Raw genomic sequence first — 140,791 nt, 5'->3', positions numbered from 1 at the left:
GCATGGGGGAACAACAACATCCAACCCCGCTTCGTTGAGGAAGCCGGCGAACTGATCAATTTCTTCCACGAACATGGTCTGCAGGGATGTCTCCCTCGAGGAGTCTCAACCTACTGGTCGCTGAGCCACCCGGGAAGAAGGTCCACGATTGACCAGACAGTGACGGATAAATCTGAGTTACTGCTCAAGTGTCATCTTTACCACGATAACTACGGCTCGGACCACCGGGCCACATACTCAGAGTGGAGCCTCCAGATACATCGCAACAACAATAAACCTCCAAGAAAGGCCTACGACCGCGCAGACTGGGGGAAAATTGGGAACGAGGTCATAAGTCTCATGGGGAAACAGACCGAGATGCACTCAACCCACGCACTCGATATGGCCGTGGAAAACCTCACTAAGACCACTGCGATCGCTGTCGACAGACACACGCCCGATCAGCGACCCTCCCCTTACGCTAAACGATGGTTCACGGCCGATCTCAAGGAGCAACAGAACAAAGTAAACCGCTTGCGACGCAGATGGCAGGCGAGATGTGCGGAAGCAGGACGAAACGATCCCCACAGCATGGCACTTTTCCAGGACATGCGCCAGTCGCGGCGGGCGTGGACCCGGACGATCGAAGAAGCAAAAGCATCACACTGGAAACAATTCCTTGATGAGGCCGGCGAAGGGAAGTTATGGAAGGCCGCGTCGTACATGAAACCACGGGAGGCGTGGGGTTGCGTCCCAACGCTCCGGGTCGGCGACAGGGAGGTGGCTGATAATCCAGAAAAGGCGCAAGCTTTCATGGACGCATTCTTCCCGTCGATGGCGCCCGCCGAAGACGAACAGCTGCCTGAGACCCCCAGCCGAAATCCCATGGCAACCGATCTCAGAGATCGAGATCTACCGATCGCTCAGTACTGCAAAACCATCAACAGCGCCAGGTGAAGACGGTCTTCCCATGTTAGTCTGGAAACGTCTCTGGGATCACCTCGGGAGCATCATTACCAAGATTTTCACGGTGTCGATCGAACTAGGATATCACCCCCAGGGGTGGAGATGCGCCCAGATCGTAGTTCTGCGGAAACCAGGAAAGCCAGACTACTCGCAACCAGGAGCCTACCGCCCCATCTCGCTCCTCAACACGCTTGGAAAGTTATTGGAAGCAGTGGTCGCCCGACGGTTGTCCTTCTACGCGGAGCAGTACGGGCTACTACCGGACACTCAGTTTGGAGGCCGACCAGGACGCACCACCGAGCAAGCCCTTCTAGTACTTGCCAACGCAATCGACAAAGCGTGGTACAAACAAAAAGTGGTGACGCTAGTCGCCTTCGACCTAAAAGGGGCGTTCAACGGAGTCAACCAGACAAGCCTGGACGCTCGTCTCCAATCCAAGGGCATCCCTTTGGTTGCCCGACGATGGATCGCGAGCTTTATGAGCGGACGCCAAGCCAGTATCCGGTTCGATGACTACCAGACCGAGGTAGCACCGCTAGACAATGCCGGGCTGGCGCAGGGCTCTCCACTCTCGCCCATTCTGTTCACGCTCTTCAATAATGATCTGGTGGACCAGCCCGTAGATTCCAAAGGCGGAGCTTCGGCCTTCATCGACGACTATTTTCGCTGGCGAGTTGGCTGGAGTGCAGAGGAGAACCTAGCCAGAATCCAGTTTGAAGACATACCACGCATCGAAGCATGGGCCCGGAGGACCGGATCCTGCTTCGCGGCCGAGAAAACTGAACTTATCCACATCACTCGCAAGAGAAAGGAACAGTGCCAAGGGGAACTGATCATGAATGGCAAAGCAGTCAAACCATCCACAACGGCCAAACTACTGGGAATTATCTTCGACCATGAGCTACGATGGAAACCACACGTACAGCAGGCGGTCAAACGAGCTACAAAGGTCAACCTCGCTCTTGGTGGACTACGGCATTTACGCCCAGAGCAGATGCGTCAGCTCTACGAAGCGTGTGTCGCACCGGTCATTGACTATGCGTCTACCGTCTGGCATGACCCACTCCGAGATAAGACGCATCTTCGGCACTTACGCACCGTACAGCGGACTGCGCTCATCCGCGTTCTATCGGCATTTCGAACGGTGGCCACAGCTGCGCTGGATGTAGAAGCACACGTCCGGCCAATCCATCTTCGACTACGCTTCCGTGCACAGAATACCATTACAAGACTCCACACCCTGCCCCAAAAACATCCTATCTGGAGCACCCTTCTTCGGGCCCAGAGAAGGCGGGACAATATTGGATCATACGCCAGGTTCCCTCTAGCAGAGGCGTTGAAAACAATGAACTTGGAGAGACTGAGAGAAATCGAGATGATTGACCCGACCCCGCTCCCTCCATGGAGACCGGAGGGGTTCGCCAGAATCGAAATAGAACCTGATCAAGAGGTCGCAATAGAGAAAGCGGAAACGGTACGATCCATCTCGGACGTGATGATCTACTCAGACGCCTCGGGGCGACAAGGTCATCTGGGAGCTGCAGCCGTCGCGATCGACGAGAGGCAGCAGACAACTGACAGGATACAAATACAGGTGGGCAGTATGGACCGCTGGTCGGTCCATGCGGCAGAGCTCATTGGGATTCTATACGCTATCAATATCATCAATCAAGTCGCGGTTCGACGTTGGACAGCATCGCACGCGCGGGTGAGATCCGCCACGATCTTCAGCGACAGTATGTCGGCACTGCAAGCTATTCGAAGACCGGGGAACAAGTCGGGACAGCAGATCATCCACGCCATCCTACGAGCAGCCGAAACCACCAAGAACCATGGTACAATGATTCGACTACAATGGATCCCCGGTCACTGCGAAATACCGGGAACGAGATCGCCGATCAGCTTGCTAAAGAAGCCGCCATCCCGGGCAAGACACACCCGTTCAGTCCCTTGATATCACGCGAGAGAGCACATATCAGGCAAGTTATTCAGGACCAATGGGCAGAGGAATGGAAAGGGTCGAAGACTGGCAGCCACCTGCGCCGGATTGACAACACCTTGCCAGCCAAGTACACACGTGGCCTCTACGGTTCCCTCCCGAGGAACCGGGCTTATCTACTCACCCAATTGCGAACTGGCCACTGCTGGCTATCAACATATGCAAAGACGTTTCGCTTCCGCGACAATGACCTATGTGTCTGTGGCGAACGCGAGAGTGTAAGCCATGTTCTGCTAGACTGTCCAGAGCTGAGAGCACTTCGGCGAGAGCTCCGAGAAAAGGTCGGCGAGGCGTTCAACAGCATTTCAACCCTACTAGGAGGGTCTGGAGGAGAGGAGAGAGGTAAGGTTAGCCATGCTTCGAAGGCGAAGACGGTGGAAGTCGTCTTGGACTTCGCTGAAGCATCACAACGGTTTCAAAGCCGAGTACCATGAAGACAACATGAGAACGAAGGGCTAGGGAGCCACGAAAGGCTTCGGCGAGGCATTAAGGTCGCTTAGGAAATTAGACACGGCAATTACGAAGAGACACATGTATATAGTTGTTGAATCCTGCATATCGTTCGCGAAGTTGAAACCCTGGATCGAGGTACAAGTGTGATAATATTGATCCCTATGAAAGGATGCAGCTATTTATAGTTGCAGCAGCTCATCTCCCTGCTGCCTAGCGTAGTGCCTGCCTAACAGGCAGCCACTCCTACAGATCTATATACATCACGTGACATGGGATCCAATTCGCGAGGGGTCGGGGTAAATGAAATCATCCATCCATCCATCCATCCATCCATCCGACTGTAACCCTTTACACAAGAGCTTTTCACTCCTCTTCATACTCTACCGGTTCTTATCCGTTATAAGTGTCAGTCTGCCATACGAGTAAGCCAAGTAGTGGCTCATTTGACCTCTTCTTCACATTCTATTCCTGGTCTACGGCTACTCAGATCCAAGAATCTCTCTCTACACTCTGGTCCCAATTACTTTCTACCTCCACGTCTAATTTGATCCGTACCCGACCGCTACCTTTTGATCTCCTTCCTCTTTACCATGATGGTATTGAGTGTCAATTTACCCCTAACTGCCACTACAGTATATCTGTCGTACAACTAAGGTTATGAAAGAGCACTGGGGAATATCCCACCAATGGCTTACCCAATCCTCTTCTCAATCTTCTAATCGTACAATAACTATTCTCTCTACTGTAGAGCTTCTTCAAAGAAAGGGCCGAAATCGTTATGTCGCCACTCTAGATGAAGCCAGCCCACACTATGACCCAACCTATCGCGGGCTTCTCACGAGTGATGGATGTCCCATTTTTATCACCTAAGCTTGATTTTTATTTATTCATTATTATTATTATTATTATTTTTTTTTTTTAAAAAAAAAAAAAGATGATTCACCTATCTGATGTGCGAAGACCTGAGACCTGGAATCAGGCCTTGGCAGTGGGGCCCGGGAGAGGCAGATTTCGATATCGACTATGTCGTACGCATTAAGTACATAAAAAGGAGCTGGAATTTTCTGGCCACGATGTGAATTTGTTGATAATCAAGATCAATATCAGTGACATGGAGCTGAAAGCTACTAGTATAGGCAGAAGGGTATGCCACAAGCCATAAAACGGCTTAGACACCAATTTGAGGCGCAAGGAGCTTACAATTAGCAATCACATAAGCTGTTTGCTTACGTACAATAAATAATTTTCTTTGAAATAAGTACCTTTGCAACCGCAATATCATCCATGCTTATTCTTGTAACCTTGAAGAACAGATGTGATCCTAAAGTTAGAAGCCACTTCAATGGCGCGCTTCACATCGCTGCTATTACGTGCCCGAGGGTCCTGGTAAAGACGGCTGACGACCTCTTCATATCCATTCCGAGCTGCATGGCATAATGCTGTCTCCTCAAAGTCATCCCTAGCAAAATCCAGTCCTTCTTCTTTAAGCAAGAGATCGACAACAGTCAAATTTCCACGGGAAGCCGCCAAAGAAAGGGGAGTGTGTCCCATGTAAGTTCGGAAGTTGATGTCGGGTCGGGTGGTGTGTTCAAGCAGGAGTCTTGCAACTTCAAGGTGGCCCCTCACGGATGCCGCACAGAGAGGTGATTCATTATCGTATTGCTGATCGATGTTGATGGCATCAAGGCAGAGTAATCGACGTACAACGCCTACATGGCCCATGTGGGCAGCATGGAATAGTGGCTTGGCCCGTGGCACGTTCACTCGGGTTCCTGCGAGGAATAGTTCCACCAGGCATAAATTGCCATTATAGGCAGCGTAGGCGAGGGGCGGCCATTGTTGGTCATCAAGAGCATTAGGATCAAGATCATCATTGTCGAGAAGGGCAGCTGTGATCGGTTTATTATGCATCTTCGTCGCCCAATGAAGCGCTGTCTCGCCATGTTTATTTGCCACGTTGATATTCACATGGTCCTCTGTAAGAATGCGCTGAGCTATTTTTGTATGTCCCTTCTCCACAGCTAAGCAGAGTGCTGTTGCTCCATTAGAATCTCTAGCATTGATATCCATGTCAGGGCAGGTCAGGAGGAGCCCCGTAATCGACCTGTAGCCATATTCTGCTGCGACCTGAAAGGGTGTGCGGTTGCACCCGTCTCTCGCATTGACGTCTGCCGCGACCTGAAAGGGGGTACGGTTGCACCCGTCTCTCGCGTTGACGACTGCCGTTCTATGGATCAGCAGATTTTGAATCATCTTGCTGTCCTGGTTTTCTGTAGCTTGATGTAGCACGCTCCAGCCAGAAGGATGCCTCGTATTTGGATCTGCACCATGGGCAATCAGAAGCAGGATGATATCTCGGAAATATACTTCTCTAGCCTCGTCGAGCAGATTGTCTATTGCATTGATATCTTCTAGTAAAGACTTTCCTGTGCTTGGATCTGGATGGCGGAGTAACATTCGGGTGATCGTAAGGTATTTCTTGGTAATGGCAAGTTTAATTGGTGAAACATCTCCCTTGTCTGGCGTTCGTATATCACTTCCCTTCGCCAGAAGGAGTTGCACCAGTTTTGTGTCACGATTGTGAATGGCATACCAGATAGCAGACCGTTGTTTGTCATCCCTTTTATCCAGACATGGGTCGAATTCCAGGAGAGGTGAGACGGCGGATGAACGTTTCTTAGCTATGGCGTATACTAGTGGAGTCTGCATAGATTGATCTTGTTGATTGATATCTGCTCTCTTGTCGGAGAGGAGCAGGCGAATAGTTGGCTCGTTCTCAGCGTCAATAGCATAAAAGACGGGTGTGCGAGATTGATCATCTGTTGTGTTGGCGTTCGCTTGGTAATGACCCAACATCTTTCCCACAAATTCTGAATTGCGTTGGAGAGCGCCCCAAAACAATGCAGAACTGCGTTGTTGTCTTACGTTGAATCTGTACAGATGGGGCAGTAGAACAAGATTTGTTTCTTTAGTGAGGCATGACAGCGCAAGTAAATCTTTCGCTGTGTCGAGTTCGTCTGCTATCCAATAAAGCAGTTCCGTGGGCAAATGAAGGAAACCCATCTATCGTTTATTAGCTTATGCACCACTCCGTATGGTAAATAGGGCTGGGAATACTCACATTGATTGTATAGAGAAGGAAGAGGAGTTGTGCCATTTTATATCTGAAATTAAAATGCGGCATGATGTTGGTTCTTAACGCTAGAAGGTTATGGTTCCTAGGAAGCCATACTGGGTTATAGGGCCCCGGCTCATAATTGTTACGCCAAGCAATACAATGAGGTATACCGTATAGGAGATGTGGAGGAAGTGTCTATCCACCACCGGAGCCGCTTGTTGATACAAGTTCATATTTCCATTCATTCTTCAGGCTTCATGTATATTCTTGACAAAGACTAGGTATGCTCCCGGGAATGAAGGTATGCCCAGAATCTAAGATTCAGCTCCCGTTGAACACATTTTGCCAAAGACGAATCGCAAATTACTGTTATTCTCGTTTGTGTTTCCCATACAGTCGATAGCGAAAACGGCTTCTACTCCAGACTGCTTTTCTTCTCCCCTAGCGCAGGTCTTATTATGACCAGACCACACCAAGTTGGGGGCCACCGTAACATACCGCGTACTTAGTGCCACAACAACCAAGCTTCACCGTTTAAAATTTAGAGCAGAGGTGTATTTTTACGGAAAAGCTACAATACCATACGGTGCTTGGTACACTGGCCCTCAACTTCATGTACTCCTATCAATAGAACATCTGCGCTAAGGCCTTGGCAGTGGGGCTGGGAGAAGAAAAGCAGCCTAGGGGGTAGAAGCCGTTTTCGCGACTGACAATCGAGTCAACGATGATGGCAAATTTCGCTCAGTATCTTCTCTTAAAACAACCAGCTACGACCATTGATGCGTCTAAAGCTCGTGTAAAAACCTTGTTTCATTACGAACGATCAATCTTCCAGGACCAAGTCAGATCAGCTAGGGTTAATTTTGTTCCCATGATCAGCGGGGCTGTTCCCAGGAGGCGTAGGAATGATTCCTACCTACCCAGGATCACAATCTAGGCTCCCAGGAGCCCCTGATGCACATGGGTTACACGCTGGGACCGTAGATTGTTTCTCCCATTTAAACCTGTTCATTGCTGCACCTTCTTCGTTAAATGTTCTTTAGTAAACGTCAACATTTTTCTCCGTACTACACTGTTCAGAACTGAATCTCTCCTCCGAGCACAATGGTAAGTTATGCATCCTGATCCTTCTCGCAGCATGGTGAGGACCCGGCTAAATCCGCTTAGGGGAATTCGTTAAACAGGATTACTCTCTCCGACGCGAGCCTGCGTTTGGCCGCTGATGAGTTGTGGTCAGCCACCAAATCCCATGACCATCAAGCTGTAGATCAACTGCTTCAAAACGGAGCTGACCCTTTAGTACCTGGCCAGAGCGGTGAATCGGCCTTTGAACTATCGGTTTACAGTTCGGAAGATGGTTGCGATGGGAAAGAAACCTTTCAGGAACTCACGAAGCTATTTCTCGAGAATCTGCGCCCGCCAGGGCTCGGACGGCACACGAAGCTCAACACGGAAGGCTTGCCCCCTCTTTGCTGGGCAGCGCGCCACAACGCTGTCGATGTCATGCGATATCTCCTGGATCGCGGAGAGGACGTTAATCAACAAAGCCTCACGGGGATGAGTCCACTACATTACTCAGCAAAATGGGGCTGTGAAAAGACATGTGCCCTTCTACTTAAGCAGAAGAAAATTAAAATAAACCAGAAAGATCGCGACGACGCTACGGCCATTCATCATGCTGCAATTGGGAGGTCGGTAAAGGTGCTCAATCGACTGCTACTAGATCCGAATTTGGATTGTGGAAGCCGAGACAAGCATGGAACCACGGCGATCTGGTGGGCGACCCGGATTGATTGTGTTTCCTTCGTAAAGCGGCTACTGGCCGAAAGTGGGGCAAGAGATCTTGCCTTAACAGAAATCGGTCGTGATCCGGTCACGACCCAAGAATCAAGCGTACTTCACAATGCCGTCCTGCATGGCAATATCCAGGTCGTGCAATGGCTACTGGCGGAGCGCATCAATCCAAACGTAATTGCGAATGGCCGAACCCCCTTCTGCTTAGCGGTAGAGTATGGACATGTCAAGATCGTCAAGTACCTTCTCACGGATGACTCGATTGATATCAACGAATGCACGAGCTTCGCACTGTCGCCACTCAGTGTTGCCCTCGAAAGTGGGAATTTGAAAATGGCGCGGTTGCTCTTGACACAAAGAAGTCGTCTAGATTTTGAGCAGCAGCTTGGTACCAATATAAGCAGAAATTCTATGGTCGGCTTCACGCGGGCTAACGGAAAGCTAGAGATTGGTACAAGGCGGGCTGATGGAAAATTGGATGTCATTAAGGCACCATCCATAGGGTGGTAGATTGCCACACGGTATGATTACACTGTTTTGATAGGGTAGGTTGACTAGCTTCCTTATCCTGAGTTCCCTGCTGAATGATGTAAGTTACATACTACAGTGCACTTACATTGGAGATTGAAGAAGATCATTCTAGCAGAGCACAATTTGGAGTAACCCCTATCCCGGTGATATTTTATCATATTTTAGATTGATAATAAGATGATTTTTAATCATTAGCCACTCGGATGAGGTCGTTTTCAATGTGGTTTTCTCTGATCGCAGACTTGGCGAATCCCACGAGTTCTCGAGACCCCGGCGTTGACTCCCATATGAAGTTTCACATCCTAAAGTCTAAAGAACTCTGAACATAAAAAATAGCTGCGTGTTTAACGGTCACAGTTGTTTCCTACTACAGTACAGGAAGAGCGCAGAGATTGTTGTTGATCTTGCCCTGAAGGGGATGTTGAAAATCATCCCGGTTGCTAAGATATTGATGACGGCTGGGTTCCCGTGTAGACATATATTATTCTCTCTCGGCGTACTTGTATCATCACTTATATATCAACAGGGGGACTGGTGAAAAGAGAAAAAGTGGTAAGAGGGACTGGACCCTGCGCTCGCTCGAAGCTGTAAAACATAATTTCTAACAAATCTATGGTACGTGTCTCGTTTGTAGAAGGAGAACCCTGGAAAGCTTTTTTGTCCACTTGCATAGGCTGGTTGATCTTATATGCTCCTAGCAAAAGCAGAATCCGCCGAGATCCTGTAGTCTCATCACTAAGCCATTCGCAGGCGTAAGATCGCAATTTTCAATGTACCGTATGATAATCCATGTCTCAGACCGTGCTCACTGATCGCTCAGACCGTGTTTACTGATCACTCAAATGTTGATTCCGGAGCTCGGCAAAAGTGAAAAATTACATGTATGCTGAAAACAAACAGATGATTTTTCAAGATCCAGATTTGATTCTAAAGGAATTAAGGTTGATAAAAAAACCTCTGAATGCAGAAACGGTGACTGACCTTATCAAGAAAAGAATAGGGGATGATCCTACTGTGTATAATAAAATTTTTCCCGTCGTGATGAAAACAGTATACGTAATGAACCCTAATGTTAACCAGCCTATGTTCTACTTTAGCCGGAAAAGGAAACGAGAATGTGTAGAAAATAACGACGATTTTGTTGTGAGTAAGCGCATCATGAGGGGGAACTCTTATAAGCCCTAAAGCCCCAAAGGCCTAAAGTAAGTTCCTATATTCGCAATCTTGAATAAAAATAATAGTGAGAGCTGTGGGTGAATAGGATGTATTGGGCCCGTTTTTTAATCAGTGTCCTTGCTATATGCCATTTGGTACATCGTTTCAAATGTCGCAAGTTCTATGATAGTTGTAATCAAATGCAGACAAAAGCCCAACAGATTGCACAATGCTGGCAAATACTACCAAGATATGAAAAATCTGATGGGAAGCACCAAAGATGTCAAACTTTCCTGGATTCAAAGCTTCAGGGATTCTCTTCTGTATTTATTTATCAGTGCTTCTGTTGGTGGCTCTCGTCATTGTGTATGGAATACTAACCGTATAGAACAGTGTACCCAGTAATAGGAGGAATCCCTTGGTAAAGTAGTACAGCATTCCAGACTGTTTGACCATTTTCGAGAAGCCAAAGACAATGATACCGTGAACGAGGGGTGCCAAACCTGCAAGACCGATGCCGACAAAGATAAAGATACGAAAAGTGCGCCAGCGTGGATCCTGGAACTTTGGGTGCATTAAAATTAAGATTGTCGCGAAGCCAAGTGTGATCATCTAGATAAGCGTATCTTTAGGCTAAGGATGTCGACTGAGCGTTTGTTTGACATACCATAGCCCAGTATGCCCACTTCACAGTAGACTCGCAGTAGAAAATCATGCCGATCCAAGACACAAATTCACCCAAAATGAAGATAATGATCCCGACAAAATCTAGCCGTAACCATAATTTTGAAACGTTTTTGGAGTGGTTTGTCAACGTATGGTATGTCGCTGATGTTACCAGGCATATGGTCGCTGTCAAAAGAAAGAAGGCAAAAACAAGGTAATCACCAATTGCTGCCTTGGGGTATCGTGTGTGAAGATAGTGGTACATCACGCCTTCCGCCACAAGGGATAGTATCCCTGGGATCAGGTGAGAATAGATGTTGATAGTTTCATTATGCAGAGAAAACAGACTGGCAAAACATGCACGGGTAGAGTGTGATACAGGGCGATAGGCATCAAGAATGAAGGCGTTGTCTTGGCAGAAATCCGGCATCTCATTGTAGGATAAAAGTGTGGCATGTTTGCTTCCAAGTGGGGTTGAAGTGGGTGTTGTTGGTGCTTCCATCACTGCAGTTGGTGAAAGAACGGACGGTGTTCTCTGGCGCAGGAATGAAGTCATTGTAGGTTTGGTGTCGAATTAAAAGAGAAATTGGGTAGCTTTCAGCTTCTTGGCAGTTTATGGGGGTTCGTGTGCGGTATTTAAACTTTCTTGAGCGTGTAGGAACGTCGACATATTAAATTGTTGATCACATTGGCCGCTTGGCTGCATAGGCATATGCCTAAATTCTACAAAGTCGCTGGATTTACCGTAGTGTCGCTGGAAAAAGCCTCTCTCGCAGTTTGATTTCGTGTTTACAAAGCGTCAGACCAAGAATCCTGGTCAGGCGTGAACGAGAGTAGTAAACCGTCGGATATAATGTTGGCTAACCGCTCAAATTTTGTATTGATGTGGTTGAGCGTTGTGTTATGGATGCTTTGTGGGTCTGGCAAACTTTGCAAATCTACGCAGCCCTCTGAGAGAATGCCGTTCAGACGTGAGAACAGGAGATTTATGCTCTCGACTCAATGTAAATTATGGAAGCCAATTCGAAACCGAGTACTCTAGCGTGCAGATCGAATAATCGACAGAGATCATCACATGTTTAGCCCCTGCAACTCGGGACTTCCTCAGATGGAGGGAAACGATAATGATAGGTTTTTATCCTACGAAGATATGGTCTGGTCGTGATGCCAGTGGATGCTCACTATTCTTCCTTGTTTGGAGCTGAGCCATTTAATATGTGTTTTGTCTTGTCTTGAAACCAGTAACAAGTGACCGAATATTTCTATGAGCCTAAATATCACCTTAGTTGATAAGAAAATGAGCTTCGGCCGAAGCATTTGCATTGCACATACCCTAAACCGTCAAATGTGTCATAGAATATCTGCAATATCATTTTCAACGATACCCCATTCTGCTTTTAACTAAAAACTCCAATTTCTCCTCCAGTGTTTCCACTTCTTTTTCCAGATGCTGAAGTCTGGGTAAAGCTTCTGTGGTAATGCCAACTCCCCACTTTATTTCTTCATTCCAGGTCTGTTGTCTCGAATACTGTTCTTTTATCCCTCTGGGAGTATATCAGATTGAATAATAATACTGTATATTCCGCTTCACCAGACCGAACTTACCTTGCACGATTTTCCAAGCTATGGAGACGTCAGCGACTAATAGATCCTCGCTGTAGGACTCTCTTACTCTTTCAGGATCCTAATAACGAGCGTCACAGAATAAAATTTATTCGCAGGGGGTTGTGAATGAATTGAATTTTCAACTCCCGTCTACAAGTGCTTCACTTCCGTCTCACAGGCTCAGATCATCTCCATCGGGACGTCCGATCGGAGGCTATCTCGCACGTTCGAGAACAGGGCGGCCAACGCAAGGAATGTCCATGCGGTTGTTGGGGCGGATTGGCCAGACGATCCCCGCTCATCGACGACGAGTTTGACCTGTCCGGGACCTGGGAAGAAGAGTCGGTCCTATCTTGCGAATCTCCGATAACCCGCCCGTGTCCCAGTCCAGATATGTCGGAGGTTGCAAGCGATGGGTCCGGTGAAGTCCCAGAGGTCCTGGACTTTGCAGATTGGGCTTTCGGGCCCACCGGCCTACCCAGACTTGAGGTCATGGCGTTCGGGGACTTTACTCACGAAGGTCGGCATTGGAAACAGAGTTTTGTGGTGCGTCGGAGACCCTCAGGGCCATCGTCATTATATAATTCAAGGCCGATTTCTGGTCCCGGTGGACGCGATAGCTGGTTTATTTGCATTGGCGACGTAAACGAGCCGTCTTTCTGGAGCGATGTCGGTTATGATGGCAGTCTCTTTCTTTCAGCTTGTCCAGATGGTGATCTGATGGAATCCCCTGACGAATGGTGATCAACCGAGGATGGGATTGGTTTCTCTAAGATGCCCTCATTGGGCATACTTGTCCTGACTTTCGAATGGAAAACTTTTGGGCTACGCTGCGGCAGTATTTGTCTTGATGGAAGAAGCATGGAATATGTACAGGAAAGCCATGAAGCTATGCACATTATTTGTGCGTATATGCAAATGAGGATTCCAGACTTTCCTCAAATTCAGCCTGATGAAATAATGTATCCGCGTGATGCTTGGAGTCTCCCTCCACGGAAAGCAAAGATATATATGTCGGGGGAAAAAGTGCTCATTTGCGCGTTCTGTACATATCAGTTCACGGGATAATCTAATCTAATGATCCATTGACCCGAGTGTGAAATAAAGCATCGGCCGCAAGAGAGTCTCATTTGCTTTGAAGTCTCTGGGCGATCACGATGAACTGGGCCGGCTCTCCTGGCCCCAGCTGCAGACCGAAGTGACAAGCCGCACATGGCGTGTATTCATACACACGTGACCTTCCCCCTGCCACGCCACACGCGCTTCGCCAAGAGGTCTTGAGGTCGTCCTGAATGACCTCCTGACTCGGGGTCTTCGGCCCAGTGCGCCATCACCCTTCTCACACGCCAAATATCAGTATTTGAGATTCAGATTCAGATTTGAACCGCACTTCCATCGCAATGACAACGTATTCTTCTAGAGCGAGGTGTAATAAGGTCTCAATTTTTAGATTTTGTCGGTTCAAAGTAAGAAAACCAGTGTATTCCTGTATTCCTGGCTAATAAAGCATCAACTGCTAAATTAGCGGGGCCCCTTTGCGACCGACTTTCTATCGACAATTAGAAAATGCACTTCTGGAAAACACCGTGCAATTCCTCCATGGTTGTATTCTAGTATGATGCGGACTGGATTCCACAAACCGATAGATTTCATCATGTGGGACGGCAGTGCCCAAATGCTGTTATGATTCTGCAGTTCTCAGAGACGAACAGACAAACGATCTCAAACGAGGACAATCTCCAAAAACACCCAATAGATGGCGAACAGGTATTTCTTCATTCATTTTTTTGCCCGAGCTCCGACGAAAAAAACAGTTATTCGGTGACAGGGCGTCATTGATTCGTGATTACAAGATTTTCCATCATTGAACCGACTTAAGCGAGCTACCCAACGTGACGCTTGATAGTAGAATTCTCTACCGTTACAAAACAAGTTGAACAGTGTAGCTGCAGCGAGGTATTAGTGAATACTAAATGTATGCGACCTGGCCCGCGTTCACTAGGTCAACGGGCTAGCATCCGGTGAAAAACGGAGTTCTGTTCAGTTCAACAAATCCGTTTGTTTGTTTCAGTTCTACCAAATGGGGAATCTAGCATGTGATATTCTCTCGTTCAAGACAGACTGCTTTAAGAGATTGTCAAGTGACCTTGAGAATTGGTTAAAAGATTATTATCTTAACAACAAATGCAGTGTGTATCTTGGATTGTAAATTCTATTCAAGCCTGCAAAAACACATCACCAAATGGATAGGGCAAAAAATCTCAACTAAAGATATGAGTCGTCATGAGGTGTGAATAATTTCAAGAATTACACGCGTCGATGAAAATTTCAATGAGACGTGCAGAATGTTCGCTTTAAATGGGGGGTACTTGATGACCGAACTGATGAGGGTAAGTTCTACAGCAACCTTTGGACCTTTTTAGTCGTGTAAAGTCGTGTAAAGTCGTGTAAATTCGTGTAAAATTGAGGATAGACCTTCGCTTCCTCGGTTTATTTCTAGCCGGGTAATAATCCCCAGCACCACGAAGAGGTGTCTACCATCGCCGAAGGACGTGTAAAGAACGAACGGGAGTGTTCGCATCCCGCCGCTGGTGCGCTGATTGGAAGCCTCCATGCGTTGAACTTAATCCGACCTGGTACTTGATCCAGGATTTGTGCAAGACCAATGGTCTGCGTGTGGAACTGAATCCGACCTATATCGTAATCTCAGGATTTTGACCTGTTTTACACGGCGGTCCGCGTGTGGAACTGAATCCGACCTGGTACTTGATCCAGGATTTGTGCAAGACCAATGGTCTGCGTGTGGAACTGAATCCGACCTAGGCTACAGTCTAGGATTTTTGACCTGGTACTTGATCCAGGATTTGTGCATGACCAATGGTCTGCGTGTGGAACTGAATCCGACCTAGGCTACAGTCTCAGGATTTTTGACCTGGTACTTGATCCAGGATTTGTGCATGACCAATGGTCTGCGTGTGGAACTGAATCCGACCTATATCGTAATCTAGGATTTTGACCTGTTTTACACGGCGGTCCGCGTGTGGAACTGAATCCGACCTGGTACTTGATCCAGGATTTGTGCAAGACCAGTGGCCTGCGTGTGGAACTGAATCCGACCTAGATCGCAATCTAGGATTTGTGCGTGCTGTAGCCTCGACCGAAGTGGGCTCACAGCAAGGAGCCAATACTTCCACCTTCAAAGGGACTGAAGGCTGAAGGAGAAAAAGAGGCGAATGGCCTGTCTTTTAAGCTTTGTCCTACGGGGCGTCGTATGTGCCAAAAATGCACAGGGTCCGAGACCTAGCGTTGGTCCCTAGTCCAGTTGTGAGCTAGCCAATACAGAGCACTGAATAAATTATACAAATAGCATTCGGTCCCGTTACGTCCGCGACTGCAAACTTTACGTCCATTTCGAGGTCTCGGTGAAAATTTGTCATCTTATTTTGCTCCTCGTTTCGACTACACAAAACCCCAAAGTTGAAGATAGACAGTCCAGAGCCAGAAAAAAGAAGTGAGAAGGGAGAACATGTCGTATCTTGAAATAAGTGAACTTTGAGATCCCACAAAATCCCCGAAACTTCTGTTATGCCACGCAAAGCCGCTTCTTTGCCAGAGAACCAAGGCGGTTAGTTACGATTGGGTGTCTGTGGTCGCGGGATGTCTATTGTACCTTTGCTCGGGCATGTTCGTCGCGAGCCAACTTCATAATTCTTTTTCTCCGACCCTGCTCAGTTGTGAAATTCGGCTACAGATTATTGTCTGGATGAGCCAATTATCGTTTCGGTTTGGAGGGTGGCGTAGGGCTTGCTTATTAGATTATGGAGGAGATGAAGAACAGGTCAAACTGTGTCCGGCTGAGCAATGACACTTGATCTACAGCTCTCGTATGAGAGAAGTCCATGTATTACAGTATAATCTACTTTGCTGACTCTATGATTTATCATAGATGGACAACGGCCTCAGTCTCACCCACTTGGCCCCATGGCTGCATTCGCTGGCAAGGAGTCAGAAAATCTATTCTTCTTTCTAGCTTTCAACTCTAGATGTTCGGAGGACGCTGTGTGCCGTTGGGAAAAGTGTATAAATTACAGCTAGTAACATGTCACGCTTCCGGACAGGCACCATAAAGATTGTGATCAGGCAGGAGTTGAAAGCGGGGTCTCTTGACAAATTGTGTAAGTGGGTCGCCGTGCGCGAGAGTATATTAGAACGTCAAAGATAAATAGGAGGTGGAGGGTTGGCTTCATTTTGAACAGCGGTACCCAACCAAACCCAACTTCTACTGTTGGTGGCGTCAAAAGCCTGTTCGCTCGATAATCTCTCAAAAAACTGCGTCCGGCGCCGAGGCCTGGCAAAGCATTTCGATCTCCCTCAGAAAATTTTCAGGCCAGAAGAAGGTGAGTCTACGAATTGTCCAGTTCGATGGACCTAATAATAATCTGATATCAGACTATTCCTTTCCGTGTTGCTGCTATCACCCTGAAAATCACTTTCTTCAGTGCGGCTTTTGTGGCAGACAACACCCATCAATTAGACTCTTCGTTGATACAGTGCAACTCTCCAGTCGCAAGTCAAGAAGCACGCGAGGAAACCTGAGCAGTCTGCGGGCACTACTGAGCTTAGACCCCACCAAGCCTCATCTGTGGTATCTTTGCGAGGGCTGAGAAAGGAAAAAAGACGACTTTTACGCCAGCTCAAGCAAATTCGCGTGGAAGTGGGAATTTCAGAATTAGAGTACAGGGACTTATGTTCCCAGGCCATCCAAGTTGTGACTCTTGGCTTTTTGCTTCGTTCTCGGAGAAAGATGTCTTTGACGGTGTCGAACGGTGTATCGTGACATGATCGCACTGTGCCGGCATTCAGGAATAGGCTGCCCCACTCAAAGCGCTACCGTTAGCACTAGATGTGCCATGATCCTTTCAGCCCTCATGAAACAAAGAAGACTAGCCAGCCAATGTAAGAAGAGATGTGAAACTTACGCCGAGGGTGTAACAAGAGATCCCAGTCGATGTGAAATTACGCGTATGGTTAGATTCCTCTTCATTCAGCCCGTGCAAAATAGTGTAGAGATCCTGAAACGGAAGATGAACGTTTTGTAGTCCGCGTGACAAGATCTTCAAGACTAGCAGATAAATTACCCATCTTCGCCCCTGGGACAGTCCTCAACCAAATCCTTCTCCTTTGATTAGAATACTTCGCGCTGCCATTCACCATGCCTAAAGCAACGACAACCTTGAAAAACCCGACTGTGCCGTCCCAGCGAGCCGCTCGTCAGTCGATGGGAGCAGCAAGACCTCGCACGCAGCCCGTCGCGACTGTGCTTGAGACTGAGGACAATGGCGTTCGAACAAGACTTCATCGATCGACGAACGTGCGAGCAACCTAGCTGTCTGAATCTTTAATCCGTCATTTCCACTCATACATTTCTTGACAGGGACGAAGCACCCGCCCAACCAAAGCCGCGAAACAACACGATACCGAAGAGGATTTTGATAAGGACCATGCCGAATGCCTTGAAGCAATGCAGGATGCCGAGGAGACCAACCGACTGTTAACAACGAGGCTGAACGCGCAGCGACGTGAAGCTACCGCCAGTGCGCAGCGATTCAGCAGAGAGCGACACGAGATGGCAGCCAAAAGTCAGCAATATCGTCTAGAGATACAGAAACAATCCAATGAGCTCCAACGCTTGAATGGGGAGGTTTCCCGGCTACAGCGACTTCTCGATGCGGCCAACTCAGATGCCCGTAATTTGGTACAGCGGACCGAACTGCAACGAATTCTAGAGGGTATCCATGCTGCTGGTCATACATTTATGGGCCACATCAAATCCCAAGTAGATGAGAATCAGAATGCTCAGGATCTCACCGAGCTGCCCGGGATAAATATGACCGGGGACTGGCTAGACATACCAGAGTTTGATGTGAATGACGATGCAGGCTTTGCAGAAATGCCAGATACTCTATTCCCGCGCCGGGCCCTGGTGCCCGTGATATCTGATAATCGAGCCGGGGTTTTCTCTTATGAACTTCTGTTTCAGTGGAATTGAAACCAATAATTATCCTTTAAGTCTAGTTCAATAAAATTACAATGGCACGAAATACAAGACAGCTGACTGTACGCTGGCATGGATTCCAGCGTTAGGGATTGCGAAGATAAAACTAAGATGGCAAGAAATGAACGAGGCTGGGAAACAACGACCTCGGTCGCATTGTAGCAATCCTATTCTTTGTGGAAGTAGCGTCATGGAGGGATTGAAATCAGAGTGTTGACCTTGACCAATAATGCTGGGTGTTGCGGCAAGTGAGAAGAGTGAGACATGTAATTGCGATTAGGAAACATCCGTGGCAATAGCTGATGGCCTTGACTCCACGCGCAGCCTCTGCTCTATAGATTGCTTCCACTAAGGTCCGTTCTATTCGATGCATTCGCGGTCCTGTCATGCAACTTTAAGCAAGCTCACATGCATGTGTTCTCGCGGATCTATAGCTTCTGCATCCTTCAGGATTATTGCTAGATGTGTTCGATCTGCGATGCTGGGTTGTTTTGGAAACTGGGAGCAGATTCTGGCGCCCCGCCGCCCCCAACAAAAGGCCTTCTTACTTTCAAGCCACAGCGACCAGGATTCCATTTTCAAATGAGGGGCCAGTCACGCACACGCGATCGCCACAGAGCGTTGAGCCTATCATATGAACCACGAACCGCCCGGCCCAGCCTAAGGGTTAGATAAGATCCAGACCACTACCACCAGCAGGTATTGGATGCATCATTGATGGTGGATAGGCGCAGCTGCCGCAGAATAAAGAACTGCAAATAACTCCAGCATTTGCGGGGTATGAGGGGTCTAAAAAGGGTGCTTGGTTTCGTGAAGCTCTAGTGATGGCGACAAGAATGGGCACATCAACCAACAATCAAATACTAAAACTGATTGGTGGGGTAGTTGGTTGGTCGAGTGACAAGGAATTTGTCATTCCTGTTGGTATCCACTTTGGACCCCTTGGTTTGTGATGGTCGGGCGAGAGCGGTGATTCCCGTGCTGGATCTTCAGGCGGGGCTTCTTAAACCAATGGCCTTTAATCTTCCAGCCGGGCCATAGTTCCGGTACAGAATTGGAAGTGGCGGTCTACGCATACCACCACAAGGCAATTCCGAGCTACCATGATGAGCTGCATGTACAGTAGAGGCGATGGGCTACCACGAGGGAGAACAAAGAACAGAAAGGCGAAAGGTATTGAAACAATCGTCAATGAAGCACTCGACTGGGAAAGAAGAAGCGGAGCGACTTTTGAAGCAGAGAAAACTGCCATTATACACTTCGCCCCTAAGGCCAGCAAGTTGGACTCGGAGCCATTCACTATCAAGGGAGAGACCGTTGAACCCAGAGACCATGTCAAGGTTCTTGGCGTCATCATGGACACGAGACTCAAATACAAGGAACATATCGCGAGGGCAGCGTCCAAGGGACTCAAGGCGGCGATGGAGCTTCGGCGGCTTCGGGGTCTATCCCCAGCAACAGCGCGGCAGCTATTCACATCGACCGTAGCCTCGGTGGTGGACTATGCCTCCAATGTCTGGATGCACGCATTCAAGAATAAGAACATCGGGCCGATCAACCGAGTGCAGAGAGTAGGAGCGCAAGCGATCGTCGGGACATTCCTTACAGTTGCGACCAGCGTAGCGGAAGCAGAGGCTCACATCGTCACGGTGCAACACCGGCTCTGGAGACGAGCTGCAAAGACGTGGACAGACATCCACACCCTACCAGCAACCAATCCCCTCCGCAGGAGTACTGCTCAGATCAAGAAATTCAGAAGATACCACCGCTCGCCATTGTATCAGGTCGCAGATGCGCTGAAGAGCATTGATATGGAAACACTGGAAACCATCAATCCATTCACATTGGCACCATGGGAGGAACGTATACAGGGCGATGGTCAGAATGTACCAGAGACACAGACCGAAATGGGCGGAATAATACGAATCGCGGTTAGTAGTTCGGCGCGGAATGAGATGGTAGGATTTGGCGTGGCGATTGAGAAACAACCACCTCGATATCGAAAACCGAGGCTGAAAACTTTCTCCGTCACGCTGGGTGCAAGAACCGAGCAGAACCCATACTCCGGCGAATTGGCAGCAATGGCATATGCACTGGGCACGCTACGGGGACTGAAACAGTGCAGGGTCACGCTGCTCACGAGCAACAAAGCGGCGGCTCTCACGCTGAAGAACCCTCGACAACAGTCGAGCCAGGAACACATCTGCCAAGCATACAAGCTGATCAAGAGACTACGGAAGCACGAGAACCGCATCAACAACGGTTGGGTCCCGACCAGCGAAGATAATCAACTGCTAGGCCTAGCAAAAGAGCGGGCTCGGACCGCAACCCAAGAGGATTCTACAGTACCCCACAAGCACAGGTCCCCCGGGTGAAGTCGACTACACTGAACATCTCAAGATCCCAAGCAGTCCCCAAAGATTACCTGCCAGAGAATATAGGGAAACACTCCAAACGAGTGGATGTAGCACTCCCAGGAAAACATACCCGGCAATTGTATGATCGATTATCGTGGAAACAAGCAAGTGTGCTAGCCCAGCTCCGGACTGGCATGGCGAGACTCAATGGATACCTCTATCGAATCAACGTCGCAGAGTCAGATCAGTGTGCATGTGCGCAAGCAAGAGAGACCGTGGAGCACTTTCTCTTTCGATGTCAGAGGTGGACCACACACCGGACGGAAATGCTGCAATGTACTCATACTCACCGAGGCAACATATCATTTTTCCTAGGCGGGAAATCGCCTTTGGATGACCAGGACTGGAAGCCGAATTTAGAAGCAGTGCGAGCCACAATACGGTTTGCAATCGCCACGGGCCGACTCGACGCTGCTTAGCCGTGTCGACCAACACAGATTAACCCTACTCCAACCCAACCCCCACCAACTACCTTGTGCCAGAGACGGTAGATGCGCTTCAATTGCCGAAGATAGGATGTTGAACACTTGGAGAACTGCCTTCAAGCAAGTCTACTAACTAAACACTAACCCACAAGGACCCGCTACGATATTGATATCTGAGATGACATACACTGAAAGGAATCTTGTATGGGCTCCAAGGAGGCACAGAATTAGCCATAGCATGTATATTTAGATCAGTGATAGTTGCCCTTTCGGTTCAGCCGCCGGGCGTTAATGAATTGTGTATGTGTGTGTGTAAGAGCTGTTTTCGTACACCCACTGTCCCGAAAATTCATGTTTTGAGTCATTTCAATGAAAAAGCAGATTGTCATTTAAGCATACAATTTGAGGATCAATTTAACCTACAAAAGCAGTAGCATTAATAACACTAACCTCTCGCAAAGTTGCAACCCTGGATTAAGAGAGGTATCAAAGAACCAACCATCTGTACCTGTGCATTGCAGTTTCAATTAAATCACAGCTTCTAATGGAATCAATTTTGTCAATTTGATTGCACAAGGCTAGATAGTACGTGAAAATATAGAAACTGCAACACTAGTATGATCAAAGCGACGCTTGTTAACAGCAGATGAAACCACAATACTATTATGATAAAAGCGACGCATAGTAATGGCGAAGCCAGGAATCCCCAAATCGCATAAGCAATCTAGATTATTGATTAGTATCAGTTTGGTACCTCGATTAAACTTGACTCACCAGGAAAAAATGTCCGAGAAGTTTCCATCCTCGAGATGGAGATCGATGCAGATTGTATCCAGATCTTTTATTCAGAAGTAGCTGTACAATACCTAGATGGTGATGAAGAATTGCAAGGTGTAGAGGTTTAGCTCCAGCGCTGTTTTCTTCATTGATCGAGGTAGTCTCATACCGGAGTAGTTCATAGACCGCTGAAGTGTGACCTGAACTTGCAGCTTCGTGCAGGGCAGTATCTTCATTATGATTCTTCACATTAGCTAATGTTCTGTCGTGTAATAGCAGCACCGATATAATAAGATGGTGGCCAAATCGAGCGGCAAGATGTAAAGGAGTTTCGCCTTTCTTATTCGCACCATGCAAATATAGCGTTGGCCTCTTAAGCAGCTCTCGAGTGACTAAAATACGTCCGTTTCGGGCAGCATGATGCAGTGGTGTATCCCCAAAATGGTCATTGGAGTTTATGATATCAATACCGTACGATAGTAAAACTCTGATGACTAGGTGGTGCCCAAATCGTGCCGCATGGTGTAAAGAGATTTGCTCCTCTTGATCTTGGATACCAATATCTGCCCCGGATGTGCAAAGAACCCCGACCTTGTTCGCAAAACCGAGGGCTGCTGCTAGGCTGATTGGAGTTGTATCTGTCCTATCACGCCAGTTGACATCTATTCGGTAATCGGTTAAAAGTGCGCGGAGAGATCGAATATGGCCATGTCTGATGGCATAGAACACCGGTGTTTGATTATTCTCGTCAGGTAAGTTGACCTTCATCCGAGGATGCAACAACAGTCGCTGGATGAGATTTGAACTGCTATGCTCGATGGCCCATAAAAGGGCTGAACTATGTTGAACATCCACGTTCAAGTCATCAAGCAAACGTAGATAAATTGGACAGAGCTGATGACTTGTACATGCCACTGAAAGGATATCTTTTGAATCATTGAGATTGACCCCTACTAGATTATGTATTTCAACAGGTAATTTGAGGAATGCCATCACTTTTCTCATCTAGCGCCCATGTACCAAGTTTAATTGCGGAATACTCATATATAGTAAAGCTCCGCCATGCGGGAAGAAAAACCACGATAAATTGAGTGGGAAAAGAGGTCTCTTTAAATGAGGATAGAGATACGCAGGATTTCCCCAAAAGAAACGAACCATACATGAAAAATTGTTCCCAGGAAGTATTAGAGCGTTGTGAGGGAGAAAAGCGCATAGAACATGTTTAAATGGGAGGAATTATCTAAGCGTGTAACACATGTACTTCAGGCTCCTGGGAGCTTAGATTATGATCCTGGCTAAGAATCGTTCCCGTCGCCTCCTGGGAACAGCCCCGATGATCATGATGAGGCATACACGCTAAGTGGAGGAACGGACCCACATGGTGCATCTGGGTTTCCCTGGACGCGAGGGAGTTATATTTCTTTTGCTTCCTCGTGCTACGTCTTGTATCTAGAGTCGATTATAGCTTTCGTTAATATTGATCATTCATCAGAAAGACGCGCTTCCCACCAACAGATACGTGATACCCTCGCATGGGAATAAAATTGCCCCTGAGTGATTTAACTCCATCCTGGGAGATCGATCGTTCTTAATGAAACAAGATTTTTACACAAGCTTTGAACGCACTAATGATCGGTATCTGTTTTAGGAGAAGCCACTAAGCGAATATTGCCATCATCGTTGACCTTCGCAAGTTTGAACAATATAGTTTTCCTTGTTTCGCTGGTTTTTGTTCTCATATAATACCACTGCATTTCAGGAGGCCTCAGTTCAGGTGAAGCATCAAGTCAACCTAATCCAACCACTTCCTCGTGGCTTAGCGAGTCGTGTATCTTGAAGAGGTAAATCCTTTAGCTTACAATACACGTGGCTTATTTTATCCATCACTTCTACAATAACTCCAATTCATATAATTAACTTCAGGCAAAAGGAACTCGTCATGTTTACTACGGTACTGCAGCAGTAATCATCCTAAACCGATACTTGATTCAGATTCCCATGGGTCTTTGCCCGCGCACTACTTGAAAATTACTCTGCTGTTGATTTAATTTATCCAAAAAGGGACTTTTTCTTCTCGGGGACTCATTGGCATGCTGTCCGCAATTTCTAGTAATTACCAGAAAATCCTGTCAAGCGAAACCGTTAATTACTGTATCTTACTTGTCCTGTATTTAATGTTATTACGGCAATTCTTGAAGGTTGTGGCTGGTGGTAATTTATTAGGCTAAAGTAAATTTGTCATCAAGCTGTAATTTACAAGACGTCTGGCAAGTAAGTTACAGTTCTTTTTCGATTGTCGACCTCGCTTCAGCCTACCGCCTCATTTCTGCTCTCAACTACAAAATTCTGCTCGAGGAACTACTGTAGCATGGCGTGAATTATGAGGGAGGAAATATTCAGGGTTTTTTTTTCTTGCACGATGTATACACCGAAATCACTGAAGGCTTCTTCCCCCCTGCGGTTACCGGCGAGAGCTGTAATGCGCGAAGATCACTGCAATAAATGTATCCGCGGCAGCTTGCTATCGCTGTAGACTTCTCTTTCTCATATTGTCACACCACCACTACCGGAATCTGGAAGAGAATCCGAAATTTACGCGGACCCATCACGACGGGCTATCAGGCACTCGAATAGAGCCTTTCGGCAGGCTATCATCAAACCTGTGATAGTGGACCTCGACCTCGTGAGAGCTCCATCTGTCTTCCAGCGTGTGACGCAAAATACCCGGAGCTCTGCTATAGCTGGTTATAGATTCAAGGTGTATAGGGAGTTTTTTTTTGGCTAAATCTTTAGTAAATGGAAAGCTTGGCTTTTTTTCCCAGTCAACGAGCACTAGTTTGGTCAAGGATGCGGGAAATACTGCATTGGCGGCTAGATCTTGCTCGTTAATCTCGAGATCCTGAAGTCTTAAGAAAGAATCGAAAGACAAGATCTTATTGATCCCAGTCCAAGAATCGCGAATGCCACTGATATGTAAAGCCAGTTTCTTCAGGTGATTTTTGGATGAGAGCAATGCCTTGACGATCCCCGCCACTTTTGACTCGCAACTGAAGGAAGCACAGCTCCGTAGCTCGACCTTGTAGAATTCTACCACCTCAAGTCTATGAAGCCGCTGCAGAAGTCTAGTGGTAGACCGATATTCTAATGCACATGAGCCAATAACTAAGCGTTGGAGCTGTAATTCGTCTTGTCGGTGGTAGGTGTACAGCTGATTTCGTTCAACGGAAGAACGGAAGAGAGATATCTCGTCAAGGCCCAAAATCCAATCATATGCAGCTTTGATCTTCAAGTCCTGACCGAGGTAGCCAAAAGTACGACTATCAAGAAGATCTGCAGTAGCCACATGAATAGGAAGAGACAAAGAGCGAAGATTCGTAGCCTTTTGAAGAATTGGACGAAGGAGTTGTGCGAGCTTTCCCACATGCTGAAGCCTATGGAATTTAACAGAGATATAAAATATCTTTGGTCCAAGAGTTGGACGGCTCGTTAATGCATTTGCTAGAAGTTCTAGCCGCTTCCAAAGGTTTCGCTGATCGTATAGACCCGAGTGAAACTCTAAGAATATCATTGGTTGCACCAGCCTCTGGAAGCTACGCGACACGCGGCAAAAGCTTGTAAGAAATTTGATATCCAAGTAGTTGCAGATCATGCATAACAGTTCAGACGGCAATGATGCTATCAGACCTTGGGCAGATAATAGCTAGGCCTTACATTAGAGGAGCTGTATGAGGGCCACTGCGGGTTCTCGGTACAATATAGCTCACCTTGTTTTGCTTTCTTTGCCAAACCTCGTGTGCTTTCTGTTCAGCAGGGCGCTTCCGAAGAATCATTCCGATGGGAATTGTTGTGGTGGGTGAATTTCTGAATTGATCAAAAAGACGTGCTTCTTAGATGTCCGTAGCAAATCGCTTTTAACTGGCATCTGAGCAAGTTTGGTAGCAGGTTTTGGAGGTTGTCTAGGGAAAAGTTCTGTTCAAATTTATATCTCCATTAATATGAAGGCACCAATCAGGGATAAGCTCCTAGGAGCTTAGAGGAGTCTTCCATCCGAAACAAAATATGTCATTAAATCTAACGGGCCGGAAGGGCCGGCACACATTGATGAGGCCCCCGGATGGATTCCTGGGAACGTGCTGATGCTCCCAGGAGCAAATTCGGTATAGAAAATCTTAACTTTTTGGGTTTACTTCCACTCAATATTGCCTATTGCCAGAAAGGCATGAAGGCAAAGACAACGAAACAGTTCTAGTCAAGTTGGAGATGATCGCTGACGGGTTATCTGCTCGATATCCAATGAGAATGAAATAATTTACGTAGTTTATCTAGTTACACGTCTGCCTACATAGTTCTCCCAAATCGGGTAGGCGTTGGGAGAACGGAGAATGCTCCTAGGAGCGTCAAATCTCAATAGGTTCAAACGAAAACGAAATTAATCAGGTACATTCTGTTTGCAAAGGGAAAGATCGCCAGTTAGTGGCGACTTCACGAAGCTAACTCTTGTACAGCGGTCAAGCTAGCGTGTCGCGTTTTAATGAGCCCGCTTACAAAAGCCACCTGAGTTGCAAAAGCTTAGTAAGCAACTTAGGATTAATCAGGTCAGGGTCAGTGATCAGATCATGGGGTTAAGGGCAGGCTCACTGAGCAAATCAGGGTGCTTCGATCAGGCTCAGTGAGTGGTCAGTGTGATTACATAATGATCACTGATCAGCTCAGGCCGGTGAGGGGCGTGCTCAATTCTACTCCGGGAGTAAAAGCGGCGAGGGGGGTGAGCACTAAAACGGAAAGGGAAAGCCTAGAGTTGCCAGACATTTTCTAGTATATATGTTACGTAATGCCCCAAGAGGAAAACTGAATCCCCGGCTCTGGCATTCTGCAACCACGTGAAAACACAGCAGAGCGACAGACATCCAACCTGTTACCTGATGAATCTTGCAGCAAGTACGCCAGGTGATACCCAGAAGGTCAGCAAGGGAACCGAGGTGAGTGGCCGAGAGGGGAAAAATAAGGTTGATAAGAGCCAGCTCTCCAGCTCGGCGGCCAGCTTGGGCGACGGAGTGTGTATGGAAGAAAACCAGAGTGATATTGACCAGAGTGTAGGCAGAGTATATGAAAACATTCATCCGGGACCAGGGGCCCCAAATACGATGCCTGTGGATGAGAGCGGGAAGTGTGAGGTGCCGAGAGATCAGAACAGAGCAGGACTCGATCCAGCCAATCATAGTGGTTCGGGTCTGGATTAAGAAGAGAGCTAAAAAGCAGCCTCCAACGGCGATCGCATAAATGGATGACACATTCATCCTCAGCGGGGCCTTCAATCACGATGGACCTGGGAGATCGGCATATGAGGGGAGAGTGGACCTTTTTAAATGAAAGCTATTAACCACGACATCGTCATGTCCCTATTAGCGACATCTTGCAGTGGAGGCAGAAGCATCAGGAACAAGAAGCAGAATACTTCAGAGAGCCTCGACTAAGTGTTTTCCCAGCTTCTGCAGACATCAGAATGAATGAGCTGCCGTTGAGTGTACTGGGAAGAGACTGTGTCAGATAATGAAGGCTTTTCAAGACTCACAAATGCATCCCTTCTTGCTCTGAATCAACAAATCAGAATCGTCAAGAGAATAATGGAGTGAAACAGCCATATAAATGAGGTTATTCCTTCCTCCCGTTCGATATATTGTGGGCTTTTTGGCGATTCTCGGCGATTCTGAGCGCGCAATTTATCTCCCATAAGGACAGGTCCATTCCTAGCTAGCACCGAAGGTGCTGCACGGAAGCATTGAGAGACCTATATGTAACAAGCAGCCTGAATAGAGCGATAAATTAAAAGGGTGAGTGCAGTTAATCAACGAATGTACGAAGAGACTCCGCATTGTGTGTGCTCAAGGGGAGATAGGGGTTCGGCTTAGCACTTCTAAACGTGCGAGTTGAGCGGCAAAATCCATACCCCTTACTTCATAATCATATTTGATGCATTTTACTGGCTACATTAACACTTGTGAATGTATTTCATGGCTCTAGACTGAAAAGTTGCAGTCTGCATCTACGTTTCTGGTCTCGGCGTAGACAAGAGTGTGGATTTCGCGTCTAACTTCATAAGAGTACCGCTCATGGCTCAGTATTGATGAGAGAAAATAATATGGTAGCATACGAACAGAAAGATGAATTTCTCTTGCTCTTTTACGTCACTGCTCTTGAAAAAACTCTTCGCGATGCTTTTGCCATAGGAACGGGCTCGGGGCTCGAGGAAGCGTGACTTGAATCTTGGGAGTAGGATGAGAAGTACTGTATGCAGAAATAAATTATCCTGTGGTTCCTCGACCAAGATATAAGTACCCAATGTGCAATCAATTCTATGACCATCGTAACCCATCAGACTCCCGACTGACGTACACCCGCAACGGACGCCTGCGAAATGACCCCCAACAGATATGTTTCATCCACGGCCCTCGCTTCTGATCTCCGTTCCAGGCGCTATCGTGAGTCTGCTGTGGACAATCAAAATATTCATACTAATTATGAGTAGTTTTTCTTGCAACTCCAAGGGGACACCAAGCAAGAACACGTATCTGTCGTTTATTTTGCCAAATCGAGGAGCGGGTATCGCTACTTGAAAATACTCAACAGAATCTTATTTCCGAACTCGGAAGTCTGCGCAATTATTGATGGACCTTGTACCATGAGTATAATAAGGGAATGGTAGAGCTGGAGCAGGCCAGATTGCATCAGTGATCTGGACACAGATGACAAGGGACTATTTCCCGCGCCGTAAACAATGCTCTATTTGATAACCATGAGACACTGTCACCAGAAACTCTAGATGCTATCTCATTCCAATTTCAGTCGTCATTGATACAGGAAAGTACATTTTCTGAACCACGAGTTCTAGTATGGTTCTCGTAAGAAACCGGGCCCGGCTGTGTGTCTTATACTCCGATTGAATCTTCCATGAATTATACGATATACTGTGACCCGGTCTACTCAAAGTTCTTGTATTTTGAATATATCCACAAAGACTACACCTGAATTTCAACGGCCAATTCTTAATGTCATCACTATCTCGGGTTCAAAGGAGAGAAGACGTGGGTACATTGTGGACATGATTAACTCATCCTTATCCAATTATGGGAGGTGTTATGGTAGACTCAGGCTCCCAGGAGCTCACAGCCCAAATTTAGACCAATCATTTCTACAGGGACTATGTGGCAGACGCGGATTATTCATAGCACCGATTGGCTCATTCTTCCTCCGATCTATTATTAGTATCCAATGATTGCATCCCTATTTACGGCCCACAGGCTCCTGGGAGCCATGGCCAAATATCCACCAATCATTTCATGGTCGACTTGCACGCATGCCATCGATGGCACTAATTGGCAGATTTTTCCGAAGAGTAGTACCCACCCTCTCGCATTCACTTTGTTCTCAGGGGATTGGAGTGGTAATGTCTTTACAAAGGCGCGGCTGATCGCAGAGTTTGATCTACGAAAATGTAATCGACCTAATGTCTGGCCAACTATACAAGGGACTCTGTTGGGAGATGGGGCTGTGTGAATCAATCCGCGCCGTACTATAGCTTGTATCTCCTGCTATTGTGTAGGTGTGCTTTCTTATCACCGATATACGAGGTAGGCAATAAATAACTATGCAGTTTGGCTGGAGATCCAGGGCCGCAATCTGGCATGGTGTTTGCCTGTCTTTGATGAGGTGTTCATTGGGTAGAGTATTGTGGTCATCATTGGTGGGTGAAATGAAATGGCATGATCTGTTGCCGTCTCAGCTGTCGCAATAACTTATGAGTCCCTGGTGGTGAATGTTGAAACGGATCATCGATGCTTTCCTGCGGCATGCTCACCACTGTTGAAACGGTGCCAACAGTGGTAAAAGGAATTACATATATCAAGTCGCCAGGGAAAATGCGATGTCTTCGAATGTTATGTTCAAATGTTGCGTCAGATGAATGAGCAAGTGTTGAACTGACTGCAATTTAAGAGTGGTTTGTGTTTAAGCCCTCACAATTCACAATGGCGATCTCATTAACGCAGATCGAATGCCTGGCTGGATAAATATAGATACCCGATCCTTCGCCCGCTGGAGAGTCGTTCACAAGCATTACTTTGTGATTTTGGATCAAAGAATGTCGATCGTGATTCGTCTTCGCGGCTACTCTTTGGTATGAATTGACCTCCAAATCATGCAATGAAATAGACTGACCTTTTTTATCGCAATGGCCTAGCCTTTTTTTAAAAATGAAGTCTTCAGACAGCGCAGGTGAGTGTTGTTTCCCAGTTATTTAGAATCAGGCTAAGTCGGAAGATGCTCGATATCAGCCCCATTTCCGTTCCTCAAATATCCCATTGGGCGAACCTTTCTGGATCCCGAATAGCCCAAGCTGCGAGCACAGTGAGTTACAAGTTGTCTTCATGAAGTGCCTACTGACAATTGATGATAAATAGCTGTCATCCCTTGTACAGTTCCCTGCAGCGGACAGCAATATCTGAGAACGTAAGTTTCAAAACATTCCGGAATTTTCAAGGCAGACATCATGCGCTGACGACCTCTATACTGTATAGGATGGCAATCTTTCTATCGCGAGTCGCTCAATGTCTTGTAAGTCATGCTAGTGCTTTGCCCCTACGCATTCCCAACGTCTGCTACTGCATTTCAATTCCCGTACGATGGCTATCCGTTGGTGGCTCTTTGTTTTTCAGGAAATATCGCTGATAGTTCTTTTTCTTCATAGGGCACGTGTCAATATTACCCTCGACCTGACAGAGGTATGTCCCTCCCCCCCCCTTTCTTCGCCTTCGAAACTAAGCCAGCTTCAACAGCCTGATGGGCCAAGCCGTGGAATATTACTACGCTCGCGCCTTTATTGTTTCTGAACACGTGGTAGAAATGGCCAATTCCCCTGGCGCATTTAGCGAGCCCAATCCAGAAAGGCTTATGCCATCTGCTAAGCCCAACGGTAAGTCTTTAAGGTGTTTTCGTCTCTTCGGCATTACCTTTCCGATCGGAGGCTAACTGTCGGGTTTTGAGGAACTTGCGATATTCCGGCAGCTATGAATCTCTTACCGACCTCCGACCCAAAGCCTTGTGAACAGCCATGACCCGGTCCCATACTAGACTGAGTGAGCCATTGCAGCATCCGACGACATCAAAGAGAAGTCTAGCATCGACGGCCACCAAGAAGGACCATGATTTCTTTTCTCCGGGTGTAAAATCAGCCAGCAATGAATCGAGCCTGAGGCCAGCTCTGCCAAGCCCTGATTGCAGCTCAGCAAGCGACAAGCCAGGTCACAGCACTAGATTTATCCCAGAGCTCTCCCCATGAGAGCAGTCGCCTTCAGGTCAGCTACTACTTCGCCCCAGACCAAATACCATGAACCTCTCCTTCGGTGAGACTTTGTCCTGACACGTCTAAAGATTTACCTCCCACACGACAACCAAAGACGAAACAGCTATGCATTGGCGGATATTGCCAACATTCATTTGCAGCGATACGGAGTGATCCTGGGCCCTCCAGATGTAATCGAGCTGAGCCCGCTACATCTCTGGTCGGCTTTCGCTGATCCCAAACTACATTAATGGCAAGTCTGTACCACCCTTAGCCACCAGAAGTCTTGCTGATATGGAGAAGCAGTGAAATGCAGTACTGCTTCGGCTGTTCCTTCAAGTCCGATCGGGATAGCGTATGGCGGCTGGTATTGAGATTCTCATATAGGCCGCGAGCACGGTCAGTGGCAGTCAGTTGCGAACACCCATCTTGCGCCAGTTGCTGACTATTGGTGCTAGATCGAGTATCTCCAACGGCAATCTGTTTGCCCGTGGCCAATGCAGATGGTATTCAAAGCATCCCCCGTGGCCTATACGATGAACAAAGGAAAGGGGGACGTTCTCAAGGCTGGACGGGTTGTAGTTGCCAAATCATTGACATGAAGATGACTTTTCCCTCTCAAGCGTGGCCAAAGCCAGTCGAATGCTCTCCCCGTGATGTCATCCCCGAACGGCACGAATTCACCAGCGGACGAGCGTCGTGAATTTACGGCTGTTCAATTGCCGCAGCGGTTGCAACTGCTCAATTATTACTCGAAGGATGCCAGGTGCGTTTGTGATAACTGGTAGAAAAGTCGTACTTATTGACCTCGGACGTAGCTGTGATGTTCTACCATTGTGGGCCTGTCACTTGTGCCCGACGCGAGACGCTGCGACGCGTCAGTGCACGGCCTTGTCGCCTGTAGTATACCGCCGGGTGCTGCCCTAGGTCGGTGTCAAGGGACGACAGAAAACAAGAGGCCCAAGAGATAAAAATGTACGCGAGACAAACCGGAGACAAGCCGGTTGTGAACACGATGTATGAGCGAAAACCGTCTTTCTGATGAATGGTCATCCAGATGCGCCTGCGGGAATCGAACCCGGTTCGTTAAGGAAGCCAACGTGGCATATTCGACTAGACCACGTTAGCAGATGCGCTGGCCGCACGAAATCTGCCTCACTATATCCAGCAACTTCTTAGAATATCATAGCCACCGTTAGTCTCGACCAGTACTCAGCTACATTACTGTACCCCTTTGAGCTCCACAAGAGTCTCTCATTTGGCCATGCCAATGGAATATGATATTCGAAAAGAGGGCCAGAATACAGGGCTTGAATCGTTGACATTCTGATGGTTTGTTTCTAATTCTACTGCTACCATGAACGTGCGCATCTAGGATATATATTACGCACATGATGATCATTTGTCGACATTACCTAAGAGCTGTGTATCGCCAAAGAACATGCGACAAAGCTCGAGCCGCGTAGAAGAGCGACCCGAGCGAAAATAACGATACAGTCTATCGTCAATAGATCATAGATGTACATAGTGTACAGTACCCTCTACTGTAACATATTTTTGAATTGGGAACCAAAGTTGGATGCACCATCACGCAACTCCAAGCCCATAGTCGAGTTTTTCTAAAAAGACTATCCGCAGATAACTACATTGTGATCTGGTGTAATGACAGATTCCAGTTAATGAACTGCATCATGTTTAACCGTCTATCATCTTTTACATCATTGGTGAGCCAACGAAGATCCCACCGTAATGGCGATGGGTAGTCACCGTTGGCAGCCACTTCACCGCTCGGCAGTTACGCCGCGCCGCAAATCAATATGTTGACTCGCAGGTTCCCATCGATCCTGATCATCACCAACCCTCAACCGTCACTCATCGCCGGCCGTCACCATCAACGTGTCCTCACCATCAACACGCCTTCATCAGCACGCCAACACTACCTACTCACTGTCGAAAGCCCGCATCTCACCACGTCGAGACAAATTCTGCCCCCTTGGTAGCCAGCAAAGACAAGCATTCACACAAATGGAGGCTACTTTGGATTGCACGCGTCGCCCAGATCGGCCACTAAGCTATCATACACTGAGATTCCCAGTGGCCCGATGACTCAGTGCCCTACTTCGCACTACGTTGAAGAAATGCAAATTGTCGAAAGACAGGGCGTGATTCAATGCTCCATAACAACTTTAGGCGAACCAGGAACACGTCTATTGAGCTCTACAAACGGGCTGAAGGGCATGACACAAGGTATACTGGATGATTCTTGATTCTATTGATTCTTTGGAGCAGGTCTTGGCTTCTTCGAGGACTCCCCCAAATACTAGTCTCTGACACCACGAAGAGGTGCCTGCAATGGCCAGAGGATCAGGACGAGGACCGCGGCGCCACGGGTCGCCTAATGAGCACAAACTTGATAACGCAGGGCTCAGGGCTGCATGGAAGCTCAAAATTATACAATCACAGAGCTCAGGGCTGTGAGGGAGAACTTGGTGTCGCAGCGGTCTCCTGCGGAGGTTCTTGGTAACGCAGGCGTCCCTGCGGAGCACAGGTTTACAACGACAGGGCTCATTGGCTGCGAGGGAGCACATTTATACAACACAGGGCTCATTGGCTGTGAGGGAGCACATTTATACAACACAGGGCTCATTGGCTGTGAGGGAGCGCACTTATACAACACAGGGCTCATTGGCTGTGAGGGAGCGCATTTATACAACACAGGGCTCATTGGCTGTGAGGGAGCACATTTATACAACACAGGGCTCATTGGCTGTGAGGGAGCGCACTTATACAACACAGGGCTCATTGGCTGTGAGGGAGCACAGGTTTACAACGACAGGGCTCATTGGCTGTGAGGGAGAACTTGGTGTCGCAGCACCCTCCTGCGGAGTTCTGTTGGTAACGCAGCGCCCGTCCTGCGAGGCACACTTGTTGACGCAGAGCCCGTCCTGCGAGGCAGACTTGGTAACGCGGGGCCTTTTCCGCGAAGACTTTTTGGCAATGCAGATCTCATCCTGCGAAGAACACCCGAGTGTTCGGGAGTCTGAGGAGGAAAGTCCTGCTTTTCTTTTCGACGGGAAAAGAGCGTCTTTTATGCTATTCTGAGTAGGGTTTTCGGCAACGACCACTTGCGTACATTTTGCCGGACCCAAAAATTTTCACTTCAAATTTGCACCGGGCGACCCTAATTTCGCTGGGTGTTGAGGCGGTTGATCAACGTTGAAATAAGAAATTTCAAGAGTTTAGAGTGGAGAGCGGGTGGAGTGGCTGGATCCACCTGGAGCCGTGGTCGGCATGATACGATGCGTGACAAATCATTTGCCTCATCAACGTTGGTGACAAAGATGAAACGGCCTTTAGCGCAGTTTTGTATGAGGTGTAGACCGAAGTGGCATGCTATGGGCTACTCGCCGTGGCAGCTTAATTTCTTGTGGCTCCAGAAGTCTGCCAATATTCGCTCGCACCGTGGCCAATCGATTTACGAATCATTGGTCTCAACATTGCTCAACGATGTGAAACGGTTTCACGCAGCTAATATGTAGAGCCATTCCATGGAAGACTCGCCTTGGCAACTCGCTTGCCCATCCGCAGAATTTTTCGCCTGCAAAATTTTTGTTCTCGCCCCGTGAGAGAAAAATGATTTCCCTCAGCCTAGCCGACACATTTTCCGCCCCGATTCGCAATCACTGCAACGCGTCATGCCGTCCAAATCTTTATTTCACTTGCCTGTACAGGATGACCAGGGTACTTCGTGTACCCACGCCCACAAGCCGGCCGAGGTACCATCGATGAAGAGATGTCGACGCCGAGTCCGTCGTCGGAACATGATTTCGTCGGGCGCCAATAGAGACTCCGCCGCTGTCCAACATTGGTCTCCACAGCCAATTAGCTATAGTACCGGTAAATCACCTCTCGATTCTCTCGAAACTGAACAATTTCAATTGACTGTCGAACGTCCTTGAGATCCTTTTTGAAACAGAGTCGGGGACTGAATGCTAAGGGTAAGCTGAAACAAGAGACTAGAGTGCCTTCGCTGATCACGATCGATAGAGTTTATAGAGATTTTGTTTCCCATCCTAGGACTTCATATGACGCCTATTCCTTTTCGAGCACAACATATGATCCTCCAAACCCTGCAATGCCACTTCGAGCATTCCGCTTTCCAATTTGTTCAAAAATGGCTTCAACCACAGTCTTTGGCTGTTGGATGGACATGCCCCGAGGCACTGGAGCTGCACAAGTTCTTCAAATTCTTAGCTAGAAACCGATCGAAGATCTCGTCTGAGCAACATGGTGAAAATATCACCACTGTTCAGAACTTGCGCCATTTGATCGCCGGCATTCGCCACGCCGCTGTTCATCGCTTGGCTCAAGACAGAGATAGTCTGCTTGAGAAGAATTGTGCTGCCATCGAATTCTGCCTTTGCATCGGCGACAGCCATAGCGCAGAGAGTCTCTGTCGTCTCTTTGAATTCCTACAGAAAACCCTCCCGAAGTCAACCAGGATGCAAGTGCAGCCACAGCGGGCTGTTCCCTCTCATCCTCGTTTACCTAAGCTCTCTCTTCGCACACAACTACAAGAACGATCGATGATACCCACTGACGTGATCAAGCGACTCATTGGATGTATCGAGGAGGACTTGATCTCAGAGGTGATGCATTTCTTGCGGATTGAGTTTCCGTGAGGCGTGGTGGTGGGCCGGTCCGATTTATGTTTGGGACCTTAGGGGACCTTAGTGAATTGTGGTATGTACCTTAACATGGTCAGCCGAAGCAAAAGAAACCTCTATGCACTCTGAAAATTTAACACTTCCCATTCAATTTTACTTTATTGACCTCGTTACCTGTACTCTCTGAAATGTGTGTCGAAATGTGCGTCGAAAAGTGGGTTACTCCGTCTGAACTCAGCATTTCAGGAATTTAACCCGCATTTGGACGTACGCTTGAACAAAAGATCAGATCTACGTCACATTACTCGATGCTATATAATGCAAAGACAATGCTTTGAAAGTGGGGCAGGAGGTACCAGCAGCGGCTGAGCGACTGCATACTATAAGCAGCCCCGAGGAAGTGCGATCTATCTTCACAATAAAGCCCCATTGATGTCGCGAGATCAGAGCAGCAGATACTCCCAGAACAGCATATCGGCAGTTTTAATCTCTGGAGCGTGGTGTGTATAGGATCATTCAACAGTGCCATTGATGTTTCAACGTTGATTTCAGTGCTTCATCATCAGCAAACCGATCTAATCGGGCTGCCAACGTTGGGATTATGGCTTCGGCATAGCCATGTCAAATAGACTGGCCTGTGATTTTCTATGCTTTTCAGAGCCGGTTATCTTTCGTGACCAGAGATTCATGGGCTATAAAGCTATAAATTTCCTACTCATCATCGACGTCTGAGAAAATAACTTTTTTTTCTCCGCCTCATACCCACCACATCTTCTCTGGTCCCACCAGGTAGGCAACGAATCTCGATGTAAGGCACCAACACCTGCTGATCTCAATGACTTTCTAGAAGAATACCACGATCCTCACGAGCCTACAGCCAACCGCCACGATTAATACTCCACCAGTCGCAAGACTGAATCTATGTTCTCCGAAGAAAATCAAAGCCTAATTCACCGCCCAGGAGGCAATTTCCTGGAGCTAAGAGAAAGTCTCCTGGAGCAGTTCCAACCGCTGCAAGAAAGACTTTGCCTCACCCTAGAAGAATCCCAGGACATATTGGATCAATTTGAAAAAAATGCGAGCCTCGCGGTCGTTTACAATGCCCCGATGATCAGTGTCAATCTTATGAAAGGGATAGACGCCATCTTTGGTTCTCCAAGCCCGAAAATCATCCAGTTCGAAAATGGCACGATGCAGAGGACCATCACTTGGCTGGATGTTCTGAATGCAGACAGATCCAAGATCGAATTCAAGGAAACCGAAGTCTATCATTATTATCTGCATGACTTCAACGCAACTGCGGAGTTGTCAGATTTCCAGCATAATATGATGATTTCCGGCCTACCACAGAAATTGATTCAACCTTGGTACTACAAGAGAGATGTCCAAACCGAGTTATATACACTGTCGTTCACTGCCGAGATGGTTGCAATTTCGAACCAACTTGCATCAAAAGGTGAGTTATGTTACGCCTTATCCTGTATAAAAATGATTGTGCCTTAACTGACCGGCAAATTCCTGAGCCACAGTGATTGAAGTCAACAATAAGATCATCGGAAAAGCTAACCGGAGAACTCGAGCGCTTCAAGATACTTTGAACAAATGGAAAGAATCAACGGATTTGAATATATATCCATCAAGCCTAGTTTTGGAGCAGGCCCAGCATGATCAAGGTTTAGGGTACGCGGCAGTTCCCAATAAAGAGACTCTCGTGGGGAAAGCATGGTCATCTCTGAAGCGGCTCAAAAGAGCGCATTGCATGTGGCGCAGGAGGAAATTCCGAAGTAGCCTTCCCGGCAAGCTTACTAGACGGAGTATCCACGGTAGGAAAACAATGCCAGCTTCCAGGATAATGGCGAATAAACTGCTCGGAAGAGCCCCCATGAGAATGGGCCAGAGGAAAAGGCTACATAGCCGAAATGGTCGGCGAGTCACCCTTCCAGATGCATCGTCGATGCCCGTGAAAGGTTCTGAAAAACGACAGAGTCTTAGCTGCCAACCGGGGCCCCTGATGGAGCATCCGTATCCACACACAGAGTATTTCAACCATACCTGTCTGCATGATAATCCTAGCGAGGAGAGCGGAAACCGCAGAGAATCCCTTGAGGAGGCGAGCAATGAATGTGACAAGACCTGTTTTGATCGGCAAAATAGCCTCCCAGAACTACGGCCGAATATCGTGAGCCCATCCAACGACAGGGAGAAGCTGGCTGAACATGAGCCAATGACCAGGCATGAGTCAATGGCCATGAGGCCTACACCTCTGAATCCGGGGGCTGAAGCCATGGAAGGCCAGAGCAATACTGGCATAGGACGCTACGGTACAAGAGGAAGTACCGATCTACGGGACGGAAATGATGAACGCGTGTCAGTGCCGACAGACCCAGTCAACAACACAGGTTTCACCTTTCATGGTAACAATGTGACCGAAAATTGTCAACCACAAACCGTATCTCGAGATTCTCCAAAGACGTTCTCAAGCCCTTACCCCACAGAGACAGCGAAACATAGCGAAGCAGCCGTTTGCCAAGGGCTAGGCGGGTCCAATCTGCCGGGTGGAATCCCATCTTCTGCGACACATCAATTGGATACTTCGACCACTTCTACGCATAGCAAAAGAAAAGGCGTGTCAACCCACAAATCACATATAGAGGTTCAAATTATAAATAAACCTCAACTAAGTAAGTGACGCAATCAATACCATACCAGGGGCTAGAGCTGATAGAGAAAAAGCCAGATCCCGCAATCGTCGATGGGCAACCCAGGACCTGGAGCGCTTACCATTCTGGTTTATGCAAAGAAGACATTTGAATAAGGAAGAGATCCAAGCTGAGTTTCTGGCAGAATTTCAACATGAGAGGAGCTTTGGAGCAATTCATATTGCTTTCAAACGACAAATGAGGATGTACCACGAGACAAACCACGCGAACAGGATGCCACATTTTGTTCGAGATATTGATCAACCAGGCGACTTTGTCGCAGTCGATAACTTCATGCATCCAGCGCCACAACTCGGGGATGGACAACTTCGGGATTATCGGAGTTTTGCCCCAGAAGGTATGTACTGCACATAAGACCCATTGTTCCAGGCTCACAATAGCTAACTTTGATTATCTTTTCATTTAACTAGCCCCCACACCAGAAATTCTCACAGCCACCCCTGGGTATCCGGATGGCATAGAGGGCTTCCCAGAGAGGGCATACCTGAGTGAAAGCCCCTCCACGATTGCATACCGAGCGACCACCACAGAAAATACTCCCTTCTCTCCTTCCTTTTACGACCAAGGTGGATGAGCTTCTATCTACCGGCTAGAGTACAGATATGTTTTGTTGCCATTTGGAATTTGCCATTCAAATTCCGAGTGTGTTTTCTTGTGAAAGTTTGTCTTATGCCTGATGTGCTGTTATACTCATCTGCTGAAAATTCCAGGCCCGTCCTATCGTTAACCCCAGAACTATTGTCCTTCCACAGGATAGTGACACCCCAAGCACCTTTTTTCCCTTCGTCTTCTTTTTAGTAGTCTGGTTGTTTCAAGGCCCTCAAACCCAGCACACGAAATGCAGGTTTTTGAGCCTTGAATTGCTCTTTTTATATGATGCCTATGAATTCGGGGACACCATCTGCCAAAAATTGCTGACTTTTTGATGGGCTAGTACACGCATAGCTCGGCGAGGACAGGATTCCCCTCGAAATGACTGCTCATTCTACGTGCAGCCTTCCTGACTGCGGTCTTTCCAAGGTCTAAATTTACTCCAAAAGATTGCCGTTTGATGACCTCCGCTTTTCTCTCGATCCCGATCTCACGGTAAAAGTAGAAACATTCACTTTCATCGCTTTAGGGGCCGAAACCCTTGCACCTTGGGCTTCACACGTCTGACTAGGTCCCACAACGCTAACTTTTATACTGTCACGTCCTTCACATCAAAGACCATTCATGCCACGTCGTTTGAGGGCTTACAAGGTGGGGCAGCACGCGTCCCCAGTGGAGAGACCGTCGCGGTGTGAACGTGTCGAAGCACACTACGTTCCCATTGGCCTTTCTACCCCTTCGGGGGCGCTAATACCAAAAGAGGGAGGGCCCTCTAACGCAGGCATAGTTGAAAGTCTTTACATGAATATCCATAGATATTATTCTTATGCTCATTTCGAATTATCCTTCTGTTCTAAAAGGGCAAGAAGTTTCATTTGCAGTTCCTTCTGTTCTGCTTCACGCTTCTCTTCCCGTGCCTTCTGTTCTGCTTCTCGCTTCTCTTCTCGGAGCTTTTGCTGTTCTAGTTGAGCGAGAAGTTTCTCTTCCCGTGCTTTCTGCGCCGCTTCTCGTTTCTCCTCTCGGTCCTTCTGTTCAGCCAATTGTTCTTGTAATGTTTGAACCATCATGCGTAGTTCCGGTTGCAAACCACGATTCTGCGAGGATGCAGCCCTGCGATACCCCAGACGTTCCTGCAATCCACCCATGGACAGAGAAATCAAGGAGCTTTCGATAAACAAAAAGGCGAAATCAGTTTATAAGAGAAAAGAATAACTCTGCTTTATTTCATTCAAACCCCAAATGCGGATCTCTCGAGACAATTTTCCTGAAGAATAGAGCAAAGAAAGCATGGATTAACTGCCCGTAGCGGCATTTTCTGAGCCCAGATTACCATCTGTGCTCGTGTACACTCGTTGTATTTCTGATTATGTATGTATCGTCAGTTCAACTGCCATTTCTATCTGAAATTTCCGCAGAGGTTATGGACGAAAAACCCCGGATCAAGGCATGGCAACGTAGGCAGGGTGGAGTACGGCGACATCATGAAGTGCTGGGTAAAAGGAAGGGGTTCCAAGCGGGGCCACATCGACAGTCGGAAGCGGGCTGTCTGCGCCGCAGAGCATACTTGGGAGATGATGTCGAGAATCTGCCTGCGCACCCGAGAAAGATTCCCCTTCGCGGTCTCGAATCGTGGCAGGAAAAAAAGGTGCTCACCCATCAACTCCTCACTGAGAGAGTCAAATCTTGAAAGACGAAATTCCACCCAGTAGACTTCCTCTGAGAGCAAGAAAGCAGAAAAGTATACAAAAATATCCTCCGCCTTGGTAGACGGAGACAGAGGATCCGGACCTGTCCACAGAAAGCTTTGTTGGGTTTTATGATTCGGATAAAAAACATAGTCGACCAAAGATAGCCCGTAAACCTCAGAGCTGGAGACCCCTGATAGGTCAAAAGGATTTTGCTTCAATCCGCGGCGGTCGGTAGCAAGGCAGGGGGGTACAGCGGGTACGTTAGAGGACTCCTGCCAGGCTGCGTGGATGTCATCATCGGAAACAAAGTCTGCTTGATGGTAAGTATACGTTTTGGGAGATGTGAAATGGATTTTACCGACCCATTTGAGCCAGATGGTTCATTTCCTCGGAAGTCGATAGGTCTAAGAGCTGGAGAGAACAGAACCGGACCATTGATGTTAGATTGACGATCTTATGGGCTGAAATGGTGCGAGCAACAGGCCAATTTAACCTTCTTATCAGAGCCAGATATCGTATTAATCAAAGGTCCATTGATACTTCTATTTGAGCAAGGTATGGATAGTCACAAGCTCAACGGGAATTAACTCTCGGCTGTATCGACGTCTCAACGGTCATCCCCGTTCATCGTAAGAAAAGATCATCTAGCGTCCTCGCTTTCATACATATTCACCAATGTTTGTTGATCACTCAGAGATAATTTTTCTAGTCAAGATTCCGGTCACACGTCCGTAATATCGACACGATTCCATTCTGAACAGCGTGGGCTGCGCGCCCGCGGTCCCAGAGTACCAGGGCCTGCTCATTACAACGCTGCTGTAGAAGACCATTTTCGGCTTTTAGTTCGTCATTGAACAGCGAAAATTGGCGTCGTTCGCTCTCGAGTCGGATTTTCTCAGCAGATTTGACAACATAACATTGCCAGAGACATAGGAATAGGTCGAGTAGGTCGAGAGCTGGCCTCGAGATGGAAGACCCCATCCGGAGAATCTGCTTGGCCTCAGTTGGCAAAAGGCTGGCAGCGCCAGTGGTGTTCTAGTACATGTCAACTAGGCTCCCATTTTGCTACTGGGAAGATCCTGACCTTGAACTCGATACTTTCATGCCCCGAAGATTCTCGGAATAGGCTATGCAGGTCGGCGGTAGTGTCATCCACACAGTGTTTGGAGAGCTGCCGCTGTCTTTTAGTTGGTCGCTCGGTCGATGAAGAGCGATCTGGTGCGTCCATTTCTTCATGTACGAAGTGAGCTGCATGGGCTGAGTGAAGAGAATCTTCAGAGGTTTCTTATATGCTATCATAGAAGGAGACACGCGAAGCCCAACATGTTCTCCACGCCCGCAATTATCAGCTTCTTACCCGTAATGGAGCTCTATAACGACGCATGTTTCAATCTAAGCCCGTTTGCTATACGCATAAATGAGGATCAACGACAGCGTCGCTCATGAATTGATGCGGAGAAAAAGTTCCGTGACAGCATTTCTCCCCGATTACTGACGAGCTATCAACGCCGCGCTCTATGACGGTTGGCATTATTCTCAATCCATCAAGATCCTGGCCTTCCACCATCCCATTCCACAGGTCATCATTGATCTACACCTCTACCGGCCTTTCAATGCAGTTTGTATCGCCCTGCTGTACAAGTCTTTTGCTGATTTTTGAGAAATTCACCGATTCTCCCGATTCTCCATTTAAATGATGAGGCTGTACTTGCACCGCGACGGCTGCGGAGATCATTGACCCGCTTCTGGATTGCCTGCCGAATTGGACCCTCCTCGGCAAAATGAAGCGATGCCCCCAAACTGTTACGATCCATTCTCCGGTCCTGCAGCAGCATGTCAACAACCACCAAATATCCGCCTTTTACTGTAAGCAATAAAGGATCCTCGAACCAACGATTCTGGTGGTTGGGATCAACTTTGGGATGGCGCAGTAAAACTCGCACCATCTCCGAGTCGCCCGCCCGGGCGGCGAGACACAGGGCGGTGTCTTGGACGGTAACAGTGCTCTGGTTAATTGCCAGAGCCTCGCCTTGCCGGACCAAGAGCTTTACCGCTTCCAAGCGGCCGTTTTCCACCGCTCGACAGAGGGGGGGATCTGCCAACTCGGTCGCATTGATCTCTACGCCTCCCTTGTTCAAGAGCATCGCCATCGCATGGGTGTTGCCTTTCGCGGCCGCTTCGGAAAAAGGAGAGACGCCTGCCACGCAGAGATTAGGGTCGATGCCAGGGGTTTTGAGAAGCCACCGCAGAACGACTGTGTCACTCCTTGCGACCGCGTGGTGCAGCGAAGTGGAAGGCGATTGGGTCTGACCACGACCACCCACAAAGTTGATATCAATGCCACTCGCCTTTAACAGCCTCTCAGTTATGTCATCGCGCGATAAGAACGTCGACAACCAAAGCGGAGTGTTGCCGTCTTTGTCTCGACAATTTACGTCGGCGCACGGGTGGCTCAACAGCAATTCCACCACTGCCAGACGCCGGCATCGAATAGCGAGGTGGAGTGGAGAATCTCCGTTGTGATCCTGAGCATCCAGGGCCAGCTCCTTCTGCCTCAGAAGTAGCTTGACAGCGTCTGCGGATCCATGGGCTACTGCTTGGTGGAGCGGCAGCTCGCTGTTATCAGTGGTCTGATCACCGGCGGATGGCCTGTGGAAAGAGAGCGAGTGTCTAGCTTCCTGTGGGCCTACAAAGATCCACTTCATGGACGGCCGGCCGATGCGCCATGCCCATGCGCGGGGTGACTTGCCAAAGTCATCTGTAGTGAGAGGATCGCTGCCGCTGGAGAGGAGCAGACGCGCCAGGCCCGTTTTGCCCCACCAGACCGCGAGATGAAGTGCCGTTCGTCCTCGCCTGTGCGGGAGGTCAACTTGTAACTTTGGGACCTACAGCAAGCTCTGTACCACAGAAGAAGTTCCGTATGTGACAGCATACCATAGCGCGCTTTCTTGCGCCTGGTTTTGGAGGTTGATATCCAGCGTGGGGCTTTCCAGCAGGAGCTGCAATACGTCATGGGATGAGTACTTGAGAGCTCTCATCAGTGGGGTCTTCCCTCGAAAGAACGCGTTGACGTCTGCCCTGCGACATAGGAGTCTTTCGGCGAGGTCAATATCGTTGCTCATGGCAGCGAGGCCGAGTAAATTGCTGTTTTGCCATTCAACGTTGATTGCAAGTATGACTGGCTGTAGCCTAGTTTGGAGATTTCGACAAGATCTCGCAAGAGCAAATATTTCGCTGCTCTCGAGATATACTGCAACTCTGTATAAGATTGGATTCGGTAGACCTCGCAAATGGGGCTGCTTCTAGTTTAGTATGTAGTTGCCAACGTAAAGTACATCCGTTACGAACCATAATGAATATTGGGATGGCGAGCAAGGATAGGACAATAAAATCGCGCGTTGAGTTATAATGGTCTTGTGAAAAGAGCGGACAGACGAGTTTATATCGTTCATCGTGCCGCTAACACAATCATCGTATTGAATCTATCAAGGCAGCTCCTACTACAAGAATGCGTCGCGAAGATTGTAATTTTCTTGAAGCGGGTTGTAATAGCAGCACTGATCATGCCCCCAGGATTGCATTCATAGTTCCTAGGAGAGCCAGGTTCCGGGAGCCCCCCACGTATTTCCAGGCACTGCCTTCAAGCCACAATGGGGCTGGTACTTGAAGCAATGCACTCTGGATGCAATGACGCTACAGTGGAGCGTTCAATGTGAATCTTGGCCCTGATTTCTACCCGAAATTTTATTTGAGTAGCCGTGAGGATTCATCATTACGCCGTTCCGAAAGGAACTAGTCGAGGTTCTGTCCAAATAGACAAGCCGACTATACGTCCCGTTCGTCCGCTATACGAAACACCCTCACCCATATGGGCCCTATCATTTTATCTAACAGCATTTTGTTTCGTTTGACTTTTCTATACTTCTCTAAGGCCAAAAATCCTTGCATGTGTGATTTCTGTTAGGTGGGCGAAATTCAGTCAATCAGTCATTTTGACTCGTCTGAATGACCGATTCCTGTGACTTCGCTAATGTCTTCTCGAGCGCCAGGAGATGCCGGAAACTTACGTCGGTGACTCTCATCATGCTCTCCTACCGAGAGAGAATATTGACCAGGGCACAGAGCTAAATGAATAATATGTAGCCTGTCATGGACCATCCACTCTGTGTCAAAGTGAGCTACACCTCTCATTAATCGTCGTGTTGTTATGAGGACAGCGAAACGCGATAGCAATGTGAGGGTGATTTGAGACACGCTCAGTCCATATAATTTCGTCTTTTGCTTCTCGGCTCTTGGGCAGATGAAGCTGTTTTCTCTCGATTCGCGGCGGACCCGAATGATCGATTGGCCCGTGCTTGTGTTGGATATCAACGAGAAGCTGATCGCCAACGACGACGGAATGCCCGGTCTCCGCCACCGCTAGGGGATACATAGGCTCCGATATTAGACCGTACAATGCAGACCTTTCGTTGAGTGAAACCATCGCGTAGTAACTTTTGAATTCATCCAAGTCTGCGAACAGGCATTGTTTGGTCCGCTGCGGAACGAACTGCTGACGGCACCCGCAAACTGCAAGGTCCGACGAGTCCAGGACTATAGGGCAAGTATCACAATTAACTGTCAGCCCTAAGCGACGATCGATCGAGGCTTACCTGGGTTCGGATGCAGGAGCTCCTGCTTCATGCTGATACAGCTTTCCTCGTGTAGTATCACATGATACGCCGCCCCATCGAGACCATGCTTCCGAAACAGCTCTGTCTCATTATCCTCCCAAGCAACCGTCAAGCCACCCTCCGAGGGCGTCAAAGTGATCTGGTGTGGCATGTACCGGAGTAGACGTCGGATATGGCGCATATATCTCATCTCAGTGGTCCGAGGGGTCTGAGAGCCTCCAAACACCGACGAGATGGAAAGAGATAAAAGCTCCTCAATGATGTGGCCGCAAACGAAGGGTTCGCGCTTTCCGCTTTCCTTATTCGCACTACGAAGAGTCCAGTTCCGACACGACGTTCGCTGATGTGTACCGTCAAAGTCCAGCCATCGGCGGTGGACCTTCAGTGTCTTTTGTTGAGGATTATACACAACATCCGCCCTACTATCGAACCCCTTGACGTAAACCACTTGAATCTCCTGCATCGAATGCAGTAAGGCAAAACATGCTCTCAGTGCCTTCCGCACGGTTCTCGAGAAGGTGGTACTCGGGGGGCTACAGACCTCGGCATTTTGGAAAAGCATTGAAAGTTCTTCCGCAGCACTGCGGATAGGTGTAGTCGACCGCAGTAGGCGCCATAATTCTCGCGACAGCCTCATAGGCCTTTTTCCAATGGTCTCTCGTATCATCTTGACATCCTAGATTTGCGTTAGCCTGTGACAAGGGATACGAATATTTGACTTCCGACAAACCTGGGCTCCGGATGTTTCGCAATAGAAAAAGTCCTTGCCCTTGGACTCGTGTAGCAAATACGTCCAGATGCGGGATATCGTCGAGGGTAAGAGCAAATCAGCAGCCAGACTAACGTCCATCAGCGCTGGTGTCTTTCGGAGGAGGCTCACGTATATCGGAAGAAGGACGTCCTCGTGCGTTTGAAGGGCGGACTCCCAGATCCGGCACACTCGCTCTGCCAGTCCATGCCGGTCCATGAGCCATCGCCGATCGCGATTGAATTTCCCCTCTGTAAAGTGATAACCAAGTTTGAACGGGTAAATCGAGTTTGTTCCAGAGATTAGCACACCGTGGGCATAAATCCTACCAAGGAGATTTTGGTCAAAAAGCAGGTCCCCGTGGCTTGTCTCGACAACCGAGGACGGGTAGGCGAGGCCACGAATATCCAACGATATTTGCAGCCACTCGAAAAATCCTTCAGGTGCCACCGGCCGACCCTGGGTGGTGCGTCCAGGGCCGATGAGCACGGCAACATCTCGCTCGGGGTGGAAGCGCAGTCCCGCAATATCTTCGGCCCAGTCCGTCCGGGTGGGCCCAGATTGGCGCGATGGGGTGATGGTACAATGGAGACGAGACTCGCATGGCTCCTGCAAATGAAAATTCCAGGAACACCGACTTGCCGCCAGCTGCAGCCTATACACATCCCGGGACAGGGCCACGGCTGCCAGCTTGAGACCGTCGCCGTGGGAACCCGCCAATTGGTCCTGGCTGCCCTTGGTAGTGAAGCCTAACTCGAGAGCCTCGACGGACAATTGCATACAGGCATTCGCCAAAGTGACCCGACTGGACTTTTTATCATACTTGATGAATCCCAGGGATCGGCGGCCCTCGGGGTCTGCGGGGTCTGGTACCATGACGGCATAATGATCGCAGGCGTCGACGAAGTATGGCCGGAAGGCGATTTGATCGATCTGGAACCGTTCCAATATGGCGTCCTTCCTATTTTATGATTTAGCCTCATGATCCGACAAGACGACAGACACATACCAATTCTGATATAGTTCCCGAAAGGCATCGGCAGAGGTCCAGTGACTCACGTAATGAGGAGAAACCCCGAGCGAGACAATTCGACGCGAATGCACAGCAGCTGGAGATGATCCTTGCTGGCACTGAAGGAGTTCGCGTTCAAGTTGCTGATTCGCGTCAGTCATCTCGCAGCTATCGTCACTGGAGTCAATTTCCATGCGGTCGGCCATCCTTTTGCAGGGAGGTGTCCTTGAGAATCTAGGCTCTTTGTCGACTATTTATACCCCGTCCGTCTGTAACTCTAGCGCATAGCTCTGGTACGATTTTCCATGGCCAGCTGGAAAACGGTAAGCAACGTCATGATATCAAGATAGAGCCAAGTAAAGGATCTTGATGGGAGAACGATGATCAACTACTACTAATCGTGCGGCCGATTGCGTTATCCCTTCTACCTAGATATATGTAACATTCTGCGCCTTGTCACAGATATTTCCATCGCCGCCTGGCTTCAAGGATGGTACGAGGCTTTTGATCATATATGTAGGGCTCCGAAAAGGAATATCATTATTTGTGAATATTCATGAATATTTGCGAATATGAATATTTGCGAATATGAATAATATGAATTGAATTGTTGAGTATCACGGTGGTCAAAGCATGTAGTGGGGATCATCAAGAGACAGATAAATAGATGAGAGCCCCACCTCCAACAAGATAGTCAACTTAACCAATTTAACATACCTATCTCAACAAAAAAATTCATATATTCATATTCACGGAGTGCGAATATGAATATGTCGTATATTCGCATTCCTTTATTCCTTTCGGAGCCCTACATATATGGATGTCTTCAGTCATGGCCTTGCGACGATTCTGCATCGTCGACAATCGGTGCTCAACATTACCCAACAGTTACACCCAAGTCGTCAACAAGAATCAACTTCGTTCCAGAATTGGGGCGTACATCAAGTAAGTTCAAATCACCTTGTGGAGCTGAGTCCACGACACGCTATTTCTCGCCCACTCTGCAGACTGACCGCGGTGGCACTCGTTTCACCTGCGTCGCCAGCGTTGACGAGACAAAGGATTTGTCACGCTTCATCTGGGCCAATCAGGAGCTCCTGGTGGGGTCAGCGCTCCCCGTGGGTCAATGATCTGAATGCCCAGTGATGGTCCCTGCCAACACATCGCAGAAGTTCCAACTTTACGCTTGCACGAAGTAGGCTAATGCGAATGAATTTTGCTAATTCTTAGATCTCTGCAATATGTGCCTCACCCGTCATCACATAGTTCAACCCCAAGCTACCGAGTACTGCCGCACGCCCATGATTCTATAAATTGAGATGATCTCTGCCCTGCTCGACATATCCAAGTCAATTGTGGCACATCATTTTAAAATGCCAGAGAAAACAGAGGAAAGTGACAACGAGCTCTTCGAGGTTCTATCAAGTTACGAAGACCTCAATATTGAAGAAACGGTCGACGATTCCACTACAGAGGAAGACCTTTCGGAAACAAGTGAAGATCGCAGGTTTGTGGTATCAGGGAGCGATGATGCCACGTATTCAGAAGAAGAGTCGCTAGGATCCAGTCTTTCCTGCATACACCATACCATGGATGGTCACGAGACATCGAGCACCGTAAGTGTGTCCATGGGATTTCTTTGGGCTGTCGAGCTAACTAGAGCAACCAGGTCGGCAACGGCAAAAAGATACCGATTAGCGCCATTGCCTCTCGCTTGATCTCCGAAGATGGAATTTCAGTGATACAGTATTTGGTCTTGTGGCAATCGTGGGAGCGCGAGATGCCGCATGAGTATGATGTTAGCGAGGATCTGTTTTCTTCGCCAAGGTCATGTATCTAGTACGAGAAAGTTTTGGATGCTTTCTCATTTTTCAATATCAAATGGTCATCACCAAACCTCTATGCAATATCGAGCTGAACACTCAAATTGAAGTCAGCTTCATCTCAGTGGATGGCAAGTCGGTCAGTCTCGGGTTTTCTTCGGAGTAGAATGCCGATGGATAAAGTCCCTCCTGAAGAATTCAAAGATCAGCTGTATTTGCTTCGGGGCTCAAATTCTTTTCTTCTAAAATCTATCATCTTAGCGCCGCAATAAAACCGAGAATAACGCAGCAGTTCTGTCCAGGGGCTTTAAAACCCATCGAATACCTTGGAAATATTGCGTATACGGAATCCATACGTGCACGAGTGTTGTGAGTCCCGGAAAAGCCATTCTAGGGAGAACTCTTTACGTGCGGTTCATGATTATGAAATTGGAAATCCGCCTGTCTGGCTCTGTCACACAACTAAAAAAATTTTAAATCAAGGGCGTCTGCATCGAAAGTTTTCTAAAATCTTATCTTTCGGCACCCTTACGCAGAAAAAAGTGGATTCTGTTGGACAGGAAATGGGCCTCACTAGACACAGTAGCGTATCGTGTCTTCCTGATCATCTGAGTATCCATATGGGACACAATTCCTTCTGTATAAGATAGACTGATCATAATTTATACAAGATGATTGATATGAAAGGGTACTGGTACCAACAAGAGAAAACGAGCTACAGGTGCCATTTCTTTCAAGCGAGCCTGAGCAATTAACTACCAGACTTTAGTCACTATAAAGGTTGGAATTGCCAGCTCATCAATGGAAAAAGCAAGGTGTACCCAAGAGTTCCAGCCATAATCGAACCCATTATGGCGTATAAACCCCACGAGGTCTTGAGCCTGAATGTTCCTTGGCTCTCAGCCGCCCGTGTAGCAGCCGTTTCTGTTCCTGATGGCAGCTTCACGGGATATGTGACCATAACTTTCTGGGTGGAGATTGAGGAGCTTATTGCGCTTGAGATATTTGGTATTGTGGTCATAACTGGTATTGCCATCCAGTTGAGGTCTTTGGGGGCTAGTGTGGCGTGAACTGAAATCTTGTTGGTAGCATAGCAGGATACATACGTTGTTCCAGTAATATGACACGAGAGGGACGCGGTACTGCAATGATTCATTAATATCGAAAGTTCTTTGAGTGCATACGGGGTAGCAACCTATTCTTTTTGTTGACATCCACCAGCTCTACGGAGTCCTTCCTAAGGATAGCCGTCATTCCTGCTTCGGAAGCGCCGCAGTTAGATGCAGCGACGGTTTGAGGGCAAGTCACAAGGAACGTTATCGCTTCATAATCCTAGAATGTAGATAAGAAGTTAATTCAGATTCTTGAAGTCCGGCATTTCCTCACGTACGCTAGATAATATGCTCGCTTCCAATTCACGCCCTTGAAATCCGGGCAATAGGAGGCTGACTGTTTGTCCGAGAATTATTGTAGCTGCACCTAAAAAGAAAATGCAGTAAGCGAGTAACATATCCACTCTGAGTTTGGCCGTCTCAAGCTTCGGAGGATGACTGTTTCAAGTTCGGACACTCAATCTGTCAAATCAGAGGCTTGGTATACTGCCGAAAGCTGGGATGACGGACTATTGTATTATGACTGTGGAATCCTTGTTTTTCAAGGAGGGGCCAGGCAAAATCCTAAAGGCTTCTCTTGATAGACGAGAAAGCTAGAATTTAACAGTACGGCATTGTGGGAAACGTTTGTGGTTATGTGGGAAGATTCTGTTGAGTGACCTCAAACGACCGGTGATTAAAAGCTGTTATAAATGGTAGAACAGATCTTGGGGTCTGAGAGTCCTTTTTCTTTCAAAGGTCCTTTGATAGATTTTTTAAAATTCTTGGGATACCCTCTGGCAACTTAGGTACCCCATGAGCGGCCGCACAATTGTGAAGGGAGCGGTACGACCGTAGTCAAAGGGCGCATACAACTTCTACCGATGATTGTCTGTTTAAGTAGATAGCGAAAATAATTGTATCAATTTTATGGGAACAATAAAAGCTTGCGGCCTGTGATCTATTGGAAAGTAAATAGATTCCTATTTAATTCCATGACAACTCATCACAAAAAGTCTTTACAGATAAACGTTTGGTATGAGTTCTTTGGCCAAGTCAAGATTTTGATGACTATGTAAAACTTATTGGAAATGGAGTATGTCTAACAATTCCTGTAACTTTGTTCGAAACGGAACTATAAGTAGTTTCGCGCGTGTCGCAAAATGCCTGGTTTAAAGAGCAAGACAGATCCCGGTTTGCTGAAGACACCCCATCTCCAGAAGTGAAAGAGACATGCATCGTTTGTTTATTTATTCTACACTCATCTCGACGGTCTTTGGCGGAACGCTTCAGATCATTGACTATATTAATCAATGTTTTGTGTATTCCACGGGGAACTTCGACTGCACCGGGATCTCGGAGCCGTTTGCGCCTCTTGACGGCATATCATGTTCCCGTAAGTAATGCAATCTATTGACGAGGAGAATTTTTTCTGAGATCTTTGAGACCTAAACCCGGAAATCAAAGGCACACCCTCCAATTCGTCGTCGTTTAGAGCCATGCTATGTGGCTCCGGTCAGAATACCGCATGGGTTGAGGTGCATCGAAGCGGCTTGATCAACTTCCATAATGAAGAAGGGGATGCGGCAAGTTGCAAGGTCGCGGAGGCCCTGGTTAAGGGAAGCTTGTGCACCGCCAGCAATAAAGCAAGGTCTTCGACGAAAGGTATTGCATCCCAACTGACTTCTTCGTCTACCACAACCATCCATGTGTCAGTGACAGCACCATCGGCGGCCCCGACTACTTCCTCGGGCCCGAACAGCTCTTCGAATATAACAGATTGCTGAACACAAAATTTTGCTTCATTTTTTAAGCTTGTGCTAGGCTATGCTGCTTCTGTTATATCAATTAAATCTACCATTTGACTATGGATCCCTAAGCCTAGCATGGGTCTTTTCTTGCACCTCGCAGCCCAGGTTTCCAATTTACAATTTACAAGCAGTCTACCTTTTTAGCACGAAAATAAAGTAAGAAAAAAAAATCTTTGTATGCCTGAAGATTATATGAGAGTCCTGCATCTATTGAAATGACATGAATAATCAACCCAATGGATCTGACAAAAGGGAGCCAGAGTTTAAAAGCAAAAACTGGGTATTTGGTATCTAATCTCATGCTGTTGTCTACTTTTAGTATAATCGCCGGACAATAGATCGGTTATTTAATCATTGAAGCTGCATTTATCGGAATGGACAACCTCTTTTTAGGTTTATGGTTCCAGAAAATGGTTCTAGAAACCGCTGAATTGATAGCATGGCTACTATATCAACATTATCTTCATGCATCACACGCGAATTACATCAAGATCTGGCTATACATTATTTATTTGCAACCGGCGGCAGGCGAGGAAAATACTTTTGGAGGCAAAAGCAGTTTCATGTCACATTTTGGGGGAAATATTTCATACTTTAAGGCGGCCGGGACCTCAGACGCAAGCCATGCAATAGAAGGGGTGGTCATTGCGGAACATAAACATCATCTTCTAGGTTAAAGATTTGGATCTTCTCGATATTCGAAAGCTGGCCAGCCCTCCAATGTCAATCGACCGCGAAACTCGGGGTTGTAGGCAGGACTCGTATTGTCCAGGGTTGCCACATAGCGGTTGCAACCGCCCATTTTCGCATGAGTCGGGTAGTGAGCCTTCAGATTGTCAGAGCGTTTGAAGCTGCGATGACATTCTGGCACCCAACATACGTACGGTCTTTCATCTGAGTGGCATATCAGAGGTCTCTCGAGGGCCTTTCGGCGCTTGAATTGGCGGCCACAGCCCGGGTATGTGCATCTAAACTGCCGCTGAGGTATTTTGTGTGGCAATTTCTGGAAGCTCCAGTCCGGAGGTACCTGGGAGGAAGGAAAAGGCGCGGCGTTCGTAGGCCCAAGAGAACTGTGCTCGTTGCAGGCACTTCATTGCTGTCAAGCCACCTAGAACAGGAATTGCAGGTAGAGGCCACCTTTGCATCAAGGGCATGAGGCTTGGAGGATGGTTCTAATAGGCTGAAAGGATACGAATTTGGCATATTTTCCAGCCAGCAAAGGCAAATGACAGGGATCGGCTCGCAATGGATGAAGCCAGGATCGGGAAAGTGTCCTGGTCGTTGAAAGCCGCAACCGACGAGACCATTTCGATGAATCTGCCGCATGATTTCTTCTGGATCGCACATCCCAAGCGACTGTTGTGGAAAGGCCATACGGATAGGACGTGTGATGAGGCAATTTTCGGGAATTAAGGGCCATTGATCTTTCGGCTCGTTCATCATTGATGTTTGACTCAAACGAGGTCGGCTGTGCAAATCCACCTCCGAAGATGGATGTCTCAAAGAATGCAAATTCATTGGAAACGATCGTTTGGGAATTGCACGCAAGCGGTATTGCATTGTAACTGTTGGCTGCTTTGTAGAGAGTTGAAGAAAATGAAATACCACAATGGCGTTCGCATAATCCAAACGCCAATCTGCGACGGGGGAGGTTTGGGCGGCAAGATTCTAAGCGTGCGATAGACCGGGGCCGCTAGTAGCCTGATACAAACGGCGAGCAGATACATATACAAAGAAGATGGCGATATGCAAATCGGTGGAAGTGTGGGGAATTTCCTCTTTTTACACGGAAGACTTGTGACAGCGTCCAGTTGGCGGAGTTTACAAGTATAGCAAAAGTTTTGTTTGAACGATATCTCATTTATCACTGCTTCAACGGCTGAAGTGACGGTTATGACCCCACGATGAGACAACCAAAGCTTACTCCGACTGTGTCACTTTTAAGATTTTCTCTTGCACCAACGTTTTTCATCTTTTGTCAGTAATTATTAAGTTAATGTTGCTCCTCTTCTTTCAAACTGAGTTATTTGTTGACCACATATTCAAGCTCCGTCAAACCAACCAGGAGTTGAAAGAGGAGAATACACGACTGGAAAATGAAAAGAGGTTGCTTCTCGCTCATCATGACGAGCAGCTATCTCAGTTTGATCATCTAAACCAAGCATTGGAGGCTTCTCGGGGGCGATTGATCAGCATTCTCAATGATTGGGAGCAGTGCTCGGAAGGCCAAGTGGCAGGGCTGATGAATTGCGAGTGAGGTCAGTGACAGGATCCTTGTCAATTTATCTTCCACTGTATCTATGAGATAAGCTCAAGTAGTGAAATTGTGATGTTTCTCCAATTTTATGTCCAGTCCCTTGATGCTCAAAGTCGGATCCATTCAATCTCACACGTCACAGCATATCTTGAATGAATTGATCACATCTGGAGATAGACGAAAAGATAGGATGAGCAGTTGAGTCGATAAAAGCCGCAAGGAGTGTCTTTCGCCCATCTATCAGCTGTAAGGAGAAGACTCAAGCTATTCATCCTTGCTGATGGAAGACAAAGTCATGTGAAGGGAAAACATACATTGGTAGGAAATCTCATTATTACAGTACAAGATATAGGTAGCTTATAGGTGGCTGAGAATTGAGGTCATGGAAGTTATTTAAGATCATATCACACGACAGCGATTGAGGGGTCCATAGAACTTTGCCGTGCTTCACATGCATGGCAAATTAAATTTCCGTGGAACTTCCAAATGAGTCGTGCCATCGAAAAGTGAAAATATTTCTAAATCAATCTGATGGATGGGATGCCATAATCACTGACCCAGGTACTACATTTTCCGACCACTTTGATGGAGAGCGAAACAAAAGCCATGATAATGACTATCGCACCGATGCAGACCCAGGTTACGAAAAGACCTCAATCGAGTAAGTAACACAATCCATGCCATACAACTGACTAGATCTGACAGAGAAAAATCCAGATCTCGAAATCGCCGATGGGTTGCTCAAGACCTGGAATACTTACCATGATGGTTCATGGAAAGGAAGCATTTGAGCGAAGAAGAAAATCAAGCCGCATTCCTGGCAGACTCTAAACATCCAGGGAGCTTTCGAGCGATTCATGCTGCTTTCAAACGACAAATGAGATATTACCGGGATGCAAACCGCGCGAACATGACGATGAAAGGTTTACGAGACACTTATGACCTGGTTAGCTACTTTGTCGCAGCTAATAGCACGTTATCTACAGCGCCACAAGCTTGGTCTGGTTCACCCAGCGACTTTCGGGATTTGCACCCAGAAAGTATGTCGTACACATCAGACCCATTGTTCCAATGGCATGGCTCAGAACTCAGGCCTCTACCTTGCTCATCATGAATGAGAAGCCATCACAAGGTTCAAGGCTAACTTAGGGTATCTTTCCTGTTATATAGCCTCAGTGCAAGAAGCTGTTTTAGCCATGGATGGACGTCCGGGTCGCGCAGAGTTGTCTCCAGAAATTTCATCTCACATGAAGAGCCCGTCCACGATTTCATACAGTGAAAGTCTAAAACAGATTCCCCGCGGACGCTCACATGCCATGTTTCTCAGGATGTGCCGAAACTACGCTAAAGTGCTGCTGGCTCAGGTAACAACGAGCATTGTCTAAGTAATTGATACATTTTCCTCTATAACGGCCGAGTCACGTGTGAGCTCTGTATATTACATGAAATTTCCATCCAAATGCAACTGTTTCGGGATCAGCATAGGACACTGGTCATGGAAGAGCAGAATTTACAAATTTTCGCTTTTGACCAGGTGCACCGATACATTAATCACTGCATTGGACTAGCAGAACAGAAGCTGTATAGCTCAAAATTGAGAACAATCTATTTCCTTAGTAATGAGTCTCTGTCTTCTTCTATCATGTCTGTATTCTGAGGATCAGGGTGCTGATGGTGTGGCACATCGCTGGAGGTTACACCACCTGTGTCCTTGTTGGTCATTTTGGAATACTCGTCTAGTCCAACCAGAATTGAAATCTGAGACTGAGTATGTGCGAGCATCGTTTGACTATAATTCTTTAGGCACCGGCGACAATAAATTGAGCAAGTGGTGTTCATGCTGGCTTTGGCTAGAGAGGCTAGCAGACGATCCAGTTGGGTGGCTGTAGCGGTTATTGCGTCGCGTTAATCTCGATAACTCTGGGAGACCTATTGTGAATCAAAGCGGTTAGCTTATATGCGGACTTCAATAGTGTAACAAGAAATAGAAGATCTCTTCAAATGAACATACCTGGATTGAGATGGAAAGACAAGAAGAAATAAATGAATGGGGCTTTCGGCGAGCCCAATTACTGACACAGAGCAAGATATATATAAACAAGATTCCAAAAAGAGATCGTCGTACAGTAAGCCTCAGCATTAGAGCAAATCGTGCTGTAAGAGTAGACGGTATAGTGCTGTTAAATTTCACGAAATTTGCGGAAACGAAGCGGGGCCAGGAAACATACTTACTATCCCCGGAGATTCGGGAACAATGACGCAGTGGTATTGCACCAGGCAGAAACAAGTTTTCTTCTCACCGGTGATTGGTGCTCAATGCTGACTTATGAAGGTGTAAACTTGACATGGCGCGGGCTCGCGTCACCAAATAATCCAGACACGGCTAGGTCGTATGTCAGTCAAAGGGAGAGAGCACCGGAGCTAGCAGTGAGCAATAATCGGCGTGAAGAATAAGAGCATCCTTCCAGGGAACTTCTCTGGGAAGTTAACGCGACTTTGAGTGTCGTCGTGCCAGTCAATGGATGAAGGGAAACTCAGCTCGGCGGCGATTTTGCTAGATTGCCAGATCTCTCAGCGTTACTTCCAACCATGTTTAAAGCCTGCGAAGGTTTTTACAGTATTTTAAAATTACTCTATTCATCGCTGAAATTAATACGTTGGAGTTACGATACGTTTCAACAGTAATTTGGTTTTAGTGAGAACCTCACGCGGTTTAACGTGGTTCAGGCACGGACCGTGAAGCACGGTGTGTGTCGGAGGGTATGTTTTCGACTTTCACTATACCGGCCCAAATCTGCAGAAAACACGCCGTTCTCACCTTGCTTTTACGATTTAGGGAGATGAGGTGGTATACTCCTATTAGAGTACCCATATTCTTTGTTGTCCTTCAAAAGTTCCTATTTGGACTCCGAATATGCATTTCCTGCACTTCCGCTCACTTGCAGACAACGTTGGGATCTCCTTTCCATTCAGGTCTCCTTTTCTCACCCCCAAATAGATACAGTCCACGCATCAGGCACTGTCACCAGAAGTTCTATCTTTGAAATGAAAAAGGGGGGAATTTTCAATTAGCAGGGTAGTCAGAAAACTTCTCGCTGTGTATGATGCAAGATATTCTCGTATTTGATAAATGGTGATTCTCGGGCAAGGTTGTTACAATGAACCGGAGCCAGGGAAACCGGAATGGCTCACTGTTATCTTTTGGATAGTGGTATTGCTTTTAAGAGCGGCATTTTATTTATTGGCATTTTGCTCGGAAAAGAACGCGAGACAGGACGACTTACCATACACCGGGCCGGAACTGACTTTGATTCGCGAATTCCACTCAATATGAGACAGATGACTCGAAACCACCTTTTGATACTCAGAAGGAAGAAATAAAGCTTAGCCTAGCTTTATTAAACATACAACTTGGGTTACGAAGACAGATCCTCGTTGACATGATACTCATGCGGTATCTCTCGCTCCCACGATTGCTACAAGATCACTTGATCTTGGTCTCTCGCCTCCAACTCTCATCCCTACCTCATCATAATGGTCTCTTATAGACCCAGGGAAGTGCATGCTTTAAGACATAAATGACCTATTTCGTCTCGTTTGGTTGTCGGGGTTGTTGTTTAATAAAGTCGAAGATCTGGCGATGGGATGCGCCCGAGCGGATGACGGAAATCATGCGGGACACATCCTCGTCTTCGCCATGCGAGATAATGTTTAGCAACTGGATGAGAAGGAAATTATAGTGCTGAAACTCTGTCTCTATATGGTCAGAGGGGCAAGTCTGGTTGTCTGCTGCGGTTGCTCCGAAGCTGTTTTAAATCCAGGTCCGGTTCAGCCTTTGATTTAGGAAAAAAAGACCCTCACATCATCTGAGGCCAAGGTAGGTGGTAAAAAGGGATAGAAAGAACCAAACTGTATACAAGATAGAAGATTGGGGCTGCTTACTTTGATGCCGCCAGCGAGGCTTTTCCTCTGAGTTTGTCTCCGGCTACGCCTTCTTTGCTGCCAGGATCGCTGGCAGCGAATCGAGCTGCCATATCTAGGTATTTGGTGCTGATTCACTGGCTGTGGCGATGCTAGAGAGATCAAGAAATTTGGATTGTCGCAGAGTTGGCCGCGAGAAGTTTACGCGAGATAGGTTTGTGGACGATATGTGCTTCCGGGTCGGGCCCTTGCATATGCTTTCATGACGAAGATGGTCAGCACTTAGGAATAATGAGAATAATGAATCAAAATGGATGATGGGAATTATGTCGAGCTGGGAGACGCAGATTCGGAGACTCATGAGAGTGGGAGAAGGATAAAACGGTCGGCCTTACAAGGATTGAATTAATTGATTTGTTGTATTCTGGCCACCTTGTCTTCCAGAATCGACCACGAGTGAAACCCCGTTGAAAAGCCCAAAGAGAAAGAGGAAGAATGATAGCAGGTGGAAAATTTTGAACCCTTCACAAAGCCCTCCGTTTATTTTTCTCATTTCGATGTTCTACCAACAACCTGGGTATATTCTCCCAATCGGAACAAGCGGGCCCGTGCCTGCTTTACCTTCTTCTATGCCACGTAGCCTTTTATAAGATACGGGCAAAAAGCCGGCCAATCGTGCGTGCCATTCCGCTGTCATGGAATCTCGAAGTATTAGTTGATTCTCCTCTGGATTTTATCCTCATTTCATCCTGGCTCTGTGGCACTGACAGGCTGCTATCTATTGCTAGTGATCAATTTGCAAGGAAAGTAGTCCCAATGTGATTCAAGGGATTCTAAGATAGGACTGAACCCAGATTACAATTCGGTTCGTGGTTACATAGAGCGACCAGCAACGATGGATCGCATCTGCCACACATGGGAAGACGGCCCCATACGGGGCTACCGCTCTGCTCACGGTATTCATAGCCAATCATATACGGAGGGTTTGCATTCTCCACGCGCTCTTGGATCCAGGGCTCAAAGCCCCAATCGCCCTGCCATTGGGCCATGTTCGCTCCATTCTTAAAATGGCCAGCAAGGTGATCAACTCGATCCTTCCAGGTAAGCAGAACAGTTCCGCAGAATCCACAGCGAGCGCGCTGCATAACACACCATCAAGAAAAGTGCCAAGACAAAAAATCAACGGAACGTCGCATCCGATTGGACGGATGTGGACCGCCCAATCGACAGCGGAATGATGGAAAGTGCCCACAGCCGGAAGAGAGTTCAATCCTTGCAGGTCGACGGTCAACAGTACGGCAGATATTGCAGATCATTACAGGTTGCGGAGATGTAGGTCTGGTCTGGTTCCGTAAAGGAAAATCCTCCCGTACTGTCGCTTAATACAGGCGCCACGTACTGACCAAAACTACCGTGCCGCATACCCCCCCCCCCGGGGATACGGTTTCTCCCCGGTACATGCCGTGTATCACGTGTACTACTTCGTGAAGCAGAGCGCCAACTTGTGGTCGTTCCCATAAACCTGGTTGATGGGAATTTTCGTAACCTACCTTGTGCGGTGGAAAACTTTCCCGGGGCCAGATCTTGTTTTAATGATTCAAGTAGCAGCTCCAAGCTTGCAACCACATTGAAACTTCCATAACATTGTACTTTTGACATTTGATAGCCTGATGTCAGGGGGTGGAGTCGAGTGATTTAAGAGCAGGCGGCCAGTGTCAATCGCTAGCAGATCCATCGAACTCGACGATGCATCTGGTCGAATCGCCACAAACAGTTCGTCATAACCGTGGCACGGTGACGCACACGTGTGGAGGCTACACTTTAGGGTGCATCGAGCGGTCAATTGATCGGTCATTTTTTGACGAGGGGCTGGGAATGGATGGGTTAAATGGCAAGTAGATGGCGTTGCAGTAGATCCTACAGCCTCGTTGCGCGACCAGGTCTCATACTGAAAGTCAACATGCATATGCCAAATCAGGCAAAGGAAGGATACTGTAAAGTAGAGATTTCGAGTGTCCTGCGCTGCCCTGCGAGAGGACGGAGGAATGATCATCGTTAGGGGTGGGTCCAGGGTAGAACGATAGGACATCAACCTTTCCCTCAAGTCTGGAGCCTTGAGTTCCGGGTGGGTACTGTGGCCATCATCCCAAGGGCTAAACGAGACCTCATCCTTTCATTTGGTGGGTCTTGTTTCCGAGATCCTTGTCGAGTGCCGCTAGTTTTTGGAATCTCCACTTCAACATAGGAGGCGTCTCACAGCTTCGGGGATGTTTCGGCTGGATCGTCGTTCTCTAATCATTGTGACGTTCAGTCCTGGGCCACCGAGCCACCCTGGTTGTGTGAAAGCTGTAGAACCTCCCTTGTGTTTGCTGAAGCGTGAGCCCCTAGATTTCTTGGTTATTATTGTTGTGATATGAGGCTTGCGCAGGTCAGGAACAAAACCGCAACATCGGAAATAATCCCGGGTTGCATATACGAAGAATCAAGTTGATTGCAAATCAACTTGACCTTCTCGTTGTATATATAGCCTCCTGTATCGCCTCAAGAATAAATAACTCAATTCATACCTCTGAACTACAACAATTATCACCTGCATGCCACCTTTGATCGTGTCGACTAACTCTCAGACCAGTTGCTTTCCCGAGTCCCGCTTCAAGAAAAATCCAGCAAGCGCACCTTGACGATTAATAACCCGATGAGATGACCCTCACTCCCTTCTGATACTGTATCGGCGAGTTCCTGGAATTTTGAATTCGATCGTGTATGTGCCATGCGGTGCTGTCAGCTGTCAGCATGCCTCGCTTTTTGCGTCTTCGAAGACGACCGGTACACTAGACTGACTGTCGTCTCTTGCAGCCTCCATCACCTTATGGGGTCAAATGATGTTGGTTCTCGATTAGCTGCGATAGATACGATGGCGCAGAAACCATCGACCCACGAGATAAGTCACTCGCTGGGCCTAAATACGAGCCATTGTGACAGTTCCAAGCTGCTCCCCCAATTGGCCCCCGGTCCACTGCCCATATTCTCTGCACAATCATCGATGGCCACCCGCCGGCCAAAGAAAAATCCCACAGCCTGTCTAGCTTGCAAAGCAGCAAAGAGGAAGGCAAGTGGCCTGTCGCCAGATACAAGCTGTGAAGTTTACTCTTGAGGGTATCAAATATGGTACTCGGATCAATGGCTAATCGTTGCCTGTTAGATATAGTGCTCAGGACTTCCATCGCCGTGTAAAGCTTGTTTAAACGCTGGCTCCGAAGATGAATGTCAGTTCCATCCAAGCCGCGATCTAAGACGGAAAGTAGCCGTGAAGCGGACAATACAAGAGTTATCCGATTACAAAGACTTGTTCGATTCATTGTTGTCGACAATCCGGCTGGCAAATACAGACCAGCTCAGCGAGGTCACTGCGATAATCAGAAACAATGTACCGATGAAGGGACATAGCTCATGCCGTGGGAAGTCCCGTGACAAACTTTCCCGATTCAAAAACCTCATCTACCAGTAATTCAACGATGTCAAGGGATGGAAGCCATCGGCTTGGGTCACCATTAAGTGAGCAGTTCGTGGCAAAATCCCGACTCTCTTCAAAACTCGATCTAGTGCCCCCATCTCCAGAAGATGATGGTCACATAGAATCTCCACGGGCCATATTAGATCCATACGCACGAATAACTCTGGAAAGTCTCTGTGATATCCCGCCGTACAGGGTGCCGGCAAAACCGTGGACGGAGGCCACCGATGACAATGATCTTGTGTCGCACCTGGTCTCCCTGTACTTCACGTGGGATCATCCGTGTGCACAATTTGTTGATCAAGGTATTTTCCTCGAGCACATGAGACGGGGGGACCTGGATTCGGAGTTTTGTTCGCCCTCCTAGTAAACAGTCTCCTTTCAATGGCAAGCGTATGCGGCCTCAGTTGTTATTCTACCCATTCTTAGGTTTTTTCTAATGCCCAACAGGTCTATTCTGACAGCCCGGGGGGTATTTTCCAATCCAGAAAATGCCTTCTCTCGTGGACGAAATTTCTTCTCCGAAGCCGAAAAGTTGTGGAAAGCTCAAGAGGGGCGTTCAGCATTATCAAGCATCCAAGCCCTTGTCATGATGTGTTGTGTGTATGTGATCCTTTAGAAGACACGTATCGGTCGTGGTTTCTGATGTGAATGCTAACATTATGGCAGATTGTCTTACCAAGGAAAGGCGAATCTCAGCTGGTTGATGCTGCAACAGGCCATACAACTGGCACATGACATTGGGTTGTTTATGCTGCCAAGAGCTAAGTATCGATGTAGAGAGAATATGACTTCTGATATGGAATGTGCTCGGGCGATCACGGCCTGGGGGATCTTCAGTTTGAATCAGTTAGTGGTCGTGCCAAAGCAGAGAAGAGAGCGAGCACTGATCAATCTTACAGACAAATGTCAATGAAGTTGCAGAAGGTAGCAACATTGTCAAAGCCTGCATCCAGTATAGACGTTGCGGGTGACCATGACTTTGACTGGATACCTTATCCACGATCGAACCAGATCATGTATGCCGCCAAGCGAGCTCATCTTCCTCAAATCCGACAAGGCCTTGCCGAGATGACTGATATCATGTTACACGTTGAAGATCTCCTGGACGATGAGGAGCTAAGTATGAGCTCCACTGCATTGTGTGCGAGGGTAGAGGACCCATACAACCGTTTGCAACAGTGGTTGGCGGATTGGCGAGATGCATCGCAGACTCGAAAGGAGCCAATTCCCCAACTTCTGATCCTACGGTGAGCAATTTACTGGCCCCTTTCTAATGTATCCGAGCTGAATTTGAACGAAGTGTCAAAGGCCTTCACGCGATGATGCACTTAGTCGAAATGTTGATCGAGCGTGACCAACAAGGATCGATGATTGCTCAGTTGCAGCAAGAATGGTGTGCCCAGGCCGAGGAGATAGCCCAGTGCCTTCGTATCCATCGTCAGTCGTATGGAATCTGGCTCATTCCTAGCCAAGTGATTGATATCGTTCAGGCAGTCTTCTACACCCTGGTGCATCACCAGGAGAGTAGTAAGAGTAGTAATAAGGTGAGGCACGCTTTTATTGAATTCTGTCGGTTTGGGATAGCCCTGGGCCAGAAGTCCAAGCCAATGGCTGAAACCATCTACGCCATTCAATCGCTTTCCCAACGCGGGTCTATTCAGCTACCTACTGAAGCCATCACAATCCTTGACGGCTCCAAACTATGGAAGTGTCAGTAGCCGTGCAATTGACGTCTCCATTTTGAAAGAACGCGTGTGCGAGGATGTCTCTACATCGATGGGATGGGGCGGTCAGGACAAGTGTGGTTGATGCTAGGCTGCTGAGAATCAGGGAAGACAATGAAGGTGCAGGAAATCGAGGCATTGGAGTTCTACCAAAGCTCCTGGCCCCTAGTCGGTACGCCCGAAGTTGGCTTTTCAGAAAAAGAAGGGATCAGAGTCGGCTTATCTGATGATTAGCTCATGCATACGCCGATTTGAAGAGATATTTGTTTCAGAAACATGCCCATTTATTGAATGACAGCGTCTCCATTTTATATACCAAGGTGGCGCGCAACCTACACCTGAGCTAAAAAGACCACTGAAGGGTAAGATTTCTAGTTCCTTGGACCGGTACTAATAGTGGTACACATAGGTAGTTATGTTCCCTTAAGAGTAGCTTTGATGAAATATATAATTATTCTAGTCTCATTTTTTTTCTGGAGCTATATCTACGATACTATACTAACGAGAATCCTGGAAGGGTGTGACTAGTTGAATTGGTAAAACAACGAACGCCACATTCGATGATCCCAATGACTCGACCATCCCCCCGACGGACAATGAAACCATTCGTTTGGGTTGAGTGCCAATTATTGTTTGACTACACTAGCCTCTGGATCTTCCATCAACTACGTGAATGGGGAACTTGATGGTGTGTTTGGTGATCTCTGCACCTGTCGCCTATGTCAGACTGCGATTGAAAATACCCCATTTCAATGTAAGAGATATGTATGATCAGTGTAGCGATTGAAACCTGGAGTTGCACTGTCTTACATTCCAACCATCAAGGGTCATAAATGCATCCCGGCTGAGTGGTTTTACCGTCAGCCGCCCTAAATCCCCTCTTTCTCAGTGCAACTCCAGGTTTCAATCGCAGTCTGACAGAGATTCGAGACGTGAATTATTTAAAGAACACTGCCGATAATTACCTTATCTGCGAATATTCGCCAAAATCTTATCTTCAACAGCCTTACAGATATACTTGATCCTAGGCTGAGAGCCCTCTGTAGAAAATATTCCTTGACTCCTGTATAGATTTATTGATAGATATTTTACCATGAAAGGACTTCGTACGCAGCCCATAAACCAATATTTTGGAGAAAAAGCTGGATTTAGGTCTGACAAACGAAGGTTCCGAGGGCAGATTGCAGCGTCGAATGAGGGGAATATTGCCACGGAGGTGCTGGGAAAGGAGGGATTGGACGTAGGATAGGCAAAATAAAGTGGAAATACCTGCAGCGTCAGCTCTGGTGGAACATCATCTCAGAAAGCAAGTCTAGTGCTAGCAACTTGGTTTGTTAGCCGGTGGTTTCCGTCATTGGCATTAAGGAAACCAAGCAGCTCAATTCTGGAACAACATGACAAAGTGAAAGCTCTGAAATACTTAGGCGAGTGCCGTGTAGTTCGGAGTCTCCGCACTTCGCGATGGGCCAACAAGAATAGAGGTTATAGTCAGTACGCCCGGGATAACGGCTGGAGTCACCATCGTCACCCAAACCACCGCCTTAAGGAGCCTTGGAAATGTGAGAGGTTGAGGCTCTGGAAACGCGTAGTCTGCCACAGCTGAGAACCGGAGAGAAACACGCGCAGACCAAATTTTGCTAGCATGCGGATGGCTGAGCGCGGACTTTCCTCCGGACGAGTGCCCGTAGCATTCGTCGACTTTGCAATGCTACCCGTCTTCCGAGAAGCAACGTCGCTTCATTTTGCCACACTGGTGACCAGAATGGATTTCTGATCAAGCTGACTATCATTGCGTCCTCGTAGGTCCATCCCAGCGAGGCTACCGAAGCTTTATGGAGCTCGGTCGCACCTACTCCAGTTGCCCCTCTGCTGACCGGAGCGCCGCGAACCCGCCCCCTTGGAACCTCGACAAATAACATTGACTCAACGAATGACTTTGACTGGACAGGTAGTTTGGATGCCGGTTCACTATGCCCCGTCAAGAAGATCCATCCTGTTAGGTATAGGTTGAGCGGTTCTGACTGCCCATGTTCACCTCGATGCAAATTCACGCGGCGAGGGGAGACAGACGGAATAACGCGACGACCGCCACCTAGTAACCTCGAAACCACAGAGGATAACAACCTGGAAAGACCAAAGAGACTTGTTGCAACGTTTATTGGGCCCCGGCAAGTAGTTGTCCTGTTGTGGTTAGGCGTTGATAAATGAAGGTTCAAAGCAATGACTGATGATGTAACTCAGTGGCGGCTCAGGCTGTTTCGACAACATTCATCCAAATAGCACAGCGTGTCTGCTTTCATAACGCGGTCACATTCAAAGCACCGGGTTTGTTGAAGGAAGATCATGGCGTTTGATGGAATACAGGCAATATGGTATAGCTCTGGATCTTCTGGGAATCAACGCTCAAACGTCCCCATTTTGTCGCCACAGCGGCACATGGTCCCTCTGGCTGATCAGACTGGAATAGAGTATTGACAGATATCACTCAAGGATCCAAACGTGCAGCTCCGGTCAACAGAAAGGATAAGGTGCTGCAACGCTGTGTCGCCGAGGTCGCAAGACCGCGAGCCATCGAAGTGGCCAACGAAGTACCATTCCACAATGCATTATCAGTCCAAATGTGATCATTGGCGTTTTAGGTGCACGGGAGAAGGGATTTTGTATCAGGGGATGTGTTTGGGACGGCCGGGGCCGCTTTAAAGGTAGAGAAGTATTGCGCTCTCGTCGTGTCGCGATGGAGGATCGCGATCGGATCGCGATCGGATCGCGTTGCAAGGTGACGAGGATCGCATGACGCATCCTGTGACCGGATATCTCAGTTTCAGTCGGGCAGTTTATGAATGACAGAAGACAGAAAGGGGAATTGACTTACTGATGGACAAATACTCGGCGTGACGCCGACAGGCAAATCTCAACGGCCATTAACCCTAACCTTTTTAGATCCTGTTGATTGCAAAATGCACAAGCATTCCAAGCTTAATAACCACTTTCTACATTCACACCAGTCATGGTGTCTCGTCCTCCAAAGGAGCGTTGTGTGACACTCAACCTCAAGATTACCGGCCTGTAGCCTGAGATTGCCTCTCAACCCCACCGGTTTGCTGAGTAGACTCGCAACTCCATAGCAACTTGATGGTGTCACGGAAAAAACTGTGCGGTATGAGATTCGTTTTCGTTCCGGAGGACTCGCTCGCTGGTTGGGCCGTGATTTGGACGGGGGCTATGTCCCTTCAATGTGTCGGGGGATAAGAGTCGCTCGGTCGTAAATCAGTCTTTCTCTGCGACAGTCAGCATTATCTAAGGGAAGACGAAGGGCCAGTTAGGCCCGGAGATCCGCTATGCAGCAGTGATTGATGATCAGACCCAAGTGACGAAGATCGCGAAGCTTGTCATGACTTTCGCCAACACCACGGTCCTAGGGGGGATGTGCTGTATCCCTGGTTCATGAATACGCCCCGGGAATGGAACGAGGCGAGACGTGCCTCATCAGAAAGTCAAGAAATACTCGTCACTTACTACAGAGCTTTTTTGGGCCCTCAGCTGGCAAGAGACCACCCTTGAAGATGCTGTATGAAGCTAAGTACAGGGCAGCCATACAGGGCTGGTGAAGATCCCGACTGGGTCGGCTCGGCTACGGACTCGTCAAATCAGGGTCATGTAATACCGCAACAAACCTATCAGCCGAAAAAGAACAGAGAATATCATCTTCAAGTTAATCGATTTTCGACCACTTCCAGGTTTATAGGATCCTAGAAAATCACAGGAGCACAGCAACACGACTTTTTCATTAGCGGCTACTCGATGCTGCGTTACTGGACCAACTCCGATCATCGTTATTTACCGCCCAATTTCTCTGCGACAGCAAGAGTCGCAGGGAAAAAGTGAATACATAGCAACACGGTGTGCATTTCCAAGCTCCTTAGAGCACACCACAGGCACAGGGAAAATATCCCAGTTGGGTGCTATATGACTTGGCGTTGGCTGGGGATCGGTGGCAAAAAGACACGGCTCTCATATCCAGCATACCATAGCGTCCCATGTCGCGGACCATCCGATGCTTCCTTTCACCATGCCCTGGTGCGTATCACTTTGCCTATGCACGCTTGGATTCACTGGGAAGTTCAAAAAGCAACAGGAAGAGGAGACTATGCTTGGTCTTTGTGCCCTTGGGGCTACTACTTTCTACGATATTTTTATTTTATTATTTATTTATTTTTTATGTTTGATCTTCTAAATACGCTAGGCTATAAAGGTCCTTGCTATCTGCCCTTTCCCACATTCTCACAAGCGTGCCAACTAGTTAGCCCCCTTCCCAACACAATGAGTTACAATTCCCACCCTCACCCGTCTGATCCCGAATATGCTTTAGAAACCCTGGAAAACCAGTTAGAACCATTCAGCTGCGATGATGCCTTTCCTGGACTTGTGCAGCCGTCTCCGTCTGTGTTCCAGACCAACATCGATCCCATTCCTGGCGGCGAGCCTCTGGGGCCCAACCCGCGCGAGCGCCCTTTGAATTCGAAAGTTCCCATCCCCCGTTCTGTATACACTGGTAACTATGTTGCCAGCAGCCGCGTCGGTAGAGCATGCGAGAACTGCCGCAAGCAAAAGACCAAATGCAGTGGACACCGTCCCACCTGTCAACGTTGCCAGGATGTTCACATCTGGTGTTCCTACGGCAATCGGAAACGAGAAAAGATGCTCCGGTGCGTTCAATGTTTCGCAGAAGGCCACCCCCATCTAACTCGAGTTGTAGCGAAATCAAGGATCTGACCGCGCAGGTTCATATTTACGAAGACTTGCTACAAGAACTGAACCCCCCACCTGGATTCCTCGTTGGCCCAGCGCGTTGACGAGACGCTTAGCGGCAAATTAGTCAGAGTACGAGTTACCGCCCTTCTCCGTCCCTAATTGCTATTATCCCTTTTCTAACGTATAGTTGTCAGAATGATTCTGGTCAGGACCCAGAATCATTCGCATCTCGTATGGAGGAGGACGGAGAACTCTCTGGTCGTCGTAGCCCACGTCGAGGAGGACTTCAACCGCGATCTAGCGTCGCAGGCGATGGGCTTCGTGGGGGAACACTCGGAGATGGCATGGTTGTACAGACTCAAACGCGATCTCGATCAAGACAACAAAACCATCGGAGATAGCCTTGCTCGACCTTCGATATCATCCGTCAACTACTTCCAGGACACGACGATAATTACAAGCCTTGAAGATGTCGACCTACTAGTCCGACCGCCCCAGCAGATTGCGGACAGACTCCTTGAAGACTACTTCCAATCTGTGCATCCCGAGTTTCCCATCATTGGCAAGGAGGCCTTCATGGGCCAATACCGGTCCTTCTATTCGAAAAACAACGTTCGAGTCGGAAAGCGATGGGTCGCTGTGCTGAATCTGGTCTTGGCCGTCGCGGCGAGACTTTCTGAGCTAGCCCAGAGACAACCTCAAGGAAACTTCACTGACCATGTGGTATACTTTGCCCGGGCATGGCGGCTGAGCATGGGCGATATTGCGTTGCTGAATCATCCAAGTCTGGAGCAGGTGCAGGTGGAAGGCCTAGCTGCTTTCTATCTTCTGTCCACGGGTCAAGTGAATCGGTACGTCATTGGGCCTATTTGGTTATCCCATTGTTTGAATAGGTTTGCCTAACTGGTTCTCTTCCCTTAGGTCGTGGCGAATCATCGGGACCGCGATGCGGTCAGCGGTGACCATAGGCCTCAATCTTCGTATAGAAAGTGACGGCGTTACTTATATATCACAAGAGACTCGGTACAGCGTTTGGTGGGCGTTGTTCATATTGGATACTGTGCTGTGTGTGGTGGCTGGCCGACCACCAAGCACCGACGAGGTTTTCTGCACTACTCCCCTTCCACGTCTCCGCAGAGAAGAAGACTTTTGGGAGGAAGGAGTTACACAACTTATCACCGACCAGGACGCTCGAAAAATTTTATTGACATCCTTACTCTCTAATAACCTCATGACCCCAGGGCCGAGCGAGGCTACGGTAGAACGCAGTCGCTCAACAAACTGTGGATCAAGCAATGGGACCGATCCGACTACTCAAGGAATGACAAACGCTCACATATCAAATACGTCCCTATACCTCTTATACGCTGTAGACTTGGCGTCTCTGCTACGGGAAGCAATCGAAACCCTATACGCACCCGGGACCGCGCGGCGATCCTGGCCAGAGATGGAGGCGGCTATCTTTACTTTTAACAGTAGTACTGACAATTGGCTCTCCCGTCTTCCAGCAGAGTTTCACTTTGGGGCATTAGAAATAAACCAAACTTTTATCCGCCAACGCATCAGCCTAGGCTTCCGCTTCTATACCACTAAGTTAGTCATCACCCAGCCATGCCTCCGCCACCTCGCCCGCCAACCCCCCGGTGCCACCTCCAGCACCGTGTGCGATACCATGGCATCCATGTGCGTGCAAGCCGCATGCCAGATGCTAGATATGCTGCCCGATGAGGCGGATGTGAACTGGCTCTACGGGGTTTCACCCTGGTGGTGTGTCGTACACTATATGATGCAGTCCACCACCGTCCTCCTGATCGAGCTCTTTGCACAAGGTCAACGGGGATCCACCGAGGCCACCGTCCTCGCTAAGAAGGTCGAGAAGGCCATCCGCTGGTTGCGAGCGATTTCCATCAACGATTCATCCTCACGACGAGCCTGGCTTGTCTGTATAGATATTCTCTCACTGCACGGGTCAAAATTGCCATCGAAAGTTAATGTTGAGATCTAAGTTCTAGTATTCACTTTTACTTATCTCCGGTGGTCCTGGAGCCGCGGTGTTGCTGTGGACAGGGCTGCGTTGGTAGATATATTTTCTTGAGTCAAATCTCCAATTCAATTCGATTGCATATCTTGTGAATAAGGCATGAAAGAAAGGGCTGGAGCCATAACACCACCGCCTGAGACCTTGGCCCTCGCTTGCATATTACTCTTGGGCATCCTTCCATCCATGACTGCGCGGGCAGCAATATGGACCATCTTCTGTTATTATTTGGCGCGGCGTAATTTGTCCAAGCGTACTTACCACACCAGCGTGAACTGGCGGGATGAATATCCGAGCCTCCAACGCCCCAACAGTGTTTGCTTTGTTTACACACCACACGTGACCACTATTGACAAACCCATATCTCTGCTCATCGGGGCCACCCAATGACCCCTAGACATCTCTTCGCCACTCTATCTACTCTCCATTTGCAGCAAGAGTATTCCTATGAGTGCGATCCAAACTACAACTACTCAGCCAAGCCAAAAACCTCGTTTTCTTTGCGTATCGCATCTGCGCCTTACCATTTCCAGGTCCAATGAGGGGTTCGAGCTCTTTTTCTGCTCACGCAGACGTCAAAAATGCGACCTGTCTGGGAGGTATAGACTATACCAAAGAAGATTTCGACTGCGACGAACGAGTGCAGGCTATGGGCTATGTGGGTGAGCATTCAGAGAGAGTGTGGCTTTACAGACTCATCCGTGACCTCGACTCGGGTAAAGCAACTCCTGATGGAGGAAATGTCGAGTCCTCTTCCATATCTTCTGTGAACTACTTTCAAGATGAGTCGAATATCGCCCCCCTCGAGGATGTGGATCTGCTAGGATACCCTCACCAACACATTGCGGACCGACTAGTCAACGGCTATTTCCAGACCGTACACTCAACATTCCCACTTATCGAGAAGACGACATTCTTGAACCAATACCGTTCTTTCTACTCGAACCGGAATATGCGACCCGAGAAACGATGGTTGGCAATTTTAAACCTCATAATGGCCATTTCAGCGAGACATTCGCTACTTGTGGACGAACGGTCTCTCGGGAAACATAATCAACATGCGGTGTACTTTTCGCGCTCATGGTGGTTGGGCATGAGCGGCAGTATATTGTCAGACGATCTCAATCTGCAGCAAGTGCAGATCGAGGCTTTGACTGCCTTCTACCTCCTTTCGATTGGTCAGGTCCATCGGTATGTCATGTGAACTTAAATATAGCTGCTAATAATTTATATTCACTTCTGGTCTTTCCTTCTCTTCAGGTCATCAAGGCTTCTTGCGGTCGCAATCCGATCGGCTATGGCGATGGGACTCAACTGTAGCCAGAACGATACTATTGAGGCCTTTCCCGAGACTCGATACCGGGCATGGTGGGCATTATTCATGTTGGACACGGTCCTATGCGTCATTATGGGTCAGCCGCCTTGTATCGGACGATCTAACTGCACACTACCGCTGCCTATTCCCTCTGAAGAGGACTTTGGAGTTCAGCGTGTGGTGCAGTGTATTACCAATCAAGCATCCCGGAATAACCTTATAACCTCTGTATTTGCTGAGGATCCCGCAGCACAAGCGCGAGAGGACACATTGGATCACACAAATCCAGCACAGTATGGGTCGAACACAGAAGTGGCAGATGAGCAATCTGCTCATGTCCCATCTCTTACTCCTATTCATAGCATGCCATCGCTTTTATACATGGTAGACCTGTCATTCCTTTTACGAGAGGCTATTAATACTTTGTACGCTCCCAGAACGGCGCGACGATCGTGGCTTGAGATTGAACTAGCGATTTCAACTTTCAATAACGATGCCGACAGTTGGTTCTCACATCTGCCAGTTGAGTTCCATGCCACAGAGTTAGCTGAAGCTCAGCCATTTGTACTTCAACGCATCGGCCTGGCTTTCCGTTTCTATACCACCAAGTTAATAATCTTACAGCCTTGTCTTCGCCGTCTTACTCGGTTGCCACAACCCGGGTCTGTCTGCGAAACTTTGGCGACCACATGCGTTCAAGTGGCGATGCAAATGATCAACCTCTTGCCCGAGAAGGTGGACGTAGCCTGGCTATACAGGGTCACTCCATGGTGGTGTGTCCTCCACTATATCATGCAATCGACCAGTGTTCTCCTGATTGCGGTATTCAATCAAGATCTGCTGCATTCCCGTGTTACTATCGGCATCGGCGAGAAGGTCGAAAAGGCTATCCGGTGGATAGGTGAGATGTCCACTAAGGATTCCTCCTCGCGGCGGGCATGGCTTTTTTGCAGGAATCTTCTCTCTCGGCACGGGTCAAAGCTTGAATTTAAGATTGATCTCGGGCTCCAGGAACCCTAGACATTTCATTAGACATAGCTGTCCGAGGTTGCCCACTTATCCACCGGCCGGCCGAAGCTCACAGTTAAGAACCAGGATTGTTAGACCAGCTGGCTTTTAAAATATAACCCCCAAGTATTTTATATGGTCTGTAATCTTAGTTCCCATGTTGGATTTCCAAGCCAATCACCACAAGCTCCCCAGTCTGCTAAATAACTAGCTTTTGTAATCTACGGGCGCGAATGGTTTGACATTTTTGTGATCAATGTATCCGCGCGCATTGACTGATAACTGCGTCCCAGATTTTGACGGATCCCAAGACCCAACTGCTAACTAATTGTGAGGTATGATAAGACCAAGCCATTGAAAGCACAGGGTATTGAATATCAAGTTTCCTCACACATGGATTTGTCGCTGCACTCTATATCGTCAACATTTTATCTTAACCGCCTGATGGCCACTGCTCTTTTGTCAGAAGACTAGACTTCACATCTACTTACGGCCTATGTTATTGAGTGTCTCGGACAGAGGCTCTAGTTCTTCGATCCTTTTAGTAGCTGGTGAGTTTGGGCATTTATTGATGAAATATATCCGTCCCGGAGCTTTATTCTGAGATGAAAGTCATTGTGACAATGTTTAGCACAAACGACCGGCTTATGGGCTTAGAAAAGCGATTGATTCAGGGGCTACATAAGAACCTTGGTTCACATCTTGTTCATCGTCATTTCAGGTGGGAGACTTGTAGTATTCTTTTCATTTTCCCCCTTTTTTGGCTCTTTGATGCAAACCTGACTTATTTGCAGTCGCAGAGGCAATACCCAAGGAAGACGTCCACTATATACGTTGCAATTCACATAAATGTTATTTCGGGAGCAATATGTGAGGCTATTTATATCAGAAAAATCAATTTGATTTCTAATCAATTTTGTTCTGCAAATAGATGCTGCGAAAATTATTTCCGATGGTGCGGCTTTATTCCTAGTTAATCTATCTGTACTGTACTGGCCCGGTTTCTCCGCATCGACTGTCAGCAGCTCAACAATCTATTCATAAAACGATCAGCACATGTCGTATGCCGAGTATATGCTTTTGACTTCTATGGTGTCAAAGGTATTAGTTAAATTGACTGGGGCATTTCTGGTAGATCACATTCATTACATCACTCCCTTCCTGCTTTTCTTGGATCATCTCAGTGAAATGGCATGGTACTGTACCTTTGGTTAATCAAAGGCGCCACCCAAGGCCGGAAAATTCTGCGTGTTATCTTAGCTCATCTATCAAACATGGGTCTTGTATCGCTAGGGGCCGCTATTCTTGGCGCAATTTCAAAGGTATGGGTCATTTCACTTGAGGTATTTTTCCCACGTTTTGAGCCTACATGATGGGAGATCTGACGATATTAAGGTCCAGCATGTGGGCGATGTACAATCAGTCCATTGTGTAATGTGCAATAAAAGGTTCCATGTACATCTCTGAATCAAATTAGAATATAATTCCAAAGTATCAGCCAGTTCAAATTATCAATGCCAAATCAAGTATACCGTTGGTCCCAATGACGTGGCTTGTCAGTGGAGGAGGGTGAAACGGCTATAAGGCTTGTTTCTAGCTTTCTCATGTGGACGAGATAGTTATTTAACGATTCATAATTGTATATCCGAGTATATTCAGGGTGTTAAACCAAAGATAAGTTGTGGAGAGCTGCTACTCTACACAATCAGCCCGTTCACTTCCATTCTTTCGTGGAGTATTGACACGGGAGGATGGATGTAACTTCAGATTATTACAACGTCACGACCGATTTGAAGCAGCAATCTCATAGGCACTGTGCTGATATCATTTTCTAATTTTCAGAGCTTCTGAAAATGTAACTAAGAAAAGGAGAGTTGGCAAGATCAGGCGGGAGAACAAGGGACTCTGTTGTGATACATATTGGGGTTCTGCAAAACAGGACCACGCCGCACCGTAACTTGTATCTGACTGCTATCGCATACAATACTGTACAAGGTGTGATAATCTTACTCTTACAGTATATGATAAGATAGACACCAACGCTGTATGAACATGAATAATTCTGCGGTTGGGCTAGTAGGTAGCCAGGAGTGCAACACGGCTTGATGCTTGTAAAATTTGGATGGGGCGTTCTTTGAATAAAATAACGCGCTCATCATCGGTGAGTGAAATGAAATTGCCTGATAAATTGTCGCCCCACTTGTCGCAATAACGTACGGGCCCGTGGTGGTGAATGTTGAAACGCATCATCGATGCCTTTCTGCGGCAGCCCCACGACTGTTTAAACGAGGCCAACAGTAAGAAAGGGTTTCTCATATACTGAAGCACCAGAAAAAAAATGGAATGCCCCCGAGTACTGCGTTGAATCAATTATGAAATGTTGAACCAGCTTCAATTAGAGGGTCAGCTGTGTTGGTGTCCTCACAATTCGCCACAATTCGCCACAATTCGCAACAATCACTACATCAACGCAAGTAGAATGGGCGGCTGCAATGATATAAATACCCGATCCCTCGCCATCAGGGTAGTCTTTCTCAAATATTCACTTGTCATCCTAGAGCAAAGAATATCGAACACTTCTCGACTGCGCCAGCTGCTCTCCTCCAGTATGGACTGACCCGACCCCGAACTGACACGCACTTGTGATCAAACTGACCTGTTGTATCACCCCTAGTCCGTCTATGCTCGACACTGAGATCTATTAACGGCAGGTAAGTTTAGTTGCCCGATCATTTGAGACCACGCTAACGTGGAAGATGTTTAATATCAGCTCCGTCTCTGTTCCTCTGGGAACTCAATCAAATGAAATGGAATGGTCTCGATAATACAACCAGGTTGCGAAGAAAGTGAGTAATTAAGAGCCCCATAAGCTACCTACTGATGGTTTATCATAGATCGAAACCATCCACTACCAAACCAGCTCGACCAAACTCGAATTCCGCGCGCAGTAGTAGCTGGCAAAGTAAGCTTCTATCACTATGGCCATTTCGAGAGTTGTTAGCCTGTGCTGACGACTCTGTATATGAAGCCTATTGTTTTACCATGAGCCAGCCCATGTCTGGTAAGTTACCCTAATCATCGCCACTGTCTATTTCCAAGGCCAGGGGTTGCATTTTGGGTCTCGGCACAGAGGCTATTGTGGTTTTCTGGTATTCAGAATATGCGCTAATATATCTTTCTCGTCGCAGTTAAAGTGTCAAAATCGCAGCCCACACGGCCGAGCCGTATTCCCCATCGTCCTTGAAACTAAGCCAGGTGCACCAACCTGATGGACCATTGACTCCCAGTAAGCCTGCGCCTTTGTTGTTTCTGAAGACGTTGTTGACACGGCCACTTCACCTGGCGCATTTTGCGAGTCCAATTCAGAAAGGCTTGATGCCCTCTGATTAACCACATGGTAAAATTCCAAAGTGTTTTCAGTTCGTCTCTTCGGCATCACCCTTTCCGGAAAAAGGTTGACAGTCAATGTATTAGTGACTCGCAATATTCTGACGGCTATGAACCTCCTGCTCCACGTCCGATCTGAAGGCTTGTCGGTGGCCATGAGCCGGCCTCACTGTTGACCGAGCGAGTCATCGGAGCATCCGGAATAACGAAGAGAAGCCGAGAATCGACGGCCACGGAAAAAGACAACTATTTCCCCGATGAGTATCAATCAGCAAATTGAAACGAGCTATTGGCAATAATCTAAAGGCCAGATATTTCAACCCCTGATTGCAGCTGAGCAAGCGATAAGACAGGCCGTGGCTTAGATCTACCCTAGATCCCTCGCCGCGAGAGCAGTCATTTTCAGGTCGGGGCGAAGTTTGTCGCAAACAAAATATCATGAATTTCTTGTTCAGTGGTACTTTGCCCTGACACGGTTGCAGATTTGCCCAGAGCCGTGCATGGGTAGGTAGGGCTATATCCATTCCCCGTGGTACAAAGTGATCCCGGGCCCTCGTGCACGTGGGATCGAGCTGACGCCTGCTAGATCGTCCCTGGCTTGCCTATGCTGATGCCAGTCTATATTTACGGCAAGTTTCTACCACTCCTCAGCCACTAGACACCATGCTGACTTCGGATGGCAGTGAAACACAACCCTGGTTCGGCCTTTCCAACGAGTCCGGCCGGGATGCTGTTCGCGGCTGGTAACAGGGGATCTCATCTGGGGCATGAGCACAGTGAGTGCGAACGACCACCTTGCGTCAGCTGCTGATAGTCGGTGCTAGATCGAATGCTCCCTCCTCGATGTCATCACCGAACGCCATGAACTCATCAGCAGAAGCAGCCTCGTAAAGTAGGGCCAGTCGATTGCCGCAACGGTTACAATTGCTCAATTATTACTCGGAAGATGCCAGGTGGGTTTGTGATAACTCGTGGATAGGACGTATTTTTCGACTTCAAATGTAGCCGTCATGTTTCTGTCAGTGGGAATGTCACGTTTGCCCGACTCGAGACGCTGCGACGCGTCAGTGTACGGCCTCGTCGCCTGTAGCAGACGTCTGAATACCCCCAGATGCTGCCATGGGTCGGCATGCTCAAGTGACTACGGAAAATTGGGTTCATTTTAATCATGAGGTTGGCAATAGGTAAAATTCAACCGTAGAAAACACGAAATCAAAAATCAAGCGGGTTTTGATCCGTCTTTCTGATGAAAGGTCATCTGAATGTATCCTGCAGGAATCGAACCTGAGTCGTTGTTAGAAAGTAAATGCAGCAAGTTCCATTAGACCAAATTGGGAGACGTGCTAGCAGCGCGAATTCTGCTTAAGCATAACCACCATTTTCCAAATAATCATTACCCGGCGTTCTTCCGGGCACGCATCCAGCAAGATCAGCGTTTTGAGCTCCACAAGTGTCTTTCATTCGATCAGGCCGACACAAAATATGTTTAGAAGAATTACGCTTTCTATCGCTGTTATTCTGGTGGTTCGTTCCCGATTTTACCGCCAATTATGTATGTTCGCACTGGTCTAGGGATGTATATATCGAATATTAAGCTTACATATAGCGACACTACCTCAGATACAGAATATTGCTAAAGAGTACGCGATCAAGCTTGAGCCGAGAGAAAGTCATACAGAAGACCGACCGGCGTATGTATTACCATATTGAATCTAATATGTAGAAATCATCATTTCGCACTGTGTTACGCCAACCGTACAGTGAGGTATAGGAAATGCGGAGGAGGTGCCTATCCACCACCGGGGCCGCCTGTTGATACATCACCTTGCTTACCTGCTTGCATACGCACAGAGGATCCCCTCAAAAGGAGGAGCTGGATCTTCTTAGGAAGACCAGCGATTAGTCTGAATATGATCATACCCATATCAGGCATGTCTCACATTCTTCACTCGTATCTCTATCGTATCAGGACGCCCTCCGGGGATTGTCCTAACAGTTGTGGAACATTGAAAAGATCCACGGGGAGATTTCAATGCCAGGGATGACCTCAGTAACCATAAGAATAGGGTCTAGATTTTTCAGCTTGAGTGAGGCATTCATCAGTAGATGTCGGTGAGAAAACCAATGTAATGCATCATGTAACCAATAATGCAAGCACCTCCTTGGCGACAGAAGAGATAGAAATCTCGAATCGAGACCTGCAGATAAACATTATTGCTGTAGTGTATTGAGTGCGTTGGGCCACGTAGTAGGTAATAGACCAATAAGGTAGTAAGCTATGCCTGACACCCCCAAAATCCACGAAGGTTCGTGTTTAGCCAAGAGATTGGCGACATGACGCAAGTCTGCACTGCCCCAGAGCGCGGTCTGTCCCACTTGTCTGATGTTGTATAAAGCCTTCTCTCTCTGAGTCATATCTTCTTCAATTACCTTTCATCTTTTTGTGTGATAACTAAAGAGACCTTCTTTCAAAAGTAATATCTCTAAAATGGCCATCGATAAACCCAGCATCGAGCAGCGTGGCCAAGAAATCCTCAATGTTTTTAACAAGACATTTGGAGACCTTCTCGCCAGGGACCCTGCTGCATTCCAGGTCAAATTTCGCAAGATGGCTGCCTCGGCGTTTGCCTTCTATCGTGGTAGTGCTTGTCTCTTCTACCACGACATCGAGCAGGAGCAGCATATCGGCCCCTTCTTAGATGATAAAACAAAGCGAATCTGGATCCATGGCGATTTGCACGCAGAGAACTTCGGCACCTACATGGATTCTCAGGGTCGTCTCATCTTCAACGTGAACGATTTTGACGAGGCCTATGTTGGCCCCTTCATCTGGGACATCGGGCGCTTTGTAGCCTCAATCGCCCTAATCGGTTACACGAAAGCTCTCAGTGACCAGCAGATCACCCGAGTCGTGAAGGTATACACCGCAGCTTACCGCGAGCGGATTCATTCCCTAGCCACTTGCACAAACCAACATGAGGTGCCTCGCTTTACCCTAGATACCGCCAAGGGTCCTTTACTGGATGCCTTACGCTCAGCCCGTAGGCAAACACGTGTCGATTTGCTCCGTTCGATGACGGAAATCCATGATTCCGAACGGCGCTTTACCTTAGGCGGTGGCTCCATTGAGCTGGACTCTGTCACACGAGAGAAAGTCGAGGATGCATTTCAACCGCTATCTCGAGACACTTCCCAAGTCAAGGGATGACTGTGCCACCATGTACCGCATCAAGGATGTAGTGGGTCGTCGAGGTGTGGGTATTGGCTCTGCAGGTCTCCCATCATTCAATTTCTTATTGGAGGGCAAGAGCGAGGCGCTGGAGAATGATATGGTGATCTACATGAAGCAGTCCGCGGCTGCAGCGGTCTCCCGGCACGTCGAGAACGCACCCAGCGCCTACTTCCACCACGAGGGTCACCGTACTGTCATCTCGCAGCGCGCTCTGCAGGCGCAAGCGGACGCATGGCTCGGATGGACTGAGAGTAGATGGCGTAGGTCAGCTGGTCGCAGAGGTCTCCCCTTACGCGGTGGACCTGGACTGGTCCGATATCAACGACCTGGAAGAGATGGCGGCAGTGGTTGCTGACCTGGGTACGGCCACTGCCATGATGCACGGGGCTGGAGACGATAATGCCAGATACTCAAAACTGGTGCCATTTTCTCCTGAGAAAGCCATTGATGAAGCTATAATGACCGATGAGGGCCGCTTTGTGGATGTCCTTGTTGCATTTGCGCATGAGTACAGTGCCCAGACGCGGCGAGACCATCACATATTCGTGGATCTCTTCCGCAATGGCCGTATTCCAGGCCCGCCTGTTGATGGCGAAAATTGAATCTCTTCTTGTCGTCGATAAGGTGTACTCACTGCACTGTTCAACCAATGGATGTTTCATCGCTATGCCTAGTAGATCAGACATAGCTTTCAATTGTTTAATAGCCAGGCCTACAAGGGTCCTTTTTATGATGCCCTTCATCTATTAATAATAGATTAGGCTTCATCAAGTTGATACGAGTGAGGTCTTCCCTTGTCTTGCACATCTTCGATATTATAAGAACTTACTTTTCATTCTGTGAAAGGTTCACTTATAATTGTAAAACATCTTCATCCGCTGTCGACAAGGAGTAAAGATTCTGCTTTCTGAATGGATAAATATTATTGAAAAGCCATAGCAACATGGTCGCCTGTGATTTGTCCACTTCGCCTGAAGTAGTGTTGTCCCCATTGAAATTATTGCGGCGGCTCAAGATACCGTATGGGAGGGGAGACCGAGTTGTCAGATTGAAGCGAAGAAAGCCGATCTAAATACTTCCAGAAGAAGACAAGAACCTCAAAGCTCATTTTTCACTCACGATAGCTACCGATCACCCGCGGGAGACCCTACTAGGTCAACTACCGTACCCTTTGCTCGTGTCGCAAGATTAGATTGTTGCTATCTGTTTGCACCGTCAATTTCCTCAAGCACCAGTAAAATTTAGTGGGCAGCTTATCTACCGAAGAATATCACTGTCAACAAGAACCGGAATTCAGTCCTGCTTGTGATGATTCGAGGTCACTCAACAGAATCTCCCCGGGGAATAACCAGCCTTTGCCTCCATGCTGTATCAATTAACATCTAACTTTCTCGCCTCTCAACAAAGGCCTTTGGAGTTTCCCGTGATTCTCGCCAGTAAAGATCAAGATTTTGGACGTTATAATACAGTATAGTGAGTGTTTCCTGGCATCTTTCCGTGTTTAAAGGCGTGCTACGGGCTCCTGTCGCACACAGACTTACTTTCCTCTGCAACCTTTTATTTTTGAGTGTTGTACTTGCGCGGAAGGCTCGGTGGTGGAATGCTTGTGAAAATTTCCGTTGGGTCTCATTCAAGCCCGCACTCTCGTGAACACCCCCTCTTTAACACCTTCTTTTTGTTTTAAGAAAATCATTTTCCATCAGGGGCTTCATTTTCCATCAGGAGCTAAAGGTACAGTGGTGAAAATCCAATGGCAAAAGAGGTGGTCAAGGATGCCGCCAGAGTAATGTCGTTGCTAATTCACCACCATTTGCACGGAAGATACCACCGCTACACTTTATGGAAAAACATGATGAAGGTTTTGAATGAACAGACCCATCCTTTTTCTAAACCACAAGATTCTAAAGAGCAGGAATGCTTCACACCTGGCTGGGTGGCTCACAATCAGCTCAATGGCACACGCGAGTGCACGGGTTCCGGTTACGCAACAAGCCACATCTTGCAAGATGATCGGAAAGAGAGCTGAAAAGCCGAACGATAATTGAATCTCTCAAGCTATGTCCTTGACAGTTGTATCTTGTTGGATTGAACGAATCACCTGTGCAGGAACTCCAACCGCAAGACTAAAAGGCGGAATATTTGCCTTCACGACCGAGCCGGCACCGATCGTGCAGCCCGAGCCAACCGTCACACCGGCTAAAATGATAGCACCAGCACCGATCCAGCAGTCATCTCCAATAAAGACGGCCCGTGCAAATTCATATCCTCGATTAGCTCTTCTCTCTTCGATCATGGTGTGGTGCTCTCCAGTGATGATACTGACATTCGGGCCGATTTCCACATTGTTCCCAATCACCACCAATCCACAGTCAAGAATGGTAAGGCTAAAGAGACGGAGTCTTAAATAACTCGTTCCCAATCGGGTTAGGGCACGTACTGGAAGTTGGCATAAAAGTTCTCGCCTATACTGATGTTACATCCATAGTCGACAAAGAGAGGAGGTTCAATGTAGATGCTTTGCCCTGTGCAACCGAAGAGTTTTTTGAGGACGAGTTCGAGTTCTCTCTGGTGAGCGGTCTTTCTTGAAGTGAAATCTCCGTAAAGAAATGCGGTAAACTCTCCAGTGAGCTGTCTTGCTCGTGATCGACCCTCTATGAGCTCTGGTGCTAGGGGGGTATATCTACGCTCGAAGTCGAGGCAATAGTTAGATGTTAAACGAAGGCAGCAAAAGGAAGTAACATACAAGCAGCCACTTATCATTTGCTCGTATTCTTCTCCCGAGCAAATGTTTTGGAGTCCTCGAGCCTTGGCAATTACCTCCAAATTCTTGTTTGTTTTGGGGATCATATTGGACCCTGAGGTGACTTTAAAAACTTCTTTGTCTGTGAGAATTCTCTGTGATCCTTATGATGAGACCTCTTCGCGGAGCAAACGGTCAATCTTTATATATTCCATCTTGATAGTCATCGCCTCTAGTAGCTCTGACATTTAGAGATCATCAGGGTTAGCTATCCAATGGGAGGATATGTAACACGGCACGATATTGCAGATGAACCGATACGACACGGAGCCGTTGCTTAATACGAACGTGCGGAGGGACGGTCTCGGTTGCGGGCCTGCAACCCGGAGGAGAGCGCGATTCCCGCGAAACTTCAATGCAATATGCCAAGTCTATATTCGCCTTTAGACCAGGCACTCACCCGCGGGTGACTCTCCAGATCCTCTACCCGCCAACGCCAAATTATTAAGCAGTTAGTCGACGAACGTGTCGCAGTCTACAAAAGAGATGATTTTCAGGGAGACCGCCTGACAGACTCAGTTTCCGAACACGATCCTCACTGGTATGTCATACATTCATTTCTCTCCTACTGCGTCCATTAAGAACAGTCGTTGGCTGACAATGCTGAAGCTCATCATCGTCATCTTTGGATTTAAACTTCGCCTTGAGAAATGCAACCGACGGCCCTGAAACTCCCTACAGAAGTGATAATGCCCCCTCCCGTTCAGAGGAACCACAGCCCCACGAGGTTAAACCTTCAAAAATGAGCGGCTCTGATCAATGCAAAGACCAATCGTGCCCCGAAACGGTCTAATCACATAACCCTAGATTGGCCAACATTTCTTATTGGTCACCGTTATACCTGGTTTGTTGCCCTTGGCTCCGCCGAGAGAAGGCGATTCGGATGGAGGCAAAGCAAAATAGCATCTCGGGAGCAAATCAGCCCATGAGCTTGTGTGCTACCCAGGATGTCGGTCTAGTCTCAAGGCAGTCGGTATATGAGTTGGAAGCAGGGGGAAATTCCATTAATTCACTAGATGAGGAAATAGACGACTCAGAGCTGGATAGGTTACTTCGTCACTGGACAACGATCTATGACTCACCTTCAATTTGTATCCGATAGAGCACGCTGTTTATTCTGAGGAGATCATAGGTCTATCAATGTTCATGCGGAATCTAGTGTCGAATTAAGGAGTGAAATATGTGAAATATTTTAGCTATCACCTCAATTAGACTCAGAGCTTGAAAGGATCATGTCAACTTAGTTGAGGACTTAGGGACACTAGCTTTCAATTGATCTCTACAACAAGGCCAGAGTGTCGAAAATGCCCCTCCGCGCTCTTCCCCCTCGCTCCCACAACATCAACACACCATTCGAGGAAGTTATCGAATCCTTGCTCTGGATTTTCTTCGTAGGAAGGCCAATTACGCCGGATAAAGTGCAAGAGCTCCGCCGGGAGTTTTCACTTTGGTCCATTGTATGCTTACAGATATCATTGATGGCCACCTGGGAGGCTCTTTCATCCGTCGTTGCGACGGCCTTGACTAACGGTGGCGCCCCCTGTCTGTTTTATAATTAGTGAGAGACCCCCCTACACCACGAGTACCTGCATTTCTTTTTCTAACGACCTTTTTTTATTTCCTATTGTACAGCCTGATTGCCCTGATCGGAACGGTTTTTATTGTGCTTTCTCTCGGAGAAATTGCCTCAATCTTTCCCACTGCGGGAGGTATGCCTGCCGATTCATTCTCCACTGCTGTCGGTCTTTTGTTGATATACAGCTAGGACAATATCATTGGGTACATTGTCTCAGTCCACCGTCCTATCGATCCACTGCGTCCTGGTTCACTGGTTGGATCTCCATCAGTGGACAGCTCGTCCTTTCAGCTTCCGCTGCTTTCGCGGCTGGGCTCCAGCTGCAGGCACTCATTACCCTCAACCATCTCGATACATATGTGCCACTGCGATGGCAGGGCATGCTGTTCTACTGGGCGATCCTGGCGTATTCTACTGCGGTGAATGTGTGGGGATTTAAGATTCTACCACATACCAATCCCATCGCAGGTAAGCCACCCGCTGTCGAGAAGCTCCGCGAGATAAATCCAAGAACAAGCTAATATGGACCACAGGAGTCCTGCATGTGGTAGGTTTTATCGTCATTGTTGCAGTCCTTGGCTCGATGTCATCGAAGCATACTGCAACATATGTCTTCACTGAATTTTCCAATAGCAGCGGATGGTCCAATGACGGGGTCTCCTGGCTCGTTGGTTTGTTGAGCACCGTATATCCCTTTCTCGGGTATGATTCCCATTTCCCTAGAGTCCAATAGGCCGCTGACACTCGTGTACCTTAACAGGTATGATGCAGCTTGTCACCTGAGCGAAGAACTTCCTAAGCCATCTCGAAATGTCCCCTTGGCTATGATCGGAAGCGTTGCGATCAACGGACTCATCGGTCTAGTATACACCATCGTCCTACTGTTCGCGCTGGGAGATCTCAACGGTCTTCTGCAGTCAAAGGTCGGCTTCCCGTTCATGCAGCTCTTCCTCAACGTCACTGGATCACCAGCCGGGGCATCGATTCTTGCTCTGTGCATTAGCCTGGTCGCGCTAGCCGCAAACGCAGCCGGCGTGACCTCCACAAGCCGCACGGCGTGGGCCTTCGCTCGGGACAACGGTTTGCCAGCATCGGAATTCCGTCAGCAGTCAACCCAACTTTGAAGGTTCCGGTCCGCATGGTGCTACTCGTGTCCTTTTTGTAGATGCTGCTCGGACTGATCTACCTTGGTAGCTCCACTGCATTCAACGCCGTTCTGTCCATGGCCATCCTGGGAATGTATGCTTCTTACTTTTCACCAATTCTCTTTATGCTGCTCTATGGCCGCCGTACCTCGAGTCCAATCATCCGAGGGCTTGGATCGGGCCCGTTTAATCTTGGGAACCGGTGGGGGCCCGTCGTGAACATCGCCGCCATGTTGTGGTTGGTTCTTGCGATGGTCTTTAGCACGTTCCCCACGGTTGAACCTGTTGTATTTCAGAGGTATGAATTGTGTTATTTATTCAGAGGGAAACATGAGGCTATATATACAGCGAGAAGATCAAGTTGATTTCCAATCAACTTGGTTCTTCGTATACATACTTCGGGATTAATTCCGATGGTTCGGCTTGATTCCTGATCTGCACCAGCCTCATATCACAACATTCCCCCTCAGGATCGCTTTGCTAGCAGGGCGATACTGGACTCGCGCAGAGCATTCAGGCCTCAGTAAAACCACTCAAAACCCATGTTGGGAAAATAAAGTGGAAAGAGCGCCTGCGCCGTCACGCGGTTTGTCTCGAGATCTCTGGAGCATTGACGCCTAAGAGACTACAAAACTTGGCAAAGGCCGTAGGTCCCAATGGCTTGGTGAGACCATCCGCGGCCTGTTCCCCAGTTGGAATATATTGAAGCTCAATCTCGCCTGCATCCAGCACGGCTCGCTGATAGTGAAATTTCACATTGAAGTGCTTCGTCCGTTTGTGGAACTCGGGATTGCGAGAAAGCGCAATGGCGGACTGGTTGTCAGCCATGATGTTAGTGACCGGAGACCGATACAGTTGTGTTTCGGCTAGAAAGGTGCGGAGCCACTGCAGATGCAGAATGGCATTGTATTGTCCGATGTATTCGGCATGTGTTGTAGACGTGGCCACTTCCCCTGTCTCTTGGACGACCAGGAAACTGGCGCGCCTGCAAGCTGGAATACATAGCCAGACGTCGAGTATGCACCGTCAGTGACGACAGAGCCCCCGAAGTCGGCGTCTGTATACCCGATTAGCTGTCCACTGCGGTAGGTGATACGATGAGACTGCGTGGCTTGGATGTAGCGAAGCAATCGCTGCAGAGCAACTTGATGGTGAGATTGCGGCTGAGACGTGAAGCGACTCAACATGCCCAGTGCAAACGCAATATCCGGTCGCGTGCCAACCATCAGATACATCAACGAACCGATGGCAGTCGCATAACGAGATTTTGCTTCCTCGTCCAGAAGTGCCTCGTCTGGACGATGATTCAGGATTTGCTTGGGATTCATCGGCGTAGACTTCGGCTGACAAGTTTCCATGCCAAAGTCTGAGAGTACCTTCTGGATGTACTGGTGTTGGTGAATGGATACGGACCCATTGACGTGATAGTCGAACTGGATCCCGAGGAACGAGCGTGGCGTCCCCAGGTCATTCAATTGGAATTCTGCTTGCAATGCTCGTTGCACCTGTTCTATCTCATGCGAGTTTGCTGCAGCAATGAGAAAGTCATCTACGTAAACACAGGCCACGCAATTGGATTTGTAGAATACACAGTTGTCCGATTGGGCCATGGTGAAGCCGTGGGCGGCCAGGACGCGGTGGACGCATTGATACCAAATCCGCGGGGCCTGCTTGAGGCCATACAGGGAGCGGCGAAGCCGACAAACATATCCTGGCTCTTCGAAGCCTTCGGGCAAATCCATGTAAATGGAGGAGTCAACGTCGCCATGCAGGAATGCAGTGACAGCATCGAATTGGTGGAGTTTCCATCCGCGCAATACGGCACTGGCGACGATGCAGCGGACCGAGTCCATCCGGGACACCGCAGCAAACGTTTCGTGATAGTCGATGCCGTGTTGTTGCCGGTAGCCTTTGATGACCAATCGCGCTTTGCGCGTTCCGTTGGCCTTGGTCTTGAAGACCCATTTGCAGCCAATTACATGATCTGTGGCGGGAAGGTCCTTTCGCGGGATCTTTTCCCATGTTCCGTGTTCGAGAAGCGACGCATATTCTTTCTGGATGGCGGCCCACCATTCCAGCTGGTCTGGGCCCGACACCGCTTCTCGAAAGGTTGCCGGGTCGACCTGTTTGGCCGGTGCGGTGTTCAATATGCCGGCTGAGTACACCTTGCCTGGAGATTCTAAGAGACGCCGTGAAGGTCTTCGTCTGCGACCATAGATCGAATATCCAAGATCCGACGTCAACTCGGTTCCTTGTTGGCTTGGATTGACCACGGGAGGTGTCTCTTCTCCAAGCTCAAATAGCGTTTTGTCTCGCTCACTCGACGGAGATAGTGGCGATGTAGGTGGTGTTGGCAGCCCGTTGGCTGAACTTGGCATTGATGGAAAGACCGGTGACGGAGGAGCGTTGTCCGGGAGGTCATTGCCTGTTTCCCCCTCGATGAGTGGCGCCACCGGGGTCCTCTCATCGAACTCGACATCACGGGAAAAAACGGTCTTTCCAGAATGGATTTCATAGAGCTTGTACTGGTTCGGTTCACAATAGCCTAGCAGTCGGCACTCGGATGATCTCGGTCCGAGTTTTGCTCGGTGCTCTTTTGGAATTAAGACCCATGCACGGGAGCCAATCCGTCGTAGATGTAACAGCGATGGCGGCTTCCCGTAAATAATTTCGTACGGGGTCTTTTTTCGAAGGATTGAAGCTGGAGCGCGCAGCTTCAGATACACGACTGTGTCTACCAGCTCGATCCACCAGGAAGGAGGAAGGTTCGCATCGGACAGGAGCGTGTTGATCCGCTCCCGGATAGTGCGATTGGTACGCTCGGCCAAACCATTCTGCCCTTTGCAGTACGGCGGCGAGGTGTCAAACTCAACTCCCTGGGATTCGAGATGTGTTCCAATGGGCAAATATTCTCTCCCGTTGTCGGTGAGGAACCTTTTTATCCAGGCGCCGAACTGTCGGTGCACCCAGGCCTCGAAGTTCTGGAACTTCTGGAGCGCTTCATGCTTCCATCTCATGGCATATGCCCACGAGCCTCGAGAATAGTCGTCAGTAAAGGTGATCACGTACCTGGAGCCATATTTGGCGACCGGCATCTCCATGATGTCCGAATGAATCAGTTCGAAAATTCTCGTTGAATGCAGACGTGGCCGTCGTGCACGGGAGTTCCTCTTCTGATGCTGCTTACCCGACATGCACGCCGGGCACTGCGGCGTTGCCTGCAGCTGCGCCGACGTCAGCGGTCGGTACGGAGTGCCGGTCTGCCGGAGGACCACCCGCAAGTCGCCCCGGTTCAGATGTCCCATCCGAGCGTGCCACAGCGCTTCGGAGGCCTGGTCCACTCCTTTGCCCGCATCTTCTTCGAGTATCCGAGCTTCACCACCGAGTTCAGAGGTTGACGCTGTCCATTCTACGTCACTTGACTCTCGAGGGTCGTCGACGTCCATGGCCACCGCCTGCGGTTCCAGGGAATCTGCATGGTCATGGGTCGCCGGCGCCCTCGCCAGATGGATGCGCTCTCGGGATCTCTTGCTCACATGGCACCGCAGGATCAGTAGATCCTCCTCCGCATGGTAGGCAGTCCCCACCGTCCGTCCTCGGCGTTGCACAAAGACGTTTTGCGGGTGCGCCACCACCGAATAGCGGTCTCGCAACAGCTTCGGCACGCTGATCAGGTTCATCCCAACGCGTGGCGCGAAGTATACATTCTTTAACACCAGGGGTTGGTTGAACTTCCCCCGGAGCGTGAGCTTCACCGTACCAATCCCTTCGGCTTCCACTGGATCGCCCGCCGTGTCCAACATCTCGCGATGGGGCCGAAGACTGCTGAAGCAGCGGCGGTCCCAGCAGATGTGGCTGGTGGCGGCCGAGTCCAGGATCCACCGGGGTTGCGGTGCGTGGGTATAAAGGGTCGTCACCCTCGCCCTCACGATATTGATCCGCGGTCTCTTGGAAGTCGGCGGGCCCTGCCGATCTTCCATCTGGCTTGATGGTATGTTTTGTAGATTGTTCCTTGGTGAGCCGGAAACACTCCGTTCAGCCTTCAGGGCATGGTCCCTGGGCGGCTGTTGTTCGCGCTGCTTCTTCCAGCACTCCGCAGCTACATGGCCGCGCTTCTTGCAGTAGTTGCCTTTCTTGGTGTTCTTCTGCACCGTATTGATGGAAGGGTTGCTTGTTCCGCTGGGGACTCGCTGCGGGAACGTCGCAGCGTCCTTTCGCTGCACCGTCTGCTCAGCATTCGCTAGACGGTTGCCAATAGTCGCTGGGTTGACGGGATCCTTATCATTTTGGATCGCATCCACGATCAGGATGTATTCTGGTCCGATCTGCGTGAGCAGAATCGCAATATGGGCTTTGTCGCCGATCGATCCAGGGGCGATCGCATTCAATCGGTGCACTAGCATCCGTACACGATCGACAAATTCGCGGGCACTGCCGCAGCGCTCGCCGGTGGTTTCACGAAGCTGAGCGAACAGCTCGCAGAACGTCGCAAGTTCCATCCGCCGGTACCGCCCTTCGAGCTCATTCCAGAGGTCGCGGGATGTCTCCAGCCCCGCGACATGGATACTGATCTGGGGGGATAGGTACCGGAAGATGGTGTGGTAGGCTTCGGCTTCGCGGCGCGACCATTCACGGTGGCGCTCGAATGCCTGGACCTCCACTTCGAGGCGCGCTTCGATGGCTCGTTGCCTCACCGCCCCAACCAGGTGCGGTTCCACCAGAGGGTGGATGTCCGCCGTGATGGGTTTGGCGTATTTGAACGAGCAGTCAGGACGCTGAAGGTCGTCCGACACGACATCCCAGACCTGCCTTGCCTTGAGGTAGGAGGTCATGAGACGTTTCCAGGTTGCGAAGTTGTCGCTTCCTGTCAAAGGCTCAATGGCTGTAACGGCTCGGTCGGGCGAGTCGTGGACCAGAGCCGACATTATGGTTGATGTAAAGCGGGGTAGATATAATCACGAAAGATTAAGATGATTCTCAGATGCGTAGAGACGGCACCCGAGAGTTGTTCCCGGGCTCATAACCTGTTGTAGTTCAGAGGTATGAATTGTGTTATTTATTCAGAGGGAAACATGAGGCTATATATATACAACAAGAAGAACAAGTTGATTGGAAATCAACTTGGTTCTTCGTATAGATATCTCGGGATTAATTCCGATGGTTCGGCTTGGTTCCTGATCTGCACCAGCCTCATATCACAACACAAATCACTCACATTATCAGGAAGAATGGACGTCTCAGGCTTCTATGCAGCGAGCCTCGCAGTCGGATATTTGCACCTGTTATTGGCCCGCTCCTTTCTTTTATATTCTTCACCTAGGGTTTGCTGCGTGGTCTGAAGCGATGGCACCAGGAATGGTGTGTAGGCCATGGCTTGTGCAGAGCATTAACTGGGGTGCTGCAGCCTCGGGGGCACTCCGGTGCGATGTCAATGGTTCACTGTCATTCATTAGCTTGTAGACCGGCGAGATAATCCATGACTCACATGTTCGGGTGGCCAAGACTAAGAACGAAGAGACAGCAAATAGCTGTGGTCCTCGCGCTCGTGTATTGTGGTCGAATGTCCTAGGTTCTATTGGAATCGCATCGTCTTCAATCAGTGGAATTCAGACTGGTCAGGCTAAGATTCACATACCTGCGACGTGGATATTCGCGCTTTCTCTTGTGAATACACACAGAGGCTGTACAGTAGATCGGCTCAGTCGACTGCTATAGCGGAGACATCTTTGCATAGACACTTGGACCAGCCAGCCTGAGTCTTGTCTCTTTGATCGGCTGGCTGGCTGGCACAGTGGATGTGCTGAGAGCAATATCTTTCCCAGGCATTGTCTAGCTGCCGGTCCACGATGTATTCTATAAATGGCAGTGCAGTGGAAATATCGGTTCTGGTTCAAAGGGGAAGAACTTATCAACTGCCTCAGACACAAGCCTGCTCGACTTTGCGTGGTCAAGTGAATAAATTGTGGAGCAAATAGCTGGGGGTAGAGGACGTATTTATAGACTACTCGGCTTCTTCTGTTGCGTAAGTGCTCTGCTTGGTAGAACGCGTTGAGGGACAACTCTCTTAATTGAAACCTGTTGAAACCCATTTCTTCTTTTTACCGCAATTATTTGCAGCGACATGCAACGACAATTTTTATGCCTTTAGCTCAGCGAGAGAGACGAATAAGAATGGTGTTGAAAAAATGGGATGCTGAGTAGGCCAAGAAACGTTGGCTCGCTGCTTAATCCTTCACGGCCCTCTTAAATTGAGGTTTTGTGGGAGATATTCCATCCGCAATGGCAGGCTCATATTTATTGTTCTGATACCTCATCTGTGAGCGATTCAACGTTGAATCACCGAAAAACGCCTGCAATTTCATCCCGAGAAGTCATGGATTTTTTCCCCTTGCCTCGCTTTAGTGTGGTGTTGGTTGTGTTGAGCTGTGGGTCTGTCCGACCAGACTGCGGAAAGCGAGGTCACAGTAGGATGTGCTCGACCCGTCAACCCGTTGGAGCTTCAGCGGCTTTCTATGAAGGTTCCCATAAAGCAGACACCGTGCAAATTTCAGCCGACCCGGAGGCAAGAAAAAGCTTGTGAGAAATCCCAACAGTCTGGGAATATGGATCAAATTGTTTCTCTGATGCATTGTTGCAGTAGACCAGCCACACGGGGGGATTGCATTCCTGCTCAACGAGATATTGGCTGCAGTTACGTAAATATGAAACCCATTGTTTACCGGTAAACTAGATGGCGAGCCTACATTGTATGCTTTCCAGTGAAAGTACTATTGCGTTTTTGTCAATCAGCATGACAACTTGCAGCTTTTGGATCCAGACCTTGGTTATGACACATAAATGGATTTAGCTGCAGTGACATCACTGTATTGCCACTCAAATTGGTGGGGAGCGCTATCAATTAGGAATATGGTCCTTGTCTTACGAAGTGAAGGTGTTGTGCGGTCGCTCCTGTATGGAGAAAACCATGTTCGCCGGGTTGAGCGGATATTGCGGATGAAGATTCAGCCCCCACAGACTAGAATTGACTACTGCATGTTTCTGAGGAGATTAATTGCCACTCAGCTTGGAAAAAGTACGCGGGAAGCCTCATGGCTTGCAGGCTTGCTGTCAGTGGGTGATTCGGCTCCACATATGTTTCACAACGCCGACGGAAGATCTCAAGTGGGCCCGATGACCCAAAGTTAGTCTAGATAGAGAAACTCTAATCAGATCAAATGGACACTAGATGAAGAAATTCGTCACATAAATCCGGCTTGTTTGTCTTTTGATATATCTTGTGTCAAATAGACAACTTTAGCCAAAACGACATTGAAAAACCAAGGTGGTTTATTTTTCCGCGAATCGCAATCGCCAGTGAGACCTGCATCCCAACTCATATCGCTTTTCATAATTCGAAATTCCTCCAAATATGTCCGACGTGACGAAGTTTGACGAGCTGCACAAGCAGCTGTTTGAAGAGGGGGTCAAAGTGCGGAGGGCAGTCCTTGGAGACGAGTATGTCAATAAGGCGTTGCAAAACGCGACACCCTTCACAATGCCCGGGCAGCAGCTCATCACGGAATGGGCATGGGGTACCATCTGGCAACGCCCGGGGCTTGACCGAAAGCAGCGCAGCCTTCTAAGTAAGTCAAACTTCATTATAATTCCTGAAAAGATTGCGAGCGAGAGCTTAGGATTCTAATATTGGGATGTTCGGTAGATATTGGAATCATCATTGCTCAGAAGGCGTGGCTTGAGCTAGCTTTGCACACCAGAGGTGCTATCAACAACGGTCTTTCAGAGATAGAAATCAGAGAGGCTGTTTTGCAGGCAACAGTCTACTGTGGGACCCCTGCCGGTGTCGAGGCAATGATGGTGACTGAGAAAACCTTAAATGACATGATTGAGAAAGACGAATACAAACGCCCGGAGCTCTAACTTGGCATGAATGGAGACATCGTATCATGTCCCTTGAATATGGAAATGACAAGTAGCTTGGAATCTTCATATCATGCTTCTGCTTGGTTCTGATTTGATCATTGCATACGGAGAACATAACATCCATTTAAATACGTGCCATTTGTACAAATATAAACCGCAAACCCCTAAGTATCAATGTCACTCATACTCTACTTTAGCTACATCTATTGTCAAAACGAAATCTGATGATGCTTGTGTGCTCATGAACTATAGAGGTCTGTTGTCATCCATAAACACTTCAGCTCTAATCAAGCGACGTGATCAATTGGCCTATCGAAATTAGGAGGCAATATCTCAACGGAAGGGGGTTGGAATTATCAATTTGTGTGTAGCTTATTGTTCGGGTGATGAAAATATCCCAAACAACGCTCTTGAAAACAATTGGCCGCCAAACGCTGGTAGAATAGCTAGCTGCATCTCCAGTTCCGACCACCGGAGATTACTCAACGTCTCATCATGCCATTTAATTTGCAATGATGATTCCCATTGTGTCATAGCTCGTATGCATGGTCACTATCTGCATGCAAGGTCATCATCTAGTAGCCCCATATATTAGCCTTCCTGCGAGAAAGAACCGACCTTTTGCATTAGTCGAACAAAGTGCGGGCCGAAAGGCTAGATTCGGCATCGGGTTTCGTGGCCTTTTCACTCCGAAGGTATGGTGAAAGAGTGTGGATCCTAATCTAAGCATGGAGATCTTCAATTCTTCAACCCTCGTTGGGTCCATTTGCCAAAGGTTAGGCGAAATTTCAACAAGGTTTCACCATCAGAACAACCTATCTGCCGCTCGCATTGAGCATTATTGGTCCGTTATGCTGCACGTGTGAATCCTGGAAGGCATCGTTGCTCAGTCTGAGGCCTTAATGGCGATGTCACGTAATGAAAAACCTCAATGGATGGACTAACTATTGTACTGACAGAATATAAAAAGGGCTTTGGATTCCGCTGCATGGTTACCGGCAACCTGTCAAGGGCCTCTTCTATAAAAGCTCAGGTATATCAGTCTAAACACCCCCATTGGCAACCTTGTTTTTCCTCTACGAGCAAAATTTCTATTTCAGCAAATATATCTCCTACGGCCAACCTCAAAATGCCGTCCGTCATTCAGCCTGCTGGCGTGGGCACCCATGTTGCCATTGTCGGCGCCGGTCCACGAGGAACCAGCACTCTGGAACGTCTTTGTGCCTCAGCACCGGAGTTTCTTGCCCCAGGAGCACGACTGACGGTTCATATCATTGATCCATCGCCTCCAGGCGCGGGTCGTGTCTGGCGCACAGAGCAGTCGAATGAAGTTCTGATGAACACCGTCACATCCCAGGTGACCCTGTTCACTGATGACAGCATCGTCTGCTCAGGCCCAATCCGTCCAGGACCAAGTCTTTACAACTGGGCTGCCGACAGGATCCCTGGCCTTGGGCCTGATGATTATGGAACCCGTGCTCAGTACGGACAATATCTTGAATGGATCTTTCAAGAGATTGTGCGACAAGCACCACCTCAAGTGCAAATTGAGGTTCATCCCGCCTTCGCTGTCCGCTTGGACGACACATCTTATGGCCAGCAAACGCTCACGCTGTCCAATGGTCGCACCCTTTCTGGTCTGGCAGCTGTCGTCCTTGCGCAGGGTCACGTCCCACTACTTCTGGACATTGAACAACGGAAGCTCAATGCTTACGCAGAGTTAAATGGTCTTCATCATATCACGCCCTCAAACCCGGCAGATGTTGATCTTTCCGTTATTCTTCCAAGAGAGAACGTCTTTCTACGTGGTCTTGGTCTCAACTTCTTTGACTACATGGCGTTGTTGACAACATCCCGGGGTGGTAGCTTCTCAGAGACCCCCAACGGCTTAAAATATCACCCATCGGGCAATGAGCCTCGGATGATTGCGGGATCCCGTCGCGGAATTCCATACCACTCCCGTGGTGATAACGGCAAGGGGGCATACGGCCGCCACATGCCCCTCGTCTTCACGGAAGAAGTCATCAATGCTTTCCGCAAACATTCCGATGCCGGAAAAGCGCCCGACTTCCTCCAGGATATATGGCCTCTTGTCTCCAAAGAAGTCGAAACCGTCTATTACCTCGCTCTGCTCAAGCGCGATGAATCGGAACAGACCGACTTCCAGATCAGGTTCCTGGAAGCTGAGCCAAATAGTCCTGAGGAAGCGCAAGTTCTTCACGAGTTCGGTATTTCGAAAGAGGAGCGGTGGTCCTGGGACCGTATCCAGCGTCCACAGGGCGACCGGATTTTCAATACCACCACCGAGTGGCGTGAGTGGTTGATCGACTACCTTCGTGAAGATGCCAAGGAGGCGGCACTTGGAAATTTGAATGGTCCACTCAAGGCAGCTTTGGACGTGATGCGTGATTTGCGAAACGAACTGCGACTCATCGTGGATCACAATGGATTGACCGCCACTTCTCATCGGAAGCACCTCGATCGCTGGTACACGCCTCTCAACGCCTATGTGTCGATTGGACCTCCTCGTCAACGCATTGAGCAAATGATTGCGTTGATGGAGGCGGGTGTTCTGGAAGTCCTGGGTCCCCATCCCAAGGTAAAAGCCCAGGATGAGGCTTGGCTCGTATACTCGCCCGAGATTCCTGGTGAGCCAATCCGGGTTACTACATTGATCGAAGCCCGCTTGCCAGAGCCAACACTGCAGAACACTGCGGATAAGCTTCTTTCTCATCTGTATAACACTGGTCAATGCCGCGCTCACACGATTGATGCATACGAGACTGGTGGTCTTGATGTCACTGGAAGCCCATACCATCTCATCGACACGTATGGCCGTGTGCACCCAAAGCGCTTTGCTGTTGGCGTTCCAACAGAAGGAGTCCACTGGGTGACCGCTGCTGGTGCCAGACCAGGTGTGAACTCAGTCACACTTTGTGACACTGATGCCGTCGCCCGCGCTGCCCTTGGCGCAGCGTCTATCGAGGCAAGGATCACTCGGGCTCAGGTTGAAGTGAAGGCTTTTCCCCTTGTTGAGGTTGCCGAGCTCCGTGTTCATGTCTGAAGTGAGTATGGTCAGCACGTGCGAAAAGAAATTTGCGAGTATATATATTGGTCAACTGAATGAAGAATCTGAGGGCATCAGGAATATGGTGGAATGGAAAGGAATTATTTAAATTGCCACAAACTTTGAATTTGATGTTCTTCTATGTTCTCAGCTCAAAATAAATGTTAAATCGTTAAGAGATAATGTGGTTTCAAACGTAGAATATGGCTTATTTCCTATAGGTTATATAGGGAGGAGTTTTATCGGGGTTGCCTCAAGCTGCCACGCTGCCTCACGTGACATCTACACCGACATTACGGAGGGCTCCTTCTTCCTACAACTGCCTCGCAAGAGTCAGTTGCTTGCCTCTGGTAGTAGCTCGTCATCTCTCACGCAGTCAAGTCTCAATTTTGTCCCTCCAACCCCCCTCTGTATATAGAAACCAGCATTGCAATATACAGACACATTGCCTCCCTACAAGGGAGCGCGGACGGGCCTTCTCTGACGCTACAGTCTAATGCGTTTACGCATAAGACCGCAGCGACAGGTGACCCGTTACGGCCAAACTGTACACTTTCTTGTTCCCATCTTGACTGCGAGAGGTCATCAATAAATCCGCATCTCAAATGCCCGCCTTCAATTCATCTCATCAATGGAAGCCTAAGTTTGTAATAACGCGCAATGATTAGTGTGGCTTGTAGATCAGTTGAAACAAGTACTGATGATCACACCAATCAAAACCAAGAAGTTCACAAAAATGTTGACGTCGCACATAATACAAAAACTACGAATGCACAAGCAAAGTTTATAGAATGGCTTCTCGCGGTAGACCATCAAGCTAATATTCAATCTTCATCCCTGCACATGCTCTCCCAGAGCGGCCTCTTTTCCCCCTCCATTTGCGAGAATCCATTTCAAAGTGCCGTGTCAAGCTAATATACTAACACGGTACAGGCTTATGAAACTCATCTTTTTCCAGAGCATAGGGCATCACGTGGTAAAACCTAGACTCGAGTCTGGAATTAACAGGTCAGCAGCTGGAGAAATGACGTGTGAGATCCGTCGGGACTTTCACCAAGTCTCGAGGCATCAATTTTTGAATTTGTATTATGAATTTATCCTTTATACAGCCACAAGGGTGGATCAATATGGCGTAGCTAAAGTCTAGCATAGCACCATGTAACTATGCAAAAAGGCCGCATCTTCCCGGCCTAAATTTGATGCCCTTCCGGCAGATCAGGCGGCTAGTCGCCACATCGACATTAGATTGGCTATATAAAAGGCATTCTCCTGTACGTTTGGGCTGCTTTGAATTATATATATCCATATCACTGAATGCTTTCAAGTGCGCTGTGTTTTAGAGTCATCAGCACTTCGCAGTGATATCAAGGTCTTTCTTGTCAAACCTCATTTTTTCCGCAAATCGACCCATCATGATGAACCAAGATAGCTTTACCCTCGAAAGACGCAGAAAGCGTAACAGGTTAGCACAGCGCAAACATCGTACATCGTCCGGTCCGCCGACATTAAACACACAACTAACAAAATTAGGTGAAAATACAAAATCAGATTCCAACAGATCACGACCACTAGAATGCTATAGCATATCGAGTGCGAAGCCACACTCGGAGAAATATTACCCAGCGATATCGACCAACCCACACAGTTGCATGTCTCCTGTGGGCCATTGCCAAGAAGATCTGACTTCGTCAGTCCCGTTCGGACCGAGTCCTACATCCAACGGAGCCGACGGCCTGTCCACGGAAACGTGCGTCTTCAACGAGCCGTTTCTAGCACAGATTCCCAAATATAGGGACCTCAACTTGGTACCGACTAGTTTGCCACTTGAGGATCGACTGCAATTTGGCCCCTGTACATGCAGGAGGGATTCAGATCCTTCCGCCAGCCCGAGCAAACGTAAGAGACTTGTTGTCAATACGCACATGCATATCTCATAGCTCACCAGCTTCACCAGGCTTTCATACCAGAAATCTGTGCGACAGCTGCTATATTTATCCCGAGGAGCTTTTGATGGCAGGGCAGCAACAGGGAACTCCCTTCAAATTGCCCGCAAATACACCCACTCGGCCTTTTGGACGAAAGAGCGATCGCGACCTTATGCCCGACAGTGGAGCAGGGTGGAGGACGTGGACGATGCCCCTGCATATCGCTATTACACGAGGTCATCTCTCAGCGTTTAGACTCCTCCTTGACCGGGGCGCTGATCCTAATGCGGTCGACGGAACAGGATCCACAGCACTTCACGTAGCCGTTCGGGGGGGGTCATCACACAATGGTACGTGAGCTGCTTCGGTATAGTGCCAGTACGAGCGTGGTTGACGCGACCGGTTGGGTGCCGCTGCATTACGCCGCTGAGACCGGTGACGAACAGTGTTTAGGAATCTTACTGCAGGCAGGCGGGGGATGAAACTTTACAACTACTTTAGAAGTCTTGGCAGAATGAGACAATGAGAGGACGCCTCTGGAAGGCACCCACACTTGGCTTGCTTCTATTGGGGATTTGTATAACGTAATTTAAAGCCAAATTGATGGCTTAAACTCGCAATATGAGTATTCAGCCACGGGAACAGTTCAGGGGAACGGAATGGTCGTACAGTATCCCAGTCAAGGGGAAAATAGCATCATAGAAATTTTCTGTCGTGGTGGAAATAGAGAATTCTTCGCTCTAATTAGCACGGCTTTCAATGCTGGGTTGAAGCCCTTGAGCCCACCACGAAGATTCTAGGCCATGCATTCACCAAGAGATGCCTGGTACTTTTGTTCGAGATGTGCATTTAGGACGGCTCACCTTTGAATTCTCGTAATCTTATTGGCCGAAGTCTCGCCCAGTTTTAAAACCCTGGCATGAATTGGACATTTTATTTTAACGTCCCTATCACAACACCTATCACAGCACGACCAGAGTCTATTCAATTAACACTACGAGCACTCTACCCGCTAGAGAGAAATGACTAAATGCCTTGGTCTGCCCTCAAGGTAGGGCAAGAAAAGATGACTTTGTTCAAAATGTACCACTAGTGCCTGTTTAAGACTAGTGCTTATGCCGCTTGCCAAGACGGCCATCGCGACGATCATCTTCGTGCTAACTGCTCCAGGGTCTACCTCGCTCGGACTGAAGAAGCACGGAAATTTCATCATCATGACTAAGAAACAACAGAAAGCTTAGTTTAATCTGACTTGCCTGAAATGATCATGCATGCGGAAGATCGTGATTGACTCCGTTTCTTGGAAATAAAACCTCTAGCGTGTCTCAGAAAGAGTTTTCAATATTACCTTTGGCGCATGAATTAAAAGTATTGAGATGTTACTACTATTTTTCTGCCGTATATTAATAGAATTTTTATGTCCTAATTTGGATTCACAATTACCCTTCGGATTGTGTCCTGTTGACAATTCTCATAATCCCCAGTGTGTCTCTCGGAAAGGTATCCATCTTGTCGTCACATATATTACGGAATATATTGTTTCATCGTTGCATGAAAAGATCGACATGTTTGCCCCCATATGCAAAGGTCGTATTTTCCCATGCCCAAACAGGCCCCACGTGCTTGCATCATTCCTGTAGTTTGATCGTGCTCGAGCCTATATATTTGCTACTAGGAAGTATCACCTATCACCCGCCTACACACCGAGAGCTTAAAGTATGGAGATGACATTCTGATATGCATCTTTCAATTAGCTGATTTCCTAAGACACCTTCAAGTCCCGTAATAAGACTTTAGTTCGGGGATTTTCTATTTGACTAAGTGAAAGAAGGAATTGCCAAGAATTGGTGAAAAGCTTTTTCCTTTTCTTTTGTTTTCAGTGACTTCAGCCTATATCCTGCGAGGCTGGCAAACAGACTTTTTAGCGGCAAAACTACGCGTGAATGGTCATGTTCAAATATATTTCTACTCTATCTCACTGGAGAATTTCAACTTTCATGACTTGTTACGCCAACCGTACAGTGAGGTATAGGAAATGCGGAGGAGGTGCCTATCCACCACCGAGGCCGCCTGTTGATACATCACCTCGCTTACCTGCTTGCATACGCACAGAGGATCCCCTCAAAAGGAGGAGCTGGATCTTCTTAGGAGGACCAGCGATTAGTCTGAATATCATCATACCCATATCAGGCATATCTCACATTCTTCACTCGTATTCCTTCGATCACAAGTACATGACAGTTCGGGGGTCGGGTCGGTCCATACTGGAGGAGAGCAGCTGGCGAAGTCGAGAAGTGTTCGATATTCTTTGCTCCAGGATGACAAGGGAATGCTTGAGAACGACCGTTCTGCTGTTCGGATACTTATAGCATTGCACCCAGCCCTTATTCTTGCGTGGATGTGATGATCGTTGCGAATTGTGAGGGTCTCAACACCGTTGCCCCTCAGATTGCAGCTGGTTGAACATTTACCCATTGACCTGACGCAGTATTCGGAGGCATCGCGGCTTTTCCTTGATGATTGAGTACACCAAAGAGTTGCCCTGACTGTTGGCACCGTTTCAACACCCCCGGCGATACTACGGAAAAGCGCCAACAATGCGTTTCAACGTCCACCAACACAGGTCCGTAATCATCGCTACAGGAGGCGGCACAAAAGTGGTCATGCCATAGGTCATGCCAAACCATTTCACTCACCGATTATGAGCCCTTTCTTGCACTCAATGAATGTCCCATCCTAATTATACAAACATCAAGTCATGTTGCACCTCTGGCTACCTACCAGCCCAATCATAGACTTTTTTATGTTCACTCAGCGTTGGGGTCACAGCAAAGTACGTTTTGTCACACCCTCTACACGAAAGCAGGCAGATACCGTACAATTTAGGGTGCGGCGTGGTCCTGATCTACACAACCCCCATATCACAGCAGAGTCCCTTGTTCTCTCGCTTTTTCTTGCCGACTCTCCTTTATTAAGCTTTCAGAAGCTCCGAAGAATTGAAAGATAGCTTCAGTACCGGTGGAATGACTGCTTGAATATGTAGTGGGATTGTGATAATCAGAATTTCACCCTTCCATGTCGAAAGCTTACCACTAAATAGGTTGGCACTCAATATTAGCCCCGCCTCCACTATTCCGCTGAGCACCCATTGAACGAATCTTTCAGGATCCCGAATGGTCCAAGCTGCAAACACAGTGAGTTATAATTTGCCTTCATGAACTGCCTAGTGATGATTGATGATAAATAGATGTCATCTACAGTCCCCTTAGCCTTTTCAGAATGCAGTGGACAGCAAAAGGCGACCAGATAAGTTCAAAAACTAAGCAAAATTACGAGCAGATATTACGTGCTGACGGCCCCTTCATAGGATGGCGAACTTTCTATCGCGAGTCGCTCATTGTCTTGTAAGTCACCCTAGTGCTTTGTCCCTGCCCATTGCCAACGCCCAGTACTGCATTTTCAATCATCAAACAAACGCTCTTTCCGTTCGTAGCTCTCCGTTCTTCAGAAAATATCGCTGATGATTCTTTTTCGTCATAGGGCGAGCTTCAATCTTACACTCGACCTGACCGAGCTATCCCTCTCGTGCTCGAAACTAAACCAGCTACAACAACCTGATGAACCAAACCACTGAATCTCACTACACTTGCGCCTTTGCTGTCTTTGAAGACGTGGTTGACACGGCCACTAGGTCGGGCGCATTGAGCGGACCCAGTCAGAAAGGCTTGATACCCTCTGGTTAGCCATACGGTAACAGTCCAAAGTGTTTTCATTCTTCTCTTCGGCTTTACCCTGCCCGGACAAAGGTCGACAGTCAATGTATTAGTAATTCGCCATATCCTGACGGCTATGAACATCTTGCCCACCTCCGATTTGAAGGCTTGTCGGTGGCCATGAGCCAGCCTCACTGTTGACCGAGTGAGCCATCGGAGCATCCGTGACAACGAAGAGAAGCCGAGAATTGACGGCAACAGAAATAGATAACTGTTTCTCGGAGGGCATCAATCGGCAAATTGAAACGAGCCATTGGCGATAGTCTAAAGGCGAATTACTTCAATGTCTGATATCAGCAGAGCAAACGATAAGACAGGCCGTGGTTAAGATCCACCCCAGATCCCTCGCCGTGAGAGCAGTCATTTTCCGGTCAGGTCGACGTTTGTCGCAAACAAAATACCATGAATCTCTTTTCTGGTGGTACTCTGCCTTGACACGGTTGAAGGTTTGCCCAGGGCTGTGCATTGGCAGGTATGGCTAGATCCATTCCCCGTGGTACAATGTGAGCCCAGGCCCTCCACGTGTGATCGAGCTGAGTCCACTACCTCGTCCCTGGCTTGCCTATGCTGATGCCAGGCTGCATTACGGCAAGTCCATACCACCCTCAGTCACCAGAAATCATGTTAACATAGCGAGGCAATGAAATGCCGGTCTGGTGAGTCCGATCGAGAAAGTGCATTATAGCTGGTTTGAAGGGACTTCATTTAGGCCGCGAAAAGGTAAGTTGCAAATGGCCAACCTGCACCAGCTGCTGATAGTTGGTGCTAGATTGGGTATTCTAATGGCAAGTTGCCCTGCGGGTGATCTGATGCGGACGGTCATTTAAAGCTACAACCATGGCTTATTTGATAATTGATCCTGTTAAGTACATCCTTATCACCAGAATAATTTGGAAATCAACTAACCATAATCAAGTCGCTGTAATGAAATTGGCGATTTTCCCCTGATACTATGCTCAATGCAGCCGCATGCCGACCGAATGCCTAATACCAAAATAAGCAAAGGCGCAACGAGTCACACGAAGAGTACGGAATTGTGTTAATTGTTGTGCCAAATTCATACACTGCCAGTCGACAAAGACTTGCTTTTACGTTATCATTTTCCGATCACTGACAGGGTAAAATTTCTTTTTTTTTCAGTTGCTTAGTTCTGCTTCTTGCTATAGTTTTGCTTTTACCTGTCATTTTAGCATGCTAGAATATATAATATATCTTTCATTATTATACGCGAAAAGAGGAATTACGAATGCCGAGAGGTACAAATCCTTCAATCTTTCTGATATTCTAATGAGTCAGCGTAAATGCAGCCGACCTCATTTCTAGTTATAGGATTGTATGGAAAAAAGCGTCTATGAATTCCGAATTCAGGGACAACAGCACCACAAAATAAAAACAAAGAGATGGAAAAAAAATGACTGGAAGTGAAAGAAACAAAAAGAGATAACTTCGATCAATAAACAGACATGTAGAGAACAATAACACCATTCATCTGTCACCCAATCTTCACAATCGCAAGAAAATGTGAGCTACCTTCTCAGAAGCTCATTACCCGCTAAAACACGAATACAGTCAACACTAGACTCAAAAGTGTACACGGCGAGAGCCACGGATCAGCGAAGCAGAGCTGTTTGAGCCGCTGACCAGGCCAGTAACAAGCTTGTCACCGAGTGCACTGATGCTTTCCTCGAACTCCTCAGCGCTGCTCGCATCCCACTTGGCATTCTTGCCGGGGACGGCATCCTTGCCGGAGAAGGCGATGTAGAGAACGTCTTCGTCGTCATGACCGCTATCGGCATTGTACTTCTTGCCAAAACACAGATCAGCCGTAGCGAGACTCGCCTCGCCGATCAAGGGCTTGCCATCGTCGCCGTTGGTGTCACCCCAGACACCGTAAACAAGGCGGTTGTTGCAGATCACCGCCACAATACTCAGTGGCTCCACGCCGACCTTTCGAGGATCAAATGTGGGGTGGTAGTCGCCTTCATTGCCGAGAACTATGTATCTAACCTCAAGGTTAACAACTGAACGTCAGGCCGAGAGAGGGGCCGGGAGAGGAAAATGTAATCAGATGAGCTTACGGGTGTATGTAGGCGTTCAAATCTGAGATACCACCATATTCCTTGACCTCATCCTGCCATCTGGTCTGTGATTGAGTATCGCTCGAGCCTCCACAGCGACCATCGCCCTTGGTTTGATGACCATCGCAGTCAATGTCCATGTTGGCGAGCTTGCTACTAGGGCCCTTGAGATAGAATCCTTTGTCCTTCATACCCTTTCGGCAGTACCCGTAGTTTTTGGACCCGTCGTCCTCATCGTAGAACCCGCCCTGGAGGAGGTCGCTTCCAGAGCAGGTTCCTCCATTCTTTACGGCGTCGTAAAAGGCTTTCAGGCCCCTGGGGACATCCCGGGCGATCCCAGCTTGGGGACCAAAAGCAAGAAGAAGAGTGATTACTGCCGCGGTGGATTTTAAATGCATATTGAAGCTTTGGGCTGATAAGATTTAGAAACCGGAAAGGAAGTTTTGGAATTCTAACCTGATGACCATGGAAGAGAAGTGAATCGGATACTCTCTTATACCACGATAAATGCTGCCATGGGTGTTCTCGACTGGAACACGAACCCGGGCCGGGCGAACGACACGGTAATGGGGCTGGGTGTCAGCGTATCATCACCTTCACAGGTTTTTCTCGTATGAGGAACAATTAGGCCAATCAAACCATTTGGGGCCGATCATGACCTCGCTAAGGCCACGGCGAACACTTTCCTGGACCCCAAAAAATCCGACGAAAGCGCCACGGGCGTGAAAATAGGAAACCACAAAAGTATAAGACGAATGGACCTGTGGGCTTAGTCCAATGAGACCATTGTCTGGACAGGCACGTGGCGCAGGTCATTGTCCTTGCAGAAGCGGGGCGTTTGTTCGTTTAATTTCTGCAAGGAACTGCCTGACGATCGCATGGGGCCAAGATGAAATGGCTATCGGCTGGGCAAAATCATACGAGCTGTGTTTTGGAGATTTGGGGCACTTTGATATACTTAGCCTGATCAGGTTAGTAAGTACGAGCAAAGCACGATCCACTCTGCCCTATGTCGCATACGGACAACTTTGGGGTGGGCCAACCCGCCTTCCGGATGTCTTTATCCTAGCGATCTCCACTGATCGTCGCTGCCACATCGCGGATGAAACTAGCGCCATTTGCGTCGGCGGTTGTATTTGGTGACTGATTGCTGATCGAACGTCTCAATTCATTGAAGTTTCCAAATCTGACGCATTTTTAGGTCTCTGGAGCTTCTTGACTTATCTCGTTGAATGCGTACACCGATCTCGGAGGGCCGTCGGAAGGTTGGAGGCGGTTAGCTGAGAATACCTCGGCCACCGTCTATAGCAACTTGATCACCATGCTTCCGCGTCTCTGAGAGAATCCAAGGAGTCCGTCTATAGGCAATAGGCTACCATAGTGGCTCGAACATACATGGAATTTGAGTTTCGCAGGATCACGACGCTAGGCCCTTCGCAGATCTGAAGCCACATAACAAAAACACGGAGATGAAGCATTCCAGGGAAGTTCTAAGTTACAGCTCATCGGCAATGGCCCAGTGTAGGATGGCCCCAATCGCCTGTTTGAGGACTAGGATGACACCTGTGGGTCATGGTCATTGCCACTGCATGGCAAGAACGTGGGTCGAATCTTTGTGCAAGCTGCAAGGACTATTGGGGGAGAGCGTAGTTGGCTGTTTCGCCTTGAGAACGAGCGTGTAAAGACGGGGCGAGCGATGGTAGGGGAGTTACTAGAAGGAGATAGCTGGGTTTAACGTCCAGCCAGATACACAGCCAGATACATGACTCATGGTGGATCGGGTCCCTATTCCGCGGCTCTTGGCAGGGGTCATGACTTGCTGAGCTGCAGGGAGTGGGGCTTTTCGGGGCCCTGGATTGAGTAATCCCAACTAGTATACGGCTCAGGGTCACTCCAGAAAGCTTCGTTGAAAGCTTCAAAGCGTATCTTCTTCGATACGAAATTGTTGCTCTTGATCGTCACCTCTTGATGGATTGGGATGCCGGGTTGTACCGCGTTGTTTCAGGCGTTTTACTGACCGGACAGGCCCCCCTTGATACTATGGGATGCTGTAGGATGTGACTATCAATGTTCTCTGGAAGATCTACATGATGGCTGTCCAATTCAGCCCCCAATGCGCCACATTGGCGATGTGACATCGCCGATCGCTCCCATTCTCATGCTGCCCGGGCCGGTGTCAGTGCTCAGGCGACCGGTGCTCTCTGGCACCTGCCGGGCGTTCTCGAATGGATTCATCGAAGCCAACCGTGAAGGCGAAGGCATAGGGGGGCAGGTAGAGAAATTATGATAAATGGAAGCATCGCCACCTCGAAAATTCTACCCCAGAATCGACATTGCCTTGCTTATTGTATTTTATTACTATCCACCTAAAGGGTGTTCACTCGTCCCTTTGCCATCAATATGAGAGTCATCGAGCTCAGCCTTCTGGCCCACCTTGCCAGCTCCGTCAGCGGACTTGCGTTGGGCCAGCAGCAGAGTGAGAAGTTCGGTCTCAATACCGACTGGAAACGCAACAACCTTGTGCAGGCTCGGAAAAATGGGTCACCCACGTCCTCTTCTGTTGCGTTGGCTAATCCTACAGCGGATCCCAACGCCTGGAAGAATATGCAATGCTCTCAGATTCAAGGAGATACCAAGCAACAGTGGGAGGAAGCCAATGCCAAGGCCGCGTGGGACACTACCCTTGCGGCATGGCAGACTGGTCCAAATGGTGGCTTCCCTCAATACGTCAGCACTTATCTGCACGGGCCGAGTGGCATGCGATGTACTGATATCTCGAGTGAGAACCGCTGTTCCCAGCCGGTCGACTGTCAGGACTCTACCATTCCTGCTGGGTACGTTATGTTGATCGCTGCTGAGACTCCGCTAACATTTGTTAAGAGCGATGATTTTGAATGGGTTCGCTGGAATCCATCAGGTGCGTTTTGACTGAAGAAAGGACGTCGATTATAAATACTAACAGAGTATTAGCTGCATGCATCGGCCTACCAGGCAATCGAAACGGTTCAGATCGACGTCACGGACCAGTCTGGTACCTTCACTTCTACCTTTGCACCTCAGCCACCGGACAACTCGCTGCTTGAGAAGAACATTTTCGACGCTTGTAATCTGGTTTTCAGCTTCGGGATCTCAATGATTTTCAACGTCGGTATGTTTGGCAAGACTCACGTGACCATGCACTTCGAGAATCCTGGGTTAATATTTTCTAGCTCTTAAGAACATGGAGAGTCTCATTCTCAAAGGCATTGCTGGTGATATGACCTCGGCTGTCCAAAGCACTGTCGGCACCTACTGGAAGACCAACATGAAGGGGTATGATTCTTATCTTCGTTGAAATAAAACCAGTCCCCCTGACAGACATACAGTGCGGTGGAAGGACTCAAGGCGCAAAACACCATAGCTTCATACTTGGGCGAGACGATGAGCACATGGAAAGATCTGGAGGCACAATACCTGCAGTCGATATTTTCGGGAACTGAGGGCTCCAATGGTACCGATGCTCTCTATGCACTTATTGACAATGGCTCTATGACAAAAGTCGCGGGTAGTCTAGATCTCAGCGGCACCAGTGATCAAGTGAAGAAGATCGTTTACGGGCAGATGATCCCCTACGCATGGAGCGTCTCGCCTAGTGGATCGCGGCCGTTTATCTGGTGAGTCCCAATTTTTGATTCCCTCTTCGATGTCGGAGTGAAGTGTTTTAATCAAAGCTGCAATCATTCAGGCAAAGCGATGACGATTGCGATGGGTCGACTAAATCCATCCCCGAAAGCGCCAGTTACCTCATGACGGACGACACTGCGGTCAAGACTAATGTATGCTACCGTGGAAAGATTCATTACGTTCTGAATGCGCACAAGAATGCCGGTGACTCTTTCCGCACCATGCCCCTTCCTGGTGGCGATCATACGACCCTAGATGGATCCGCATGGGGTGGTATCATCCTCGAGGATATCGTTGAGAGCAGTGTGGAAGGGTGGATCGCAAACAACAATCATAACGGCTATCCACGCCCGGACACTGATAAGATTGTCACCAATTTCGGTAGCGTGGTCCCCAGCGTTCGCACAGCTGGTTTTTTCAACCTGCCAGTCTGTGGGAATGTGTTTGCTATCAACCAGTCTCTGCAAAATGGGGATGGGAACTCGCCCTACTGGCCCTGTGACGCTCCTGAGGGGTACACTAGTAGTGGCACCAATATTGTACGTTAACTCCAATCTCCGACGTTCTAAAGAGATTCGCTGATGTGAGAATAGCACGTTAGCAGTGGATGCATTGTGATCAATGACGCGAAGCGCTGCCAGACCTGGGGTGGACCGTACAGTAAGTCGTCTCGAGTACTTTGCAAAGAAAGCATCGCTGACAATACATAGACGTCGCCGACCAGAATCAAGGAAACAGCACGGCCACTATATACGCCCAATTTGATGGCGACAACACTCTTAACCAAAAGGTCACACCCGGTTGCAAGATTCAGCCTTCGTGGCCTCGCGGCTACGGTGATCTCGACTTCACCGACAACTGTCTGAGAGACCACAATGGCCAGAAAATTGAGTGCTGTAGCAGCGACACGACCACTACAGATGTTGTAGAGAATCCGTATGCCAAATAGACGTACGTACATTTGGCCCGGCCAGGTTTGGCTCAGAAATTTCTGAGGCTGGGACAAAGGCCAGAGCCTCATACCGCATAGGCTTAGTCAGTTCACACCGCTATATCTAGTTTCTTTGAGCTCCTATAGCTTTTAACTCTATACATATCCCACTGCGGCCGTCCTTCTTGCCAGCCTGAGATTATAAGGCCTGGTTAGCCTTTCATTGGTTTTATATTAGCTTTTTTACATATTAGGCAAGTCTAAGATTTGAAGCACGACAACTATTTTCAAATATATTTTTATGTTACTAAAAATCCTCCTATCTTAAATAGGCATAGCATGGTATAGTATATGTACTATTGACATTGAAATGGGTCTTTAGAGCGATGTATATGATCTCCATGAAGGGACTAGCTCCGGGATCAAGTGGGAAGGAACCATGGATCAGAATATCAGAATAGCGGCATCCAACCAGGAAGGTACGAATGTACCGGGCCTGGTAGGGTAAGTATAAAAGGAAGGGGTGCACACCCTTTGGCAAACTCCGCGACGAATTACGATTGCCAGTTCCCATCTCATCTCATCTTCATTGAAACTGGTCGAAACCTTTCTTATCTCCGACTTCTCCTTCGGCTAACTCTTCACTGATATCTGCGAGATTTCTAACGGGACAAACCGGCCAAATTCAATTTCCTCCTCTACGTGCCCCTCTCCTTGCTCCCTTCCTTCTGGTAAGTTAATTAAACCTACCCTTTGAGCGGACGCGCATGTAATCGGGGACGAGCGATTAAAGAGGTGCTGAATATCTTCTGGGCCGTCACAGCCTCTATCGCACCCAAGGGCGCTACCTTCCGATTCTTCGCGCCATGTCCTTTACCTCGAAACAGATCAATTCCGAGAAAAAGATTGCGATGCTAGATGTTACACCAACCGTACAGTGAGGTATAGGAAATGCGGAGGAGGTGCCTATCCACCACCGGGGCCGCCTGTTGATACATCACCTCGCTTACCTGCTTGCATACGCACAGAGGATCCCCTCAAAAGGAGGAGCTGAATCTTCTTAGGGGGGGCCAGCGATTAGTCTAAATATCATCATACCCATATCAGGCATGTCTCACATTCTTCACTCGTATCCTTATCGTATCAGGACGCCCTCCGGGGATTGTCCTAACATCCGATTAGCTAATATCTACTTGTAGCGGTACCCAATTCCACATTTCCACTTAGTTCACGGGCGCCAAATTCGGACCAATCATCTCTACGGAGGCTTTGTGGCACATGTGGATTATCCATGACCTCGATTGGTTCAGCCTTCCTCCGCTCTATTACTAGTATCCAATGATTGCATCAATATCTACAACCCATAGTCTCCTGGAAGCCAAGCCAAATATTAACCAATAATTTCAAAGACGGCTTGTTAGCATGTGGGCCATTGATGGCACTAATTGGCTTATATTGCCGAGTAGTAGTACCCACCCGCATCCGCTTCGTTCCCATGAGATGGATGTGGGTATTGCCGTCGCAAAGACGCGGCTGACCGCAGAGGTTTGTTCTTCAAAGACGTCATCGAACTAATGACTGGCTCGCTGTATAAGAAACTCTGTTGTGAGATGGGGCTGTGCGAATCAGCCCCGCGCCGTACCATGGCTTGTATCTACTTGATATTGTGTAGGTGTGATGGATTTTCTCCGATATGCGAGGTAGGCAACGAAGAGCCCTGCGGTCTGCCTGCCTTTGGTGAGTTGCTGTTGCGTGGACTAACGGGCCCATCGCCGGTGAGTGAAATGAAATGACATGACCTCGTCACCTCGTTCGTCGCAATAAAGGGCGGACTGACGGTGGTGAATGTTGATAATTGTCATCAATTCTTTTCTGTGGCATCCTCACGATTGTTTACACGATGCGAACAGCCAGAAAATGTTTTTCATGTTCCGGATCACCAGGCGCAAAATGCAATGCCTCTGAGGGCTGCTTTGAATCAGTGATAAAACGTTGAGCCAGTTATCATTGAAGAGTAGTTTGAGCTTGAGCCCTCACTATTCATAATGATGATCTCATTGACACAGACCGAATGCCTGGTTGAATTGCTATAAATACCCGGTCCCTCACCAGCAAAATAGTCGTTCGCAAGCATTCCTTTGTGATTCTGGGTGAAAGAATATCGGACGTGATTTGTCTCCGCAGCTACCTTTGGTATCGATTGACCTCCAAATCATGCAATGAATTGAAGTAATCTGTTGTATCTCAGTAGCCTAACCTTTCATGATAATCAAGTCTTCGAACAGTGAGTGTAGCTGCCCAATCATTTGAAATTATGCTAACATGGAAAATGCTCGATATCAGCCCCGCCTCCGCTATTCCTCTGAGAAGCCATTGAACGAACCTTCAGGATCAGGATCTGGAATGGTCCAAGCTGTGAGCACGGTGAGTTACAAGTTGCCTTTATAAGCTACCTGCTAATGATTGAAGATAATTAGGTGCCATCCTTTATACAGCCCCTTGCAGTGGACAGCAATAACTTACAACGTAAGTTCAAAGACTGCAGCAATTTTCAAGGCAGATATCATGTGCTGACGACCCTCCATAAAGGATGTTTGCCCTGCCCATTCCCAACGCCCGGTACTGCATATTCAATCTCAAAATGAACGCTAGCCGTTCGTGGCTCTCCGTTCTTCAAAAAATATCGCTGATGATTCTTTCTCGTCATAGGGCGCGCGTCAATATTACCCTCGACCTGACCCTCGTCTTCGAAACTAAACCAGCTGCGCCAGCCTGATGGGCCAGGCCACTGAATCTCATTACGCTTGCGTCTTTGTTGTTTCTGAAGACGTGATTGACACAGTCACTTCGCCTGGCGCATTGAGAAAGCCCAATCCAGGAACGCCTGGTGCCCTCTGATTAACCATATGGTAAGATTCCGAAGTGTTTTATTCGTCTCTTCAGCATTACCCTTTCCGGACAAATTTTGACAATCAATGTATTAGTAATTCGCAATATTCTGACGGCGATGAACCTCCTACCTCACGTCCGATCAGAAGGCTTGTCGGTGGCCATGAGCCGGCCTCACTGTTGACCGAGTGAGCCATCGGAGCATCCGCGACAACCAAGAGAGGCCGAGAATCGACGACCACAGGAAAGGACGACTATTTCTCCGAGGAGCATCAATCGGCAAATTGAAACAAGCTATTGGCAATAGTATAAAGGCCAGATATTTCAACCCCCGATTGCAGCTGAGCAAGCGATAAGACAGGCCGTGGCTTAGATCTACCACAGATCCCTCGCTGCGAGAGCAGTCATTTTCGGGTCGGGTCGAAGGTTGTCGCAAACAAAATACCATGATTCTCTCGTCCAGTGGTACTTAGCCTTGACACAGTTGAAGTTTGCCCAAGGCCGTGCATTGGCAGGTATGGATACATCCATTCCCCGAGGTACATTTTGATTCCAAGTCCTCCACATGTGGTCGAGCTGAGCCCGCTACCTCATCCCGGGTTTTTCTATGCTGATGCCAGGCTGCATCACGGCAAGTCTATCCCACCCTCGGTCACCATAAATCAGTTAACATAGAGAGTCAGTGAAAGACAGCCCTAATTCAGCCGCTCTGACGAGTCCGATCGAGAAAGTGCATTATAGCCAGCTGGGACCTCATCTGGGCCGCAAACAAGGTAAGTTGCGAGTGACCATCATATGCCAGCTGCTGATAATTGGTGCTAGATTGAATATATCCAGCGGCAAATTGCCTTGCCTGTGATCTGATGCAGACGGTCATTTAAAGCTGCTACCATGGCTTATTCATGATTGATCCTGGTAAGTACATTCTCATCTCTAGAATAATTTGGTGGGCAACTTACCAAAGTCAAGTAGCTCTAATGAAATTGGCGATTTTTCCCTGATGCAATGCTTAATGCAGCCGCACGTCGATCGAATGCCTCCTCGCTTTCACCACCGAGTCGCACGTACCCGCCGGCAGAAGTAGCCTCGTCAGTCCGGCCAGTCGATTGCCGAGACGATCACAATGGCCCAATTGTGATTTGAAAGATGCAGGTCGGTTTTTGATATATGGTGAAGAAGACGTACTCACTGACATCGAACGCAGCCGCTGATGTTACTCTCGGTGTGGGCGTGGCACGTGTGTTTTACGCGACGCGCAAGTGCACCCAACCTTATGCCCCCCGTAGCATGCGTCTGGTGCGGCGTCCTTGATGACCATCAACTTCACTAACGCCGGTTGCTGACTTTGGCGAGAATGTCAATCGATTCCGTCAAAGTGGCTTCGCCATTGAGAAGGGCAAAAGGTAAAAATGAACCCGCAGACTCGGGAAATGATTCGGAAAACAGAAAGCGGGCTACGAGTTCGGGCGAACCGCATGGGCGGGCTCTAATTCAAGTTCATCTGACTTACCCTGCGGAAATCGAACCCGCGCCGCTAATGTAAATAAATAAGAAATTCCACTAGACCACGCAGGAGAAGGGCCGCCCACAAGGATTTTGCTTCATGATAGCCACTATTTTCCAAATAAGCAAACCCGCCGTTCTTCCGAGCACTAAGATCAGCGTTTCGAGCTCCAGAAGTGTCTTTCATTTGATCGGGTCGACACAAAATGATATCTGAAATATGTTTAGAAGAATGAAGCTTGCTATCGCTGGTACCCGAATGGTTCTTTGCCGAGTTTACCGTTGATGATGGACATAATACTGTTGGTCTACGGCTGTATATATATCGGATTCTAAGCTGAGATACAGCGACTCTACCTCAGGTACAGAATACAGTATCGCCAAAGAGCACGCCACGAATCTTTAGCAGAGAGAATGTCATAAAGAAGACTGACCGGTGTATATGTGACCATATCGATTCTAATTTCTAGCAATCATCATTTCGCACTGTTTATCGACTTTTACACAAGGAACAAAAACCACACTATGACGGGACCGGTGTTTACCGTTAGCCGCCACTTCACCGCCCGGGAGTCACCCACACTGCACATCAACAGAGGGACCCACTGGTCCGGCCCCGTTATCACCAGCTCTCACTCTCAACCCTCACTCACCTTTGGCCCTCACCGTCCATCACCGTCCATCACCGTCAACATACTCTCACCATAAACCCGTCAACACCATCACACACCGACACACCAACCACTCACCATCGACACACCTCATCTCCCTATATCCGAACCAAACCTGGTGCCACTGCCAGCCAGCAGGGACAGGTGTTCACCAATGGATATCTTTGGATTTCAGCCGCCACCCCGACTGGCCACCCCGCTATCAGCCATGACTCGACGCTCTAATTCACACTAAGTGGTGGAGAATGTCCATTCTTGAAGCTCAGGGCATGATTGAGCGCTACAAAGTGCATTTTTCGAACCAGTCATGCACGGCGGCATCTACATACAATACTGAAGTCATTTTACACCATTTCTTATTGGATTCTTGATTCTATCGATTCTTTGGAGCAGGTCTTGGCTTCTTCGAGGACTCCCCCAAATACTAGTCTCTGACACCACGAAGAGGTGCCTGCAATCGTCAGAGGATCAGGACGAGGACTGCGGCGCCGCAGGTCGCCTAACAAGCACATATTTGATAACGCAGGGCTCAAGGCTGCATGGAAGCTCAAGATTATACAATCACAGGGCTCAAGGCTGTGAGGGAGAACTTGGTGTCGCAGATGTCCCTGCGGAGACTCTTGGTGTCGCAGATGTCCCTGCGGAGACTCTTGGTTTCGCAGTTGTCCCTGCGGGTCTCCCTTGGTAACGCAGCGTCCCCCTACGAAGAACACTTGATAACGCAGAGCTTATCCTGCGAGGCACACCCGAGTGGATCGGGAGTGTGAGGAGGAACGTCCTGGTCTTCATTTCGATGGGAAAAGAGCGTCTTTTATGCCATATCGAGTACGTTTTTCGGCAGCGACCACCTGCGTACATTTTGCCGGACCCAGAGATTTCGACTTCAAATTCGCACCGGGCGACCCTAATTTCGCTGGGTGTTGAAGTGGTTTATCAAAGTTGAAATAAGAAATTTCAAGAGTTCGGGGCGGAGAGAGCGGGTGGAGTGGCACGCCCCACCTGGACCCTTGGCTCTCCTGGGTCTAGGCCTGACAAATAAAATGCCTCAACGTTGTTGACAAAGGTGAAACAATCTCAACTTGGCTGACAAGTTCGAAAGAATGGACTGGCTCTGGCAAATCGACTCCCCATAGCCTCGAACTTGTGTTTGTAGAATTTGCCATGGTAGCTGCCTCGATGCGTGCTCCCAATTTTGGACGTGCATCTACCCTTTCACTACATTTATCTAATATAGGCACTGAATGAATGGATTCTCAATTAAATCATCAGCTCGATTGATCCCTGCTAGAATGGCCCAAGCTTAGCCAGCCCGATGTGCACGCAGAGGAATCTTTGCTAGTAGGACACATTGAAAGTGACAGCTTAGCTGCACCCATCGCTGGGCGCTGACTTGCAAGTCCAACCGCGAAGCCAACTTTCTGCGAGCCGCGGGTTGGGACGTTCAATCCGTGCAGGTAGCTTGTTAGTCAACATCTGTCCCGTTGAAAATCTGTTGAAGTGTTGCCAAATGCTTTTTGCGCCAAAATGTGAGACCAGCTATGGCTGGCCTAGGCTCAGGGCGATGGCCTCTTCCACTGCGGGCATTTGCTCGCCGGATCTATTTTCACACATGTAGAGTGTCACACCCGTCACGAATCATATAAGAGCCACTCCCGTCATAATTTACAAACAGATCTATTTGTCGGCAGCACCCCGCTTGATTTGATACATGACTATGAGAGCCATTCGAAAAGTTCCACACACACGGCAGATGCCAGACTTCCGACGTCGATTGCAACGCGCACTGTCCTTGTCGTCCTCGGAGTCCGAATACAGCCGAAGCCGATCCCGATCTCTGTGACAGAACTAGCCTGTGGTCTGGAGTCATATAAATTGTGACATACTGAGAGGATTGTAGCGACCCGGGAATACCTTCCGCGTTCCCAGGATTAACAAAGCGCCTTGGGGCCTCAATGGTGACTTTGGCATCAGAGAGTAGACCTCTGGAACCACTGAAGTGATCCCAGAAGCCCTGTGCTAATACCTATTTATAGCTGCAAACGCTTTAGTCGGATGGACTGGTCCGAGGACTGGAGCCCTTCATAAAGCTGCGCTCGTCTCTTGGCTTTCTACAAGCTTCTCTCAATTTCACACCCTCTCACACTTCTTTTACATCATGGTTCGTTAAGTATTCTCACGACATATTGCCCATGGGAAACTAAACAGCTTAGTAGTCTCAAATCGGAGACTTGCCTCCAGAAATAGTGTTGATGATTGCCACGTACCTACATGGTAGCGCAAAGTTCGCTCTTGCAAGATCCTGCAGAGCGCTGTATTACCGACTACGAACCGCAGTCCTTCAATTCAACATCGAATATCAGAACAGCAATCTTCTGGGCCTGGCCGCCAAAGATGACAATTTTGATCTTACGCTCATGTTGCTTCACCACGGAGCAAACGTCAATGCCTTCTTTCGTGCGAAAACCCCGGTCATGAGGGCTCTCAAGTACTCTTCATCTGCAGTGCTCAAGCTCCTACTGGAAATCCCTAGGCTAGATATCAATATCCAAAACCAAGAGCAGGAAAGTGCCTTATGGTTTGCGGTTACATATGGATCATGCTCGACGCTGCGGGCTCTCTTGGAATTGCCCAGCTGCGCAGTGAATCTCCGGCATCGACGAGGCCAGACTGCATTCTATTTCGCCGTATGGTGGGGCCGAATCGACTTGGTGGAAGCGCTGCTTTCCAACGGTGGTGATCCCTACGCATACGATGTTTCTGGTCGCTCGCCATGGGATTGGGCAATTCAATACGATAGGCCCTTTATGAAGGCTGTGTTTTCACGACAGGAAGAGTATGTCCAGCCAATGTATGCTCACTCTGATGCGTCGGCTCTGCACCAGGCAGTCCCGCATGGATCTGTGGATGCTGTGAAGCTGCTCCTGGGGCGGAAAGGTCTTGACTTGGCGGTAATCGACAGTGATGGTGCGACAGCCCTCCATCTCGCTGTCCGCAGTCGACGCTTGGAAGTGGTCGACCTCATTCTCCGGCATTCTCGAGTGGATGTGAACTGTATAGATAATGACGGCAAATCCCCGCTTTGGTGGTCGACGTTTTTGTCATATTACGAGATTACCGAAAGGCTTCTAGCTGAGGAGGACATTGATGCCAACTTGATTGGTGGCTTCGGTCGGCATGACACACCCTCGGCACCACTACACCATGCCGCGACTCGGTCGCATATAATGATTTTGAAGCAGCTGCTTCCGACCCAAGGAATTGACCTGAACGTCTGCGCTGCGAGACAGACCCCTTTTTCTGCCGCTGCCGCTGCGGGTAGAGTTAACGTAATGAAGACACTTTTGGGTGAGAGGGGTATGGAAATCAATACAGGTAGAATTTTGATGAATCCTCCTCTATGCCAAGCGGCAGCGGGATGCCATGTGGAGGCTGTTAGATTATTGGTGCAGCAAGGCGAGCGGCTCAGAGTTAACCAAGGCACCTTGACAATGCATGACACAGCTCTGGGGATTGCTGCTCGTGCGGGAAACCTGGACATAGTCCGGGCTTTGTTGCAACACAATAAAATTGACCCTAGCCTGGAAAACCGATGGCTGGAGTCTCCGTTGGTGTTGGCAGTCAAAGGCGGACATGTTCTTGTCGTCGACGCTTTGCTGGCCGATCAAAGGGTGGATACGTACAGATTACGAGAGGCACGAGCAATCGCGACGCACGAGGGTATCCGAAGAGCCATCCAGTACGAGATTGATGATCGCAGAGCCCATTGTTGATGGATCAAGGCACCCTGGTCCCTGGCATAGTGGACGCGGGTAGTCTGCGTGGACGGGTGCTGATGTGGTGATGCTTGAGGTATTGAATGTGGGCTACAGGAAAGTGCCGACCAGTATTGATACACGATGCACAACGTGCACTGCAGCGTATATCAAGCATGAAAATAATATAATCGTTGATCTCAGGATACGTGGTGGTAACCAGATTGCCTTGAGAAGCTGCAGAGACGGCATTGCTCTTACCACATGTTTTTCAACATCGTGCATCAAAGGTAAGAACGTGCGTGGACTGTCTGTCAACTCAAAAAGGGTGAGGTCTGGCCCAGGATATTTGATGGCAGGGATTTTATCTCCCAGGGTAATATGCTCTATTTAAAATCTATGGATTCCCGCTCTGTTGTGCACGCTCAATCTTCTCCCATTCTTCCCTATGAATCCACTCGCGGCATCCTCTTCACCAGCCGATCGGCCAGCCAAGAGACAGCGAAGACTCTCCGAGGACACTTGCAACGACCCAAACGCAGAGGATATTTCACCAGCCTCATGTTCTACCGCAGCGAGCAACCTCCTTACGACGCAACTTAAGCAAATCCTGCGCCGCAATAGCGACCTCGCCCTACCGGCCCTAAGACTTTTAGATTTGTATCTATGTCTATGGGAAACTTATGTTGTGAAATCTGCGGAGAGTATTTGGCTTAAAGATGAGCGGCGTCGGATATGCGAGTTAAACGAATTACTGGAAGAAGAGACCGATAGTCTCCTCCAATGCTGCAACCGACAGGGAGTGGAGTTAGAGAGTCGAAAACGGACAGTGAAGGCATTCCATGTGAATGTCATATAGGCCTTGCAAACCGTCGATCTCCCTCACTATCGCATTGATAGGCCTTGATTCATGCACAGAGCTATACGTCTCTTGTCCGTTTAGAAATATTTATTCTTTTCGATAGTACAACTTCAGCTGGAACTTCCATGGAAATGTGATTTACTGTACCATGTATGTGAAGCACGGCGAAGTTCTACGACCCCTCAATCGCTGTCTTGTGATATTTCCTTAAATAGCTTCCATGACCTCAATTCTCAGCCACCTATGAGCTACTTATATCTTGTACTGTAACAATGTGATTTTCTATCAATTTATGGTTCCCTCGTATAGCAGGTTTTCCATCAGCAAACATAAACAGCTTGAATTACTTCTTACAGCTCATAGACTGGCTTAAGGCGATCCTTGCAGCTTTTATGAAATTAACCGCCCATCCTATCTTTTCGGCTATCTCCCGGTGTGATCAATCCATTTATGATATACTGTGACGTGTGAGGTCGAATGGATCCGGCTTTGAATATCAAGGGGTAAAACATAAAATTGGACAAACATCACAATTTACTTGACTCTCTCATAGATAGAGTGGAATATAAATTGACCAGGATTCTATCACCGACCTCGCTCGCAATTCATCAGCCCTGCCAGTCGGCCTTCCGAGCACTGCTCCCAATCATTGAGAATGCTGAGCAATCGCCCCCGAGACGCTTCCAATGCTTGATTTAGATAATCGAACTGAGATAGCTGCTCGTCATGATGAGCTAGAAGCATCCCCTTTTCATTTTCCAGTCGTGTATTCTCCCTTTTCAACTCCTGGTTGGTCTGACGGAGCTTCTCGCTGCCAGTATGTTTCGACATGCATGAATCCCATAGTCGTCGGTAGAGTCCCAAGATTCGAGCTGCTTGAAAGGCGAGTTTTGGGTCATCCCGTTCAAGCTCTGCAAGAAGCTGTAGTATCGGCTGGAAGGGTTCTGCTGCTGGAGTTTGTTCTTCGTCGGCTGGCGGTTGGGAGACCGGCTGCGTTGATTAGCATCGTGCACGACATTGCAGTTCAAAATAATTCTTACTTGCGTAGGAGTTCCTTCAGCTGTCAATTTCGGGTTCAGTCGCTCATCTGGGCCTGAAGTTGGATCGGAATTGGTCTTTTCGTCCCCTTGTATGTCGTGGCACACAGTAAAAGGATCCATTTCTCTGTTCAGAGTAATATATTCGAGAATCTGGGTATATGTATTATGGATAGCTTAAGCTCCATTTCATCTGATTTATAGCCACGAAGACCAATAAAGCCAGCAAATTCGGTTCTCCATAATGCTCAACGCTTGATGATGTTGATAAAACCAATCGTGTAATAGCAAGAGATATGTGGTCAACAAACAACTCAGTTTGAAAGAAGTGGAGCAACGACAACTTGACCATTACTGACAACAAATTCTTGCAAGAGATAAATGTAAAGTGATGCAGACTGAATGAGCTTTGGTGTGTCTCATCGCGGAATCATCACCGTTACCTCAGCCGTTGAAACAGTGATAAATGAGATATCGTTCGAACACATTTTATGCTATACTTGTAAAATTGACCAGCTGGACGTTGTCAAAAGTCTTCCGTGAAAAAATGAGGAAATTTACCACACTTCCACCGATTTACATAGCTACTTTGGTGATGTATTCCTGAGCAAGTACGAATCCAGTAGGTAGTCATCACATAAAGCGTCACAACGGTATTCTTCGGTCGCATACTTTTAGAAATCTTCGTTGAGTCCTGTCTGAGACAATACCCATGCCTAACACCCGTCATTGAGCTCTTGCCCATCGAATGCATTTGGAAATGGCATCGATCCCATAAGTACCCTGGGGATTTCAATTGGAATTACAAGTGCATGCAGTACTTCCAGCAGATATCTATACAGAATCTAGGGGGTAACGATTGATGGTTGATACTTAGAGGTATTAAAGGACCAGAAGAAAATTTTCATTTTGATGACTAGCACATTCACAAAGTCATTTGTTGGGGAAAGGAGCTCGAGGATGGTCTTGAGCGAAAATGGCTGCGCTATAAACCCTAATTATATGGCTAATAGAACGGATTTTTCTTATGGAACATCGATATCGTTATACTTCAGAGAAGCTGATGCTTCTTAGAATTGAACCATTTCCTGAATTTGCAATGATTGAAGAATTGTGATTTTACCTGGGAGCCTTCAGGCTGAATACTTGGCTTAGTGCTTTCTGTGATAGACTCATCGATAAGAGATCTGGAAGCTAACATTAGAGACTGTGTGGTCCACAAATATATAGATTTATCGTACATATCATCCCTTCGCGGTGAAGTTCCTGTCCGTAGAAAAGACTGGCTATTATCCAAACCAAAGAAAGTCGAATTTGGAATATATTCTGAACATATATCGTGATTGTTTGCCAAATGAAAGCTTCCGATGAAGGGAACCAACACATCTTCTGTCAAGATTTCGTAGGCATGATTTATGGCAAAGGCCAATAGTTCTGGACTTGGAGATAATACCATCTCAGAAACAATGCCAAGTAACCGGTCACGTATATAGCTTGGTAAGTTGACTTCACTAGGAGACCTGGGACAAATGTACGTGGCCACCAAACGTTCCCACTGTCTTTGGACAAGCATAGGCTCCCGTGGCGAGTTTTCATTGTCAATAAATATTGGGTTCGCAAGGTAAATGTCACAGTAGGCTTCTGCGTCGGTTATGAAGTCCAACGTCTCAATATAATGATTCTGAGTCAGAAAAATCATAAACGCATTGAGTGTGTAAGGCTTCGGGGAACGGTCGCCGAGAATATTTTTGATAGTGATATAGGAGATAGGTGGCATATGGCTTGAGAACGAGGCACTAGGCTGCTTGGAGTTGCTTTCAATTGCATGATTCATCTTGTTTGTGCGGATAGACAGAATACATAAGGATAGGTTTTGAGACGGAGGGGATCCATTGACCAGACGACCTTTACATTGGAAACACCGGGGCGAGAGAAGGCTTGGTAATCTGCCTCAATAGTGGTACTCTTAGTTAGAATATCTGCGTGGGCATCTTCCTATTGGATAAGAAGTGGGGTTTCTGGCGGTATAGCTGCGGTTGAGACCGTAATAGAGTTTATCGCATCCTTGGTAAAGTAGACCAGGCACAGTGAAATGTAGGCATCCGTGGTAAATTAAAGCGCCACACAATTAGCCAAAGCGATGGATACTGGGGCAAGAACCGAGTAGTCATTATTGTTTACGGAGAATCTATGTTTTCTGATGGGACCGCGAGGCAAGCTAATTGTTTCCCGATGGTACAGTATACAATGAATAGTAGTTTCGTGTAAAGCACATTAGTTGACGTCTCACCTCAGCATTGTAACAAACCCAGCTATACTTTGGGGAAGCGGTCTGTAGACAGGCTTGAGGATTCTACCCACACACAAACTTTGGTCATATTATCCGGGAATTAAGAGGCAAGGGCGTAGAGGACAGCTGGTGCTCCGAAAGTCCCTGTATTATAAAGTATGAATACATCTGGAGAGAGGCGGTCTAAAGAGTGGGCTATCTAGGAAAGAACCAATCAGAAATCAAAATAGGCGGGATTACTTTCCGGAAATGACGTTGCATGACCATGGAGGTATAACTGATTTCCAATATTACTGTAACAGATGATTTAAAATTACCGTATATTACCTTGAGTAGTAATCTGAAACGTACAAAAAGAGATGAACGAAGATTCCGGGGATGAAAATTATAGTCCTCCCCACTTTCTTCTTTCCCGCTTCCTCGCCCTCAAGCCACAAGCCGGCATATCGTACACGGCTGAGCCACTATTTCATCTATGACTCAGCCTCCTGGTATGGCTGATCTATACACTGGCTCTATCAGATCAACTTTGTCTGACTTTAATCTTGAAGATAGAACGATTTTGACAGGCAAGGATAAACCACCCGGCGATGAAGCCCAACATCAACATCATGAAGCGCAAAAGTACCGCTGTGCCCTTTTTTCTCTGATTGAAAAGATACATTACTGCAGTGAGGAGGAGCTCCAAGAGCTGGTGATGTCCATCCGAAGCGAGAGTAGCCTGGCTGAAGCTAGACAAAATGCTTTGGATCTCAAATACTGTTGAGGGACGGACCAACAGTGTTATAAAGTGGATGTCTGGAAAGGGCTGTGAAATGAGCGTTGGATCTACTCTCAAGACCACGCCTTCTACTTTGCAATCTACACCCACAATGACAAATTGTTGATAAAGCCAAATTTTGGGAATTAGCCATGTCAAGGGTGTGGGGCAATGGCGGGGTAGGAAGTTACAAGAATTTCATGTTGAGCACAGTATTTTACATCAAAAGCTTGTCCTAGAAGTTAAGTTAGAGAATTATTACTTACGATCTACAGTACTACCTGCCATTAGCATTGTTTTGGAAAATGCTTAGATACACCATCTTACAGTACCTGCATGTCGGAAATGGCTGTCAGTTAGCCAGGCTTTTTGATTTTAGCTCAGCAAACATTATAGGAGTAACATTTAGCATTAGGCTAGGAGCGATTAGAAGAGATTAGGACTGACGAATTCTTAACCGTATCTTCTTACGTATGTGCGTGATAGTACGCTCACTGCACATTGTAATTACCTTCTCTGTATCGTTGTAAAATACAGTATTTGACTCATTGAGAACATGTTACGTTTGAATGACGTAATTTGCTTACACCCACCCCTGAAAAGCGGATAAATAATCCGCATGGCCGTTTCTCGCTGGTAAAATAAATCAAGTATTATAATCAAGTAAGAAATATCTTAAGACCTGTGAACCCTATCAACTTATCTAAAGCTCAGCTATCGTCGTGAACGTCGGGGCGGAAAAGTTTGATTCTTATGCTTATATGACTTATCGAATCCTCCCCAAATCAAAAAATGCCGTGGTTACCGACTCTCGACCAGCTCCTGTTATACCGCCCCCCAGAAAAGCGAACCTGGCTTGTACGGAATGCAGAAAGCGAAGAACTAGGGTATGTAGATGCAGCTTTGCGGCTTGGAAATTTTTGCTAATCAAGATCAAGTGCCGAGGCGGTGTGCCATGCGACTCCTGCCGCCAGAACAGCAAGGATTGTGTGATGGATAAAGAAAGTGATGGCCGCCGAAAGCTCTTTTCTAAACGCAAGATTGAGTCACTTGAACAAGACAGGGCCTTGTTCATCCGACTAGTTGAGAAGATTCGAGATAGCGATCGAAAAGATCTCGATGAAACTATCGAGTTTATTCGAGGAGGTGCTTCGTTAACCTCCCTCAAATCGTATCTCCTAGATGATCGCTCCATAGATCTCGCATGCGACACGCCAGCGAATAGAGATGAGGCCATCACGGATAACAGGCGTGACTTGAAGGCAAACGGTCGTCAGGCTTATTTGGATGTTGCGAATATTATTGAATGACGATGCTGAATTTTTCATGTGCTAATCTCGGGCAAGTCGCCTTCGTTCACGAGCGAAAGAAAACCGGTCGGGAAGTAGGGTAGAATGGTATTTTACAAAGATGCAGAGATGGTACATAATCACAATAGGGGTAAGCAAGAATATTTCCTAACACGGACAAGTGAACTTCTAGGGACTCCGAGATAAAAAACAAGAGAAAAGAGATGTAAAATTGTCAAATATCGCTATAAGAATATATCAAGATTGGTTATCTTGATAAATTATCGGGTCCAAAGATTTTCTGTTTGCAACATATATCGGAATTCTTTTTTTGAAAATATGTAACTACCAGCGGCAATAAAAAGTGTATGATTTTCGGCCATGTTGTGCCTCGACCTTTCGCGAAGCCTTGGTGATGTCATTATCTGGGAAATCATGTGGGTATAAGGACAAGTAAACATAGATAAAGGCCCATAGTACAACTTCCTCTCTATTGTCATGACGTGTGTGAGAAGCAGCCAAATGAGATGGGTTGGCTGGAAAAAAAGGACAATCGCGAATGCCATCCGTCGGCATGCCCGGCCGTGTGGTACGATTTAATACGCCTCTGCGCTTGAGCCGAACTTCGAAAAAGATTTTGTCTCCGTATCTTCCCAAGTGACCAATGAGCCACGCGCGTGCAGTGCCAACTAAAACCGCGCGCCATATACCGGAGCAAGCATCTATAACGGCGCATATATTTCAACTCGGTGATTCAAGGAGTCGAGCAGGCGCCAAACACTGAAGGAACGGAGATAGCCTGGGGTTCCCGACCGACATGACCGCAGAAAGACCCACTTTTGCGCCCTTTCCAGCCGCGGTTGGAGGAACTACTGCTTCTTCCTTCTAATTTCCTCCTCCCATCTACTTTTCCATTATTCCACGCTTCTCTTAAGGCATCGCCTTTCACCCCATCTACTCTTCCATCAACTAAACTCTCTCATCTCATCATGCCTCCCAAAAAAGCAGCTGGCGCGTCCAAGAAGGCCGCTCCCGCCGCTCACGCCTCCTATCGCGGTATGTTTTATGAGCCACAGGCCCCGCGTAAATGCGATCATGGCATCGCCCGTGTCGCGGAATTTCTGCTGATACCGGCATTGTAGATATGATCACAGATGCTATCGTCAACGTGAGTTGACCAACGCCGGTGCCTGGCGTTTTGTGATTCGGGTTGCGCGCCCGAACGTGACGCGTTCAGCCGTTTCACTTGAATAGCCACCACAACAATGCGGAAGGGCTTCATTTATCTTTTTCAATTGCTGACTGGCATATCCGCCTATAGCTAAAAGAGCGTAATGGTAGCAGGTGTGTTTTGCACATTTCAACTTGTCGCCGCGACCTAGAGAGAGACTTCTCCCATGGTCGCGTCGGGTTTCGTCCCACAACATGATACTGACTTTTCTTCCCGCAAAATAGCCGTCAGGCCATCAAGAAGTATGTTACCTCGAACAACCAGATCAACGTTGCCTACCAGGCCACTTTCGATGCCCAGTTCAACAAGGCCATTAAGGCTGGTGTTGACAAGGGCGAGTTCACTCAGCCTAAGGGTGAGTCGCGTTTCCACTCTGTGCTTGTCATCCGGCACGGTCTTTCGTCGCGTTTGATTCCGCGGAACTTGGATCCTGTAGAATCGATGACGGGGACATCGTCACCATTGCGCTACCTTCGAAATAAGTTGCTAACGTGTCGCATCACAGGTCCCTCTGGTTCCGTGAAGCTGGCGAAGAAGGAGCCCGCCGCTAAGCCTGCGGCGAAAGTCACTAAGACTACCACCGATGTAAGCTCGTCTCCTTCAATGATGCTCGTTGGCGCTGATCTGACAACCCGAATTGAAGACCACCAAGGCCCTCGCCGCCAAGAAGGCCGCTACCAAGAAGACCACAGCAAAGGCTACCATCAAGCCTGCAGTGAAGAAGACCGGCCCTAATAAGGCTATGGTCAAGCCCAAGGCAAACTCCGGCAATATCCGTAGGACCACTCTTGTATGTTCACCCTCGCTGGCCCGATTTTTCCCGCCGTCATGAATCACGGTCTGACTGTGCCAGGCCCCCGCTGTTGTCGAGCAGCCCAAAGTCATCATTAAGACCAAGTCCGGCCGCGTTACCAAGACGACCGCTCCGCCCGCCAAGGCCGCCAGGAAGAAGCCAACTACCAAGAAATAAAGGGCCCTCTGCCTTATTCATAGCCGGATGTCGCCTCCCCGTTTTTTACATTCGCTCTCCCGGGGAGGGTCATCTTCAAGTTTTGTATCTTCCTTCTGCCGTTGTAATTTTAATGCTCTCAGCCCACTGATATGATGGCTCTCATGGTTCTCCGTGATTACTTTATCCTGAAATATCTTCGTTGTGGTGGCTGGGTGTCTTTTTTATCCAAAGTCGAAGGAGTGGCGTTCTGAGGTATGAGTAAATTATCTGGTCTATTCCTTTTTCTTTTCTTCGTGGTTGGAGATCAGTCGAAATTGAATCGCTTGGAACCACTTTGGAATATAATGGCCATTGCTATGATTTTGGAAACTAATTCCTTTTTCTCGTTCTTCATGCAAAATGCACTGTGGATTTGGTTGTGGGGCCTTCAATTGCAAGCTGTGTATGCGGTAGAAGTGGATAGTGGCGTGGTGTTGAAGACGGCCAGTTTCGACACGACGGTCTGGTGTGAATCGCGTCAAAGTCTAAACATCGATGAGGAACCTTCAACGCCATGCGCTCGGATCAGTATAGAGCATCCGCCCCGCTTTTGGAACCTTTCATAGGCTCGATCAAGGCGACAAAGGCCCTCAAAGCCTTTTGCACTGTTCTTGAAAGATAGGGTCTGGGGCAGTGCAGACCTGTGTGTTCTGCAAAGCTTCAGTTGCTTCTCCTCGGCTTGAACCTAGCAGATTCAAGATGCGAGTTTTGGTTGGTAACTTGATTAGTCCATCCGATATATCAATATCTGCTGACTGGAAAGTTTCCCAAGGAGGCTGACAGACATCCGGAGAAGGGGATCATGCTTGCTCAGCGCCCTCGAAATTACGACACGCTTGTCTTTTCCGAGTCAGTCATGTTCCAGGTATTCGTTCGCTCTACGGGTGATCGTTGCGTTTTGACCACCTCAAATGAGAATGGTGAAACCACTTTTCCGTAGTTAGTTGGGCATGTCCGAAGTCAGGACCATGTGCACTCACGCAGCGAAGCACGTCATTCCTGAGCGAGTCGGGTGGGACATACAGGAGATGTCTACTCTGAAAGAAGCATCAGCGGCTACGTTTGAAGTCGACAAGCACGCCTTCTTCACCATGTATCGCAAACTGACCTGGCCAAGTCTGCCAATACATAGCTGTTGCATCTTTGCCGTTCGTGCGCCAGGCAAATCTTCAACTGTGTCAGGACAAAGTGCCACTTGTGGAGAAATTCATGATATCTGGTCTAGGTTTCACTAGGAACTGACCAGAAACGACTGTTCTCGCGGCGAGAGATGTGGAGTATATCCAGTGCTGCAAGCAGGGGTTGGCAGGGCTAGCCCTCAGCTCTTGGTCGGAAATTTGATGCATCATTGGCTGACCCCGCTTTTGTACAGACCGTGGTCTCTCTCGGTGGTCGTCGATACTAGGCTTCTCTTTGTCGTCGCCGGATGCTGCGATGGCTCAGTCGGTTGAGTATGGGACCGGGTCATGGCTGCCGAAAAGGCTTCGGATCGGACGTGGGCAAGAGGTCCATAGCTGTTGGAATACGGCAATTTCCTAATGCAGTGACAGTTAACCTTTGTCCGGATAGGGTCATGCAGAAGAGACGAATGAAAGCACTTTGGACTGTTACCACATGGCTAAGCAGAGGGCATCAAGCCTTTCTGGATTAGGCTCGCTAAATGCGCCAGGTGAATTGGCCATTTCAACCACGTCTTTAGAAACAATAAAGGCGCAAGCGTAGTAACTTTCAGTAGCTTGGTTCATCAGGCTGTTGAAGCTGGCTTAGTTTCGAAGACGAGGGCGGGGGAGGGGGGCATAGCTCGGTTAGATCGAGAGTAATATTAACACGCGCCCTTTGAAAAGAGAATCATCAGCTATATTTTCTAAGAACAGAGAGCCACGAACGGAAAGCATTCGTACGGAGATTGAAAGGCAGTACCGGGCGTTGGGATTGGGTAGGGACAACGCACTAGGGTGACCTAGGAGACATTGAGCGACTCACGATAGAAATTTCGCCATCCTATATAGAGGATCGTCAGCACATGATATCTGCCTTAGAAAACGGCAAAAGTCGTTTAACTTACGTTGTAAGTTATTGCTGTCCACTGCAGGGGACTGTATAAAGGATGGCACCTCATTATCTTCAATCATTAGCAGGTAGCTTATGAAGGCAACTTGTAACTCACTGTGCTCGCAGCTTGGACCGTTCCAGATCCTGATCCTGAAGGTTCGTTCAGTGGCTTCTCAGAGGAATAACGGAGGCGCGGCTGATATTGAGCATTTTCCATGTTAGCATGATTCCAAATGACTGGACAGCTACACTCACTTGCTGTTCGAAGGCCTCTTGTGTCGAGAAAAGCCAGGCTAGTGTGATGCAACAAGTCAGTCAATTTCGTTACACGATTTTGAAGTCAACATACCAAATAGTAGCCACGGAAACGAAACGTATTCGATATTCTTTGACCCGGAGTGACAAAGGAATGCTTGCGAACGACGGTTCTGCTGGTGACGGGCCGGGTATACATAGGAATTTAGCCAGACATTCAGCCTGCGTCAATGAGAATATCATTGTGAATTGTGAGGGCTCAAGCTCAAACTACTCTTCAATGATGACTGACTCAACATTTCATTATTGGTTTAATGCAACTCTCAGAGGAATTAAATTTTGCGCATGGTGATCCAGACAGAAAATAGAAACGTTTCTGGCTGTTGGCATTGTTTAAACAGTCATGATACCGTAGATAAAAACCGATAACAGTTATCAACATTCATCACCGTCAGTCCGCCCTTTACTGCGACGGGCAAGGTGACAAGATCGTGCGATTTCATCCCACTCACCGGCGATGAGCCCGTTAGTCCACGCAACAGCAACTCACCAAAGGCAGGCAGACCGCAGGGTTCTTCGTTGCCTACCTCGCATATCGGAGAAAATCCATCACCTACACAATATCAAGTAGATACAAGCTATGGGTCGGCGCGCGGCTGATTCGCACAGCTCCATCTCACAACAGAGTTTCTTGTAGGGTGAGCCAGTCACTAGTTCGATTACGTTTTTGAATAACAAACCTCTGCGGTCAGCCGCGTCTTTGCAAAGGCATTACCCGCATCAAACTCCTGGGAACGAAGCGGATGCAGGTGGGTACTACTACTCGGAAATATAAGCCAATTAGTGCCATCAATGGCCCACATGCTCACAAGTCGTCTTTGAAATTATTGGTTAATAACTGGCCTGGCTCCCAGGAGCCTGTGGGTCGTAAATATTGATGCGATCATTGGATACCATAGAGCGGAGGAATAATGAGCCAATCGGTGCCATGAATAATCTATATGTGCCACAACGCCTCCGTAGAAATGATAGGTCCAAATTTGGCTATGAGTTCCTGGGAGCCAAAGCCAAAACTACACCTACCCTAGCTGAACAGCCCGTCATCAGTGTAATCATTGGACACTATTTATAGAATGACATTTACTGAGGAATAATCAGCCAATCGAGGTCATGGAAGATCCACATGTACTACAAAGCCCCAGTGGAAATGGTTGGTCCAAATTTTGCTAAGAGCTCCTGGAGCCCAAGCCCACCATTACACCTACCATAACTGGATAGCCTACCAGCAGTACCTGCATCGAATTCCCGGGAACTAAGTCGATATATGAAATTGGGTACCGCTGCAAAGAGATCTAAGCCAATCAGAGCCATGAATGCCTGGGGACGCCTAAGGCCAGAAGCCTGTGATCGTCGATACACACGCTGTCGTTGGATGCCAATGATACTACTGATATAGTCCAAGAGATGATGGGACACTCGGTGCCGTGAATGACTCGAATGCATCAACACTTTTAGTCTGTCAGGTGCAGAAGACTGCCGCGTGAGCAATTTGACCCAGTGGAATAGATTTTTGTTATTTAGAGGTATGAATCGTATTATTAGTTTGAAGAAATAGGAGGCTATATATACAATTTGGAGCCAAGTTGATATTAAATCAACTCGATTGTATATGTAGACATCTCGTAGCTATTTCCGATGGTGCGGCTTGCTTCCTGATCTGTAAATCCTCATCCCACGATGTATTACCTTGTCGCCCAGACTGATCGTAATTTACCAATCTTCTTCTCTTACCCTGAATTTCTTCGATTGACAAATAGCTTCAGCGCCAGAGCTGTAGACTTACTGCTGTGCTCGGCTGTGTCATTGTGATCATCTAAAGTTATATCCATCTTCTGTGTCAAGCCTAAGACAGGAAATGGAGTTAAGCGGGCTGGCATTGTAGAATCGCAGCTCTCTACGGACTGTCTTTTACCAGGCCCCTTAGTATAGAATCATTCTATGTAGTGTAAATCTAGCCTACATGAAAAAGTCACAACCGAAATTTACAGCCATTTCACCCCCTTCTTCACTTAAGACCCCTTTTCATTGGCAATTTGTATTTTCTGATCCTTCGGAATGACCTAATCTGGTTCAGCCAATGAACATAAAGCCATTCATTACACTTTACGTAATAGCCTGGCTGTATATCGCCCGCACAGTACATATGATGAGCTGGATCTAACCTATGTCAGCTCTCCCATAATGTAAGCTTAGATGATGGAAAATCATCTCAAGTGCAATGTCCCATTTTCTTGAAATCGCACCAAAAATAGCGACTCCTAGCAAAATAGCACCCATGTTTGATAAATGGGTCAAGATAAAATGCAGCTTCTTCCGGCCCTGCGTGGCGCTTTTTACTAAGCACAGGCACCAAGCCATTTCACTGTGATGATCCAGGAAAAGTAGGAAGGGAGTGGTGAAATGAATATCACCCAGCGAGAATATTCCAATAAATGTAAATATTATTTTCAAGACCGTTGATGTCAAAGCATAGATTCTGAATACGACACGCGTCGTTCGACTTGTGAATGGATTATTGAGCTGCTGGAGGTCGATACGGAGAAACTAGGCCAGAATTAGCGTAGAACTGGCTTTCTCAAGCTATAACGAACATTTTGCATAGAAGGAATTGTTGAAAGAATTCCAAGGAGAATTTGAATCCATATCGATTTCTTCTCGCTCCAGAAAAGCCCTGTCGATACAGCGGACAGGAGAAAGGATAAGATGTATAGGGCCAAGTCCGTCTTATGAAATGGCCAATCATCTCCGAACACCCATAAGAGGAGCAGCAATAGAAGCATTGTAATTAGCAGTGTTTGGAAATATATTTCGCAAGTCATGACAAAAGACATTGAAACAACGTGTCACGGTGAGAAGAGGGTCCCGATTGCGAAATAAAGATCGTTAAATACGGCGACGCTTAGTTCAAAGCCAGGGGAGCCTTAGTGTATCCAAGGAGGAGGAGAGTCGTCATTCACCGGGTTTGAGCTCGCGCAATGAACTACTCACACCAAGTTCCTGGGAACTCTGCTAAAAATGTGTCGAGGACTGGCATTCAGTATACACGATTTGTGCAGAGTCAAGTCCCACATGGCTCATCAGTGCTTCCCTGAACAAGAAGAAGCTAAATATTTTTCTGTTGCCTCGCGCTAAGTCTTGCGTCTATGATCAGCTTGTGGTTTCCTACTTTTGGCGGTTAATGCTTCGAAAAAACCATCCGCATCTACAGCTACATTAGCCCATGACAGCTTCATTCCTGGGAGCCAATTGCTTGCTCTGCGGAATCGATCTCTTCTGGGAACTACAGCGATCCATATTATAATTGGATGAGCTTCAAGTAAAGCTGAAAATCGGAGCAGACCAACTATGGGAGCTCATACGTGAAAATATGTGAATGCAGATCAAATATTCTCAAGGTCAAAGATGCTCGGAATAAAATCTCACTATAAATATCGCCTTGAATGTCTTTGTGCTTAATCAATTGTCGCATGATACAGCAAAGAGATCTCCTTTATTGAGATACAAATCATCTAGCGAAAATATAGCGCAATAATCTCATCCTTTTCGAAAACATGGCGCGCCCCCCACCTTTCGTTCGTGAGTCACCTCCACTTATTCAAGCATAAGTAAGACCAAAGGCAGCTAATCCGTCTGATGAGATCAGCGCTTCCAAAACCCTCTTGTCTTGTTGGTCTATTGCCATGCGGCAAGCCTCTAGATGTCTCTTACCCCAAACAATGGGCACAAGCCGCCCTGTCCTTTGCTCTCATGCAAGGAGAACTACCAACCGTCCGAAAGCTACTTCGTCGATATGATAATGATATCAATGGTCAAAGTCCAAAATCTCAGCCTCCACTCCTGATAGCCCTCGAATATCAACAACATGAGATCTTGAGGATGCTTCTGAAAGACCCGCAACTCAATATCAACATTCAAAATGACCGAGGGTACACCGCACTTCATCTGGCTGTGATATACGACGACCCGGTCGCAATAGAAATCCTGTTGAGTCACAAACACATCGACGTCAACATTCTCGATCCCCAGGGAGAAGCGCACTCCTTCTAGCTACCATGGCATACGACGGCCTGGACCCCGTAAGGAATAATATCATAGATCTTCTACTTTTGAATCGGAAGACTATCGTGAATGAGCGAGACCAGAGGGGCCGCTCGGTACTGTGGCACGCAGCAAACACTGGCAACAAAAGACTGATCCTTCAACTGGCTCAGCTGCCGGATCTAGAGTCCGAAATTCCCGACAATGATGGTGTTTCTCCCGTGGATCAAGCTAGGAAAAGGGGAGCATTGAGATAGTTACGCTTCTGCAGTGCCTTGCTGCACGTGATGGCCCAGAGCGGGATCTCTAGGCATGCCATACGATAGCCTGATAATCGCAAGATGGGAATGTAGTGATAAAGGTCCAGGTCGTTCAAACCGGCAATAAAACAATTTCGGGATTTTTAGCCGACTTTCAAATTTTGGCAGCTATTTAAAAATACCTATGATAAATGCCTATAGCTGCCCGATACCAGCTTTGGCGCCGTCTAGACTATCAGTCTTGCCATTAGTGTCGACATCATACGACATAATCAAGTTTGACTGGCTTTGCACACTCCCACGAGCATCATTGATAAGGAGTTTGAGCACCTGAATATGCGGGAGAACCGATTGAACAAAGAATTATGAATTACCTCGATAAAACACACAACGAGATCCAACTCAGGGGCATATTTAACCCCAGAGGCCCGTATAAGAAGTCACTGATTCATTATGCCGCGATGGGAGACTGCACCGCGCTTCTTCACTGGACGTCCGTGCTATCGTCAACGATCTTGATCATAATAAACGAATACCTCTCTCTTGGGCCGCAGAGTATGGCTCGCTTGGCGCCACCAGAATTCTGCTGAAGAACGGTGCCAAAGTTAATTCTCTGGATGACATGTATTGCTCGCCGCTTACATCGTTGATCCATGCTGGTAGTCCCCAATACAAGGGTCGCGAAGCTACCAGATCATACCTCGAAGAGAACGGGGCCACTACGAAGGGTGCAAAGCGCGCATGGATACTTGATAAATTGCGACTCCTCTGAGGACGAGAATGGGGCTGTGCTCGTAGTCTATAAAAATCTTGTACTGTATTGATTCTCGAAGAAGATGAAATTTGAAAGAAGAACTGGGATTTATCTTGCCAGTGCCTCATGGCCATCAAATAGAGCGTTATTCACGACGCAAATAATAATCTTTTGATATCCGTGTCCAGATCACTGGTGCATCTTGCACTGCTCCAGCTCTCCCATTGCCTTATTGTACTCATGATACAAGTCCATGAATAACTGCGCAGACGTTCGAGTTCAGAAATGAGATTCCGTTCACGATTTTCAAGTAGCGATATCTGCTCCTCAATTTCGCAAAATAAAAGATAGAAGCGTGTTTTTGCTTGGTGTGGTCTTGGATTTTCAAGAAGAGCTATTCAGAATTAGTAGGAATATTTTATTGTGCACAGTAGACTCACGGTAGCGCCTGGAACGGCAATCAGCGGCGAGGGCCGTGGATGAGACATATCTGTCGGGGGTCATTTCGCAGACTAACTTTGCGGGTGTATGCCAGTCGAGAGTCCGATGGGATATTATGGTAGTAGATATGACTGCACGTTGAATACTTATACCCTGGCTGAGGAGGGATGCCGTGATTCGGCATGCCTCCAATCCTATTACCAGGATCTAAGTCGCGCTTCCTCGAGCCACGAGCCCGTTCCTAGAGCTGTGAAGAATCAAAAAGACGCATTTGTAAGATGAATGATGTGACGGAGCAGGGAAAATATATCTTTCTGTTTATGTGCCCTCGAGCTATGAGTGGCCCTCCTATGAAGTTAGACGGGGTGGAATCCACACTTTTGTATATTCCGAGACTAAAAATGTAGAGGCAGACTGCACTTTTTCGGTCTAAAGTCATAAAAAATATTCTATTCCAACCATTGCTACACTGCTACAAATAGAGATGAGTGAGATATTTTTGGCCCGTACGGGGCACCTGCAGTCTGAACATGGTGATGTAGGGCTCCTTGGCAGAAGGCTACAGCGCCGTAAGGGCTGCAGGCGGGCCCGTAGCACTCCGTATATTCTTAGGAGGAAGCAAAGCTATGCGGAAGCATACTTAGTACATAAATGAGGGGGTCTGCGGTGGGCGGGAAGAAAACCGTTGCGAAGAGAGCGCAACTCCCCCTCGAAAATGCGATATTCCTTTCGAAGGAGAGGATATACGAGCGATATCTGTGTGCGATCATAAGCACGGAATATCGTGGACCCGACGCAAGGGGGGGGGGCCCTCTCCGCAACAATCTCGAATAGAACATATCATCTTTCACCGAGCAGGCGGTTCCATGGCTCATCGAAAACTCATTTGTCGAAAATGTTTGGAGGTTGACTCCTGATCGACGGTCCTTGTGAGTAATGGTTCCCCGGTATTTGTGAAGCTAATTGACCCCCATGACTTGAGTCAAAGGGTCCTGCCATTCTTGTTTGGTAGGAAAATAATTGTGCATCACGCCAAAGATTTGTAGCGCGTGCATCGAAAATCAATCGCAAGCCTCAGCCTCGACACTAGAGATCACTTTGCTTCCGACCCGCCCATCCAATTTGATTTAGTTCCCCCACCGCCTTCATAAGCAATACTGCACGCGTCTAATTTGCGTTCACTGATCATCTCTTGCTTGATTGCGACCCTCCAGAATGTCAGCCTTACAGTTCAGAGGGAATCCAAACTACCGTGGATCGCGTCCGAATCCATCAACTCCCACTGCAGACCGACCGCTGCTATCTAGAAAGAGTGATAGCACACCGGAAAAACTCCAAGGTGAAACCAAGACCAAACCTCCACGCAAGTTCGCCTCCTTGCTGGCTTCGAGCAATAGCGAAGAAACCAAAAGGGACACGTCCGATGATGCCTCCGACACTGAGCGACCACACAAGAAGCGCATAATGAGTGTTGATGAATCCCAAGACCCTACACCAATTTCAAACCCTTGCCCCTCTGTTCCGAGATGGTCCAACCCGGATCCTTACACTGCGATACCCTTACGAAGCAAACAAACGAATCAAAGGCTCGATGTTGTCAAGCTGATTCACAAACCAAGACTTGGCGATAAAGCGAAGGCAGCTGAGACAGATGAACTCAGGGAGAACTTGGATTTCGTTTCCCTCAGCATGATATCAGAATCAGAGCATCAGAGCAACGCTCCCGAGAACGCCTCCGATATCGCCCTCAAAGGGCCAACAAGCCAGGAAAATGTGTACTCTGCCGACCCGAGTCGAAAGCGAACCCGGAGGGGTGCGATCAAACGCCACGTTAGGAAGACCGGCAAGCCTACAAGCAAGTACAACTGCGACGGTTCAGTTATCAAGGAGTGGAGACCACCGTCCCAAGAGACGGGTACGCCTTGGTTTGAGTCCACTCCGTCTTCCTTGCACATAGAATCTCAGTCTGTACTTCCCTGTCCTCTCGATCGCTATTGAGTCTTTCCTTTTCTAAACCCGCACTAGGTTAGATCGCGAGATTCTCAGCTTTTATGACTGGGCCAAGCCACAGGAATTTGGAAACGTTGTCCGTAGAGATCTCGTCGAGCGATTGAAGATTGCATTTCAAAGTCGATACGCTGGCACTGAAATTCATGCTTTTGGCTCTTCTGCCTCTGGTATCTACCTGCCTACCGCGGATATTGATCTGGTACTACTGTCCGACAATTTCAGACGCACAGGAGTGCGTTCATTTGGTGAGAGGAAAGGAAAAATAAACGCCATTTCGGGCTTCCTGGAAAGTACCAATATTGCTGTTCCTGATTCGATCGAGTGCGTTACCCATGCTCGGGTCCCGATCCTGAAGTTCGTGGACCGGCTGACTGGGCTGCGTGTTGATATGTCCTTTGACAACAACAGTGGGTTGATGGCCAACGAGACATTTCAAACATGGAAGGAGCAGTTCCCCATAATGCCCGTTATTCTGTCAGTGGTCAAGCAGTTTTTGCTGATCCGTGGCCTCAACGAAGTCCGGACTGGTGGACTGGGAGGCTTCTCCGTCACTTGCTTGGTCACAAGTCTACTCCAGCATCTGCCCAAAGGACATATGCAGCTCAACCCGGGCAGCATTCTCATGGAATTTTTCAATTTCTACGGAAACAAGTTTCAATACAATCAAGCGGCAATCTGTTTGGATCCTCCGGGATATTTCAGCAAGGTGGGATAGGTTCAAATGGTCCACTTATGCACTATCTGACTCATGAAACACAACAGAAATCATTTGGAACCCCCGATCGTCTCACTATTGAAGATCCTAACAATACGGACAACGATATCTCTGGCGGCACAAGGGCGATCGACCTGATTCTTCGCACCTTCACTAGTGCTCATACCACCCTGAAAAATCGTATGGAACACCTCGCACTCGTCCGAGGCCCGAACAAGAGCATTCTGGGGCCGATCATTGCAGCGAACTTCGAAAAATACACCGAACAGCACAATCAACTTCGTCGGGTCTTCATGACAGAAAGCAGATTCGCTGGGCACAGAGTGCCTCCACCGCCGCCGTCAGAACTTTATCATGATAGCGGAGTGCATTCCGCTCCCCCGCCGCTGCCCGCCGGGCCGCCGCCTATAAGCCCTACCCTACCCCCGGTGCAACAACCCATCAATAATGCAAGATCAAGATCCAAGGGCACGAGAGCCGAGCCAGAAGATGTTTCCGATGAATATTCTAGTGAAACGAAGCTAGTCAAACCCCGCAAAGGCCAAATAGGACGACAAGCGCGTCGGTGGCGTGCCGCAAGAATGAAATACCTCAGGCCTGATCTCAAGAATCTCCCCAGCTCCATCACTGTCAAACAGGCTCTTTGGCACGGCGGCTATGCTACCAACGGGGAAATGAAACGTGACTTGAGCTCGAGAGAACGGAGACAAGTCGCGGCCTGAGTGGTTCTCCCCTGCTTCGGACCTGACGTCCGCAACGACTTTCTCTTGGCTTTTGTTTGTACGATCATTTTGTACGATGATGTAAAACCTTCTCATGTAGTTGGCCGGCCGTGTGTTGTCAACTCTTCGCGGGTGACTACCTTTGGTGGTGGAATTCTATGCTTGCCTCCACTGGATAACAACAATCTTGCTTCAGATCAATGCCTGTTTTCCTTGCGAGTACGAGGCAGAAAGGGGTGTGGTCTGCCTGAGCCCCGCGGCGTCCCTACTCAGCCATCTTGCTGCGTCGTTTCCTGCATTACTGTACCACAGTGTCCCGGTAGCCATTGCAGGCGGAGCGCGAGTCCATTCGCCTGAGCCCCTGTCGCTGCCCGGAGGTCTCACGCTAGCGAGCGAACGCATTTCCCATCAGCCAAACAGTTCAGATGTTGAAATGTGCGTATGAATTGGGCAATTAGACCCACGAATTGAGTATTTTATGCTATGTAGGTTAAGGCAAAGAAGTCATCCAGATGGCCCACCTGAAGCATCACAACGTTAATCAGTGCTGGGAAAATGAATCGTGTTGCTATTCAACCCCCCCCCCCCCTCCCACGGTTCCGAAAAGTGGTGATGCCCTGAGTGAAGGGATTCCAATATTTTTGGAAATAGTACAGCTCGGATGGAACAAGGGCGAACTGACAGCAGAAGGGTCCAGGAGCGAGAGCCAGATATGTACTGCATCTGAACTCGAGGTCGACGTTCAGGCGCGGCAGCCACCTTTATCCGACTAAGGCAGTGTGTCTGAAACAGACAGGTCCTTTAGGCCGAAAGCACAAAATGCCTTCCTTAGTGGTCTGAGGCGGGCCCAGGAGGAGCAAGAGCAGTTAGAAAAAAGGATGGCGATCGAGCGGCTCGACGGAGATCTCCACCTGCTTCGTCATCAGTCTTCGCCTCCGTTTGGGGAGTGGACTCTGCCAACCCCTGGTTACCAGCCTGCGGAAGCAGTACACTGAGGCACCTGGCACACGCCAAAATAGATTGGTCGAACAACCACTTGCCGCCCCTCCTATCACGATGACGTGTATACCCATGTTGATGAATGCTGAACGTGTCGGCGTTTTCTACGGTTTCACCGTGCATCACCGCGCGTGTTGAATCAAGAACAACAGTGAGGCGGGCTTTTGGTTATACTCAATTACCAACAGAATGGACAAGAAGTCGTGATGTCGCCGAATACAGTCGATGATGATGATGATGATGATGATTTCATTTACCCTGACCCCTCACCTCAAAGTTGATTATAAACCTCATCCACTAGGCTGAGAACGGATTCGTTTTTGGTCTAGTTGGGTAAACCAACTGGTTATGAGCCCGGACTGCGCGACCTCTAAGCGCACAGGTTCGATTCTCACAGATTGCGTCCTTAAGCATCCAGAGCCAACAGAAGAAGCCCTATGATTGGGCCCTACAGCCAGGCAGCAGCAGAGCTTCAAGTGCACGTCCCCAGCCTTGTGTCTAAGGTTTACGGGGAGAGTTGATTATAAACCTCATCCACTAGGCTGAGAACGGATTCGTTTTTGGTCTAGTTGGGTAAACCAACTTCAACGGTGATATGCAGGCTACCTCAACTATATATGTCTCTGTTCCTACATGTAGATTGTCCCACTTCCTGACAACGAACTTAGAGCCTCGTCACGGCCTGTCGTGGCCTAATTGCCGCTTCCACTGTTAGGCTGCCCTGTTGGCGCGCGACTGCGAAACCGTTGTGACGCCTCGGCGAATTCCAATACGGCCTGGACCGTCTTCGCCCTCGAGACAGTGTCTGGTTTACCTTTCTCACTTTGTTTTGAGCCTCCCAGCAGACTCGACACGCTGTTGAACGCGTCCCCCACTTTCTGTCTCAATTCTCTTCGTAGATCCTTCAAGATTGGGCAACCTATCAGGACATGTGTCACTGTTTCTTGCGCGCCGCACAGGCACTGATCGTCCTCGCGGAAACGAAAGAGCTTAGCGTAGCTGAGTCAACAAGTATGCCTGGCCCCTGGCCAGGTTTCCGTACAACTTCCTGGTGTATGCCGACGGCAGAGTCGCCTCCCTAGTGTGCAAATATTAACTACACTACACACAACTTCTACAGGACAAACTGTACTGATCAAAGAAACACTGTTGATGTGATTATATAGCCCTTTACTTGCAGTGCGATATGGGCAAAGCCCTAATTAAATAGAAAAAACACCCATACCAAGGTATCGCTATCGACAGCAAAAACGGGGACAGATTAATCTCTCTATATGCTCCCTTGTAGCTAAAGGCTCAATAGAATTTGATTGAACACGGTTGGCCAAGTCCAGTCACTTTCAGACGCATACATGGAACTTGAGTGCTGGCAGATACAAACATTTCCCGCAGCAATTGTCAAACTTTCAAATGGATGTCAGAAAATGCCCTCTGTAAGTACCATAGTCAATGACGTAAAAACAAACATACAGATGGATTGCAGTTAGTCTATAGGCCAAGAGTCAGCAACCGTTGTTATGATATCAATGCAGGACCAGAAGACATACGCCTGCGGACGAACATTGTTGAGCTGCAGCGCCCGACGACAAGAGCAAGGAGGCACAAGCCCCAAGAACGAAGAGATAACCTTTCATTTTTTTGTGTGATGGTGACTAAGGGCAAAGGCTGAATATGGGATCATGAGCTGGTCTATTGACTTAGCGTAACAGTGAGGCAGTATTTATACCTGTGACGCGGATACAAACTCTGAGCAAATTGCTTATCCATACTGCATTACAGGTTGTAAGGGGGTGATTCTACCGTAGCAGAAACACTTCCGCCTTGACCCAATCCAATGGTCGGCCACCGTGCACAAGGTGGCTGACCCACAGAGCTCCACTGCCCCTGAGATGAGAATGAGATGAGAATGAGATGAACCTGCTGTACCGGAATTGGGCACTTTTTGCCCACACCGCAAGTGATTGTCAGGGAATTATTCATTTTCGGAAATATGTGGCGGGAATAAACTTCCTGATGAATAGTTATCATGGGTCAGCCCGAATTTGGCTCGGCATATCGGACGCTAGTTCCTGCGCCTCGATCGGGTAAGTTATTGTCATACCTGGGGGATGCCCAGGTATTGGTAACTGCACGTGACTCTAGCGCAACCTCTATCAGAAGCGGTGAAAGCCTATAATAGAGCATACGCGGAATGGCGGAGGAATCTGTGTAATTTGCATGTACCTTCCCACCTATTTTGTATGGAAAGTTACCTAATCTAAGCTAACCGTTCTCGTCTAGTCCTTCGGTATTCTGCCATACACTCCGCCTATTTCTCCTGACAACCTCTTGGTTGACCCTCGGTGGGTTGTTAGTTGAGGCCCCTCAAAGAAACAAGCGTTAAGATAATAGCTATTACAACCCATAATCATTGCCAAAACCATGACTGAAGTGGACCATGATGGTTTTTGAAAAGGGAGGAATGGTAATCGTCGTGTTAAGCCACTTCATGACGTTGCCATGAAATAGCCAAAAAAAAATCAGCAACCTTTTTTGTTCCAGGTTTTACTGGAATTCTGCCAAGCTGGACCAAGGAATGACGCCGCCCACAGAAGCAACACTAGCAGTAGAGCTCCAATGGTATAATCGAACTGAATATTTAGAGGATTACTTACTGCTCAAAAATGTTAGGAGATTGATCCTATATCTTGCGGAAACAGTGCTGCTAACTTCAGCGCAGTTGTGTCCTGTGTACGGGACTGCGAAAGCGATGTTTTAGCACCCCCGGTTAACACGGGACGGTGTGGGTGGGCAGAAAGACACAGATACCCATCGCATTAGTTCCTAGGGACAAACGGGCCCTAGGAGTGCTGTACGTTGTTCCTCGGAATGCTATCACTAGCCCCTAGGAGCCACGATATATCTCCTAGGGCACTTTTGTACCCAGGAGACATAAATGCTGCGTAGACTTCTCCATGCTCCTGGGAGGAACCTCCTTCGCCCCAGGATTACGATGTCGCTACGTTCTTAGAAAGACCACACAAAGGTTTCTAGCAGGTACAGTACCGTAGCCTACTCTCTAGGTCATGATAAGATCAAAC

At 48.0% G+C, this 140,791-nt stretch overlaps 27 protein-coding genes across 27 annotated transcripts; 18 read left to right on the top strand and 9 right to left on the bottom strand.

Moving 5' to 3' along the window:
* Positions 1 to 4,675: 4,675 nt before the first annotated feature.
* Positions 4,676 to 6,554, bottom strand: N7509_000078 (uncharacterized protein; the record flags this gene model as incomplete). Its single annotated transcript, XM_056624725.1, has 2 exons — positions 4,676 to 6,460; positions 6,519 to 6,554. 2 exons carry the CDS (start codon positions 6,552 to 6,554, stop codon positions 4,676 to 4,678), a joined length of 1,821 nt encoding a protein of 606 aa, XP_056494826.1.
* Positions 6,555 to 7,619: 1,065 nt separating this feature from the next.
* On the top strand, positions 7,620 to 8,819 carry N7509_000077 (ankyrin repeat domain-containing protein; the record flags this gene model as incomplete). Its single annotated transcript, XM_056624724.1, has 2 exons — positions 7,620 to 7,622; positions 7,683 to 8,819. 2 exons carry the CDS (start codon positions 7,620 to 7,622, stop codon positions 8,817 to 8,819), a joined length of 1,140 nt encoding a protein of 379 aa, XP_056494825.1.
* A 1,341-nt stretch (positions 8,820 to 10,160) lies between these two features.
* N7509_000076 (hemolysin III family protein) lies at positions 10,161 to 11,217 on the bottom strand (the record flags this gene model as incomplete). Its single annotated transcript, XM_056624723.1, has 3 exons — positions 10,161 to 10,316; positions 10,377 to 10,607; positions 10,663 to 11,217. The coding sequence occupies 3 exons, from the start codon at positions 11,215 to 11,217 to the stop codon at positions 10,161 to 10,163; spliced, it is 942 nt and encodes a 313-aa protein (XP_056494824.1).
* A 1,442-nt stretch (positions 11,218 to 12,659) lies between these two features.
* Positions 12,660 to 13,010, top strand: N7509_000075 (uncharacterized protein; the record flags this gene model as incomplete). The annotated part of the gene is made up of 1 exon (XM_056624722.1): positions 12,660 to 13,010. One exon carries the CDS (start codon positions 12,660 to 12,662, stop codon positions 13,008 to 13,010), a length of 351 nt encoding a protein of 116 aa, XP_056494823.1.
* A 4,468-nt stretch (positions 13,011 to 17,478) lies between these two features.
* N7509_000074 (uncharacterized protein) lies at positions 17,479 to 18,315 on the top strand (the record flags this gene model as incomplete). Its single annotated transcript, XM_056624721.1, has 2 exons — positions 17,479 to 17,637; positions 17,701 to 18,315. 2 exons carry the CDS (start codon positions 17,479 to 17,481, stop codon positions 18,313 to 18,315), a joined length of 774 nt encoding a protein of 257 aa, XP_056494822.1.
* A 3,607-nt stretch (positions 18,316 to 21,922) lies between these two features.
* Positions 21,923 to 22,708, bottom strand: N7509_000073 (ankyrin repeat domain-containing protein; the record flags this gene model as incomplete). The annotated part of the gene is made up of 1 exon (XM_056624720.1): positions 21,923 to 22,708. One exon carries the CDS (start codon positions 22,706 to 22,708, stop codon positions 21,923 to 21,925), a length of 786 nt encoding a protein of 261 aa, XP_056494821.1.
* Positions 22,709 to 24,545: 1,837 nt separating this feature from the next.
* On the bottom strand, positions 24,546 to 25,589 carry N7509_000072 (uncharacterized protein; the record flags this gene model as incomplete). Its single annotated transcript, XM_056624719.1, has 1 exon — positions 24,546 to 25,589. The coding sequence occupies one exon, from the start codon at positions 25,587 to 25,589 to the stop codon at positions 24,546 to 24,548; it is 1,044 nt and encodes a 347-aa protein (XP_056494820.1).
* Positions 25,590 to 35,362: 9,773 nt separating this feature from the next.
* N7509_000071 (uncharacterized protein) lies at positions 35,363 to 35,959 on the top strand (the record flags this gene model as incomplete). Its single annotated transcript, XM_056624718.1, has 1 exon — positions 35,363 to 35,959. One exon carries the CDS (start codon positions 35,363 to 35,365, stop codon positions 35,957 to 35,959), a length of 597 nt encoding a protein of 198 aa, XP_056494819.1.
* A 906-nt stretch (positions 35,960 to 36,865) lies between these two features.
* Positions 36,866 to 38,633, top strand: N7509_000070 (uncharacterized protein; the record flags this gene model as incomplete). The annotated part of the gene is made up of 2 exons (XM_056624717.1): positions 36,866 to 37,400; positions 37,474 to 38,633. 2 exons carry the CDS (start codon positions 36,866 to 36,868, stop codon positions 38,631 to 38,633), a joined length of 1,695 nt encoding a protein of 564 aa, XP_056494818.1.
* Positions 38,634 to 40,085: 1,452 nt separating this feature from the next.
* N7509_000069 (uncharacterized protein) lies at positions 40,086 to 40,322 on the bottom strand (the record flags this gene model as incomplete). Its single annotated transcript, XM_056624716.1, has 1 exon — positions 40,086 to 40,322. The coding sequence occupies one exon, from the start codon at positions 40,320 to 40,322 to the stop codon at positions 40,086 to 40,088; it is 237 nt and encodes a 78-aa protein (XP_056494817.1).
* Positions 40,323 to 45,569: 5,247 nt separating this feature from the next.
* Positions 45,570 to 47,582, bottom strand: N7509_000068 (uncharacterized protein; the record flags this gene model as incomplete). Its single annotated transcript, XM_056624715.1, has 3 exons — positions 45,570 to 46,292; positions 46,347 to 47,325; positions 47,374 to 47,582. 3 exons carry the CDS (start codon positions 47,580 to 47,582, stop codon positions 45,570 to 45,572), a joined length of 1,911 nt encoding a protein of 636 aa, XP_056494816.1.
* Positions 47,583 to 57,941: 10,359 nt separating this feature from the next.
* N7509_000067 (uncharacterized protein) lies at positions 57,942 to 58,392 on the bottom strand (the record flags this gene model as incomplete). Its single annotated transcript, XM_056624714.1, has 2 exons — positions 57,942 to 58,164; positions 58,301 to 58,392. 2 exons carry the CDS (start codon positions 58,390 to 58,392, stop codon positions 57,942 to 57,944), a joined length of 315 nt encoding a protein of 104 aa, XP_056494815.1.
* Positions 58,393 to 61,193: 2,801 nt separating this feature from the next.
* Positions 61,194 to 61,787, top strand: N7509_000066 (uncharacterized protein; the record flags this gene model as incomplete). The annotated part of the gene is made up of 2 exons (XM_056624713.1): positions 61,194 to 61,421; positions 61,488 to 61,787. The coding sequence occupies 2 exons, from the start codon at positions 61,194 to 61,196 to the stop codon at positions 61,785 to 61,787; spliced, it is 528 nt and encodes a 175-aa protein (XP_056494814.1).
* A 7-nt stretch (positions 61,788 to 61,794) lies between these two features.
* N7509_000065 (fungal specific transcription factor domain-containing protein) lies at positions 61,795 to 63,514 on the top strand (the record flags this gene model as incomplete). Its single annotated transcript, XM_056624712.1, has 5 exons — positions 61,795 to 62,146; positions 62,168 to 62,396; positions 62,463 to 62,642; positions 62,696 to 63,043; positions 63,097 to 63,514. The coding sequence occupies 5 exons, from the start codon at positions 61,795 to 61,797 to the stop codon at positions 63,512 to 63,514; spliced, it is 1,527 nt and encodes a 508-aa protein (XP_056494813.1).
* Positions 63,515 to 67,840: 4,326 nt separating this feature from the next.
* On the top strand, positions 67,841 to 70,277 carry N7509_000064 (uncharacterized protein; the record flags this gene model as incomplete). Its single annotated transcript, XM_056624711.1, has 4 exons — positions 67,841 to 68,226; positions 68,277 to 68,355; positions 68,489 to 69,123; positions 69,194 to 70,277. 4 exons carry the CDS (start codon positions 67,841 to 67,843, stop codon positions 70,275 to 70,277), a joined length of 2,184 nt encoding a protein of 727 aa, XP_056494812.1.
* Positions 70,278 to 70,848: 571 nt separating this feature from the next.
* N7509_000063 (fungal specific transcription factor domain-containing protein) lies at positions 70,849 to 72,645 on the top strand (the record flags this gene model as incomplete). The annotated part of the gene is made up of 2 exons (XM_056624710.1): positions 70,849 to 71,501; positions 71,571 to 72,645. 2 exons carry the CDS (start codon positions 70,849 to 70,851, stop codon positions 72,643 to 72,645), a joined length of 1,728 nt encoding a protein of 575 aa, XP_056494811.1.
* Positions 72,646 to 78,508: 5,863 nt separating this feature from the next.
* Positions 78,509 to 79,854, top strand: N7509_000062 (DUF2252 domain-containing protein; the record flags this gene model as incomplete). Its single annotated transcript, XM_056624709.1, has 3 exons — positions 78,509 to 79,174; positions 79,206 to 79,503; positions 79,532 to 79,854. The coding sequence occupies 3 exons, from the start codon at positions 78,509 to 78,511 to the stop codon at positions 79,852 to 79,854; spliced, it is 1,287 nt and encodes a 428-aa protein (XP_056494810.1).
* Positions 79,855 to 81,302: 1,448 nt separating this feature from the next.
* Positions 81,303 to 82,099, bottom strand: N7509_000061 (sugar O-acetyltransferase; the record flags this gene model as incomplete). Its single annotated transcript, XM_056624708.1, has 3 exons — positions 81,303 to 81,636; positions 81,690 to 81,932; positions 81,996 to 82,099. 3 exons carry the CDS (start codon positions 82,097 to 82,099, stop codon positions 81,303 to 81,305), a joined length of 681 nt encoding a protein of 226 aa, XP_056494809.1.
* Positions 82,100 to 83,356: 1,257 nt separating this feature from the next.
* N7509_000060 (Amino acid/polyamine transporter I) lies at positions 83,357 to 84,752 on the top strand (the record flags this gene model as incomplete). The annotated part of the gene is made up of 5 exons (XM_056624707.1): positions 83,357 to 83,598; positions 83,685 to 83,761; positions 83,818 to 84,096; positions 84,162 to 84,330; positions 84,389 to 84,752. 5 exons carry the CDS (start codon positions 83,357 to 83,359, stop codon positions 84,750 to 84,752), a joined length of 1,131 nt encoding a protein of 376 aa, XP_056494808.1.
* Positions 84,753 to 92,181: 7,429 nt separating this feature from the next.
* Positions 92,182 to 92,690, top strand: N7509_000059 (uncharacterized protein; the record flags this gene model as incomplete). The annotated part of the gene is made up of 2 exons (XM_056624706.1): positions 92,182 to 92,395; positions 92,473 to 92,690. The coding sequence occupies 2 exons, from the start codon at positions 92,182 to 92,184 to the stop codon at positions 92,688 to 92,690; spliced, it is 432 nt and encodes a 143-aa protein (XP_056494807.1).
* A 1,132-nt stretch (positions 92,691 to 93,822) lies between these two features.
* On the top strand, positions 93,823 to 95,757 carry N7509_000058 (FAD/NAD(P)-binding protein; the record flags this gene model as incomplete). The annotated part of the gene is made up of 1 exon (XM_056624705.1): positions 93,823 to 95,757. One exon carries the CDS (start codon positions 93,823 to 93,825, stop codon positions 95,755 to 95,757), a length of 1,935 nt encoding a protein of 644 aa, XP_056494806.1.
* A 7,282-nt stretch (positions 95,758 to 103,039) lies between these two features.
* N7509_000057 (glycoside hydrolase family 75 protein) lies at positions 103,040 to 103,934 on the bottom strand (the record flags this gene model as incomplete). Its single annotated transcript, XM_056624704.1, has 2 exons — positions 103,040 to 103,460; positions 103,537 to 103,934. The coding sequence occupies 2 exons, from the start codon at positions 103,932 to 103,934 to the stop codon at positions 103,040 to 103,042; spliced, it is 819 nt and encodes a 272-aa protein (XP_056494805.1).
* A 2,002-nt stretch (positions 103,935 to 105,936) lies between these two features.
* On the top strand, positions 105,937 to 108,148 carry N7509_000056 (uncharacterized protein; the record flags this gene model as incomplete). Its single annotated transcript, XM_056624703.1, has 8 exons — positions 105,937 to 106,370; positions 106,417 to 106,453; positions 106,507 to 106,684; positions 106,746 to 106,848; positions 106,902 to 107,189; positions 107,261 to 107,738; positions 107,793 to 107,859; positions 107,910 to 108,148. 8 exons carry the CDS (start codon positions 105,937 to 105,939, stop codon positions 108,146 to 108,148), a joined length of 1,824 nt encoding a protein of 607 aa, XP_056494804.1.
* Positions 108,149 to 108,569: 421 nt separating this feature from the next.
* Positions 108,570 to 109,071, top strand: N7509_000055 (uncharacterized protein; the record flags this gene model as incomplete). Its single annotated transcript, XM_056624702.1, has 2 exons — positions 108,570 to 108,634; positions 108,954 to 109,071. 2 exons carry the CDS (start codon positions 108,570 to 108,572, stop codon positions 109,069 to 109,071), a joined length of 183 nt encoding a protein of 60 aa, XP_056494803.1.
* Positions 109,072 to 122,686: 13,615 nt separating this feature from the next.
* N7509_000054 (uncharacterized protein) lies at positions 122,687 to 123,204 on the top strand (the record flags this gene model as incomplete). Its single annotated transcript, XM_056624701.1, has 2 exons — positions 122,687 to 122,781; positions 122,874 to 123,204. The coding sequence occupies 2 exons, from the start codon at positions 122,687 to 122,689 to the stop codon at positions 123,202 to 123,204; spliced, it is 426 nt and encodes a 141-aa protein (XP_056494802.1).
* A 968-nt stretch (positions 123,205 to 124,172) lies between these two features.
* N7509_000053 (histone H1/H5 family protein) lies at positions 124,173 to 125,384 on the top strand (the record flags this gene model as incomplete). Its single annotated transcript, XM_056624700.1, has 7 exons — positions 124,173 to 124,239; positions 124,326 to 124,351; positions 124,505 to 124,527; positions 124,639 to 124,769; positions 124,920 to 124,999; positions 125,058 to 125,204; positions 125,268 to 125,384. 7 exons carry the CDS (start codon positions 124,173 to 124,175, stop codon positions 125,382 to 125,384), a joined length of 591 nt encoding a protein of 196 aa, XP_056494801.1.
* Positions 125,385 to 134,480: 9,096 nt separating this feature from the next.
* On the top strand, positions 134,481 to 136,712 carry N7509_000052 (uncharacterized protein; the record flags this gene model as incomplete). Its single annotated transcript, XM_056624699.1, has 3 exons — positions 134,481 to 135,229; positions 135,291 to 135,981; positions 136,038 to 136,712. 3 exons carry the CDS (start codon positions 134,481 to 134,483, stop codon positions 136,710 to 136,712), a joined length of 2,115 nt encoding a protein of 704 aa, XP_056494800.1.
* Positions 136,713 to 140,791: the final 4,079 nt, after the last annotated feature.

Source organism: Penicillium cosmopolitanum (assembly GCF_028827165.1).
Source record: "Penicillium cosmopolitanum strain IBT 29677 chromosome Unknown utg000001l:1.0-706529.0:1.0-706990.0, whole genome shotgun sequence".
Lineage (NCBI taxonomy): Eukaryota > Fungi > Ascomycota > Eurotiomycetes > Eurotiales > Aspergillaceae > Penicillium > Penicillium cosmopolitanum.
Note: the sequence above shows the minus strand (reverse complement) of the source record. Positions and strands in the feature narration are given on the sequence as shown.